Source organism: Dipteris shenzhenensis, chromosome 4 (genome assembly GCF_047967505.1).
Source record: "Dipteris shenzhenensis isolate YYH24624 ecotype China chromosome 4, Dip_SZ_1.0, whole genome shotgun sequence".
Classification (NCBI taxonomy): domain Eukaryota; kingdom Viridiplantae; phylum Streptophyta; class Polypodiopsida; order Gleicheniales; family Dipteridaceae; genus Dipteris; species Dipteris shenzhenensis.
The window spans coordinates 19,252,683-19,387,102 of record NC_141599.1 but is presented as its reverse complement, the minus strand read 5'-3'; the positions used below and the strand labels follow the sequence as shown (position 1 = coordinate 19,387,102).

Sequence of the window (134,420 nt, the reverse complement as noted above, 5' to 3'; positions counted from 1 at the left end):
ATGTCCCCAATGCTTTAAGTCATGAAAATTGTACCCAACTCTAAATCATGTGTATGGCATTTCTTTTCATGCTCCTTGAACTTTATAGATTCATGTGCCATTGCTCTTTCATCTTGAGACATAGTCTGATTAAATGGAAAGGTAAACTTGAACATGGGAAAAGGTAAGCAATCTTTATAGGAGGGTTCCTAATTCTTGGCAACCTCCATAAGAGATTTCCTAGATTTGTTTTGAAGGACATAAATCACTCTTAAGTGAGAACATCCTCTTTCATCCTTGAAAACAATATCGTCATGGGATGCCTTTTTAACTTGAGACTCAATTTCTTATAGTCAATTTTGGGAGTATTTGATTCTACGTCTATAAACCTTTGAGGGCTTTTGCCTAGTCTTGAATTAAAACAATGATACGTATGAGACTCATAACAGAATCTTCTACATCTTCCACAAGTATAAACGAAGGTTTCAAATTCTATTCTTGAAGCACATAGTACAAACGTGGATTTACAAATTTCCAAAGATAGAGAATCTACAAGAGATTCTCTCAAGCAGAGAGAACATTTCCAAATGGGTCTGAAGCATTTTTCAACCACCCCTACAACCTCCACTAAGCTCAATCTCAGCCTTGTTCTAAATCTCATGCAAATACTTGGCAGGTATGTCATCTTGTGCAAGTATGATCTTGCTAGAGATCTCAATCTCGTGGAGCTAGAATCTCAATCTCAATAATGTGCAAGAATATTGATGCTAGGTCTCTTGCAAATCCAATCTAAAAGAAGCTTCTGGTTATCTATCTCAACATATGTGCAAGATAATCTCAGTCATAGCTCATATTGCCTTGAACACGATCGTAATCATCTTCATGTGTGAGTTCTACACAAAGAAAGGACTATAACTCTCACAATCACAGTTGAAACATAGTTGTTTAGTGACTCAACATAAATTATGCATACCCTTTCAACATGCATGGGGGGAAACTTTTGATTAATTGCATGTGCATTATGGTTGTTATATGCAAGGAGATTTGCTAGCTTTCACATGAAATCTTAAAATTAAGTGTTCAACTAGCTCGATTGATTGGAGGGTATCTTTAGGAGACATATGATTTCAATATCTATAGAATCTCTATCTTGTGCAAGGTATGGAAAAAACAAAGTCGACTACTTAATGTTGGAATAGGATTGGTAACCTCTCGCTACCACATGGATAGCACATGGACTGTCATGTGGGCAACAAAGAGAATGTGGACGTACCTGGCAAAAGAGATTGACCATGGAGGGAAGATTTGGATCCAAATGATGTCCATACATGGAGAGGACAGAACTGCACAAGGAGAACACGTTCAACAAGCTATGCCAAGTTGATGAACAGCTGGTATAGAATGCCTCTAAGAAGACATGGAGGACTACAAACTAAAGAAGAATAGAGGACTAAAAACTATGAGGGTGTTGAGCATATGCGATAAAACCAACTTGTGGTTCCAAAAAGGCATTAGGGATCTTATAATGATCCTCATAATGGAATGTACACTACTTAGCACTTTGTCCTAAAGAGGAGTGGTTACCAAGCTACTCAAATCTTTGCATGAACTAAACCAACATGCTATCTAGTCTATTGGCACCCTACTCTTCCATCTATAAAATTTTATTTTGTAGCATCAAGGTTAGTGCTTCTAGAAATTTGTCCTATGCCCCTATTGATGTAGGGATATAGGACAAAACGGTATTGAAAATAAAACAACATATAAAAATGGAAATCAAGATCTTTTAACCATGAGATGGTCTAAATATCAACTGTCCCCTTATTCAAATAATGGTTTAGAGGGTTAGTACTAATCTTGCAAGGGGGTTTGTGGTTTTGTATTTGATGGCGTTCCCTTGTGGTATTGCCTCCACATGGATCTAGCAAGAAATGGGGAGTGAAGTATTTTTTTGCATGTTGAGGAATGAAAAAACAACTTAAAATTACAACCTCTGAAATAACATACATGTAGGGCCCCATTTTGCAATTGGCATACATAGCCACAGGTTCAACAAGGATGGTACTCAAATGAAATTCAACCTTGAAAGTTAAAATTATCACCTCTCAAAACATGAATAGAGCTATGTGGACTTTCCAAATCAAGATTCTTTGATTAAATTTAGAGCTTCCTTTAGTATTAGTTTCTCATGCAAACATTATAAGGTGTTATAAATGGATCTTTTAAGACAATCGAGCGATCATATAGGTTGGCATATGAGGTACTAGATATTGTGATGAATGCCTACCATTTAATGATTATTTCATAGCAATTCACATGGCATCTAGGTTGCATCATTTTATAAGAATGTACATTGCATCTAGGTGCTTTGAAGAATTGTAAACCCATGTGTTAAGAGGAGTATTTGAGCCAAAACAGTTGCACTACTAATGGGGCACATTAGTCGTAGTTTTTTGCAAACATCTCAAGACTTTAATGTGACACTTGGATAGTATGTGGCATATAGGTGCTTTTACCAATCGTACATGGCATCTAGGTGCTTTTATCAATTGTAGAAACATATGTAAGAGGAGTAATTGAGGCACACCAACCACACTAAAAGTGTGGCACCTTAGTCCTAATTTTTTGCCAACATCTCATGAACTTGATGTGACTTTTGTGTTATAGGGATCTGGGATTTGAATCCATTTGCCAGTGAAAAAAGTAATTTTAAACCTTTACCAAAAAATGGGTTTAAAAATGTATACCTTGGCAGTGACAACCCATGGGAGAATCGGCTACACTTAGTTGATTTAGGATCTGTAAAGAAACATATGTCATGTCTTATTATGGCCACATCTTATGAGTGCCATGTCTTATCAAGCATTTTATATTGATCATTGAGTGTCATATGAGTTTTGTGTCTCAAATTTCTATCAATTGTCAAGTGGTATTGATAAAAAGATTAACACTACTTTGGTGGAAGATTACTTTATAGCTTTTGCCTTGAATTCATTCCTCCATTTTTTCTTCCAATTGGCTCTCGCTACGATAATTGAGGTTTTTTATCACTCTCCATCAACACATTGGAGGTTTTTGGTGGGCTCTTTGTTGTTCATGTCTGAGGTTCATGCTTGCTCCTTTTTTTATCATTTGGTGAAACACTCTTCAATGGTATCTTCTTCTCCTTCTTTTTGAGTTTACTAGTTTAAGTGCCTTGTCTTACACTTGCGGGTCTGATGTTGGAGGACGGCACATTTTTGTTCAAAAGTTTGGTTCCCCTTCACTAGGTTCAGGGCAAGCCATCACACCCTTCTCTCTGATGCCACATAGGTTTTTGTATGAGGGAATAGTTTGTAGATTGAGAGCTTCCCTCTACTTTGTAGGGCTTTTGCGAGGGGTTTTTGGAAGACCACCCTTGCTATTGTAGTGAGGGTTTTTGGGATCGACTTCATCTCCCATCTCATGAGTTATTGGATTGAGATTTTCTCTCTCTATCGATGTACTATTGTGTTGTTTTGAATGGACCCAGGGTATATTTATTTAGCTTTACAAAGTGGACCCAGGGGGTGTTACAATGGCACTTTGGCCCAAAAACCCAAAATTAGATCAATGCATAAGCAAGAGCCCTTTAAGGGCTATATCCCAAGTTAGACGAACCAAGGAGTAGTTGAGCCAAAACAACCACATTAGTAGTGGGGCACATTAGTCTAGTTTTTGCAAACATCTCAAGACTTTAATGTGACACTTGGATAGTATGTGGCATCTAGGTTCTTTTATCAATTGTAGAAACATCTCATGAGTTATTGGATTGAGGTTTTTTCTCTCTATCTAAGTGCTATTGTGTTGTTTTGGATGGAATATATTACACTTTTTTAAAGAGAGGGTTTTTTAATTTAGGTTTAAAAACTAGACCCAGGGGTTGTTACAATGGCACTCTGGCCCAAAAACCCAAAATTAGATCAATGCATAAGCAAGATCTCTTTAAGGGCTATATCCAAGTTAGACGAACCAAGAATAATAACCTCGTGATAAAAGAACCAGAGCAATACTAAAACCAACATGGGCTAATGGTCCAGTAACCAACCACTCCTCATGAAGAAAAGGCATAGAGATGAAACGACACACAAGGATTGATGGTCCAACTCCACCAATTACTCAAAAAGAAATTGTATAGCTCATGCCACTTTGTCTGAGAATGACTTGAAGATTTCCTGAAGTTGTTTCTGTTGTTTTTGAAAGTAACCATGGATATCTTCCAAAAGGTTCCAAATGTCTTTGGTAACCAAATATGCACACTCACCAAGACAACATTGAGCTTGAGTTTTCATAATCTGTTCAATGTAGTCATCACCGTCTTCTGTCATTCCTGAGGTCACCCACCATGCCAAGGACTACTTTACCACATATGATGAGGTCCGCAAAGCATTCTTGAGATGGTTTTGTTAGGAAAAAACTATCTACCATTGATCTCTCTTGTTCCAAATATCTTCCTAGAGGCAGATTCCTTTTTTGTTAAGTCTAAGTGCATGCTTCAATTGACCATCCTAAAGGCTATATTTTGCCAAAAAACCAATAACCATATAGAATCTTTAAAAGTGAAGGTGCCTATTTTTTGGGTGAAGCCCCTCCATCTAGTAAGCCTCTAATTTTCTCCCATCCTTTCTAAAGTGCCTTCCACAAACTAGAGCCTTTGGTAAAGCACGGATCATTTACAAAAGATGAGGACCATACCAGGTAGGTTTTCCAAGCCTTACACCGGGTAGGTCTAACTTGGTCGACTCAGTAGAATTGGGCAGCTATCATGCTTATTAAGAAAAGCCCTTATGATCCACTTTTTGATGAATCGTGTAGCTAACCATTCCAAGCCCAGCACCCCTAGACGGCCTTCCTCTTTTGATAATGTACAAATATCCCATTTGAATTTATATATTTTCTTGCAATTTTCATCTCCCCCCCAAAGGAATATTCTAAACAAAGACGTCAGATAATGAGACTAGATTTGCATGGTGCCTAGCAAGAGATAAAATATATCACATAGGAATAAAGGAAATGATTCAAGACAAGTTTTATTCTAGGGAGAGAGGGTTGAATACCTTGCCACCTGGTAAGCGTTTTATAATCTTTTCTAGGATCCACTCCCAACGATCCTTCATGGAGCAGTGGAAGCCCATATATATATCAAGCAATCTAAAGGGGACCCGTTCTAGAATTTCTTTACACCCCTAATCTTTAAGAATGAGAGGAAAAGGACCACATGTGCCCGAAGACACCTATTTTATTGTGATTTATCCTTGAGCATGAGGCCAAACAAAAATATTCAAGCCATTCCAAAACACCTTTAATTTGTCTCTCCTCACTTGCCAAAGTGATGTTAGTGTCATATGCAAACTATTGGCATACTATTTTCCTCCCTCTATGAAATTGGATGCCATAAATTTCCTCCTTGTCAACTTTATCTTGAATTCACCATCCTAAGGCATCAGCAGTAGCAGCAGCAATAGCGAACAGCAAAGAGGAAAGAGGAAAAAGGGCTTACAAGTGAGCCCATTGACCTCAACCTTAGTTAGCAAGGAGGGTATTGACAAAACTTCTAAAGCTTGAACTTGCACCCATGTCCTCCAAGGATTGTAGAATAAAGACCCTCTCATGTGATCATATGCTTTGTCAAAGTCAACCCTTGAGAAAGCAAATATTTTCACCCTCTTAATTAGCAAGTTCTAGCCCCTCCTAGTAGAGTTATAATGGCCTTTAGAATGTTTTTTCCCTTGATGAATCGCTTCTAGTATTCTCTAATCCAAAGTTACATTTTGTTCTTTAATGTCGATGTTTAAGCTTTAGCTATGATCTTATAGCTGGTATTGAGCATGGTTAAGGGACGCCAATTGTTGGGAATATGATCTTTTTGTACCCCATTAGGAATTAAATTCATCATCCCCATATTAATTCTCTTATCCTGGAAACCTTGACTTAGAGACTCCTCCCAAAGCCTCAGCAATTTGGGGCGAACCGTATGGCGGAAGGATAAGTAAAATTCTACAAGCAAACTATCATCTTCTCTTGGGGTTTTCCTTGGGGCCATGGACAAGGCTACTTCCTTGAGATCCTTCAATGCAAAGGGTTTGTCTCAAAGGGAGGAATGATCTTTGGGACATACTGCTTTACTTTTTCTTTTCTAGAAAAGAGGGTTTTTGTTATATTATATCAAAAGTTTCAACTATTTACAAGTATAATATTTAGCCCGACAAAATACAAAATGGGGAGATACAACTAGTGTTATGCTTAGCAGACAAACAAGGAACCTCCCTGATTGACAAAACATCTGCAAAAACAACTAGAAAACATCTAAGAAGAGATTTGGCATCACTCTTGTTCTTCTTTGAAATGAAGCCTAGGATCATAAACAACACTAATGACAATGGAGTTCTTGGGGGGGCTTGTCAGAAACCTCTTGGTGTTAATTAATTTTTCCTATAGCCCCATTATGTTGATCCATTGTATCGGTGCAGAGAAAAGATCCATAGGGTGGTTAATACCTACCGCCTCCTTTGATTTGTTCTGTGGCAAAAAGGGGGAGCAATGGTGAATCCCTAGTGACACAACATGGTCTTATCCCAAAGTGGGTTGTAATTTTTGGCCACCCATTAGGGGAGAATTGGGGTCTCAAAAGGGCCTCATAAGGAATGGATTAGGGAATGCTTAGTGGGCTAATGCAAGGGACTTGGAGGGTCCCAAAGAGGCCTAACCAACCCAACCTCTCCCCCCATTTGAGCCCACCTCTCCCCCCATCAATGAGGGGAGGGGGCCACTTTTTGAAATTTGAATTTCAAATTTCGAATCTCCCTCCCTCCCTCTCTCTCTCTCCCTCCCCCCCTCTCTCTCTCTCCCTCCCCCTCCTCCCTCCCTCCCTCCCTCCGTCCCTCCCTCCTCCTCCCTCTCCCTCTCCCTCCCTCCTCCTCTCCCCTCCTCCGTCTTGCTCCTGCTCCTCCCTCCCTCTCCCCTCCTCCTCCTTATGGATCCTCCCCCCTCCTTTCTCTCCCCTCCTTCTCCAACTGCCCAGGCTCCCTCTCCTTTGCTCCTCCCTTTTGCAGAATCTCTCCCCTCCTCCTCCCTCATGTAGCATCTCTCCCCTCCTCCTCCATTCTGCAACAGCTCCTTCCCTCCCTTCTACACCTGTCGCCCTACCCTCCTCCTCCTCTTCCTCTTGCCCTCATCTGCTTCTCCTCCTCCCTCTTCCTTGCTACTCTCTCCCTCTCACTGCTCCATCTTTGCTAGCTCTCCCCTACATTCTAGCCTGCATCACTGATACCTCTCTTTGAGTACTCATGGCTGTGCTCCCAAAAACCCAGGTTCTTGCATAGTTGTGTCCACCTCGTATCCACACATGACACCAAGAGCTTCATCCTCCCAGAGACCAAACATAACCTCTATGTCATGGAGAAAGAGGTATTGTTCTCCATTGACAAGAAGGGGAGCAAGAAACCATATCACTGTTGCGGGGTCAATAGAGGTGGTGCCGAAGGTGGATGGAATTTGAGAAGTAGAATTTTGTCCAGGATGTCTTGGAGCACTTCCAGGGCTAATGCAGCTTCCCGCTCCTCAGCTTCTTCATCTATGGGCTCTTCATTGTAGATGTTGGGCTCATCTACAGAAATAAGAGGATTGAAAAGGGCAGGGGTAGGGGTAGGGCTTGAGGTTGAGGCCTCCTCTTCCATTTGTCCCTCCTAAAGAAGGAAAATAAAGGTCATTTCCCAGGATAGGAACCTATTTCTTGTGTTTCTGACGACTCCACATGCTAGGAGGTCATCAGTGTCTACCTCCCTAAACCCTAGGGGTGTGAGATGGGCTTGAAAGCAATCTAAATGCTTCACGAACCTAGGTTCTTGATTGAACAAGTACTTCAAATTATCAATTGGGACCTATCTTTTTGTAGACTCATCAAGTTGATATGCAAAACTCGCGATGTGGTCTTGCATGTACTTGATGAGGTCTTCAAAATCGTCTCGGGCTCCCAAGTAGGTGCCTAGGACATCTATGCTCTTATCAAAGACTGGAAATAACTCCTCCTCTCTATCAATTAATGGAGTACGGGAGATGAAATTGTGGAAGGCAAACCTAGCAGAATCCATGGTAGTTTGGTAGCTAGGAGAACTATGGCTATGATAGTGAAACTTTGAAACTAAAGTAACTTTATAACCTATATATACCCAAATGTTCTAAATATAAAAAATAAAAAGAATTATAAATTTTGGGGAAAAAACTTGACATTGACATGAAACAAAACCATTCAAAACATCAAAATTAATTGCACCACTATTAATTGGAAAATGTCAAAATCCACAATTGTTCCATCCCACATTGTTTACAATCTTCAATATTGCAGGAGGGATAAAAGTGGCACTATGCACGAGCTTCTCTGCATGCTTTCCTACCTTTTCACCATTTAAGGTAAAGTGAAAGGACTCAGACATGCCATCCTCCATGACCAATAGGTGTTCCCGCACGTCCCTGAGAGTCCACTGTGACATGACATTCATATTCTTGACATCTCCTAAATAAGAACCAATACATAAACTTACCCCTGTATTATCATCATCGTTAGAGTCAAGGGGGAGCCAATTGCCACCTGTTTTCTTCCAGCGCCTATATTGGAAAGCAAAATATAACATTTGACGAGAGATGTGGTACTTGACAACCACATTGTCCTTACATACATGGCATTGAAACATATCACCCTTTTGTTCACCTGACTTGCTTCCCCAATTCACCCCAAGCAATTCCTCAAGGGCATTCTCATGTAGGCAGTTGCATGACCACATGGTTTTTGTTCTGTGCATCTGGATATTCTAAAAACAAGAAGCAAAAATGTGCAAAGGCATAAACCAAGACAACCTTACCCATTTAGAGCCAAATGTAAACTTCATGGCCATGCCCACATCCTTTGCAATCTTTTCCTTGTATGATTGCACTGTTCTTGTGTCCACCATGCTGCAATCCATGTCTTCAAGTTATGGTCTCGTTATGGTGTTGCAATGCATTGAAGATGGCCATAGCTTGATGCCATCCTTGGGGTAATGTACGACATCCCTGAGAGTCCACTGTGACATGACATTCACATTCTTGACATCTCCTAAATAAGAACCAATACATAAACTTACCCCTGTATTATCATCATCGTTAGAGTCAAGGGGGAGCCAATTGCCACCTATTTTGTTCCAGCGCCTATATTGGAAAGCAAAATATAACATTTGACGGGAGATGTGGTACTTGACAACCACATTGTCCTTACATACATGGCATTGAAACATATCACCCTTTTGTTCACCTGACTTGCTTCCCCAATTCACCCCAAGCAATTCCTCAAGGGCATTCTCATGTAGGCAGTTGCATGACCACATGGTTTTTGTTCTGTGCATCTGGATATTTTGAAAACAAGAAGCAAAAATGTGCAAAGGCATAAACCAAGACAACCTTACCCATTTAGAGCCAAATGTAAACTTCATGGCCATGCCCACATCCTTTGCAATCTTTTCCTTGTATGATTGCACTGTTCTTGTGTCCACCATGCTGCAATCCATGTCTTCAAGTTATGGTGTTGCAATGCATTGAAGATGGCCATAGCTTGATGCCGTCCTTGGGGTAATGTACTTGGCATTATACCAAATAAATATTTCTCTGTTTCAAAGGAGAGGACTTCTCTCCAATATGCATTTGCCTTCCTAAATCCTCATGAATGGTAGTAAACTTACCTAAGAAGCACTCGACTCATTCCCACTCCTCAAAGTCTGAAGGAAATACATCTGCTATGCACAAGTGCTATTTCAAAATAGAATTTCAAACTGACTCATTACACTAGTTCTATTTCAAAATACAATTTCAAACTGACTCATTACACTTCAAAATCTTACACAAAATGCAGACTTACAATGCGATGGTATTGTCGATTGATTGCTTGATGGAGGAAGGCACATGTCCTTCTCCATGTAGATGTGTTGCACCTTTGCAAGCCATTCTTTCTTCCCAAGCTTGAACTTCATGATGCGGCCCTTCCATTCATGCAAAAGATCACCTCTTTTGCTCTTGGGAAGCTTATGTGGACCCTTGGTAGATCCTCTCATGACTATCCAATCATTCAAACTATAGGTGCAAGGTACCCATTCACCTAGTGCATTTTTACTCCTGTGGGACATAGAGTACATGTATGGTCTCCTCACCATGCTTGTACAGAGGTCACAACAGCAATAGTGGACTAGAAAGTGCAGCTTGGAGGGAGAGAGTAGCTCCGATAGAGGGAGAGAGAGGGAGAAGGTATAGAGGGGTGCAGCTTGGAGGGAGAGAGAGGGAAAAGGTATAGAGGGTGCAACTGAAGATTGAGAGAAGCTCCAAGAGGTGTTGTAGCTAGGAATGGAGGGAGAAAGAGTAGAGGGGGATGAGTAGCTACTAAAGGAGGTGTTGTAGCTAGGAATAGAGGGAGAAAGAGCAGAGGGGGATGAGCAGCCACTATAGGAGGTATTGTAGCTAGGAATGGAGGGAGAAAGAGCAAAGGGGGATGAGCAGCTGCTGCTATAGGAGGTGCTGTAGCTAGGAATGGAGAGAGAATGAGCAGCTGCTACAAGAGGTGCTAAAGAGGGAGAAAGACAGTGGACCAGAGAGCAGGAGGGGGCAGAGAAGATGCCAAATGAGTTCTCACGTTTGAAAAATGGAGGGAGAATGGAGCTAGACCAGAGAAGAGAAGGCAGCAGGCCTGTAACAAGCTAAGAGGGGGGGGAAAATTTGCCCAGAAGGGCCCACCACCTCTTGAATGACTTGTAGGTTTGTTTGGGGGAGGTGCATATGGGAGAAGGGTCAAGCATGGGTTGAGGGGGGGGGATGGTTTGAGTGGTCCCCGGTGTAAGAGGAGTAGCTAATAGGGGCTGTTTGCAGGTCTGCCCACCCTCCACCTCAACATGGCATTGCCCCACAAAAAGGAGCACTCCCATTGGTACACCTCAAATACCTCACTAATCCCTTGAAATTAGGAAACACTAATTGGGGGCCCTTTGGAAACCCCAATTCTCCCCTAATGCACCATTGGCTATCATGAGGAAAGGGGGAGATTGATGTAAAGTTGGCCTTTTGTACCAAACTTGAGTCATATTACTATCAAGAGTAATCAGTGAAGAAGTGGAACCCCTTGTAAGGAAAGTGTAGGCAAGACCACTAGGGGCTTATGTAAAACCTGATAAGTAGACTTAAAACCAAATAAGTAGGTGAGAGTATTGGGGCCTTCTATAAAACCAAATAAGTGGGCATAAAACCACACAAGATGACAGGCAAGATCTGCTAGTATACCCCTCCTGCGGGAAAGACCAGAGCAGTGCTGGCTACAAAAGCAAGTGATCCAAATATAGAGAAAGGAGTATGCTAAAGCTCTTTGAGTTGACTGTTCTGGCTCCTATCAGTAGTTGGGGAAGGGACCAAAAAATACTTCCCCTCATCTTCCTGCGATACAAAAGGATCACCTCGTGGAGCTTTACTAGATCATAAGCTTCAGCCACCTAATGCCAAGTCTTGCCTACAAGGAGTGTGTGTGAGGAGCGAGTTTTTCGAGCAAGTTTTGGAGCGAGCTTTTTTTGGCAACCCGCTATTTCTTATTCCACCTATTCTTGTTAGTTCTCTCTCTCTCTCTCTCTCTCTCTCTCTCTCTCTCTCTCTCTTTGTGACATCTCTCTATTCAAGGTTGAGTCCACCTGTGTCCAACACTTGAATCCCATACATCTCTGTTAACTATTCAAGGTTGAGTCCACTTGTGTCCAACACTTGAATCATGGGATATGCCTTTGAGGCATCTTGGGATTGTTCCTACCACATTAAAACTGCGCTCTCTCTCTCTCTCTCTCTCTCTCTCTCTCTCTCTCTCTCTCTCTCTCTCTCTCCCTCCCTCCCTCCCTCCCTCCCTCCCTCTCTCTCTCTCTCTCTCTCTCTCTCTCTCTCTCTCTCTCTCTCTCTCTCTTTCTCTCTCCCTCCCAATCCTCTGTGTGTGTGTGTGCGCGCGCACGTGTGTGTGAAACTCTCTCTCTCTCTCTCTCTCTCTGTGACATCTCTCTCAACTATTCAAGGTTGAGTCCACTTGGGTTCAACACTTGGATCATAGGATATGCCTTTGAGGCATCTTAGGATTGTTCCTACCACATTAAAACTGCTCTCTCTCTCTCTCTCTCTCTCTCTCTCTCTCTCTCTCTCTCTCTCTCTCACTTCCTTCATTATAGACGATGTCTTTAAGGGGTCCCGACTTCCCACAATGTTTAGTTTCTTTTTCTCCGCTAGTCTTTCCAAATAGTTACTGCAAAATAATTCAAATTCCCTCTCCATTGGGTTCAATATTTCCAACAAATCAGGACTTAGTGTGATTACTTGGTTCCAGATCATATATAACACATTTAGTGTCCCATCAATGCTCAACTGTTTTCTAGGGATATGTCCTAATCCCTTCCTCAAATATTCCTTTAATGTGTTCTCAATCACAATTTCATTGTTAATGGTACACACATGTCCCCATTCTATTTTAATGAATTTTCTAAAAGTACTATTTTCACACTAACACATAATCTTTGACCCATCTCTGAATACTATTTTAGGTTTACAAAGTAATCATTCTAAATTACTAGAGAATTTCCAAGCAATTTTAATATCTTTTATGGAGTCACTCACATTATCCATCTTGTGGTGATAGAGAAAGTCTATAAAAAGTTTTTTAATTGAAAACATTTCAAGTAGAGGGTTATCAAATAATGCATGTATGAAGATGCTAGATTTCTTTTCTATACTCATCAGAATTTTTGCTTTCTGTTTCTGAAATTCGGCTGTTACACCTCCCAAAAACACCCATGGGGGAAGGGCATCTGCTTGTAGCAAATGTTGACATTGGGCAGAAGTTGGAAAGAGGGTGGTTATGTGTGATGCTAATATTGAAGCTCTCCGCCTGCCTTTTTGCTTCCATTTTCAATGCTTTAGATGATTCAACAAGATCGGCCAGAAAAAACCACATATCTAGTGCAAATGATGCTAATAAATTCATATCATGCAATTCCCAACTTTGTTATCATATGCCAACAATTCAGCTTCCAATACCCGTGGAGGGAAATAAGGATTAGTATATGTACGCGTAGAGCTCTTTTTTGAAGTGACTATAGTAGATATGAGTTGATATGAGAATATTGTCTCTTGTACATCTTCTAATAGACCCTCAAGGTCATAGAAACTATGCTGTGTTGTGCTGGAAGAGGACCCTTCTGGTAAAGAAAATAATTTCAGACCCAAACTATCCAGGGACAAAGGTCCCATTGGGGGAAGGAGATTGGAATACATGAAGAGGTTCCTCATTGTTTCAGGAGACTTGTCTGTAAATTCCACCAAAGGAATATTATCTTCCTCCATTAATTGGTCCAAAGACAAAGATAACTGATTGATCACCTCCAAAATTTTCTATGTATTGCCCTTTCCAATCACTAAAATTTTGCTCCAATCATTGATGTACAGTTGCATAACCAGCAGTTTATTTGACTCAGGGTGCTCTTTGATTTCCTGCATATCTATGGCAATGATTTTGTCATGCACTCTTTTATTTAGCATAGTCATAATGGCCTGGCATCTAAGTGATGGGGCAGGTAGCAGATCCACATACCCAAGAGCCATCAAATCCTTCTGCCACAAAGAGGCCTGCTAATCGAAGTCAATTCTAACCATTAGTCATGAGATTTTTCTTACCTCACAATGGTTAGGCTAGTGTGCATTTCAACCTACATTTCTACTACTCTTTTTCATATCTCAATCCAACATCTATGCTATATTCAGAATCGTATAACTTTAATATCTTTGAATCATTCATTTCATTACTTCTTTAAACAAATTCAAATTTACTGTTTTTAAATGCAGGAATTACAAAAGTCCCTTAAATCCCAAGTCCTACTGTTCCCCACATAACTGGATCAAAGAATATTATAAACATTATATTGGCATTGTGGGAAGTAAAGATACCATGATCTTATCAACTGAATATAAGTTGGAAGGGGACTACAAGGTGTCCCAATTCATTCATTAGTAGTCCTCCTTTTTTCCAAAAATCCCATATAATCAGTTCTGATAAAAGGTGGCAAGATAAAAATTACCGGTCTACCAAAAACTTGCATAATCACAATAGTAGCTAGAGATCGCTGAGTTGTCTCAAAATTCCATGTTTATGGTATACCCATACAAAGGATAATCTACTCCCAAAATTCTCAGTATTAGCCAAAAGTTTTAAACAAAATATCAACTAATATTACAGGATGATTATATGCATTTATCCATTCCGCTGGTAGTATATAGTGTGCCAGTGTCATCTTTAGAAACCTTCATTAGCAAATCTGGTTGAGAACTCTGCCAACTCACCTGCATCCATCCATGTTAGAACAAAGACCTTTAATTGTGGGACTGCACGCCTCCATGCTAGCACACGGTTGTTATCCCTGTCACCCAACTTGACTTGCAATGGTTCATATTATGGCACTTGAATTCCCAAAAATTAAATGGTCAACAAATGTATACATTTTCAGTGAATGGCAATAAAAGTTCCAAGTAATAAAGGTCACAAACAATAATGATTCCAATAAATTCTCTTCCCTATCCACATATATATGATTAGGGATCTCTATATTACTAATCCCATCTTCTTTTCCATATATTAAGTGGGGATAGGATATCTACTTGACTCCCTTGCTTTTATGCTCAATAGTGTGATGTGCAAAGTCTTATCTTCACTCTAATAAGTCCATATGATGTTAATATCTCTACAAATTACCATTTAATAACACAATCACTGACTGCAAAATATATTACCGATGCACTTTTTCTAATAACTGAATGAGAACTCAGTGATACTAAAAACTGTGTGTTGTCATCAAAATAAAGTAGATTAAATATGCCATGCCATATACAATGCTAGCCAGTTTTTCTCCATTGTTGCGTGCCCTTTATTATATATATCTGGAGAAATTACAGTAGCAAAGTTCTAGCCCAAATATGTTTCAAAAAATCCTAAAATTAGTCTAATTTACCTTGCTACTGCCAATGATGGGCTAGCGTATCCTCGACTATGCTTCTTTAACTAGTACTCTATATACTATCGATAGGGATATATCTGTCAACAGTGTCCCAAAACATCATCAAGACGTGTGATATCAAAGTAAAGCGAGTGGAAGAGACAGTCCAGTGAGTCGGAGAGCTATCCGATGTTTGAAATCAATGCCCGATCCTCAGAGAAGAAATGTTGTGGATTAGCTTAGAACTTTATACAGAAGGGAGATATGCTTATCTACTATAGCGCCTATTGCATGCTTGGAAGTAAACTCGATGGCTCTCTGGTCCATCATCGCTCCGTCAATGAATTTTACTGATCTCATCCATGGAGCATGAGGGTATCGCCGTCGCCAACTCAGTGGAGGACTACCACTGTTTGGGCTACCCTTGGGCATGCTCACTGGACGTACGTATTTTTTGATCAGTAAGTATATATGACAACTAGTGCCCTAGCAAAACGGTCGATGGTAGTTATTCGAAAGAAATTTGTGTAGACCTATCGTCCAAGAAGCATTCTATCACCCCACGTATGGGAGCATACATGGTCTTCTGGTCCTGCTGCCTACCGCTACGCTCTGTTTATAATGTGGTGGTCACGGTGGCCTCTCGATCCATCTCTACATCTTTAAAAAAATGTGGTAGTTATAGTCAGCTGTTACCCTCATGTGAAATAATGACTACATGGAGGCGAAGGCGGACACTGAGGTAATAGATAGAGGCGAAGGCGGACGCCGAGTTTGACAAAATCTATCGAAATAGATAATCCACAAGCGTAGGAGATAGAGGTTTGAAGGCTATGTAGTGGGGTTCACCGTGAGTTGGCCATTGCAGCGTCCCAGCTCTCCGCCACGTTTGCTAACTACCGGCAGACCTTCCTCATGAAATGGAAAGACATCATCGATTGATTCTACATAAAATAGGATGTAAGCTCTTGAACTATCGTTAGGGACCTCGAGCCTCTATCTTTTCCAATCAAACAGTAATGTTTAGTGCATAGGAATTATTTTGGCTTCCCTGTGTCTCTTAGAGACACTCAACCATTCATCAGCCTACTGGGTAACCCAAAAGTTGCATCGCTTCTGCTAGTCACGTATGCAATGACAACGCCTTGGGAACGAGTGTTTACAAGTGCGCATGGAGCAACTCGATGTGGCGAGATATCCCTTCAGTGCTCCTCATTCCAGAAATGTATCATAACGAAAGGGAGGAGCACACATATCTCTGCCACAATAGATGGAGGAGATCACCATTGTAAGTTAATACATCCATGCTCCTTCATCAATACTATGCTAATGAACACAGTGTTGTCCAACTTGAAATCGTTACGTGCTCATGACACTAGTTGTGCATGGCATCCATTACTATAAGCTGATCTACACCTAAAACTACTCGAAAATACTCAGGCCGAGGAGCTCACTAGTTTTTTGCCGATATATCCTTGCTCCTATGACAAAGCGTAGTGAAGTCAGATAGCGTAGGACCCAGACGAAGCGCGGAACACATAAAAATTGAGATTGTCTAGTGGAGTGGCTTTTCGTTGCACTCCCTATTCACGATCCTTAAGGGAGGGGACTGCAACGTCTCCCCCTCCTCGTTCTTGTAATCTCTTAAAAGCTTCCAGATAGCATGGGTACCTAAGGGAGTTCCATGTATGTTTTGCTGTGTCGGTCAAAATTCATGTTCCTCCCTTGACTTGCGTACCCTGAGTGCAGGTTCGTCGCCCAGTACCGGCTGCTCCCCTTCTTGTGGTTTCTTCAACTCAGCAGCAGTGTAGCTCCCTTAGATGCTGCAATACCTTGAGGGGTGGGAAAGACTCTCCCTCTAAGGAGGTCTTCCCGTACTTGTCCATTACCTCCCAACTGTGGCCCACTGTCCTGTAGTTAGTGTGAATCGCTGCTACTGAATCTCATTTCAGTGCTACCGCCATCTTTCATTAAAATCCATCCCTTGCCCAGTCTCATATTAGATCATGTGAGGGTATAAACCGGTCCCTCAATGGTTTATACTCAAATTCTTGCATGTGCATGTGTTATTGACTATAAGTCTAATGGATGAGTCTCTTGCTAGCTGCCTTTGGCTACGGGTATCCCAGAGTTCCTCCCCTAGATCTAGAGAAAAATTAACTGTTTTTTGATAGTCCATGGTATAGTCCATTGTATCTTTGCTTGTCTCTCCTCTAGGTGTCTAGTACGTCAGATCTCCACCCCCACATTGTAACCCGCCTGTCAATGGGTCCAGTTCATGTATTTTCATCTCATTATTCTCATATATATCCCTCTCCATGGGTATAAGTAATACGGAATAGGTATGATATATTACCAACAATGTAACTCACATCTATAATAAGATACCCATCTAGATCCAATGTATTTTCTTCCAATTATCCTCATTTTACCCTTCTCCATGGGTTTTATTATAGTTTGAATAGGCATATTAAATTATCAATATTATATCACTCCCTTATAATTAGAGAACAATCCATACCATTACGGAAAATATTTCAGGTATTGATATCACACTACTCTTAATTACCTAGATATATCTGTCTCAATTAATTCCTAAAACGAGCCTAAAACTAGGATCTTAGTTCCCTATATGAGAGCCTCCTCATATCTACCCTTAATTCCATAATCGACCTTCCATAGGTATATTTCTCACGTATAGTCATTCCTTGACCCATGGTGGTTCCATTCATATTATAGAGGGTATTCACTTTCCTTACACCTCTATTTTTTTAACATTATTACTGCACAATGCATCTCAAAGACCTCCGGCTTATATGGCTCAAATAGGTACAGTCCGGTCAAGTTTGTAAATATCCTTGGCATATAACTGCAAACCTTCTCTTGCTCTCTACCGCCTATATTCTCAAACATTACCTATTATAGTTGATTGTCTTCATCAAGTGTCACAATACTCATATTCACATAACATGAAAATTGTGGTATCAACTATCCAACCTTGCTATATAATAATGCACTAAATTGATAAAAGTCTCAATAAGATTGAGGTACTTCTTGACATCTCATCCAATGGGAGGATGTGTGTGTGTGTGTGCACGTATGCGCACGTGCACATGGGTGTGTGTTTAGGTTTAATAATCCCATCAATAAATGAATCATACAATTAATTCATTCATTTGGATAATTATAAAAAGATGCATATGAGAAATGGATTAAAAATCTTTAAGAAAACTAAATTGAAATAACTTTTGACAACAATATTGTAATTTTAAAAAAATGGTACGAAAAACAAGAGGACTGGTAATAGAATTTTTCTTTATATTGAATTTGCAAACTTGAGCAAAGAATCAATACAATAGTGTCGAATCCATCGGGTAGTCCAAGCTCCAAAGTTAAGGTCTACTTACCTGCCACCATCCAAGAAAAACTAGGTGTTAGAACATCATAGTCTCAATTGGGTAGACAAGTAATGCCTATATTCCCTAGCATGTTATTGCTTGACCTAGGAACATAGACAACCATTTAGATTCACAAGTAAAATTTTGAAAATCCCATGCCATAGGTACAATTGGTGTCACAAATCTAACATAAAAGGGATACCAAGGGGGGTAGTCCACACCCTTGTGGAAAATAGAATTGTCTCTTACCAATTAGATTAATGATGATGATGATGATGATGGGGGGTAATCCACATCCATGATTAGAACTTAATGATAAAAAGATAAAAACAATGAAAATAATGAACCATAAAAAATAACGTGCAAGTAGGAAAATAAACAAGGAACTTCTAAGGGAACAAGAATAGTGCTAAAGCCATGAAATAATTATTTAGACAATTAAATAATTAATTGGTAGCAGTTTTAATATACATAAGTAGAATTGCATATATTTTTATAAAGCGCTTGAACTACAAAGGGCAATTTAAATTGGTAAAAAGAGAGAAAGCAATTGATAAAGAAATTTAGTCAATAAGAATATTTAACTGAATAAAGTACCTGATAAGGATAAAGCAATTAATTAAATAAGGGAAATCATAGAAAGAAGAAAATAACTTATAAAAGCTCCGGCAATTTACTAAAAATGAATAGAATTAACTAGAATAAAGTACTTAAAAGTTTGAAAGCAAATTTTTGCTTAAACAAACAAGATTCACTAAGGAGAACTTAAAGCTTAACTCTCAAAAAAGCTTTTAATATATGTATCTAAGTAAATGGGAATAAATAAATAAAGCAAGATTAAATTAAATACAAGTTATCTTGTATTAAAAGGGAGGGCATTGACTAAATGGTTAAACCGTGGTCAAGGGTTATTTTTTTGTACCAATGGAGAACAATTAACACACAATGCAATCATAAAAGCAATGAATTGTAATGAAAAAATATAAATTGACACCCAATAAACAAAAGAGCCAATGAAAGAAATGAACAAGCACGAGACAAAGGGTTACCAAGGAAACAAGAGTACTTAAATAAAAGTAATAAATATATATATATATATATATATATACATAAAGTCACAGGATGCAAATGCACCAAGAACTGTGAATGGAAGGGTGAGCTAAAAGCCACTACGGCCCGAATTGCGAGCACCAGGAAGAGTCCAAGAAGGAAGTAAGAGAAGGGTTAGTCAACACTAAGGTTGACTGACCAAAGCATCAAAATTTAAGGGCTAGTAAACAACAAGGTACGTGTCATCGGCACACACATGCAACAGTGGTCATGAAGGCAAGCAGTCAATGAGGAGGTGGTAGCATAGAGCAGCCCAACAAAGGAAGGTAGGTACTGAGCGTGGAGTCTGCAAAGCGACAGGCAAGGTTGTGAGAATCAAAACAGTTTTAAGTGAAGGAACCAAGCCCTCGTGGCTAGCTACTAAGTCAAGGACCCAATAAGCGGGTGTCTAAAACAGTCCTTACTGAAGAAGCGAGGAAGAATGGTATCTGCAAGTAAAAGGTTGTGTTTATTCCATAGAGGAATACCGGGTGGCTGAGAGCATCAAGAAACCCGGATAGTAAAACGTGTAAAGGGTCAACAAATGTTGGTTCTAGCAAGTATAGTAAGAAGTCGTGCAGGCTTTCAGGAATGCTTTTAAGAAAGCATTTAGCGATGTCAATGAGGCCATAGCTATACGCTACTGGCTCTCGTGTCTGAGTAAATGTGCAAGAGGAGCTCAAGAACTTCGAGCTGGCAAGAAAACTGAGGAAGCGAGAAAGCAAGGCGAGAAATGGGTCTTTGGTGGGAAAGACAGTGAAGGAAACACGGCTTTAAGAAGGAAAGTCAGTGAAGAAGACAAGCCATCCATACGCGTGTGTGCTCCTTCGATCGAAACTCTAGTGTAGTGGACAAACGTAAAAAATTTTGCGACCAAGCTGGGTCGGTGAGATGAAGAGGAGGCAAAACCACCCGCGATGAGCACTATACCATATAGACGAAGCTTCAAGAGCACCCAGAGCCCATAAAGGGAGACAGTCTAGGAGCAGCACGAGCCATGCAGTCCACTCCCAACAGAAAAGAAGAGAAGACTGAGTGGGAGAACCAAGAAGTACGTTGAAAAGAACCTGAGCCATGCGATGGAGGAGAAGTTGAGCCAGACGATTGCGCTACGTAAAAAGACAACTGCAAGCAATCAAGAAATCACCCAAGCAAGAGTCGACTGAGTGACCAAGGAAACCTTATGTGGGAGTTCCAAAGACTGAAGCATCAAGAAGGATCTGTGGACAGCAAAGACGGAACACGCGAGGTAGCGAAGCTTAGTGGCCACGTAGCTAAGGAGAGGATCAGCAACGGGAACCAACGTAAGAGGGAGTTGTAGAGGCAACAGCAGAAGGGGAAGGGAGAGGGAAGCTTCAAGGAGGAATCCCTCTAGAGAAAAAGGTCGCGAAGCAGTCTAAAGGGACGCATTCGCCATGCAAACGAGGCATGCACACAGTAGAGCAAATAAATAGGGAGTGGAAGGAAGTCAATCCATAAAGCAAGAGCTGAGTAGGTCGTGGTGGTTAGGGGTTGGGCGGTGGGTAGCGGGAAAATAAGGGTATTAGTAGGGGTTGTTCGGAGGCAATCAACGTTAGGGAATGGTGGGATGCTGGGTTTGTAAATGAGGTGTGGATTAAAGTAGCAATATAAATGGGGAGGGGGACAGCAAGGGGGGTGCTTGTCTAAAGCATATATATATAAGGGCTTAACCCATAAAAAAGCTAGTGGAAGAATTTAGAAAACCAAGAGTATAAATTATCCTATGCCTTAAAGTAAGGACACATTAATTACATTAACCTAACTTAACATTTTATAAAGTAGTGCCATTAATTATATGAAGCAGTTTAAAAAGTGCTTTAACACTTTAATTTATGATTTTTTTTAAAAAGGAGGTTGAAAGAGGGGACATTTAAAGAAAATTATATACACCTTTATAAGACTAAATTAACATGAACAAATCCCTTCAGTTATAATTACAAGCATCAGCTTCAAGGACAATTGAAACTACTGTTTAATTTGTAAATTATGGGTGGTATAATACTTGTTAATTAGTGAACAATATATGAAAAAAAGGGGAAGCATTAAATAACTGATTAACATTTAAATGTGGAGCTATTCACAAAGCAAAATATAGAGTGAGTGTACTAATATGTAGGAAAAAATAAATAAATTGTAGAAAATGTAGGTATATATGTGTGTTGTTATTGTTAGGGGGGGGGGGTTTAATTTAGAGTTCTGGGAGAGGAGTGTGTGTGTGTGTGTGTGTGTGTGTGTGTGTGTGTGTGAGAGAGAGAGAGAGAGAGAGAGAGTGTGTGTGTGTGTGTGTGTGTGTGTGAGAGAGAGAGAGAGGCCTATAGGAATCCGCCTTGGGAATGGGTAGTGGTTCCAATCCTGGTGTGTGTGTGTGTGTGTGTGTGTGTGTGTGTGATAGGCCTATAGGAATCTGCCTTGGGAATAGGTAGTCGTTCCAATCCTGGTATTGCTTATGAAAACAAATCTTGAAATTCATGATACTAGAACTAGCATGAAACATGCCAAATACAATAAGGCAAAAACATTTTAGAAACTGGTATCCAGATGTTAAAAGCACAATTTTGCAACATAACAAAGTACGAAAAACATAAAGAGGCATAAAACCCTTAGCATTTGCACTCTCCATTTGGAGAGATGAAGAGCAACAAGAGTATTGAAGGTAATGATCTCGTTGGTAGATGTACTAGATACACACTCCAATGTTGGGGAGACTGATACCTGCATCCATCCAAGAGAAGGTTATGTCATATACATACATCTTGTAGCTTGGGACTGCAGGTGTTATAGACCCCAACAGCTTATCATCGCAGTCCGAAATATGACCCAATAGTCAACCAAGAGACCTAGCTATATCATAATTAGCTTGAAAAGAGAATCATTGGTAAAGATTCTAAGCTAGAGGGAGTTGCCAAGCTCACACTGGTCCAAATTCCATGAGCCAGAGATTAGATTGCCTACTAAAAGGGGAGCCATTAAGATAAGGTACAAGGAAAAAGAAAAACTAGAGGACTAAGAACATACTTGACTAATACCATGTAAGGGAGACTTTCTCTTAATAATTTAAAGAAAAGGGGATAAAAATCTTATTTCAAGAACGTAGAAAAGCAGCAGGGATGTTAGAGAACTAGCATGCTCAGAGGTCCAAACCTCAAGCCATCCACACTTTCAAGGGAACCATGATAAGGGTTGCATATATAGTAGTTTGTACACCCAAATTATTTGAGTCATGCCATCAAGGGTAACTTACAAAGCCACCAACATACACACCACTACACCAAATTATTTGAGTCATGCCATCAAGGGTAACTTACAAAGCCACCAACATACACACCACATTTTCAATGATTGTTCAGAGACCATTTCATGCATGAATTCCACCCATAATCACGTAAGCCCAAGATAAAGCCCAAGATGAATGGAGAACCCAGTAAAAGACATCGGACCACCTTTCACATGCTGAAATATACCAACTTACACACATGTAAAGGAAATTGGATGATCCCAAAGCCCATTTGTAAGCCCAAGGCACAAATTGCAGACATGCAAAAGAGAGGCTCCAAGCCCATATGTCGCAAAATCATTACAGATCAATTTAGTAAACCTTAAATTCTCAATTGAGGAAGATACGTCGATATGCATGGACAATACTGCTGCAAAATAAGTTGACATTGTGAAGATGTGATTCTGAAGGGAGCTCTCAGAAGGATGGCAAGCATCAACGTAATAAATCATGACTTCCCAATACTCATCATTATCTAAATTATGTTTCCAAACTATCTATCGCTCTTGAAACAATCTATCCATTAACTATGTATGCCTAATAAATCCACAATGCCCCTAAGTAAAATAGTCAATCAATGGTAGAACTAGATCCATGATAATGGAACAACGAGAGATTGAAGGAGAAGCTATAACATTATTAAAGAAAAAACAACTCAAAGATAGGTGTACATAGTGACCTGCTTACATGCTGATAACATAAATTAAACAAATTAACATTTTGCATGTTAGGACCACCGATGGCACAAAGAGATGGAAGAATTTTGCCAGCCATAAGTTTAACCTGATGAGTGGCGTTGCCTAACTGTCCGAGAAGGAAAAGGCTACCATAAGAGCCGTGTGCATGCTAATGCTAGCTAGGTTAGTGTCAGATGAATGCATCACCACGGGTTGTGAGGAGAGGAGTGGCTGGTAGCATAGCCTTAGCTAAGGTATGGGACGAGAGGAACCCAAGAATGCTTGCAGGGTCAAGCTCAATAGTAGAGAATAAAGAGGAAAAAGGGGAGAAGAAAGGAAAGAATAGGGGAGCTAGGTGGAGAAAAGTGGAAAACTGAGGGGGAGGAGAAGACCCTTGCCTAAGGATAGATTTTGAGGGGTTATGTTTGTTGTCGCTAGCGTAGGCAGTGGGCCCTAGCATCACTGGAGCTCTTTCTCAACACCGAAATATCTATAAGCTTGCTTATAAACATAAGTTTATAATCTGTCCACTTATGTGCACAAGCATGTGCGTAGCTTAGTGTCAAAATCTTACAGCCTCCACAGAAGAGGCCGTGGGTTCAATCCCCCAACTGGTGGGTTCATGCCCCAACTGTCTCTATGAGCTTTGGCACTTTAGTGCAGTTAGCTTTTTCGACGAGACTGGCGGGGTGGGTCAGGCCTAATGAAAGCTCCGCATAGGACAAACTCAACCCTCCAATATTTATCCCAAGGAAACAGAGAGAAGCTCGAGAGAACCAAGCTCACACGACAAAGAGGTAGAGGCATTGCATGCTTGTGAGAGGTGTATGGTGGCAGGTGTCCTTACGCGACAGGTAATGGAATCCAGGCTTCGTTGTTATAGCCGATTTCCTCATAAGTGCCGTAACTAGGACTATGTACTCTTAAGGGTGTAATTAAGTGAGTGTTCCAAAAGAAATGTGAGATCCTTTGTTCAACATAGGGCCCCTGGAAGCATGAAACTTCGAAGTAACAACTATATTACCATAGTCCCTTTAGTGGACCTAGTGCTAAAATGACCCCAAGGATGAAAATGATGCCTTAAGTACCATCTTAACAAATGAAGTCAACACTTAGGGGAGGGTGCTAACATCCATTATTAGATGTAGCTAACAGTGGATTGAGCATTCCCCCTACTCTAAGGGAAAGATAACATAAGGACATATGGTAAATTGGTGCCAAAGGACAAGGCTTGCCAAATGATAACCCGAAATCCAAGGTTAGGAGATATCCAATCTTAAGGGAATGTTTTGGCCTTATCTAGCTAGATCACATTAGTCGTGAGGTACCAAAGGCAATGGGGGAGATAGAATTATAACCAACCTTTAATGTCAACATTATGGAGAGGTATGTTATTGTAGTTAAGAAGACACATCCAAGGTTAATGATGATGGAGTAAGAGAAAGAGGCATCTTAGAAAATCATTTCCATAGCCACATCGTGTGAGAAAATCTGACAAGGGACTATGTGTGTGTGTGTGTGTGTGTGTGTGTGTGTGTGTGTGTGTGTGTGTGTGTGTGTGTGTGTGTGTGTGTTTCAACCTATATTCCTACTATTCTATTTATCATCTCTTTCCAACATCCTTGATCCATTCAGAATCTTATAACTTTACTTTCATTGACTATATCATCTCAGTATTTCAATAATCAACCTTCACTTTTTCTATGTCTCTTTATAGGAAACACACCCTCAAATCCCAAGTCCTACTGTTCCCCATTTTACTGATCAAAAAATAAATCATATCATTAAATTGGCATTGCTACAAGTAAAATATTAGCAAAACTGAACATAATTTCGAAAAGGGGGTTTCAGATGTTCCCATTCTCCCACTATCAGTTCTTCTTCACTTATAAAAACCCAACACCATCAAATCTAATGAAAGGTGTTAAGGTAAAAATTAATGTCTTCCCCAAGGGCTTGTAAAATCACAGTAATAGTTATGCATAACTGAGTTGTCTTAAAATTCCATGTTCATAATTGACTCATACAAATGACAATCTATTCCCAAAATTCACTCTTAGTTAAAAGTTGCAATCAAAATATCTACTATTATCATAAGATGAATATATGCATCCATCTACTCCGCCGATAGTATAAAGTGTGCCAGTGTTATCCTCAGCACATGTCATCCGCAAATCTGGTTGAGAAGTGTGCCAACTCACCTGCATCCATCCACACAAAGGACAAGTTAGAATGAGGACCTTTAAATGTGGGACTGCAGGCCTCCATGTTGGCACACAGTTGTTATCCATGTCACCCAACTTGATTTGCATTAATTCATGTTATGGCACTTGGACTCCCATAAAATATTCAATAAATGATAGTAAAAGTATGCGAGAAATGGCAGTAAAAATTATTGGCAATAAAGATTATAAACAATAATGATTCCTGTGTATTCCTTTGAATATCCACCCATATGTGAACGAGGATATCCCAAGCTTCTTCTTCATTGTTAATCAGTGAGAGGACAAGTATATGATAAACTATCTTCAGTATAAAAGGTGAATATCACCTTATTAGATCTATCATTCTCTACTTCCTCCATTAATATAACCCACTAATTCTCAGAATGAACAAAGTTCCTCATAAAGCTATTAATTAAGCTCCTCCTCCTTCAATTCAATAGTAGACAACCCAACAAATGTTCAAAAGCAAAATCATAGACCTATTCCTGCCATAGAAACTTATTGTGATAATAAGAGAAGGTATATAGTTACTGCTACCTTATGCAAATGTATATATGTCGTAAAATAGCAGTGGGATAAGGTATACCGCCCAAACTTTTGTATTTCTACAATATCCATCTCTCAATAACATATATCATAAATCTAGGGATGATCACTGCGTTCAGTCTACGCTCTCTCCACGCTGAAGATATCCTGTTGTTTTTTTAAAAAACCCAATGCTTAAAGAATGTTAGTCTACGTGACATGAAGGGAAAACGAGCCTGATATATACTATACATCCGTAGTGTGCACTCTACACCGTTTTTGGGGCTGCTTGTCATCTCAGATCTTATGTAGTGCTTTTTCCTATTCTCCTCGTGTATACCGTCGTTTAAGCTCTAGGCTTTCCTTGGGGTATTAGTTCCCTCAGCCATCACGAAGTCGATCAAACTCTCCGCTGTCGACCTCTTACCAAGTCCATCGAGTCTACATGAAGAGCACACTGTGGACTTACATTCCCGTGATATATCTTTAACGTGACCTTCACTATAATCCTCTGGTCGCAATACAATTACTCATGCGGGCGCTCGAAACATAAGATCCCATCCTCATTCATGGCGCATTGTTAACGGTTCAGCTTTTGGTTATCCTGGGGTATATTTCTCACCATCAACCAATGCAGAGCTACCTTCCATAAGGTGTAACTCACTGTTTATCGTTGGAATACGTGAAGACGAGTGCTTCATTTCATTGCATCTCATATTTTCGTTAGAGTGATTAAGAGTTCGCTACAACGCGCACTTCCTTTACAAGACGTAAAAGACCAAGTCTAGTATGGAAAGCACATCTATTGAACGTCTTCACCATATTCTAGGATTTATCTATTTGTGAAATATATCAGAGTAGCAGTGCATCGCCTTAGCCAGTCCCTCTATCTCCTCACTAAACGATTCATGTATAGTTCTAATACCTCTCGCCCTTCTCTGTATCCTCAGACTTCACTGAAATGGAGCTATAGATATGGACGAAGGTCCCTTCATTCCTCAGACACAATTCCATGCACTCCGCTAATACTACAGTGTAGAAAGTCGATTTAGCTCTAGGTTTTCCTGGGGCTGGTTTTGCCCTCAACCATCACAGAGTTAACTACTCACGAGATCTCTGCGATTGACCCTCGATCAGCCCAACACGCACTGGGGGAGTTCGATACATGGAGTTCACAACTTTTTGTCACTCCTTCTAGCACCTTCCAATGTAAAATAATGATTTTCCTACTCTAGTTTTCGCACTACGCTGAGAACTCATCGATCTTTGCTGCAGTATGGTCGTCAACTCTAGACATACCCTCGTCTCAAAGCAGCTGGTCTTGAGGAAGGCACCACCGCTCAGCTTCTAACTGGATATAAGGTATAGAAGTATTCCGTAGTGGACCTCGCTTCTCATATCCTCTCAACAATCGTTCATGCAGACAACGATACGATCGAGTGGGAAGTGTCTACACAGTGTTGATCGCCATCTCTCTAACTGCGCACGTCTATCATGAGAGCTAACTTCTAAGACTATATCTTCTAACTATCACGAGTGCTACTATGTTTTACAAATGGCTACACTGCTAATGGGCTTCAACAGAAGACTTGGGGGGGCATCTTAATATTGCCCTGGTTTCTGTGCTTTTGATCAACTCGCTGCAATAGTGTACCTATTGAGTGTCCATCCTCCTTTGTCTGCATAGAGTACCTCTCTCTACGTGTTCACAGTGCGTGAACAGAGGTTCCCAAAACTTGCTATAAGTTTCTCACGCTGGACTCGTCTCTCTTACTCCATTTTCTCCAGTATTTCGTGCTTCTCGCCAGCAAACGGCTGCCTGTCAGTGGACAAATCTCTCTGGTTGTAATCTCCTAACTGCTCAGCGCACGGTATTCACTGGTGCCCAGTTCCCATCCTAATGTATACATTTATCCCGGTAATGTAGGATAGGGACCTGTCTTAATACCGCTATACCATTTATCCTTTTCTTAACCCTTCATTCCTCTCCTGTGGTTCCTTGGATAAACTCAATCTCCATGGGTATTTGTATGTCCCTTCCACATACCCATGGACAAATCTGTGTTTCAGGATGACTCCAATGCATAGTCCATTAAACAATTGGAGGTACATATCATGGGTCTCTTTTCAATCGCTTATTCGTCCTTTTGTGGATATATTTCCCAGCTTGATCTTAGTTGGTCGTTCATTGGGATCCCTTTAATCCCTTCAAGTAAGTCCCTACAACGGTAGGGTGGGATATAAACCCGTGGTACCTCAAAGTTCAATTAATAACATAGAAAAACTTATATCCTTACATGCTCCCTCCTTGTATCTCTTGGGTAACGTTGATGTCCAAGGGTATTCGTATCGAAGGGTTTCTACGTTCCCTCCTATCTATTATTTCCTATTTTTTCTTTCTATCCTTTGGATCATATTTCTAATTATATTTATGTTTTTATCAGGTTTCCATGCTATAGTCGATGTTAACTCATGGTTCCAAGGTATAGTCCATTATATATCTTGCAGTATATGTTATAATCCCATAGATAACACTATGCGCCACCCTTCATGGATATATCTCTTGTATAATTAAGGTATATTCTCCTATCCATTGTGGTCCTTATAGTAGTGTGTAAACTATCTCCATTTAATAGCATGCTAAAAGGTTACATGCTAACGCATATCTCATATAAGCTTTCCTTTATACCTCTATCTCTCTCAAAGAATATTACTACAATATAGTATTGTATCAAACATCGTATATAATCTTGGTTATCATGGCCCAGATTAGCCTATACATATATTAAGGACAACTATGGAAGCATCCTTAGTAACAAAGTGCTAGCCATCTCTCCTTACTTTTAATATAACTGTGTCAAATATTCCCGACTAAACTTAATCTCCTCTATCAGTTGTCCTATCATCCACATTACCCTATTGCGGTAAGTAATCTATTGTATTTCCTTCTCCTTTTTATTCTATAATACTAACTCACTTTGGTATAAACCTTCGTACTCTTAATTGAGGTGTATATCAACCCATCCTATAATGGGAGGATGTGTGTGTGTGTGTGTGCGCGCGCGCACGCACGCGCATGTGTGTGCATATAACTCTCTCACCTCCCCCCCCCCCCTCTCTCTCTCTCTCTCTTTGGTCTTTAGCAATTGTACACGGCATGTGGTTTGTAAACTCAAAAGCCTTGCATTCTATTTTTGTATGATGGGGTTTTGCAATCATTGGCCAATTAATAATGATGGTTTAGGGTCTATGCTCTAGTTTTGTGTAAGAAGAAAAAACCATTTAGAACAACAATACTTCTATGAAAGAAGAACTTGCATTGCATTCAAGCCCATCCTAATCACACATTTTTTTGGTGAATCGAACCCAACATTACAAAGGACACAATACTCCAAATTTCTCCACGATATTGGTGTATAATACATAATTGTGCCTGGAATGATGTTCCAAGGAAAAAAACAAATAAATAGTTTTGCTACATATTTGGGGTTCTGGAAAATGCTCTCCTGTTGCCGAAAATGACTTGCAAATTGTTATCTGAAAGCATGGGTTGGTGTATTATCCATCCCAAACACGTGGAGGTACACAATAAAAATGCTTGCATGCAAGGAATGCCTTCCCCGTCTTCACTCGATCCATGAAATCTTGACAACGACATGTTGGATTCTTGGCAACGTCGATATTATAACTTTCCCCCATCACTCTAGAGTTTTTAGTCTCTATCTTGAAAACTTCATGTTTCAATGCTTTCAATATTGTATGGTCCTTTACTGTTGCTTCTAGAGCAAGGGCGAAATTGATCCTTGTAGCTGCACCTTTTGAGACTCCCGGTCGATATCTTGGTGCAGATGCATTCTAATGACATCTATCGGTGCCTTGTGTAGAACAAATCCTCCCATCTCTAGGGACTTTATCTCATCCTCAGTGAGATTTGTTCCACAAGCTACTGGCCATACTTGCGCAACTCTGGCCGGTGAATTTTTGATTGAGGAGCATATATTCTAGGTATGGTCAAGGTCATTGCAGAACCACATGTATTGCCTTCGCGAGCCCGCTTGATTGCTTGGTTGCCCTTGTGAGGTAGACCACTCAATCATCCCCCAAGGAGCTGCACTCCTACTACTGTGTTCTTGATATTTTTCTTGCACTTCCCCTATTGTGTCCCTAGCCATCCTTGACATTGCACTCTGTTGCGCAGTGGAATCCTTTTAATTGCCCATACAGCATTGTGAACTTCAGTCTCCACCACTTGTCCAGAGATGTATCGATCGTCATGGGCTCCATTTCCACTTGTTTCGCTATGCTTTCAAAGTTGAGTTGTCTTGCTCCTTTCTTGCGAGACTAGTTTGTTGCCACAAATTCTGGCCTCTGAGTGGCATTTTCCTCCTCTATTGTCACCTTATTGATGCTTTTACACTTACGAGCCACTGTTATGTTGTTGCCCCTAAATTCAGGCTCTTGATGCATAGGACTGCCACTTATGAAGCCCTCCACCATCCTTGATGTTGCTATAGGGGTTGGGCTTTTCCCTCGCTGATCTCACCTCACAAGTTCTCTGCACTAGGGCCGGCACCATGGTACTTCCTTCCAATGAATGCGTATCTCTTGGTGTTTTGCAACAACGCATTGGCCAAGTCACTGACACACGCATTGCATAGATTCAACGTCCCCTTGAAGCCTTCGGTAGCCAGCCAACTTGCATGTACAGGGTCAGCAAGATTTGTCATGGGCACGTGGGGGATGTCTTCCGTGTCCTATCAAGAGTGAAGTACAGTGAGTAGTTCGTTTGCAAAATCTGGTGGGAAAATAAAATTTTGTATTAGCGAATAGATACACCAACAAAGTGCTTTTGCCAACGCAGATATCGAACATGCCACTAGCTCAGCAAACAATCCATCACAGGGATGTCCGAATCAGAAACCTTCCCTGTGGCCCACAAAGCCCGAATGTACCTTTGTTGTGTGGTTGTGTCCTCCTCTGTCGATGCACACCTCCACAATGGGCATAGGCGTTTGTGCTCGTCTTGGAAGCTCCTATGCACATACTGGGAGGTGTGTATTGGTAGGCCTTGCTCCCAATGGAAAAGGCAAGACCTTTACAGGCCATGCATCATGTTCTCTGGTCCATTATTGAAGATTGTTCATACTGCCCTCCAGTTCACACCAGAGCCTCATCTGCCATGAAGCCGCAGTGGGGTGCCCACACTTCTCCATGACATCATTTAGCTTCAACCAAAAAAGGATCTGAGCCTCAGTGTCCTCTTTCATCTTGCACACAGCAACAATCATCAACTCTTGGACGTTGCATCATATAGCTAAAGTTAGGCATAAGCATCATCCTTTCGGTGCTAGAAGGAATGTAGGAACACTAGCATTTGCCTCTATACGTGAGCAGCCATGGTTGTCCACCCACATACATGCTGCACATGGTTAAAAGAGATCCATATATTTCGTAGATCTCTACCACCAGTGCGACGGATGCGGTTCACCAAATCACCCCCGAAGCAGGCTCTATTGTCGACATCTTGAAGATAAAGTATCTGCTTTCATCATCCACCGCTTGACCGGGGAAGAGGCTCCCATGGAAAAATCTGTAAGCACATCTTTGCATCAGCTTTAGGAGTCTGGAGTCCATGCCTTCATCATTTTCAACATGAGCATCGCGCCGCATATGCTTGAACTTTAGCTATATGATGCAACTCTTGGACGTTGCATCATATAGCTAAAGTTAGGCATAAGCATCATCCTTTCGGTGCTAGAGGGAATGTAGGAACACTAGCATTTGCCTCTATACGTGAGCAGCGATGGTTGTCCACCCACATACATGCTGCACATGGTTAAAATAGATCCATATATTTCGTAGATCTCTACCACCAGTGCGACGGATGCGGTTCACCAAATCACCCCCGAAGCAGGCTCTATTGTCGACATCTTGAAGATAAAGCATCTGCTTTCATCATCCACTGCTTGACCGGGGAAGAGGCTCCCATGGAAAAATCTATAAGCACATCTTTGCATCAGCTTTAGGAGTCTGGAGTCCATGCCTTCATCATTTTCAACATGAGCACCACGTCGCATATGCTTGAACCTGAGCTAGGTTGTCCATTCGACTACAAGTTATGTTGCTTCTAAGAATGCAAAGAGAACACATTTGCGTGTACTTGCCATTGGGTTGGCTCTGTATGGTTTGCCTATGCCTTTGGACAAGAGGCTCAAACTCCTAATCATTGCCATCAACTCATTATCTGTAAGGGAGATGCCCAGGTCGCGAATGAGGGCACTTGAGACTTTTTTTTTTGCGACTACCATTTGTAGGTGTTTGGGACCTGCTGCACTAAAGTCTTTCACCATCTCTTCGACCGTGCACCTAAGATCTTTTACATGGGCTCTATAGCTACCTCTTTGCACCTCGTGATTGTGTGTGCCCATGTGGAAAAAGAGTTGTTATTTTGAACCCCGCCATCATGCAGTACACCACACATTCACATTGCTTCAAAAGAATGGGGGACCTTTTGCAAAAGAATCAAGCCTTTCCCAAGCCAGTAGAGCAGACATTCCAATAGCCAGAATGTTGTTGTTCATTTTTCCTACACCAGACGAGAGAAGATTATAACATGCAATCAAAGAGGCATAGTCAACCTTCTTTAACTCAATTTCTCATCAATGGGTGTGCTATGGACCGACCTATCCATGCAGTACGGCTCGGCAATCCGTTAATCGACCTGCCAGAGCAAAGCGGGTTGGTACACTCTAGTTTCCCCACACACCTACTGCAACAAACTTTGCTAGGAAATGTCATTGTTGTCGACATTGGTTTCGTCCAGCAATGGCTGTCATACTTTTGCTCCATGTCGTCCATTGCACTCGTTCCATGCGGCATGGATGGTAATTCGAACGCAATGTTCCCATTGTACATTGTTGGAACTTCCATCAACTTCTCCACTGTGGTTGATTGTGTAATAGTTGATGAAGCAGTCCATGACGTCTCCCAAAAGACTTGCTGTATGACGACATGCTAATGCAGACCTTCCATTACAGCTACTGCATCATTGTCATCATCGATCAGTACCGTGCCATGGCCTCCTAATGGTTGTTCAACATGGTTTGAACTCGTCCTCGAGCTCAGGCTTCCTGGGCTAGCCTCGAGATTTATTGTGGGTGTAGCTTGTGCAATGGCTGCCTTCCCTTGCGCTCAAAATGATGGGTCCAACTCGCATCGTCTGTACCTCAAATTGGCTGGTGGTGGGCTTTGGGTGAGATCTATTGTGGGTGAAGCATGGACAGGTGCTCTCTTTCCTCTCTCCACCAGCACATAGTCACGCGACAACTCCGTGTTCAGCATGCACAACTACCCCAATCCACTCGCTCGAATGGCTTCCACTTGCATAGTCTGCAGGCATCCATTTACATGTGTGATGGCCATCACACGAATGCCCTTTCCTATCATGGGGTCATCCTCACTTAGCATAATGGTTATGCCATTTGCATATCGTATCATTAGCTTCAAACGAGAGGGAGTTCAAATAGATCCGCACCTCATTGAGGTTGCTAGACCTTGCACAAGTTGGGCTGGCCATTTCAAGAGGGATCTGAGACACACACACACACATAGGATGGAGAGAGAGAGAGAGAGAGAGAGAGAGAGAGGTGTAAGATAGGGGGAAGAGAGAGACGGACAAAGAGCGAGGATATGGAGGAGTTGAGAGAGATGTGTCGAGGGGGGGGGGCAGGGTTGGGGGTCTTTATATAGTGGATGTCTGACAAATAGCACGAGGGTAGACATCGAGGGTATGGAGGAGGAGTTGAGAGAGAATGAGAGCTTGAGAGAGATGGGGGGGGATCTTTATATAGTTGATGTCTGACAAATAGCATTCAATGAGTATTTAATGCAAGAATAGGTGTAGCGGTGAAGATGCCATTTTTTGTGATTTGTTTGTTGTCAAATATTTAAAAAAATAGCTATACCCCCCACCTCCATCCCAAAAAACAAAAAAAGCCTTTAAAGACCCCCAAAAAATGAGCATCTTGGCTCTTGGTATAGCAATTGCAATTATGCAACAATTAGAAAGTGTAGGTGATTCATGTGAAAGGGAAGCAAGCCCTTAGAAAAACATGAAAACTAGTAAAAATTATATAGATTTTTTGCCAAACAGTAAAAAAGCCATAAATTTTTTGTAGCAACTCCGAATTCCAAACTTTTTGAAGAAAGCAGCCAAGGTCAAATTAGGAGTGGAAGGCCCTCAAAAAGGACCGACAAAGCAAGGTGGTTAAAAGTTTAGTGCAAAAAAATTTTTTTTGGGGTTTTTTTTTTAACATTGCGAAAAAAATAACCAAAAAAAGGGCAAAGTTGGCGCCCACAGAAGGACGCCGTTAGAAAAACATGACTAGTAAAAATTATATAGAATTTTTGCCAAATAGTAAAACAACCATAAATTTTTCGTAGCAACTTCGAATTCCAAACTTTTTGAAGGAAGCAACTAGGGCCTGGAAGGCCCTCAAAAAGGAACGACAAAGCAAGGTGGTAAAAAAGGTAGTGCAAATTTTTTTATTTTTGAATTTTCTTAAAGAAAATTTGGGGAAAAAAAGGGCAAAGTTGGCACCCACATGGCCCCTTATTTTATTTTTATTTTTATTTTTTAAGGAAAAAAATAGCAAGCTTAAGGGAAAAGCTACCCCCCCTCCTCTCTGTCTCTCTCTCTCTCACACACACACATACACACTCCCATCTCTCTCTCTCTCTCTCTCTCTCTCTCTCTCTCTTTCTCTCTCGCCTCAGAAAGGCCTCTATCTTTCCCCCCCTATCTTTCCCTTTTTTGTCTTGTAATAAGGGTTTTTGTGCCATGAATGTAGGTCTTGCAAACCCTAACTTTGTACTGTAACCTCAATCCGCATCCTAGCAAGAATGGCATCACCTGTACAAGGTTGCTCGTTATCACCAACCTTGTTAGGCCTCTACATAGACAAGCTCGAGACTTTTATGGAGACACTAGGGGGGGGTGGATGTCCTCTCGCCAGTTCCTTGCTCCAGATCGTGTCATACGCAGATGACGTGGTGCTATTATCTTCTTCTGCAGAGGGCCTCCAGAGACACCTAGATGCGCTTCAGGCATTCCGTGAGTTACACAATTTGAGGGTAAACTTTGGTAAGACCAAGGCTATGATTTTCAACACATCTCGAGCAACCATGCATGGAGAGCAGTTCACATTTGATGGATCACTGGTTGAGATTTTCTCATCATACACATACTTGGGTTCTCTAGCCCTATTTTCACATCGAGACCGGCAATGCAAGCCTGTTTAAGCAGAGGATATGCTTTAGTAGCCTGGCTGGAGAGATAATGCTTCCACTCACACTTTCTTCAAGACCCTCAGACCAAGGCTCTCATTTTTGACTCCTTAGTCCAGCCAACAGGCATGTATGGCAGCCCTTGTTGGAAGCCAGATCTCTCAAATGTAGACTGGGCTAGGGTAGAGCGGCTCCAAGTTCTTTTGTTATCACAGATGATCCATAGCAAGCCGTCAGTTCCCCACCATATCATTCAGGCTGAGTTTGGGTCAGCTCGTTATACTCGTTATAGCTTGTTGTGGCATTCCAGGTCATCACATATTTATACCGTGTCAGGGAGTATGGGTCCTATACCTAACAATGACATAGATTACCATGGCTAGCACTATTCTCCTCTATGGCCCTAGTAGCAGAGGGGTGATCAAAGATGTTGGTATGCGCACACATGCGGGTGGTTTGAGAGATTGGGGCTCCACATGGACAAATTATCCCCCTTTCAATTTTGTATTGAGGCTCCATCTATCCCACTCAGATATCACGAGGTCAACCAGGTCATTCGAGAGGACCTTCTATAGCTACACACGATCACAACCTGATTGGTAGCGAGTGAGCTCCCAGTGAAGCTCAGCTTCTACAGGGATCAATGCTTGTGCCTCTCTGAGGAGACCTTCATTGATCCACCAGGGTATACCCAGAGTCACCTCCCACATTCATAGAGGACCTCTATCAGACAATTCCGTGTTTCATCACACTGACTCCGCATTGAGAGGGGACGAGCACACGGGCTATCCAAGAAGAGTCGCATCTGCACCTTGTGTTATCGATAGGAGATCGACTCAGAGGAGCACTTCACCTTCAGGTCCCTGTATACTATGAGATCCGATGCTGCTATCACTGTCTCTTTAGGGATGGTTTTAGGTCCCTCTCCAGATTCCTCTCCGACCCAGATTAGGAATGCCTAAGGTCATCCATGAGGCAGTTAGTTACAGAGAGCATCTACTCAGATTACAGAGACAGGGACACGGCACACAATCAAACTCATCTCAGAGTATGATTACAGAGTTCTTCCAGCAAGATCACATAGACCATCAAACCACGGGAGGTCGACAACGTAGAGATCTAGAGCTAGCGACACAACACACTCAACAGATGACGGACGCACAGATCATGTTGGGTGACATCCCCATCCATGTTCAAGATTGGGGCACAATCAACATCAGTTACCGTGGCCCTTGTCAGACATAGAGCCATCACCAAGATTTCCTAGCCACGATGGACCAGATCCACAGATAACTGCCAGCGCTCTATCTCTCGCTTCATGCTAGTACAGCCCCGCCCATCTTCGGGCCCACCACAATATCCCACACCTTTTTGGAAACCCCATTCAGGTACCTAATGTACCTGATCAAACTTGATATTAAAATGATGATGATGACCATGATGCTATGACTACGTAGTACTTAGCATGGGTGATGATGCTTGTTTAGTAGCTCCACCCTTTTAGCTAATTGTGTCAGGTTTCTCTCAATCTCATAGACCCTTGGTCTTCCAAAGACTTTAATAATCTCTCTCTCTCTCTCTCTCTCTCTCTCTCTCTCTCTCTCTCTTTTCCCCATCCTTACCTCTCGCGTCCGTACAGCCACGTCCGTACCTCTCTGTCTGTACTTCTCTGTTCGTACAGCCCATTGCTCATCAGCAGCCCGTCAGTAGCAAACACACTGATCCTAACTCCGAGTTGGGCTAAACCTCCAACCCAACCTGGGGGTTAGGTTCAGCTAGGGGGTTCAACAGGAAGCCAATTATGGACTGGCCTACCCTCTCCTCCAAGTCCGCGTCAACTCCTTCAACCTCCATCATGACTCGGTACTCTACAATTGCAGCCATGACACCCTCTCCTTATGCATGGAATTACCAACAAGAAGGCTCAAAACGACCCATCCTTGGGCAACAGGATCATATTTTTTATCTGCATCAAGAAGTGAGAGAGCTACGATTGGAACTAGCAAAAGTAAAGGCTCGACTTCACATTCTGGAAGGGCTTGGTAAGCAAGTAGTAATTGATGAGGCTGTAAAATCTTATAAGGATTCCCCCTCTACCCCGCAGCTAGCCTCCACAGTCAAAGATCTTTTTCACATTGAAGTACAAACTGCTAAGAAGGAAGTGATTGTGATACTGAAATATTGACAAAGATCAAAGCAAGCTTGCCCAACATTGAATGGGTGGATGATGATGAGCAGGACGACTCCATGCTGTTGACTCCAGGCCAACTTCTATTATGCACTATAAAGGTCATGCAATCCTTACACTGAAGTCAAAAGATATGCGGATCAAGCTTCTTCGACAATCTTACAAGCTGAAAGGTACCAAAGTATGGATACCAGAGGAGCTCAACTCAAGAATAAGGCAACTGAATTAGCTGAAGTCAAGGCTGCCAGAAAGGATGGAAAATGGGCAATTTACCGTGAAAGAGTAGCCCTAATCAGAAAGTTTAAATCAAAACCAAAAGGCTGTTTACTCTTTCAGACTATTATGTAGACACTCTAAAATAATGAGGGTTGCTTTTTGCAATCCTTGGGAGCTGCCATGTGCCCTTCCTAAAGCAAATGTACTAGAGGGTTTCTTGCTGTCCCATAGACCTTTTGGTCTCCCATGGACGTTAATAGACTCTCTCTCTCTCTCTCTCTCTCTCTCTCTCTCTCTCTCTCTCTCTCTCTCTCTCTCTCTCTCTCTCCCCCCCCTACAGCTCCTGCTCCGCCCCTGCACCTCCCGCTCCGCCCGCCAAGCCTCTCCCGTCGCGCCCCCCGTTGCTCCTCGCCTACCCTGCTCGCTCCGCCCTCTTGCTCCCTTGCTCCGCCCTCCTACCCTGCTCGCTGTGCCTCCTGCTTGCTTCACCTGCCTATGTAGCCCCCCCCCCCGTCTGCTACTGTCTCCCACCTGCTGCACCTCCCCACCCTTGCAGCTCCTCCTTGAAGCTTCCTCCACCGTTGCAGCCCTTCACTCACTGCAGCACCTCCATCAGCCACCCGCCTTGCAGGCCCCCCTAACACCGCCCTAGCCACCCCCTCCAGCCTTCTCCACCTGCAGCCCCGTCTGCTTGGCTGCGCTTCCATCCGCATCCCTTCCTACCTGCCTCCGACTCCCCTCCTGCTCGCCCGGGGTGTGCCTCCCGCCATGGGGGGGGAGCTTCTGCTCTCGATCGTGCACTAGGACTTGCACCAAGGAGACACAAATCAGTTCAAAGAAACGGGAAAAGGCGAAAAAGAGATGGACAAAGGCAAGAAAGACGACAACAACAAAAAAAAGCAACCAACACAACTGAAACTTGAGGATGTGAACACGCGCTACAACCAAATTGGACTTGGGGTTGGCAGCAAAGCAAAGGCGAGGCCCACTTTACTCTCAACTTCAACCTCTATCTCCGCTTCTATTTCGACTTCAGCCCCCGCTTCAGCTTCAGTTTCATTTCTAGTTTCAGTTCACGCTACATCCTCACCTTCAGGTTCAACTTCCACTTCAGCCTTAGTTTCAACTTCAGGTCCAGTTACAGCCTCTACATCCCCAGCTACAGCTACAACCACTGCCAGTGACATACCCATACCCATGACATCGGCTGCTTCCCTCCCTTCCTCTCCCGTTACAGCTCTCACCGCTTATGACACCTGCTTTGGAGGTGTCATACACTGCTCCGCATTACACCTCGATCTTTCTCTCCCCTCTGCCTCCTACTCTCCCACACCCTGTGGGGATCGCCTCATCCATGCCACTATCATCTCCATATCGTACCCAGCCCACCCACCAGTCACCACCCAACCTCCGACCTCTCATCCTCACACTTGCCACAGCCCTTCCAGTTTCAGCTAGGACACGTACGAGCTGACCCATCAGAGGCTTGGGAGAACTTGCTGATGGAGGTACACAGTATCCGTGAGCGTGAGATCGAGCTGACACGCTTCGCACAGGAGCATGTCCGCTTCACTCAGGAGCAGGAGCGCGTCGTACAGTAGGCTTGGGCTCTATTCGAGACCAGGCTGGTCATTCAGGGACTCAGACAGGACATGTTGCAGCTCCGACAGGAGGTCATCACCATACGCACAGTGCTAGGAAGCACTCCAGTTGTTGAGGCACAGATTGCGAGCATGCAATCTGCAATTGAGGAGACTTCCAAATGGGTCGATGTCGCCAAACAGGAACCTGCAAGGGCAACCATTTTGGCTACTCTCATGGAGCAGCAGCAAAGAGCCAGTAAGGCTCTCAACATCAGAGTACGTGGGATCCCATGCACTGAGGCTACACCAATGGTAGATGCGACGGCCTTCGTGGCCACTACTCTGGGGGTTGCTGAGCACAAGATAGAGAGGGCATGGGGGGTGGGGAGAGACCCCAACCAAGAGCAGCCCTTGATCATACGGTTCCATGACGCTCAGGCATGACTTTTGGCTTTACCGCGTAGGTCAGCCCTACGAGACCAACGAACAATCTCCATGGATGACAACCTCACCCCACTTCAAGTTGAGGGGAGGCGCTCCCTGCTACAGCAGCGGAATCAGGCCCGCAAGGAGGGGAAGTGGGCAGTAGTACGAGATGGACGACTCCTTACAGGCCCCCGTCAGGCATCCACCCCCCCTCCCACATAGGGAGGCAGGGTCTATGAGACTCAGATCTCCGAGACCCTATCTTGCACCATTTGGAACTGTAATGGTCCCTTATGGTCAAAACCAAGGAACTTCTCGGAATCCTACACAAGTCGCGACATAGTCTTTTACACAGAGATAGATCAAATTCTAGAGCCCCCACTACCAGTTGTCAGTGGGTACACATGGGAGTCTGCTTACAAGGATGAGACCAGAGACATAGGGGGGTACGAGGATCAGGAAGAGAAGCAATTCTCTACAAATCCACCCTTTTGGGAACCATTTCAGTAGAGCAGAGGGATACACATTCTAGGTTTCTTTGGATCCGTATCTGACACGTGGACAGCCGGGATCTGTTTGTCGCAATATGCTACTTCCCTCCCGAGACATCCCACTTTGCTAGAGATATTTGGAATGAGGCTGAGACATCCCCATTCGCAGCCCTGTATCAGTCCATTGTTGACTTCTCGAGCCGTGGAGAAGTCCTCCTAGTTGGGGACTTCAACGTGAGGAAAGGGCCCATCAAGTACCACTCCTCAACTTCAGGGATGATTCCATTCTACTACCAGGCATTGACCTTGAGGATGCAAGTATACTACGGGTTTCGGCTGACAGACCAGGTCCAGTCACATCTTATGGGTAGGCCCTATTGGACCTTGGCACGATGCATGATCTCATTATTTATAATGGTCTTGACAGATGGCCCGTCTCAGGTGGTTTCACATGCTTTCCACATGGGGAAGGTTCTAGCGTTGTTGATTACATCATGGGATCCCCTGCCTTCACATCTCACATCACTGATTTTACTGTACCACCTCTTCCTCCAGGGGCTGACCATACCTACCTATTCTTTAGCATTTCCACTCCCTATCGCACATCACCCTCCACCCCGCTAATTTCTTACTCCACCTATCATGATATACACTTCGACCGTGATCACTCAACTATTTACTCACGCCGTCTATACATAGTTCTCGCTTATATTGCCTTCATACCTCTATTAGAGGACCGCGCTGCCCTAATCACCCCTCCACGCTTTCCGTCACACCACTCACTCCATCCGCCCACCACCACCTGGGACCGTACCTTGTAATAGTTGGGACGATGATGAGTGTAAGGCTTTACACCGTCTGCTCAAATTCAAAACTAAAACCAGTATTTCAAGCGAACCAAAGACACTACACGCAAGTATCGTCGACGACTGGTATGTAGAAAGAAACTAGATTTCGTTCACTGAAACGAGAAGGAACTACTAAACATTTTGTTTAGTAACAACTCTTAAGGACTTTTGGCGGATATTTCTTGAGGGATGGTCCCCCTCACCACTCACTGACATTTAAGTCTGGTATAGTTATGTACGCATACTATATGACATCTCAAACTAGCCAGCAGTCCCTGACCTCTCACATTTGCCACGCCCCACTTCATGTACCCTCTTCACTAAGGGGGGATTGAAGGACGTTGTAATGAAACTTCATAATGACCGAGCGAAGGATCATGAGGGACTATGCACTGAGTTCATTGCATATGGGATTAACCTCCCTAGCCCCATCATCATCTTGTATGATGACAAATGCAATCCCGTGGCTCAGGCACGCATCCGTTAGAGACATGACTCGAAAGGCATTCAATCTGGCAATGTTTGTGTCATCATTTCGTGCATGTATGATAAGGCCCCCTTGAAAGGAATCGACAAGGATGGGGCTGACGTGGACCTCAAAGAGAACGCGTTACTCGTGGCCCGTTGAACAAGTGGTGAGTTCTTCTATCATGTCCTTCTTCCTTTGCATCAGCTTAGAGTGGGCTTTGTTGGATTTTTCTGAACCCATTTTACCAATTTTTGTGAATAGATACCTGATGATATAGCCCAGTCCGCCGATGATGAGGACATGCCTCCATACGACGGGGGGTGCAACTTTTATGAGAGGAAGACTGCGTGGTCCCAGGGGTGCTACTTCAACACAAAGGGGAGGTAGACGAAGAAGGACAATTCGACTCGATCCCTCAAACATGTAGGCTCTTATCAGCGCATCATAAATGGGAGGCCTATCCTCGGACCTCCGCGGAGCCTTGGCTACATCTGCTAGGGCTAGCACTGGCACTTCTAAGCGGGCTTCCAAAGGAAAGAGGAAACTTGTGATGCAAGAGAGTTTAATCGAAGAAGAGGAGGAGGAAAATTTGGATAGTTCCTCCAGCGAGCGTAGCAAAAGTGTGAGCACACCCTCTTCCCAAGGGCGACGCGGCAAAGACTTAGGTGGACGTGCACTAAAGCGGCTAGCCAATAATGAGACACTTTTCCCTTTCATCCTGTAGTTTTTGTAATATGTTTGATGACAAGGCAACGAATGCATGTGCAATACACATATGACAAACACTTGCGCCCAATCATGCACAGCCATAGCGAGTTATCGGATGTTGACTTTCGAAAGAAATGGAGCAAAGCGTACTATAGTGTGAACGACAAGCTCTTGAAGCATACGCGTCGACTCCTAAAGGTTAAGATGCCGATCGCATCCTTGTTAAGAGGAAATGCTACCCTTTGGCGAGACCTCTCAAACTGGATGAACGGACAATTCCTGCCCCCAAGACCTACCAGCCCAAGAGTCGACCAACCGTAAGAGGAAAGCTAGAACCTGCCCAAGGTCCCCATCAATACGTTAGGCCAATTCTTCGAAGGTGATGATACTAATGCGGCTATCCCCACCATAACCTACCAGAACCAAAAGGTTGATGCCATCCTGAATGGAGGAGTGGGTGGTGTGAGTGTCTGCACCAAGGAATGCTAGGAGAGGTGGGGAAAACCTTCTCTCCAGCAAACCCACCTGGTAGTGAAGTTAGCCGACGACGGAACTGCTAAACCCTTGGGAGTTCTCACAGGCATTAACATTAAGGTATTTGACTTCAATTACCCCGTTAGATTTGTAGTCATGGAATTTACCCATTAGCCTGGATATGAATCCATCCTAGGCATGCCCTTCTTGCGAATGTCCGGACTTGAATATGATTGGTGCACAGACAACATCTATTTACGGCATGAGGAGCAAATTGTGCAAGTGGAATTGTGTACATACAAGACCCACCCACTACCAGGACAACTATTTGCGACGGATGACACAACCAACAGGACCGTGTCCCTAAAGCTATTCCAAACCTATGGAAAAGAAGAGGACGAGAGGAAGGCAGATGAATTTTGGTATGGCCCTCTCCTCGAGCCAAAGTTCTCTCAGAGTTGGCTGCATATTCTAGCAAACATTGACATCCCAGAGAGAATAAGGTTTAAATTAACAACCCCCAAGCACAAAGGGTTGAGCCCGGTGGTTCCCCTCAGAATTTTAAACATAGTTCGACTTCACAGTCGGGGTAGTGCGTAAGGGAAAGACCCACGTCCTAGCCGACCACCTCTCAAGGATTCCAAATGGGAAAGCTTCGACGGGAGTCAAGGATGATCTCATGGATGCTCCCCTATTCCTCGTTGACATCATTCCTGACTGGGCAACCGAAATAGGCCACTACTTGGCCAACGGGTTGCCTTTGGACAAAGACCTTAAGAGGCACAGAGCCCGCAAACTCATCTATTAGTTAATTGCAGGCCAACTATCCTGCATGGTCAAGGATGGCATCATGCGTAGATGCGTGTGTGAGCACAAATACATCGGCGTGCTCAAAGAAGCGCACTCCGAGATAGCAGTCGATCACTTCACCTTCGCTGATGTTACAGCACGTAAAGTGCTGTAGGTTGGCCTTTGGTGGCCGACTCTCTTCAAAGATGCAGCTGAGTTTATCAAGCGATGCAACCCCTGCCAACGCATGCAAATCCCACATAAAGCGGACCTAATGCCCGTAAAGGGAATATTAACCGATCAACCCTTTGAGAAATGGGGCATAGATTTTATTGGACTGATAAGCCCATTAGCTAAAGGAACAGGGGCCATATTCATTATCTTGGCCACAGATTATTTCACCAAATGGGTGGAAGGGAAAGCCACAAGAAAAGCCGATGCGCGATCCACCGCGAAGTTTTTATACGAGCAAGTCATCGCGCGGTTCGGGTGTCCCTTAGAATTGGTCAGTGATGACCAAGGAACTCATTTCTGCAACGAAACTATAACGATCCTAACCAACAAAATTCATGATTATACATAAAAACTTGACGCCATACTACCCCAGGGCAAACGGCCTGGTTGAAAGCTCGAATAAAACATGCTGCAAGATTATAACTTGCATTGTCAAAGCTAGCCATACTGACTGGGAGCACAAGCTCATCACAGCCTTGTGGGCCTACCAAACATCATATAAGGTGGCCACGAACTGCACCCCCTTCAGCCTAGCCTTTGGGGTGGAAGCAGTTATGCCAATGGAATATGTAGAGCCTAGCCTTCGCATTACAGTCAAGGAAAGGCTAATTGAAAATGCCTTGATGGAGCACTTAATCGATCTTGAATGGCTAGACAAGGCAAGATTGCGTGCAACCTACTGCCTTCAGGTGGAGAAGGCACGATGAAAAAAATGGTTCAACTGCAACCTTAAAAAAAAGGACCTCAAGGAAGGAGATCTTGCACTCATCTATAGCATCGTAACACCAAACATAAGCTTAAATATAGGGGCATGGGTCCCTACCATGTGGTGGATATTACTCCACAAGGGGCGTGCCGAATAGCTACCTTGGATGGAGTAGAAATGGAGGGCTACCTCAACGAGAGTAAATTGAAAAGATACTATGGCCCCCTCACCCTGCAGAGCCTCCAGGCCATCCATAGGGAAAAGGAGATTAAGGCCGAGGTGGACTGGATGAAATGTCAAGCCATCGAAGAAGCCAAGGCATGTAACACCAAGATCAAACAATGTAAGTAAATGGCCTTGCGCTTAAGGCAAAACTTGACCATCCAGGACTAATTGATGAACTAATAGTAGAATCAGCTAGGTTGAATGTCCAATTGCAGGGTCCGAGCTTATGCATCTAGGCACTCATAGATCCGGGAATGAGCCATAACTTCATCTCCCACGAAGTATGGGAAAAGCTGTGAGTACCTCTAAATCTTACTGTGGCTTTAGTCCACGCCATCAATAGTCAACTCTTAAGAACATTAGGGTATGTGGAATTGAAACTAATGGTTGTTTGTCAGGACGTAGAGATTCATTTTTATGTTCTCCCCACAGAGGTGACCGACAAAGAGATGATATTGGGAAGGACCTGGTGCTATGTCGTGAACTACTAAATTGACTGGAGGGCTAGAACAACATCTCTCACAAATGAGGGAGGACTGCAGTTATTCCGCTTTGTGAACTTCATCCCACTCCCCCCATAGTACCACCACCTGCCAGAGGCTAAGGAGTTTTAAATGAAGGTGATTCCAAGGCCCCAAAAACCTCTAGCACTCCTGGTTCTGACCGTGGAAGGAAGTCTAAACCTGAACAATACAAACGGATGTCGTGCGAGCCGCCTTTGGCCTCCTAGTCATTGCCAACAAGTACGTCGAGAAGAAAAAGATGCCCAAGGCCCTCGTCCAAATCTGCAAATATTATGAGCATGCCAATGCTTGCTGTGATCACCACAATTTTTGGAATTTAATTTTGATTTTTGAGTTCACAACTTATACATGAGTTTCTTCTTGAGGATGGATTTTGAGATGTTTTACTTGCTTAGTTTGCATCTTTAGGGTTTCACTTGCTTACATTGGTGGTTTGGGTAGATTAGGTCCACTCCATTTGCTTTAGATTAGCTTGTTGTCTATGTAGGATGTGCACACACATGACCTTAGCACTATCAGATTAGTTGCATTACATTGCCTTTATTGTTATTGCTCCTCGAGTGGGTCTTTAAACACTTGCACCATTGCTTCCATTGGTTAGTTATGTCCTTGGATGATATTTTATGTTTTTGGAGTTCTCCCTACATTACAGACATCCTTTTTGGTGGAGACTCATGGAACATTTTCTCTCATGAAGATACTGAGGTATAGACCAATCCTTTATTACCTCTAATTTTTTGGGGGGTACATTTAGATCCCTTCTCTAGAGAAAATATAGCTTAGATAACACTCCTCTTTTGATTAATATAAAGTTTATTATCTCTCAAGACTTAGAATATTACCTTTAGATGCTACTTGTGTTCCTCTATTGTCTTGGAATAGACAATGATGTCATCAAAGAAGATGCTAGTAAAGCATTGATGGGGCTTGAATAACTTTTCCACGTTAAGTGATTGAAGTTAGCTAGTGCTTTAGTAAGACCAAAAAGCATTACTAAATAGTCATATAAACCAAACATGGCATGAAATTCTGACTTATGAATATCTTCTTGCACAACTCTTATTTGATGTGATCACTTTTAAGATCTATTCTACTAAAGTGTGTATATCCTTCAAGTTTATCAAATATATCCTCTATCTTGGGGACATGGAATCTATTCTTAATGGTGATCTTGTTTATAGCAATATAGTCTACACACATTTTCATAGGTATCATATTTCTTTTGTACCATTAGAATGGGAGAGAAAAATGGAGATTTTGAGCCATTCATGGATCACCACCAATCCACCGTACCCAACATCCTAGCAAGATTGGCAGCCCCCCAGGTCACCAACTAGGCGGACTATTTTTGCAACCAGATGCGGGAGGACCTCAAGACACACGGCAAAGTCCTTGACAACCCTATGCTCTACATGCCAGTACTCTACCATATGCTGCATCAGCAACCGCCAATCGAATATGGGATGCCCTCCTACTATGGACAACAACGATGTCCCTCCAGCACCCCCCTCCTCCCCACCCGAAGATGTTCAATGGTGACCCGATCTGCAGTCCTTCCAAGATCTTCTTGACAACGCCCTAATGCATCACTAGAAGACGTAGCTCAAAGGCTCTTGCCTCAACCTCTATAAAATTATGGAAGTTTGCCCCCCTACCTAGTTTATCACCCAATCCTTCAACGATTAGCGGCAGACCCATCCGAGGCGCACACACGACGAGTACCACCTCACTCCTGATGCTCCTGTCCCCCTCACCGACTCCGATGCCGACCTTCAACCTCGTTGGCGCATTCCCTGTTTGAAGAAGGAGCAATTTTGGCACTGCTATCGCAGTGCACAAGTCGACCTGTGGATCCACCCCCTGTACATGCCCATGGAATGCCACTAGACTTGGGCCCACTTCCACAAGCTCCAACAGAAGGACCCCAATTTTTTGTACAACTTTTCGAAGTACAAATTTCCCAAGGAAATGACCCTAGAGAGATTTTGCTTTCGCCTCCAGTCATTCAATGACACCTACGACTCTGTTGCCGATCCCGTGGTCATTGCAATGGTCCACTTCAACCGAATCATCCTCTTGCTCCTCTGTGATCTCCTCGTCCACAGTGGCCTGACGACAAGCTCCATAATCTCATCAACCAAATTGTCTTCAACCTCGACATTGTCCCCTCTCAATTCCAGGACCTCCGCCTCTACCTTTGAGTCCGCAACCTCCATGGCCATCACATTCGCACATATGAGGACATGCATGCCACCCACTTTTGAAGTTCTCACTTGTACTTCACCGGTATCACCCCCTGCCAATTAGACTACTACACAGTCCTATAGACGGTCCTCTCCACCCACCTCCTCTAGCATGGATGATCCGAGGGCGGCTCAACAACAACAAGAAGGGGGGCATATTAACAGCCACAGCCATAGAATGCATGGTAATGAGTGATTAGAGGTGATTAGAGGTGATTAGGCTTTATGATTTAATGGCCATAGCCATGGAGAACTCCTGCTACTTTCCCACTAAGAAGGTCAATCAGACCAGGGTGTCCTCTCTCTCCTCTGTTGTTTGCAATAGGCATTAGGTTGCCTTATCCAAGATGGTGTAGACAAACTTGGGAGATTGAAGGTATTCAACTCAAGGGAGGGAAGAAAATTGTGACTCAATAGTTTGCTAACAACACAAATCTCGCACCCCAAAATATCCCACATCCCAATTCAGTGTTTAGGGTCACAAATAAAGATAGTAAAATGGATATATATATGGAACAAGGAGCAAGCCTCCAAATTTTTTGAAAGAAAATGGGTACAAGCTACTAAAAGAAGGTGAATTTGTCAAATTGCTAGGCATCCCCATGGTTAAAAGTGCACAAACAACAGTAGATGGAAGTGGGTAATACACTGAGTAATGAGTAAGATTGCCAAATGGCAAGGACTCCAACTTTAGTAAGAAGGAAATTCATGCTCGACCACTTTCTATACCCTTCTATAATCTACTTCATCTCATGTTGGTATCCATCAAAAAAGTTCTTTGAGTAGATCGACTCTCTTTTCAAAACCTTCTTGTGGGGAGAGCAACTTGGCTAAAGAAAGTTAGCTAAGGTAAAATAGAAGTTTTGCACTTTTCCAAAGAGGATGGGGGTTTTGTGTATAGTAAATATAAAACACTCCACTTGATTCATGAGCCAGTGGATCCTAAAAGCATTTCAACAACCAGACTCGGTATGGGGCACTCTTGCTAGATATAACATTTCAAAAGTGAAACCCATTTGGTGTCAGCATTGTAAAGGTCTCCCAAAAGAAATAGCTATTTTGGCAAAAAAACAATGTGTTGCCAAAGGGTCTGAACTATGGAAATGAATGTGGAGGGTGCAAGAGAATTTAAGACCCTTCTTGTCCTAGAAAGGCTTCTCCATAAAGACTGGAACCATTTGGGGAGATGAGACTTTAGAGAATAGATCAATCAAGGATGCACTAAGGCTAAACAAAGAGTGTTTGAGAGTTTGACAGGATCTGTGGGAGAGCAGAAGAAAAGTGGAAAGAGGATGTTGAACAAAGGAAAGATTCTAGGTTAAATAGATTTGACATCATGTTGATTCAAGAAAGGAGAGACCTTTGGGATACAGAGTCACTCTCATGGATTGGTGTAAGGCTACAACCCTGAACCTCAAGGAGTTTGGATGGCTGGGTCAAAATTCATTCTTCCCAATTCCTCTTATAATAGACTCTCGAGGAATTGGTAGACCAACTTAATAGAGAATGGCATGGGAAGGATACAACCCAAATCTAGGACAAAAGGCTTGAAAAAATATGGCACAAGGATATCTCAAAAAAACAGGCTTGTCTGCTATGGTTAATATTGGATGCAGCTGTTTGGATAGTGATAGAGCGAGAAGAGGTTAGTGAGATGGCAAATGCCAAAGGTGTCAACATTCTAATGAGTACATTCCTCACCTCTTCAATGAATTGCATGTGGTGGTCTGCCAAAGTGTGGGACCTAGTTAGATGTCATATTGTGCATTTTCCCTTTTATTATGCTTATATTCTCTTAGGAGACATGCCTACATGTGTGTAAGGTGACTAGAATGTCATTAGATGAAATGTTTTATAGAATATTTGGGCTCAAAGATGCTCTAATGTGTTTAGAGAAGAGACTGTTAATGCACGGCACTCGATTCTAAGATGGTGGTTGACTTCAGGTTCACACAAAAGATCTAGAGCACGTGGAGCTCTTGGTATAGCACGTCATAAATGTTGGTAGAAAAATGTGGCCAGGGCCAAGCTTCTAGCTAGGGATGGGCAAGAAGCGAGTTTTTCGAGCGAAATTTTTTTGGCAACCACCACAGTTTGTTCCATCTATTCCACTTGTGACAACCCACACTAAACCATAGTTAGGTTTAGGGTTAGTTAATTATGCCACCTAAACACACATTGCCCTAGAAGAACAATTTGTAAACAGCATGTGAACAGCCTCATGGTGAGACCTTTGCAACAAATGGAAAAGCAAGGCATGAATGCACAAAGCATGCCAAAAGCACAAGTGCACGAGATGACCATAACCCAGAACATGGCATCCACACATAAAGCATTAAAGGCACAGGAAGAACAAAGCATCATGCATCAAACTACATCAAGCAAAGAAGAGAACGCCATTGACATCAAGCATTAAGATGCAACAACCTTTCCACCTTTAGCCTACATTTTTATAAATCAAACCTGACCACCTGAGAGTATCCATGTAAGCACCCAGGGGAGGATTTGATCTTGTAACTCACATCTGACCATCTTGCAGTAGCCAAAGGATCATGGCACCAAGGGGAGGTGTTGAGATATGGTGCCATGATCACATATTAGAGGCTAAGATATGGTATAGGAATGTATTAAAGTAGCCACCCTAGGATGTGGACCACATGATATGAGGATGTGGATCGAGGACATCCACAAGGAGAGATGTGGATCAACCCCCTTGGATGACTTCGTGGGGGATGGGATCAGCACCGCGAAACGGGTGCGCAATGCAAATGATATCCCTGTACGAGGTACTGCTTATCAATTGTGTATTAGCTTAGGCAAAGTTTGAAACACAAGCTGGGCTTGCATTGATTTTTAGTGTTATGGTAGGTGGCATGCAACGCGGACAATTGTTATGGATGAGGTTGTTGCAGGTCTTCTCAAAACATGGAGACACGCTCCTCGATTGCAATGCAGGGTGCGGAGATTTGGCAGAAGCCGCAATGCAAGAGAGGCGGAGAGTCTTGTGCCTCGCCACAAAGGGAGGGGAAGCACGATTGCTAAGAGGCAGAGTATGGATTCGAGTTTGACATCTGTATCAATGTTTGTTGAAATTCAACTACGTACAATTTGGTTTTTCCTTCATGCAGTATCGCACTTTTGTAATCTCATCGAGCTTGTGGCTATGAACAGTTGCCCCCAGCTTTGAGGAAGCTAGTGATTTTTTATTTGAATGGGCTGTTACTACATAGGAGGCTAAAGACTCAGGGTGCCTTGCCGGCAAGGCGTTAGAGCTACGGAGCCACTAGGTCCTGTTAAGTCCTGGTAGTCCCACCCACTTTTATGGAGGATTGCATGGATACAGTTCTCCAGTAGTCTCTTGCCCTATTTATACCGATTAGCAAACCATGCCGGGACAGTTGAGGATTTTGTTTCCTAAAACCCCTTCCATGTGCCGCCCATGGAAGAAAATAAACAAAATTATAAAGCTACTTTGAAACGTCAGTAAAATTATTATTATCTGAGACTCGAAGTACTAAAAATTTTGTTTAAAAGCAAGTAGCATGGACTTAGGTCCAGTGCCTGCACGTGATTTCTTCGTCTGCATTCGTGAAATAAAGAAATGTATTCTCAACAAGCAGCATATACATGTGTCGGAGAGAGAGAGAGAGAGAGAGAGAGAGAGAGAGAGAGAGAGAGAGAGACGGAGGGAGGGGTGGGTTATGCAGAGAGAGAGAGAGAGAGAGAGAGAGAGAGAGAGAGAGAGAGACTGAGAAAACATGTGTGCCTAAGGATCTATGGAGCGCTCTAAGGTGGATGGAACCTATGTGGGAACATGATGAAGAGTGCTCATGACATGTACCTCAAGTCAATTAGGTTCCAAGATAGATTAGCTTGGACTCATAAACAGAATCTTGAGTGTATGTGTATATCTCTATTTAACAACACATGATAGGCTTCTTCTATAGAGAGAGCCCTTAGAATAGTCAACACTTTTCTATGCACCTTACCTTGGCGCACGTACACCATTACATGCATCACGTGGAGCTACATTTAACACATACAAGAACAAATAAGAATATGTGTAACATATGCAAGATAGCCACCTTGCTGCAAAGTTCAAAGGAAGTGGTAGTTTTGTCCTAGACAACCTTATCCATCATATTATCACTTATACGAATAGCCACCTTGCTACCAAGTTCGAAGGAAGTAAGATTCATAACCATTAAAGCTTCATGTCTGCCAAACCGATAAGGAAGCGTGGCAGCAATCGTTCGTCGCTCATTTAGTTCACAACGGGAATGAGGTGTTTACTCCTGGTGATGTATATCGAAGGGATTCCTTGTCATTCTATTTCACCTCATATAACTGGTTAATCGGGCTCCACTTATGTCCATTGGGGGGCAACCCTACAATGAATGTTTCTATAATGCCTCCCAATTGACTCTTTCTTTTCCAGGTTGAGGGCCCTATACCATTGGCCTGCCTTGCCATCTAGACTAAGGCCAAACGCATTAACCATTTCTAGATCTCTAGGAGCACCAACGGCTTTGCATATTTGCTCGAATTGCTCCACATGGGAGACCGGATCTCCTTCCCCAAGGAATTTAGTCATCAACTTGGAGATGTCTATGGGTCGACTCCTAGAGGGATTGGTAATCCCTGTTGGAAATATGGGTGCAGCCGGGGATGATGTGGCCCCCCTTCCTAGTGCGTTCACCAGGATGTGCATCGCCTCATCTGATAGCACCGTTTGGGAAGATGGTGGCGGCAGCGTCGTTGTGGGCCTAATGGGTCATAGGGTCCAAAGCTTGGACCTGGTGGCGGGATCCACTGAGTTACTGATGCTGGCGTTGAGGTTGAAAAGCCTGCTCCCCCATACATTTGAGCAGTAGCTATGGGAGTGAACTGTTGGACTCCAAGAAGGAGCGGGTACTGGGCATCTGCATGGAGGTTCCTTGCATTGGATTGTAAGGTGGAACTTACAAGCTACGTAGTCGGGGAATGTCAGGGGCACCTGGACGATCGAAAGTTCATAAGGGTTCCCCCCTTGAGAGTCTCGTGCGTTTCCTTGGCCAAGGTCTCACCCTGCGAAGTACCTCATCCATGGGTCTTCGTCCTTCATGCGTTCCAAATCAGGATGTCTAGTGAAGGTCGTGGGACCTGAGTCCACAAAGGCGGCCCCACTCCCTATCTATAGCTCAGGGGCTGATTGTTACTGGCCTCCCCTTTCCACGAACATACTGGCGAAGGTGTTCTCCATGTCTGCTAAATCTGTTCGACCCAACCGTTCAAACATATTGGATATCGTACCTCTTAACCTGGAGGCTACACAAGGAGCAAGAGAGTTAGGTGGAGCCAAGCTAGTGTAGGGAGCTTCGGAATCCCTTGGACCTGCGGGGTCTTGCATTTCTTTGTTTGCACTTTATCTTGTCGGCGGAGCTAGAGGTGTCCTCCCGTCAAGGCCCTAACATTGAGTGAGAGCCAGGAATGGAGCTTCTGGTTGGAGCCGATCCCAAACTAGGGCGAAAAGTGGGCTGGAGCATAGCTCAAAACACTATCCTCGGGCTGGGGTTCCTTGGATAAAATTCTTCCAGACCTCAAGTGCATATATAAGATTTCCACGGAGGTAAACTCTGGCTCATATTTAATTCTGTATTTTTTTAACTGTCCCAAATATATCCCCACGAGCGTAGGGATAGACCTAAGGTGATGGGCGTAGGGATGGGACTAAGGCAACGGGCATAGAGATAGAAAGCTGACATGTGTTGATGAGATTGAGTGAAGATGGAATGCCCATGATCATGGGGTTAGCGCTAAGGCTACGAGCGATAAGGGCACTATGGTGACAGGTCGACGGGATAGCGCTATGGCGATGACCCGTGGGGATAGGAAATGTCTAAGAATGTTCATGAATTTCACCGACTTCTGTTTGGTGATTTCTTTGAGTTTTTGTTCTAGCTCTGAGTGTTTGTGGGTGCTATATATATATATATATATATATATATATATATATATTCATTTGGATTTTTGGAGGTTTTCTACCATATTTATAGAGCACATAATGGTATTCATGATGTCCAATTTCTTTGATGTCTTCAAGAAATCCACCAATATAGCCTAAAAACACAAACATTCAAAAATCATGAAATCTTAAATGTTTAATGCAACATGGTCCATGGCATTTCTTATGTCCATAGCCCTCACATTTTTATCCCAATAAAAATGAGGCTGTGTGATGTACACCTCCATGTCTTCCAAATTCAAAATTCAAAATTTTGAATTGCTCCCTCCCCCCCTCTTTTTTCTCATCCATCTTCCACATGCCTTCTCCTCCCTCCTACCACATCATCCTTCTGCTCCTCCTCCACATGCATGCTCATCCACTTCCTCCTCCTCTCTCCTCCCACATATGTTCTCCTCCTCATGCCTGCTCCTCCTTCCTCATGCTCATTCATGCTTCTCCTCGATCTTTCTCATGCATGTTGCTCCTCCCTCTTGCTTCTATCACCCGTTGGCGCTCCTCCCTCCTCCTCATGCATGTTCCTTCTCTTATGTGGCCTCCTCACTTGACCTTGAGATATCATCTTTATGCCCCTCTACAGTTGTCTTGTGTGTTGTTATGACATGAGGACTCGATATCCTTTGATCTCAATTTGTAGGAGGTTTTGACCTAGCATGATGATCAAACTATGGGATAATAGGTTGATACAACAAGAATAATTGTTCCACATCACAAGGCGCAATTGGGCTATGATGGGTATCCCAATCTATGATCAAATTAGAGAGGAGGGATGAGCTAGCAGGTTTTCCACCTCTGACAGATATGAAGTGCTCCCACAAGATGTCCTCTCTATCGTGGATTTTTCAATGTATCCTCTTCATCTTCGTCTAAACCAATGATGACCTCTTTTTCTTGCCTCCTGCTTTCCCTTATTGTTTCGATTAGACTTTCTCTATTGTTCTAATCTTCAAGGCTATCAAGGTGTTGAGGTCACCATCCTTGAAGAAGGAACTCCTCCATTTGTTGTTGAGATCACATGGTTGCCTCTGAAACTCCTTTGTAGACCATAGGGTCGATCAAGGAAATGTACTTGTACAAAGCTCTCCTATAAACCATAGGGCCAATCAAGGAAATGTATCTATACAAAGCTCCTCTATAGACCATATGGTCGGTCAAGGAATGGTATCTATATAGACCTACAAGGTACAATTTGATGGTGAATTTATTTGGTTGAGATGTTTTGACTGAATGTGATTTCACAAAATAATTTTTTTTTATAATCATTCTTCACCACTAGAACTAGAATCTCAAGTGGTATGAACACAAATAGAAATCATAAAGCTTCCGTGCTAGCTAACTCTATCAATGGTCAAACATGCTTTAATGTTTTATAAAATGATAATAAATATTTTAGAGTCTTTAAATGTAAAAATTTATATAGTGAATACAAATAACAATCATAAAATTTCTTACCATATAAATTGATAAATCTTAAAAGAAGAATGCAATGCAATAAAAATTTCCATATGACAATTTATATTTGTGTCATTATTATTACCTTTATTTTCATGTAGACAATAACATGTGTTCCATGAGAATATGAATCCATTGAGTCTTAAAAGTCTACCTTTGATGAACTCTGTTTAGGAAGATTGCATAAGATCTTTGAGCAAGCCTCTTTTATTACAACAATCTATAGCATGATCATACATATCTACAATGGTGCTATTATATTTGAATCCCAGTGTGTGAAGTTTTTGTGATGAATAAGAATGGGAATGTCCTTCAAGGCTCCCAAACCTACAAAAGTATAAGTCAATGCCTCTCTCTCTCTCTCTCTCTCTCTCTCTCTCAAACACGCACACAAATAGAACGAACTTTCCATGTACATTGCACCTTGCACCAATTGTGAAAATGGATATACATAAACCCTTTAGGGTTCCAAGTCTTTTCTATTTTAATAGTACCCTATAGGTTAGTGCTTAATTTCTCTTGGGTCAAGAGTTTCAAACCTTAGATACTTGAGTACTACATTTGTATGTGTATCAAGTATGGTTACGGTTATTTTGTAATGGGAATGCATACATAGAACATTATTCCACTACCTTGGATAATACATTCAAGGAAGTGCCTCAAATTAGGAAGACATTTAAGCATGACAAAAGTTAGTGCATGGGTGTATATATGAGTTTTTGTAAACTCTTTGAGACTACTATTTTGATGAGGCTATTGACGTGACATTTGAAATTTCCACAATGTACAAAACCCTTGACAATTCTTCAAGCAACTAACCTTTGACATGGCTAGAGCATGAATGACCATGTACTTTGAGGCTCAAATTACAAATAGCGACATGAAGCCTCGACATATCAAAAGATGTTATGTCTTACACCTTTATTTTTAGTTTCTTTTAGAAAAAGGAAAGCAGATACAAAACTTGGCCAAATTTAGGAGGTAACTCCCCATCGCCTATGCTACATAGCACCCAAAACACTACAAACAATCTCAGACGGCTCAGGCCCTTTACACACCAAAGAGTGCCTGCTCATCTCCTCCATTGGTGTGGATGGGCGCCCCTCCCTTTACACATAACAAACATTTAGGGGAGTCCAAAAGCTGAGTCAACTGCCACCTCGTACCCATGATAAGAGATTTCTTGGGCAGGCAACTTTGGGTACCCATTTTTCAACCAATCAGATTCAAGCACAAGATCATTTCCCATTAAATGCTCCCTTTTTATAAAGATTCTTGCTTGGGCGGTGTGTAACCCCCCTGCCCATTGAAGACTCTCCAAATCTTTTCTTGGCTGGCCACAAGTTGGGTACGTCTGGGGCATCCTTTGGCTGTGTGTAACCACCCTCAGACCCCATAAACACCCACCCACCAACTCATCATCCTCTCTTGAGCCCAAATCTTCCAGCATCATCTTAGCCACACTCTAGATAGCATCACCCAAAACCCACGCACCATATTTTCTAGAAGACTACGGCCCCCTGATGTATGGTCAAGAAGCACTCAAGGTAAATGAGAGATTGGCCGTTTCTCCCAGCAAGACCAACCACCACTTAGCGCTAACTCAGGTTAAACTTTTCCATCAATCCTATGAATCTAATATTTCCCGCCACCTTACTCCAAATTCTTTTAGCCACCACACACAACCAAAAGAGATGCGTGATGTCTTCAAAAGCTCACCCGCACGTAGAGTAGCAAGAGTTCAATTCCTTCCACTTTGCAATTCTTCCTCTTAGAGGAAGCCACCTATGAATAATCTTCCAAGGGAGGAAGCTTGCCTTCCCCACTTTGCAGCTGCTCCAAAGCTTTTTGAACCTGCCTAACCATCACTTCATGAATCTCTGCACTTTCCACTTATTATTCAAGAGACCAAACAGAGTCAAATTCTCCACCATCTTCCTATACACCACCTTCGCCAAGATTTTCTTTAGGCCCACCTTGCCCACATTCCATTGGTTGGCCCTCCAATCTAATGCAACAATTGGGTTAGAAGGCTAGTCATTTTGTACTGAGCCCAGCATCACAGAAAGTATCCCCAATTCTCCATCACTCAACCAAAACTTCTCCTTTTTTATCCAGCCTCTCTACCTCCAAGTAGCCCGTCTTTGATCCCAAATATGCACCCACTGCATCAGTCCTTTATTGTGCATATCCCTTGTCTTGGTCAAAACCAGGTATGCTATTGGTTTTTCATTAACCGTTATAGACCAAATCCACCATAAAATTTCATAGAGACTCGCATTACCTCTAAGGCCTGCACCCCCTTTCCATTTCATTAAGGGCCCACACTATTTACAAGCCTCCACTAACCCTCACTATGTCCGACCCCACTGTTTTCACAGGGAACCACGAGCAGATCGCCTCGTACCTGGTTAGGTCCTTCCAAGTACCAACCCCTCTACCTTAATATTTTTTGTAAACCATTTCACACATACAGCCCAGGGGGCATTAGATTCAACAGCTTGGGTAGCCATTTAGTCATCAGAGAAAGGTTTTTCTTATCTACATTAGGGATCACCAGTCCCCCACCCACTTTAAAGGCTTTCAAAACCTCCCAAGGAATATAATGCCACCTTCTCTTACCGCCATCCTCCATCCAAAGGAATACTCTATAACTTTTCAATCTCCAAGTGAGTTTTCTTGAATGGCCACAAAGAAGAAACATATGTTGTTGATGCAATAAGAATATGCTTGATCACAAGACATCTAGCATTCCAGCCCAAGGTCAGCCCATGCCATGTTCTCAATTTCTGTATGATCTTATCATGAAACCACTCGAATCTTTGCCTTAGTGAAATTCTCATTCCCAAAGCGGCACGAAGGTATCTAATCACTTCTCCCCTTTCAATTAGCTTCCTTGCAAAATAGTTAAGAAATTTCGGCTTGTCTCGTGCATCAGAACGCATCACAAAGGATTTCCCTCAACTACACAATAAGCCAGATACAACACGAATTCCTCCAGCACCTTAACCAAATTGGCCGCACTTTCACTACAATCAGCTATCATGCCCACCATGTCATCCGCAAAAGAACCACGAATAGAATTGTTCTCCAAACCGGTCTCAACCCCTTGATACAACCCAACTCTATTCCCTTTTTGATCCCATCTATCAGAGGCACTGTGCCTACAACAAACAAAAGCGGGGCCAAAGGGCACCCTTGACGCACTGATCTTTTAAGATCAAAATTGGCAATCGTTTCCCTGTGTTGGGGTAAAGGCACATTGCCACCCCTTTATTAAAGTTAAGACATCTATGACTGTCTTAAGACAGTCATAGGATAAAACCTAATCCTAATAAAACTAATGAGTTTGTGGTGTGGCTCATCACTTCACACCCGCACATTTAGAGTCCTCTCTCTTTCTCACTCTCTCCCTCTTGCTCTTCTTCCCCCTTCAGGCCCTTCAACTGGTATCAGAGCCTACCTCTCCTACTCTCCCTACTCCACTCCCTACCCTAGCCTAACCACCCCCTCAACGAACTCCTCAACCTAGCATCTGCAGCAGGGCCAGGCGGCGCTGAACAGCGCCAGCAGCTGCAACAGCAGCTACTAGCCGCTACAGCTGCGAGCAGGCAGGGCGACGGCGCATCGCGCAGGGCAGGGCGGCGCAGCAGCGCGCCACTTCGCAGGGGGCAGCGCATCGCGCAGGTGCAGGCGCAGGCTCCTTTCGCGCGCCGTACATCCGTACGTTGGCCGTACATCCATACATTCGTACGGACGGCCCTGTGCCGTACAGTACAGACTACCGTACTGTACGCTGACAGGCCCTTCAACTGAGCAGGGAGGTACATTTTTTTTCCCGAGATCTGTGTCAAAGGATACTTTTCTCCTTGGATCTGGCTTTTGCACAGGTACAGCAAGTACGAAAGTACAACAGGTACATTTTTTGTTTGGGGAAGAAAGAGAGGAGAAAGAGCACTCTACTCTTCATTCCTCTTGATTCAGGATCATCTTTCAGTTCACAAAACTGTGTTTTCTTGAAAGTACAGCAAGTACCTTCATTTACCTCGTGCTTGAGGAAAAGAGAACCACAGTGTGTGGTTGATTGCACAGTTATTTTATTCTGGGAAGGTAATGCCTTGATTTTGCAAGAGGACATATGCTTTTACTGGGTTTGAATCTCAGTTTACAGGTGAGCAGATCATAGGGCTTTTGCCCGGCAGGTGATGCTTTGTATGCCTTGAGGCAGTGTGGTGCCAGAGAGCACACATTTGTCTTGATTTCCGCAGTGTCGAGGTGACATTTTTCTTGCAGGTCACATTTCTTGTGCAACACTCAGAGAACCTCAGTTGAGCCACGCTTGGCCAGGGCCCATCGAGTTTACTCGGTCCCTAACTGTCCATCGTTGACAGTGCTCAAAAGGTTCCTCATTGAGTGTTTGTACGTTGGGATCTGTGTATGTCATTTCTACACAGGACAGTATATGCATTACACTGTTGGTTGATTTTGTCAGAGAGACTTTCATATTGCATACTACCTCAGTGTTGAGGTGTTTTTCACTTGGTTCAGGTGTCAGATCAAGGGGCTTTTGCCCAGATTTTGTTTGATAGCACTTGGGTCACCGACAAAGATCTTCAGATGCATTTTATCCCCTTGGCAGAAGGGTGATTGCTTGGGATTTATCCCATTTTCTGTTGCAGGTTTTGTGACAGGCTGAAGTGTCTTTTTTTTTTTTTTTTTTTGGGTGTTTGCCAAGTGGTTTATGCATATTAACTCAGTGCAATACCTCATCTGAGGTGGGAGAAGTGATCAGTACAGCAGTGTTTGTGCCTTGTCAGCTGATTATGCACTGTTAAGCACTTGTTGAGCAGCTGCAGCATTCTGAGATTACTGTTTATGCCTCTTTGAGCACGGTACAGTGTGTCAGAAGGTACAGTTTTTGCAGGGACATTTACTGTTTTGCTGCAGATTTTCCTGACAGTAAAAAAAAAAAAAATAGCACTATTGTGAGTGCTCCTGGCTCTTTATAGAGCAGGTTTTTTCTGAGAAATCAAAATTTTTATTCAGTCTTTTTACTTCCAGTGAGTCAGATACTTTCCTTATCTGATATGGCATCAGGGGGAAGTGATTCTTCAATTCTGAACATAAAGAAACTGGAAGGAGCACACAATTATGCATTATGGGCAGAACAGTGCTTGAATGTACTTCTGTTAAAGAAGATTTCTAAGCCCATAAGGGTGAAGGGTGTCAAGCCATCTGACATGGCAGCTGATGACTGGGAAGAGCTTGATTTGTCCGCAAGGGCAGCTATCATGCTCACTATTTCAGACACTCTTGTGTTCAATGTTCAGGCTGAAAAGACCTCTTATGGTCTATGGCAAAGGCTAGAAGAATTGTATGCCCAAAAGAGCTCAGCCAGTAAGGTTTATTAGTTGAAGAAGCTGGTTGATCTTCGCATGAAGGAAGGTACAGCTATGACCTCACACTTGAGTGAGTTCAATGCCATCTTTACACATGCCATCTTTACACAGCTGATTGCACAGGGATTGAACCTTGATGAGGAGTTCAAGGCTACTTTCTTGCTGTGTACCCTCCCTAAGAGTTGGGACACTTTCAAGACCACCCTGTCAAATTCGAATGTCACTCTTATTTATGCTGATGTAGAGAGCTCTCTCCTTATGGAGGAGATGAGCAGGAAGAATAATGCGAGCAGCAAGTCTTCAAATGCCTTGCAGGTACATGATAGAGGCAGGACTCAACAGAAGGGGAGATCTGCTAGTAAGTCCAAATCCCGCAGTCATTCCTGTGGCAAAAAGGATATTGAATGCTTTTATTGTGGCAAGAAGGGACATGTGAAGTCTAAGTGCTTCAAGTTTATACGGGATCAAAAAGCCAAGAAGGCTAAAGTAAAGGATGCAGGCAGTGGAAGTAAAGGCAAAGACAAGGCCAAGGTAGATGACTTGGATGCAGTGAATGTTGCAGCAGAGGACAGTGACAGTGACAGACATGAGGTATTATGTTCTTCTGCTGTAATTGCACATACATTGGTTATTGATGGCCATGACATGCACACCTGGCTCTTGGATTCAGGTGCTTCTTTTCATGTTACTCCTCATAGGGAGTGGTTTACTTCCTACACAGGTACTCATGGAGTTGTTCATCTTGGGAACAACTATGCATGTCAGATTGCAGGGATTGGCAGTATACAGATAGTATTTCCTGATGGACGCATATTCATGCTTGATGGTGTCCGCCATGTGCCGCAAATCAAGAAAAATCTGATTAGCACTGGCTTGTTGGATGACAGTGGTTACCACACCACATTTGGGGATTCCAAATGGGTGATTACTGATGGCCAGGTTGTAGTGGCTGAGGGTTTTAAGAGTGATACCTTGTACCCTCTTTATGTTTCCAGTGTGGGTAATCATGTTGTTGCCATAACCGAGCTACCAAAGGTTTCATTGTGGCATAGCCGGTTGGGACACATGTTTGTTAAAGGAATGCAAGAACTGTCACGTTTGGGTTATCTGCCGTCTCTTTCTTTTTCAGATTTGCCTACTTGTGATCATTGCATATTTGGCAAGCATTCTGTGACTCCTCATAAGAGGAGAACTCCCCGGAATAGAGCACCGCTTGATCTAGTGCACACTAATTTGTGTGAGATGCCACAGTTATCACTAGGGGGTGCAAAGTATTTTATTACTTTTATTGATGATGCCACACGTAAAGTGTGGGTCTATTTCTTGAAGCATAAGGGCGATGCCTTAGATGCTTTCAAGAAGTTTGTCGCTCAGGTTGAGAATCGGACAGGTCGCAGAGGCTGAAATGCCTCAAATCCGATAATGGGGGTGAGTATGTGTCACATGCTTTTGTGCAGTTTTGCCAAGCTAAGGGCATCAAACTCACAGCTCCTCATAATGCATCTCAAAATGGTGCAAGTGAGCGGATGAATCGAACTATTCAGGAGAAGGTTCGATGTATGTTGTCTTATGCTGCATTACCCCATGGCTTTTGGGCAGAAGCCGTGCAAACAGCAGTTCACATTATTAACAGGTCGCCAAACAAGGCTTTGGAGTTAAAAGTGCCAGAGGAGGTGTGGTCTGGCAAGCCACCTTCATATAAGCACTTACGTGTATTTGGCTGCGAGTGCTTTGCTCATGTACGCAAAGAACTGCGCACCAAACTGGATCCAAAGTCTATCAGATGCATCTTTATGGGTTATGGTGACGAAGGTGAAATGGGGTACAGGTTATGGGATCCCGTTAAACGGAAGATTATACGCAGCAATGATGTCATCTTTAAAGAGGATAGTGTACACAAGGAACCCGTGCAACCTGTGGAATACAGGAGGGTTATTTATGATGATGTTGGACAGCAAAGAATGCCCATTTATATGCAGCAGCAGACTGCTGCAGATAACCCTGTTCAAGAGGGTATACAGGCTGAAAATCAGCCAGATAATTTTGCCAATGATGCACCACTGGATATGCCAGCAGATGGGGCTGTAGAACAGCCAGATATGGTGGTACAGCCACCCGTCATGCATGAAGAACAGGCTGGACAGCAGCCTAATCCGGAACATTTTGTTAGGAGGAGCACCCGTGTACAACGGTCTCCTGCCAGGTTTGTTCCAGGAGCCAATAATGTGGCTGATTTTATCATGCTGACAGATTGTGGTGAGCCTTCCAGCTTCAAGGAAGCTATGGGAAGAACAGAGAAAAAGAAGTGGGAGAAAGCCATGCAGTCAGAAATGGACTCCCTACTTCAAAATGATACATAGGTCTTGGTGCAGTTACCTGCAGGCAGAAAGGTTTTGCCATGCAAGTGGGTTTACAAAATCAAAGTGGATTCAAATGCTTTACTGAGGTATAAGGCCAGATTGGTTGCCAAGGGATTTAAGCAAGAGAAGGGCATTGACTTTGATGAGATCTTTTCCCCTGTAGTCAAGATGACTACTTTGAGAGCAGTGTTAGCTCTTGTTGCTCATGACGACATGGATTTATGTCAGATGGATGTGAAGACAGCTTTTCTTCACGGAGATCTCCATGATGAGATCTATATGAGTCAGCCAGAGGGATATGCTGTTAAAGGGAAAGAACAGCTTGTGTGTAAGCTCAAGAGGAGCTTGTATGGACTCAAGCAGGCGCCAAGAAAATGGTACAAGAAGTTTGATGCCTTCATGCAGTCCCAAGGGTATCATAGGTGTGAGACCGATCATTGCTTGTACACCAAACGGGCAAAGGATGGCAGTTTGATGCTACTCATTCTATATGTGGATGACATGCTTATTGCCAGTAAATCTCAGCATGAGATTAGTGCTTTAAAGAAACAACTGCATAAGTCTTTTGACATGAAAGACTTGGGTGATGCAAATCATATTCTTGGCATGCGGATTACTCGTGACAGGTCCAAGGGACTTTTGTTTCTGTCACAGAAAGAGTACATTGACAAAGTACTGCAGCGCTTTAAAATGGAGGGGGGGAAGTCTATTAGTACCCCGTTGCCTCCACATTTAAAACTCAGCAGTAAGGACAACCCCAGATCAGATGATGATAAGGCTGAAATGGCCAAGGTTCCGTATGCATCTGCAGTTGGATCTTTGATGTATGCCATGGTTGCCACCCGTCCGGATATTGCTTTTGCAGTGGGAGTCATCAGCAGGTATATGGCAAATCCAGGCAAGAGGCACTGGGAAGCAGTGAAAGGTGTCTTGAGGTATCTCAAGGGTACCAAAGACTTGTGCATATGCTATGGTAGGCAGGATGCATTGGTGCATGGTTTTACAGATTCAGACTATGCAGGGAATGCAGATAACCGGAAGTCTACTACCGGTTATATTTTCACATTTGCAGGAGGTGCTATATCATGGGTGTCTCGGTTGCAGAAATGCATTGCACTGTCAACTACTGAAGCTGAATATGTTGCAGCCACTGAGGCTTGCAAGGAAGCAATATGGCTTACTCAGCTGGTGGGAGACTTGGGCATTACAGGAGATATGCCGGTTTTGCATTGTGACAGTCAGAGTGCTATCATGTTGGCAAAAAATCCGGTCTTTCATCAGAAGACCAAGCACATAGATGTGAAATATCATTTCATCAGGGAGGTACTGGAAGACAAGCGACTTGAGCTTGTGAAAGTGCATACTGATGATAATCCTGCAGATTTGCTCACTAAGAGCTTGCCTACTGAGCGGTTTGCACATTGCCGCCACATCATGGGATTAGGGTGAGACCATTCTTATTTTATGGTCCTGTATACAGTAATTGTATATTGCTGTAATTTTTATTATTTTCTCCCCTTTAGGCACATTGGCCTTTAGGTGGGAGGTTGTTGGGGTAAAGGCACATTGCCACCCCTTTATTAAAGTTAAGACATCTATGACTGTCTTAAGACAGTCATAGGATAAAACCTAATCCTAATAAAACTAATGAGTTTGTGGTGTGGCTCATCACTTCACACCCGCACATTTGGAGTCCTCTCTCTTTCTCACTCTCTCCCTCTTGCTCTTCTTCCCCCTTCAGGCCCTTCACCCTGTTCATGCAGAGAATTGCCAATGCATTTTAAAACAAGGAGCTCACCATTTTACAAAAGCTGTGGCCAAACCCCAACTACTCTAGGACCATCAAGAGATAATCCCAACACGTATGTTGTGTCGAAATCAAATACAAGAAGCACCAATTTGTTCCCAAACTTATCTACATCCCTGACTCTGTGAGCTAGGGCTTTAGCTATAATCTTATAAGAAGTGTTTAGCATAGTGATTGGCCTCCAATCCCCCACTCGGATACGATTTTGCTTTTTGGGAAAAAGTTTCACAAACCTACGTTTACATCATGTGACAGAGCTCCCCTCTAAACTTCCTCATCTACCATGGCCGCAAAATCTACTTTAATGACCTCCCAGAAAGCAGAGTAAAATTTGTTGTACATACCTCCCCAAGGTCTCCCACAAGCTTAGACAGCTCTCGTCTAAATACCTCGGCCACATGCCAAAATTCAGATTCCACCTTACCATCTTCATCCATTACCCTATCTATAGAGTACATAGCCTGTTTTGTTTTTCACGGATTGGAAGAAAAACTTTGCGGGGCAGTCCCCCAAAGAGAACCATGTTATCCTGCTCAAAGTACAAGCTCTTTCGGCTCTCTCCATTTCATCCTTACCAACCAGGTGGACACCACTAGATCCTGAGGGAACTCATCAAACACACTCTTAAGGTAGGCACATACCCACGACAAGTGCTTATTCAGCACCTTATTCTGTCGCTTCTTTTGTGCCTCCCAGTTCCTAGAGAATGCCAACACATCCCGTATGGCATTATCCCATCTGACACATGAATCAGCAATACCCACCACTGATGAGATCCACAGTTTTTTTACCTTCTCACGGTACTTCTCCTACTCAAGCAACTTCCGATCAAATTTAAATTAAACATCCCTATGACTCCCAGAATGGCAAAACTCCATTCTAATGGCACATGGTCAAACACCCTTCCTTGTGATAAGCATCTCCCCCCAACTGGGGTGTTGAGCCACCATGCATCGTCAAAGATATAGAACCTATCTAGTCTTCCCGCTCGCAATTCCTTCTCCTTTCTCTTGTTATTGTTGGGGTAAGTATCAAGGGCTTGCTCTATGGTGCATGTGTGCATGTAGGGGAGTCACATGTGTGTTTGTGTGTGTTGTAAAGGCACATCAAGTGCTATGATGTGTCTAGTGTGTGACCTAAGTGATGATGTAAGACAAAGGGAATCCCACTGATGTAGGGATTGATTCCCACTGATGTAGGGACTGATTGCCACTATGTAGGGAAGGTATTACCTTCTCCCCCTTTCTATAAAAGAGAGTCTTCTCTCTCACAATCAATATAGAGATTTCATTGTGCTCTCACACCTCTTGCAAGATGCATCTATTCTATCCTATGGGATCCTACATTTGGTATCAGAGCTTAGGTTCTAGATCTAGCCTAGCCTAGCATTAGATACTTTCTCTAGCCTAAGCCCTAGTTAGGTGCCACATCATCATCTTCTTTCTCACCTCCATCTTCCACCTTCCCTTCCAAAGTCGATTTTGGAAGTGAGAGTTCTCTTCAAGCTCGCATTCTCAGCTTCTCATCTTTCAAGAGAGTCTTCCTAAGGTCAGGGCGAACCTGCAGAACAAGCCATACACGCTATCTCGCCAGCAGATCTATCCGAGGCTCTGACTCTGCCACGTTCCAATCCCCCCCAGATAATCCATTTGTTACTCTCTATTTTATCATGCAAAAACTCCCAACATTCCATTCTGTCACTAGCAGCATTCGGGGCATACACATTCAGTAGCTTAAACAAGAAACCAACTACCTCGAGTTCCACCCCAATAACACAACCCACATTATCCCTAAACAACTCCCGGTAATGTATAGTAGGCTTGACCAAAATAGCCAGCCCTCGTTTACCCCTTTGCAAGCAATTTGTAATCCCATCTTTTCTAAAGCTAACTAGAAACCATCAGAAGGACCACACTTCACCTCTTGCAATAATATTACAACTGTACGCCACCGGCTGATCACCCAACAACACGCCTTCTGATTGGTTTTGCCACGTGCACTTCTTACATTTCATGAAACTAGTGTACATTGCTTAACCTGCTTCCCCGTGGGCAAGTTATTGTGCCAGAGCTTTGCAAGCATCTTGCAAAAAGTAGAAATGATTCTCTTTCCCTCCTCGAGCCACACTTCTTGCCCTATTTTTTATTTTCTTGGTGACTGTTTGTGAAGATAGTGGGAGAGAGAGAATAAGTCTCACTTGCGGGTTTCTTACATACACAATGGGAGAATATACACAAAGGTGGAGGCTGAAAACAGTTTTCCTCTTCCTAGTTGTGAAAGCCAAAAGAACTCTAGCACAAAAGAATAGAAGAACTCTATATGTGGGTCTCAAACCAAACTCAGCTAACTAAGGTGGCATACTGAGCCACGAACTAGAGTACATAAGGATAGCTGTCATCCAGCTATTATTCGTGGGCGGTGTACCAACCACATTTGCAGCTAACAAGTCGATGACATAAATGCACAACGGTCGCCCTGGCATATCACGAGTGGAGCTCGATATCTCAACACTCCCCCTCGAGCTCAATCCCAATTCCTGCACACCAAGCAGGTCTCTGAACTTATGCAGCTTCTCTGCGCCCAATGCCTTCGTGAATATGTCAGCTACCTGATCCTCTGTGCTAACATAAACTAGATCAATAAGACCTAGTAAAACCTTCTCTCGCACATAGTGATAATGCACCTCGATGTGCTTTGTTCTAGCATAATAGACTAGGTTATTTGCCAAGTGTATACTGCTCATGTTGTCACAATAAATGACAACTGGCCCATCTGTGGACTGATGCATATCATAAAGAAGCTTATGCAACCAAGCTACCTCACATGCAGCCATCACTGCACCCCTGTACTCAGCCTCTGTGCTCGACAAGGCAACTGTAGGCTGTTTCTTGCTACTCCAAGTGACTGCAGCACTCCCAAAAGAGAACACATATCCACTGGTAGATCGTCTATCAGAAATACTACCAGCCCAACCAGCATCAGTGTATCCATGGAACTGTATCTGAACCCCAGCTTCATAAAATAGTCCATACTACAATATGGACTTCACATACCTGAGTATGCGTCTAGCCACATCCAAATGCGGTTTCCTTGGAGCCTGCATAAACTAACTTACCAATCCAACAGCATAGCTCAAATCTGACCTGGTAATAGTCATATAAATCAAACTTTCTACTATGCGTCTATACATAGTAGGGTCTTACAGAAGCTCACTTGCATCTGTGCTCAGCTTCACATTCTGCTCCAAAGGAACTGAAATAGGCTTACAGCCTGTCATTCCATATTTGGATAGCATGTCCAATCCATACTGCCTCTGTAAGAGATGTATCCCACTTGGTGATCTGATCACCTCAATGCCCAAGAAATAACGCAGCTCTCCCAAATCCTTCATCTCAAACTTCTGCTTCAATAACATTTTCACATGAAGGATATCTTCATCACTATCACCTGTGATGATCAAATCATCAACATAAATGACAAGCAGTATAATACCTTTCTCTGTTTTTCTCATATAAAGTGAGAAATCTGCCTTGGAAATCTGAAAGCCAATCGTGACAAGATATTGTCCTATCTTGTCAGACCATGCTCTAGGTGCTTGCTTCAAGCCATATAAGGCTTTCTTCAACCTGCAAACAAACTTAGGATGAACAGCATGAACATAACCTGGTGGCTGCTCCATAAAGACCTCTTCTTGCAAATCACCATAGAAGAAGGCATTCTTTACATCCATCTGATGTAAAGACCATCCCTTTGATGCAGCCATAGCAATGACTGCTCTTACGGTTGCCATCCTTGCAACCGAACTGAATGTTTCTTCATAATCAATGCCATATGTCTGTGCATACCCCTTGACAACTAATCTTGCCTTGTATCTGTTCACAGAACCATCTGCATTGTGCTTGACCTTATAAACCCACTTGCAGCCAATTACATTCTTGTCTTTAGGCAAAGGCACAAATTCCCATGTAGCATTTGCTTCCAAAGCATCCATGGCTTTCTCCCATTTTTCTTTTCCCATGGCCTGCTCAAAAGAGGTGGGTTCTGGTTCCTGTATCACTTTGACCATATAGGCATAGTGAATGGCTGTAAATCCATCATATCTCAACCTATCCACATGATACCTAGCTTTGGTAGACCTGCGCAAAATAGGCTCACTTTCAAGTGCTCTCAAAACATCCCTGGTCTTCCTTACTCCAGGTGTAACAATAGAATGAATACCCAACTCATCATCAATGCTCTGTTCTGAGCCACTGGATTTACCATCCACATAAGAGTGACCTGCATTCACATCAAACATGGGTTGATCTACCTTTTCTTTTCCTTTTCGTGATATTTGCATACCACTATCTGCATTGCTTTGAGGAGATTCTCCTGATCTCAATCTGCCTATCCATGGTGAAGTATGTGAACCATTGCTAGAGGACACTGCAGGTCCACTAATATTTTGTGATTGCTGCTGTGAATTTTGTGCAGCATTACCATTTTGTGCATCTACATCATCAATCACATTTACTGGTTTATACCAGCTGCTCATCTCATCAAAAACATCTCTGCTCACTGTAAACTTACGAGTAGAAGGGTTATAACATCTATACCCTTTCTACTACAGAGAATAACAAATAAAGATGCACTTCTCAGCCTTTGGATCCAACTTGGACCTCAACTTATCTGGCACATGAACATAGGTAATGCAACAAAAAATTTCCAAATGAGAAATATCTGATTTTCTACCAGTATACATCTCCTCTGGCATCATGCCATGTATTGCTACAGTGGGAGTCATGTTCATTATGTAAACTGCTGTAGCAACTGCTTCAGCCCAATAATAATCTGGTAGGTGGCCCGAGAAATCTCTCCAATATGCCTATTTTTCCTTTCTGCAAGTCCATTTTGATGTGGGGTATGACTGCATGAATATTGCTTCTTTATGCCATGCTCTTGCAGGAACCTTGGAAACTCATTTGAGAGGTACTCTCCCCCTCCATCTGACCTTAGGCATTTTATTTGCAGGCCTGTTTCTTTTTCAACCATAGCTTTAAAAGCTTTGAAGTGCCCAAACACTTCACTTTTCTTTTTCATAAAATACACCCAAACTTTTCTGATGTAGTCATCAATAAAAGTGACAAAATAATGACAGCCTCCAATAGATGCAGCTTTAATAGTCCACACATCAGAGTGGATTAATTCCAACGGCTTCTTACTCTCTTGAACATGCCTAGGAAATGATTTCCTTGCCTGTTTTTCAAATTGACAGGCTTCACATACCTTATGCAATTCTGCAACCTTGAATTTAGGCAATCATGCAACAATATTTTGAGCCTGCATTGATTTAAGTGTCGGAACATGCCTAGGAAATGGTTTCCTTGCCTGTTTTTCAAATTGACAAGCTTCACATATCTTATGCAATTCTGCAACCTTGAATTTAGACAATCATGCAACAATATTTTGAGCCTGCATTGATTTAAGTCGTCGTACATTAACATGACCAATGCGTTTATGCCAGATATCAATATCTGCAACTACACCGGTCCCATGTGCAAACATTGCTGCACTCAATTAAGGCATGTCCACATCCAACGTAAACATCCTGTCCTTCTTTCCTTTTGCTATCAAGTGACCGTTATTTTTCATATCCTCAACAAAGCATCCATGAGGATTAAATCTGACCTGCAAGCCCTGCTCAACCATTTGACAAACAGAAACCAGGTTCTTGATGATATTCGGGACATGAAATACATCAGACATGTATTTCTTTTTCCCATCCTGCATAGACAAAGGAATTTTACCTCAAATCCTGGTTTTTTCATTTTCCTTGCATCCTGCATCCATTCTGCATGACCTGTCATGTGGTTTGACGCACCTGAGTCAACATACCACACATCATTGCTTTCTTCTGCACTTGTCACAGAATTGGTCATGTGCTGCACCATAAACAGATGCTCATTTCTGTCATCACACTGTCTACTAGAGGATGCATAATTGCCTTGCTGCAATTTTTCATTCATAATGTCATTATGCTTTTTGTAGCAGTCTTTAGCCATATGACCCATTTTACCACAATAGTAGCATTCAACATTGCTGTTTGCATTTTGACCTCTCTACCATCCACCACGGCCTCTTTGGCTCCCCCTGCCTCTAGAGTTACCACGTCCTCCTCCATAGGACTGGTTTTCTTGAGTTTGCTGCATATTCTGATTTCTACCACGGCCTCCAGATCGGCCTCCTCTACTTCTGCCTCTACCTCTTCCAGCATTTGAGTAGAAGACAGTTTCTTTTGAAGTTCCTCCTGAAGAAGATGCACCACCATTTCTCTGCTCTTCATAAATTAGAAGAGCAAACAACTCCTCAAAATCATGAAATTTTTCACGGACGGGAATGGATGTCCGAAACTGTGCATAATCCTTTCCTAGACCATTCAAGGTCACAGAAACTAAATTGTCATCTTCCACTGGCGACCCAATGGAAGCAAGTGCATCTGCAATTTTCTTCACCTTCATGTAGTAGTCATTGATGCTCATATTTTCTCTATGCACTCTTGCTTGAGCTGCATTTTCCTGGCTTGTGTATTTGTACTGTACATTTTTGCCAAAGTATCCCATGCCTCCTTTGGCGTACTTGCATCCTGAATATGCACAGTCATAGAATCCGAAATACTGATAGACATCCAATACATAACTTTTCTGGCTCTCTCATGCCATCCTTTAAATGCATGCATTTCCTGTTGATTGGGAACATTAGAAAGAACTGGTTCTTCTTCATTTTCTGTAATAAACTCCCAATAGCCTTTTCCCATAAGGAAATTCGTCGATTTTATCCCAAACTCGAAAAAGGAAAGCAACACTGGTCCTCTTACCAAGACACCGCGAACTTGGTTTGCTTTCTTGAGCTCCTTACCACGAACTAGGCTTTGATACCATGTGAAGATAGTGGGAGAGAGAGGAGTAGTCTCACTTGCGGCTTTCTCACATACAAAATGGGGGAATACACATAAAGGTGGAGGCTGAAAACAATTTTCCTCTTCGTAGTTGTAAAAGTCAAAAGAACTCTAGTATAAAAGAATAGAAGAACCCTATATGTGGGTCTCAAACCAAACTCAGCTAACTAAGGTGGCATATTAACTGAGCCATGAACTAGAGTACATAAGGATAGCTGTCATCCAGCTATTATTCATCATGGGCGGTGTACCAACCGCATCTGCAGCTAACAAGTCGGTGACATAAATGCACAACGGTCACCTTGGCATATCACGAGTGGAGCTCGATATCTCAACATTGTTCTCATCTAGTTGTTTTCCTCCAAGGGTTTCTTCGTGAAATACTTTTTCTTCCATCAATATTTTGTGGTGATTCACCTCCGGTAACTCATCATCTTTTGTGGTGATTCGCCTCCACCGGGATCCACCACCAAGTCCAGAGGAGCTTCTTCTCTCACAAGCACATCCACCATTTGCGGGGATGAGCAAGTAGCACGCTTACTTTTCTTTCCCATGATGATCCAATCGATGTCACCCGTCTTCTTAGCACGCATCCTTGAATCTACATCTTGATCGCCCCGGGGACGTCCACAACATCTTGCGCCGCACACAATAATTCTCCTCTCGAGTTCAACCCATGTACCTCTTCCCCCCCCTGCATGCTCTGTGAGGAGGTGTCTCATCTTTAGCGACTAACTTTTTCCAGGTGTAAGGAAATAATAATACGTCTGTGCTCAACAGATAACAAGATCTCGTACGCAAGAGAGAAAACAAGATAGTATGGAGAATCAAAAATTTGATTAATGTAAAACTGATACAATAGATGGCGCTACCTCCTAACCGTGCGCTCCTGTGAAAGAAGCTTTGATGGCGTGCTGGAAACAGTAGAAGACGGAGGCTGGATGCTAAGGAATCAGGGTTGCTGTAGCCAGTGATGAAATGGGCTTCACGGGCTTACTCTTATATAGCCACCAGTCGTAGTCGGTTAGGCTCAATTGGGTGACCGACCCAGTCCGCCCAAACCGATCGACTGGGGGTCGGTCTCGAAATAGGCCACCGACCATGCGATAGAACCGGTTTCCGTTCGGCTCAGAGCCATCCGGGATCATCTGAGGCTCCAAAGGGGCCCCGCAACCCGAGTGGGCTGCCCTAGAAAATGCTCCGTCTATCCTCAGTGCGGTCAGTCAAGAGATGCCTTCCCGCACTTGCATGTAGCCTAGTTGACGGTGTGCCAACTCTATCTGAAGCCATCCAGCCATCAAGCCACACATGGCCCCCATCTGGTGTCCAAACTAGGACCTACCAGATAACCGAGCTACTCAAATGCCTTCTTCTCATATAGGGGGCTTACAAGTAGAGTTAGCTGGTTCCCGCGTAGTTACACGAGAGTGGAGCATTGATATCTAACACCCCCCCTCAATGTCCACCCGCAAGTGAAGTAACTTTTTCGGTCCAATGCCAAGTCGATGAAGATGCCTCTCTAGCAAGTCTCTTCCAAGAGCCTTTGTGAAGATGTCCACAGCATTCTCTGTAGTCGGACAGTACACCAAGTCGACCTCTCCATCCATGATGAGCTCGCGTACAAAGTGATATTGAATCTCAATGTGTTCTGTGCGAGCGTGGAACACCGGGTTCTTTGCAATCGCCATGCAACTCTGATTGTCACATGATAATTGCGTAGGCTTGTTCTGCACTGCACCCATGTCCCCCAAAATCCTCCTCAACCACACTGCCTCGCAAGAAGCAAAGCATGCATATTTGTACTCGACCTCGGTAGAAGAAATAGCAACTGTGGAGTGGAGTCATCTCGTTCACACCCTTCATGTAGCTACGATTCAGGATGTAAACTGCAGTGTTACATGCTTCAGCCCAGAAAGTCTTTGGCAAATCTTTCCCTTTCATCTTACTCCGACCCATTTTGTAGATGACGTGCATCTTGCGTTCTCCTACTCTATTTTGCTGTGATGTATGTAGCGGGGGTTTCTGTCTCTTGATTCCGTGACTTTTGCAGTAACTTTCGAATTCAGTTGATGTGAACTCTCCACCTCTGTCTAATCTCAATTTCTTCACCTTCTTTCCCGTTTCTTTCTCGACCATTACATGCCATTCCTTGAACTTACTAAAAGCCTCGTCTTTAGTCTTCAGGAAGTATATCCATATCCTTCTACTGTAGTCGTCGATCAGCGTCATGAAGTAGTAGGAACCACCCAAAGCTTCCATCTCCATCTTTTCGCAGAGGTCCGTGTGAACGAGCTCTAGAGGAGCCTTTGCCCTACTGGCCTCTTTAGGAAAGGGCTGCCAATGCTACTTGCCCATCATGCAAGCTTCACATACATCGGGCAGATTTGAAATTTCTGGTAGGTCTGCAATCATTCCACTTTTATGCATCTCCTTCAGAGAACTAAGGTTTAGATGACCAAACCTCTCATGCCACAGCTTAGTGTTCTTCACATCCACTCGAGCACTGAAAGCTGAGAGTTCGTAAATGTTGTTGCGCCGTGTACCTTTACCAACGACCTTTCCTTGAAGATCCAGAATCTGTGCACCATTCTTATCGAATTGAACTTTGAGGTCCCGATCCGTGATCGCAGAAACGGACAAGTTCCTCTTGATATCTGGCACATAAAGAACATCGGACAACTGTTTTATAACTCCATCTGACTTGAGAGCAATCGTACCTTTTCCTTTTGCTGGACATTTTGCATCATTATTGACTGCTACCAGGATGTCATTCCCTACCGGCTGTAGAGAGGTCTACCAATCCTTCCGACTGGTCATGTGACGCGATGCACCACTGTCAATGATCCAAGGTTCATCCGCAGATACATAAACTGCCTCCGTGCAAATCTCCTCAATTGCGACGAACAGCTCTACTGGTACTGCCTGCGCGCTGTTGCTGGACTCTTTTTTTACTCTGTTCTTCTCATCTGCAATCTTCTTTCGGCACTCATTCTGCTTGTGCCCTGCCTTGTTGCAATAGAAGCACTTGATCTTCTTCTTTCTCTTTTTATCATCAAAAGAAGATGGGTTACCAGAGTCCTTACCCTTACCTTTCTTTGATCCGGTCCAAAAAGCCGAATCTTCTCCAGTCCTCGTCTTTTGACGCATCTCCTCCTCTAGAAGCATCGCGTTAAAATCCTCAAAGTTGAGGGGCAGATTTCTGTTCTGCGTATTCAGCGCCGTAACAAGACCGTCGTACTTTGGTGGGAGAATCCATATGCACCTTCGTGCTAAATTCTCGCTGTTGATGGTGATGCCAATGGCAGTCATCTGATCGCGCAGATTCTTCACCCTGGTGATGAACTTCTCTGCCGCTTCAGACTCACACAACTTCTCGTTCGCGAGTTGTCTCCAGATTCTGAATCCGCGTCTGATTCGTGGTCTCGTACTAATTTTTCAAGACCGTCCATGCCTTCTCCACTGTGATGATATGTTGAATTAACGCCATGACGAAATCACTAACACTGCAGACAATAGAACACATCGCATCTGCATTTCTTCTTGTCCACGCGAGAATCTCATCCACAGTTGGTACTATCTGTTGTCCTACATTGGCTGGATCTGATCTCGCAACCGGCCTCACGTCCACCCCAATAGCAGTTTCCCAAAGCTCGTATGCACTTAGGATGGTCTTCATCTTGAACTTCCACAGTGGATAGTTAGAGCCGTTCAACTTTTCGCTTTTGCCGAACGGTGGGATTCGCAGTCTTGCGGGCTGGGCCATCTCTCACAATCTGCTCGTAAACAGAACCACATAACCAAATCTGGTAGGTCTTGGTTCGGCCCAAAGCCATCCGGGATCATCTGAGGCTCCAAACGGACCCCGCAACCCAAGAGTGGGCTGCCCCGAGAAATGCTCCGTCTACCCTCAGTGCGGTCAGTCAAGAGATGCCTTTCCGCACTTGCATGTAGCCTAGTTAGCGGTGTGCAAACTCTATCTGAAGCCGAGGCCACACATGGCCCCCATCTGGTGTCCAAACCAAGACCTACCGGATAACCGAGCTACTCAAATGCTTTCTCCTCATATGGGGGGCTTACAAGTAGAGTTAGCTGGTTCCCGCGTAGTTACACGAGAGTGGAGCATTGATATCTAACACCAGGCACAAATTGCATGTCCGTCTTCTGATCCACTGCCTCAAATCCACTCGGAGCCATACCGTCCTTCGAGATGGCCATCGATCAGGGGCTAAATGCTTAGGCAGGTAGCATTGTGGAATCAAATGAAAATCTGACCTCTACTTTAGTCACATGAAATGCTCCATGAATAACTAAAGAGCTCTTAATGAAGCCTAATATTTTAATATAGCAAAGACGTCTAACCTCCTTCCATCATCATGGAGAAATAACCGACCTCCCCTCCCTCTTGCTCTCCTCCTCCTCACACGAGTTGCGAACGGGTTGCCTCCCCCTCTCTTTCCTATTTTCCTTTTTCTTCATCTTACATGGAGTCTAACGACGTTCAATGTCGCCATCGAATAAATATATTCTACAAATTTCATGAGATGCAGCTTAATCAAATCTTACTAAAAATCTTCAACTTCTACTGTTGCAAAGGCAAAGCAAAGAATTTCTTCAATCCCTTGCAATGCATACTCATTCAAAGCTGGAATCTGACTTGCTTAAAGATGAGCATCAGCGCAAGAAACAAATCAAGAAAGAGGTAATCAAACGTTCTAGCCACCAAAAGCTCTCATAAAAGTGTTATACGCCACTGAAACCACCGCGAGTAAAATTTTTCTTGTTACTTCATTAAGGAGCTCGATCAAAGCAATTACTCCAGCATGCATGGAAGGAGACCATCCACAAGTAGCACCATCACCACGTGAAGCCAGATTTTCTCAATGAGGTTACAGGTAGCACGAAGGTTGAGATGGATGCCAATACTGCCCAACCTACGAGAGAGTTGCCCCTTGAAGACAAGCAAGACGGTCTTCCATTATCTTATTCTACAATGTTGCAATTCGTTAGCAACTTAACCCCTCACGAGATACTTCAAGAATCAAATGCAAAAGGTGTAGGCAAACATGCAAGAATAGATGAAGCGGTTCTAGCTAGAGATGAAGACAAGACTTCAGAGCATTCCACATCGAAGGGTACAGAAACTCCTCAAAGTATTGATCAAGGGGAAGAAAGAGAGGATCCTAAGAAAAATTTCTGAATGGTTGCATCCCGCAGCAGCAATAGAAATTGTCAGTATGGACAAGGTCAACCATGCTCTTCCCATGAAAAGAACCAGCCTCAAAGAAGCAAAATATGGCGTTTGAAAGGCACAAAAAGCTTCGCAATTACAATGCCACAAATAAAACGATGGAGGTAGCCGTGCCAAGCCTACAAAGCCTATGTAAACAAGAGGGTGAAGAAGCTAAGGGTGTCCATAGCAGCATGTAGGCTTGCATCCATAATTGATGTTGTCTCTGCTCTTACCACCGCCATTGCCATTGTTTCTTATTTATATTACTTGAAGAAGCTCAAGGAGCAAGAAGAATGCAAGAGAGGGGAGGTGAGGGGAGACGCGGGGAGGGGGGGGATTAACCTCCCCTAACCTGTTGCGTGCGTAACAGGTTGGTCCGCACGGGCCAATCTGTTGCGCACGCAACAAGTTAGGGGGGGTTAATCTCCCCTCTCCCACCCTCCCCTCCCTGCTTCTCCCGTCCTTCTCCCCTCCCATCCTCCTCTCCGCCCTCCCCCCTACTCCTCCCCTCTCCTCCCCTCCCCGTCCCTCCCCCCGCCCTTCCCCTCTCGCCTCCCCTCCCCGCCCCTCCCGCCTCCCCGCCCCTCTCGAGGAGGCGAGGAGGCAAGGGGCAAGGAGAGGGGAGAAGAGAGGAGGGGAGGGACGGGGAGGCGGGAGGGGAGGGAAGGAAAGAGGGGAGGGCGGGGAGGAGGACGAGAGGGACGGGGAGGGGAGACGGACGGGGAGGAGAGGGAAGGGACGGGGAAGGGAGACGGGAGGGGAGGAGAGAGGCGGGGAGGCGGGAGGAGAGGGGAGGGGCAGAGAGGAGGGGAGAAGAGGGGCGGGACGGGCAGACAGGAAAGGAGGGGAAGGGAGGAGAGGGCGGGGGGATTAACCCCCCTAACCTCTTGCGCACGCAACAGGTTAGGAGAGATTAATGCTCAACATATTAGAGAGGATTAATCCCCTCCTCTCCTTAAGTGGGGGCCCTCCGAGACTCCCAAAAAAAAAAATGAAAAAAATAAATTTAATTTTAAAAAATAAATAAATTTAATTTAATTTAAATCTATAAATAAATAATAAAAATTTTTAAAAATAAAAAAATTAAATTAATAAATTTAATTTAATTTAAAATAAAAATTAAATACATAAATAAAATTTTTATAATTTTTTTAAAAAATAAATTAAATTTTATATATATATAGATATATTAATAAATAAATTTAAATAAAATAAAATTTTAAAAAAATGAAATAAATTTCTAAGAAAATTAAATTAAATTCTTTTATCTATGTTTATAAAATATTTTGAATTAAATTATTTATGTAAAAAAATATTAGATTAAAAAATAGTATCTAAAAATATAAAAATATATTTTTAAAAATATATTTAAACTTTTGAAATTTCAATTAATTTTTAATTTTTAATATTTATATATTTAATTAGCAATTTTTTTAATATTTTGAGTTTGAAAATCATTGTAATTTTCATTTTTTGTTTTAGATTGCTTTGTAAAAAACTATGGCTTCGAGTTTTTGTTCCAAGGTTTCTTTCAAATATCTTGAACATGCTTGGTATTTTATGGAGCGCAAATCAAAGTCTTTTTTGGTGATTACTACCGAGAATGTGTCAAGCATGAAATATTCTCCAGAGGCAGTAAGAAATGGTGGCATGGTCTCAACCATCAATATTAAAGAAAACAATTTGATAGAAGTTGTGTGCAAAGGTAAGAATGACGATGTGGTCTATAAGTTACGAGTTACACACAAGCACTTCTTGAAGCCCTTACCAAATTCAATTGAGAGATCCCAAGAATTACTTAGTGCCTTGGAAGCATTGAAGAAAATATGGAATGCATTTCCGAATGGTGGTGTTATACCTTCAGCAGCAGTAAGTACGTCATCTATAACATGTAATCCTGAAGTTGTACCGCCAATATCTGTGGCGATAACTACAGTATCTTCGACAAGAGTAACTACAATATCTGCAGCAGTAACTACAGTATCTCTAACTGTACCTACACCATTGACTGATGCAACTACATGAACAAGGAGTGATCGTGGAGCAGATTCAAGTTCCACAACTATTCCCAGAAAGAGAGCAAAAATAACTCCTACTCCACGTGCAAATCGTTCAAGTGCAGGTTATTTAAAACCAAGCGAAAAATTGGATAGTGATGATCAGGAGGATCCGCAAGAAGAAGATACAAGTCTCACAGACTGTTCTATAAGTGTGGCAGACTTACATCCTTCAGAGGATGAGGGGTACATTTTGGGATTTTCATAATTCAGCGTGGCCACAATGCTTATTGATCGAGCTTCGTTGTTCACAAATCAAAGAAAGCTAGATAAGACATTTGCACGCAAATTGAATGAAGATACGAGGAAAATAAGAACTCCACTTGTCACTAATATCACTCTTCGTGCTATGGCATTTAAGAGACTTCAAGAAGATGATCCTACATTGCCTGATGTCACATTTCAAAAGCACGTGGACTTTCTTGATGCTTTTGAGAACTTTAGAAGGAGTGACTTTGTTCGTGGAGAGTCTTTATACCAAAGCCGATATGGGACTGACATCGAGAAGAGATACATGCTGGCAAAGAATAGATTCTTGGAAAGATGTAGGTTTGAGCCCATATATGGGCAACACTTTTGTGAAGCTTGCAGGATCGCCCTTGATGAGAAAAGAAAAGGAAACTTGTCACATATTGAGTGGATGGAAAAGTTTCAACGGATCATTTTTCATGTATGCATATTTAACGATGACTCGAAGTACATTCTAGAATCAGAAAGGCTGAATTCTACTCCATTTAGCTTGAAAAAAAGCTCTTCTCTTTCTGAGATCTTGATAAAGGCAAGGGAGTTATGGGTGGGTTGTGGAAAGCCACAAACAGTGAAGGGCATGAGACCTACATCTGAATACATGGCAAAGAGAACTCGGTTCTATAGATGCTTGAAAGGTGTTGTAAGCAATGCGCAAGGCATACAAAGTAATAAGGTTGAGGCAAAGGATCTGAACACCGTCGTTGCAAAATACATAGATGTTACTTACATTGTCTTCCGCGAGGACTCAGTGTTTCAGAGCATGGTGGATGTTTGCCAAGCATATGAAACAGGAAAGGTATCCTTTGAGGCACCAGAGCACACTGCAACTCAGAGGAAAGAAATAATGAAACTGATGTCTATTGTTTGGTGGTTACTTAACATTGTCTTCCGCGAGGACTCAGTGTTTCAGAGCATGGTGGATGTTTGCCAAGCATATGAAACAAGAAAGGTATCCTTTGAGGCACCAGAGCACACTGCAACTCAGAGGAAAGAAATAATGAAACTGATGTCTATTGTTTGGTGGAGAGCATTAAGGTTTGTTCTAGATGCAATAACAGAAGAAGTATGCAAGAAGATCCTAAGCGGTGACTGCTTCTTTGGAAAGAAGAGCAAGCATAGCAACTTGGATGAAGTGGTCACCCGAATGATTCAAAGTGAGGCTGCTCTCTCGGCACTATTGTTTTTATTGAAATCTGATGATGAGTTAGCTGGCAAGTCAATTAATGTGGATAAGAAGAAAGCACTTAGCCTAGGTCAACTCCTTGATAAGACATGGGCTAGAAAGTGGTTGGCTTCAATGGATGCAGATGAGAAATGTACTAAAAAACAGTCCAAAATTTTTAAATATACTAGTAATGTTGTTTTTTGAACTAGATTTGACAACTCCAAACAAAAGATTTGGTGATTAAGTACTAAGAACATTAATGCATAACCAAATCTCTTACAGAGGTGGTCTACGTAAACATCTTCATAACTTCTTATGAATTGAGCTACTATCATCTAAGAACATCAATAGATGACCAATTCTCTTAGAAAGGTGGTGTAAATAAACACCTTTATGTATAAGTGGTGTGCACACATCTTTATGACCATTTCTTTTAGAAAGATGGTATACATAAATCCCTTAGAAAGGTAGTATATATAGATCCTTTTATGTGTAAGACACCTCACTTGGTATTAAAAAACATCCTTAACTATAAAAATACATTGACAAAGTTTAAAATACATCATTAAGTATAAAATGAACCTCATAAACAATCTTTATACACAATAATGAGAGTAAAGAAATCAAAAAAGTAGTTAACTTTTTATTAGATATTCGCTTTACATAGAAGTTCAAAACTTGTAATTACAAAGCCGTCAGCCATCATGTTCCTCAGTACCAATGTCCTCAATGCTAGGCCCTTGACTACCAGGGTCCTGACTAATAGGCTGCTCTAAGACAGTACCAATGTCCTCAACGCGCCCTTGACTATCAGGGTCCTGAGTAATAGACTGCTCTAAGACTCGAGTCTCAGTAGCAAGGTCCTCAGTAGTTTGCTTTTCAGTTCCAAGCACCTGACTAGTAGGCTGCTCTAAAGTCTCATGTCCAAGTTCTTGGTGAGTAGGGTCCTGGCTAATAGGTTCTTGACTAGTAGGCTGCTCTGGAGACTGTAAGGTCATGGTTGAAGAACCATCTATGGCTCCTGGTAACTCCTCCTGGTCATACTTTGCCTCATCCATACCTTCTTTGGGTAAGGCTTCTTTGCTTGATCCACTTGCATGTCCTTCATCCAAGGTCAAAGATGCCTTCCTCACTTTTAATTTCAAGGGAAGTACTTCCACCTCTTTAGCCTTACCTTTTCCTATGACGTACTGTACTACTACTTCTTGCTGCCGCGAGCCTTCCCGTATGATGAGTGGAACCTCCTTGACTCTACTTGACAATTGATCACCCTTATTCTTTGTGCGGATTTCTTCTTGGCGTAAGTCATCGGATGCAGAGCTTTCATCCTCATCATCACCTGAGCTAGAATCATCACCCTCAGACTCACTACCCTCGTCTTCGACATTTTCCTCACTACCCTCTTCTTTGACATTTTCCTCTTCAAAGAAGGTAGTGCAACTGTAATATGTGTCAAAGAACTCAATCAGATAGGGGTATCAATGACATTTACATTTCTATCTTGGCGTAGAAATTTCTCAGCAGTAAAACCCATTCGATACAAGCTACTTCCCACCCATCATTCAGTAAATTCTTTGTCATCTCTAGTATTACATCAGAATCCATCGACTTTCTGTAATCCACCATTGTTACATCAAGTTTAACCTTATTGTCCTCAAAGTAATGAAGCTCGAGAGTCCTTAAAGGAATTTTGATTAGATTGCCACCAACCCTGGATAAGAAGCACATCAAGAAAGGCTGCAAGACTTGAATGGCAGTGCCTTCCAAGACAGTCATATGATTGCGTAGGACTATACCATGGTATACTTTTGAAAGTAAATATCCAAATGCAGATGTCAAACTCGCATACAAGGCATCCCTTTGTGAATCTGTCACGAACATGACCAACATTGATCTTTTCTTATCTACCATAGGACCTTCTATTATAAACCGCACAAGTTCAACTATCCGTGACACAGCAAGGTCTTGTAATTCATCTATGAAAAATACACATGGCTTCTCCCAAGCATGATCGCTCATTATTATGAAATGCTATGTATCAATGTCATTGATGTGTGTAAATTTTATATCATTCTCTAATAGCAAGATATCATAGAAGAAGCTGAATGAGGAACCATCATCCAAACCACCAATTGCTCTACCTTGCGCAGTGGATTGCAAGGCCTTTTTCTTGATGTCCATATATTATGTCTCAACAACCTTTGGCATTTTAGCTCTTAGATCCTTTGTTGGTGTGGCATCTGCATCCATTGAAGCCAACCACTTTCTAACTCATGTCTTATCAAGAAGTTGACCTAGGCTAAGTGCTTTCTTCTTATCCACATTAATTGACTTGCCAGCTAACTCATCATCAGATTTCAATAAAAACAATAGTGCCGAGAGAGCAGCCTTACTTTGAATCCTTCGGGTGACCACTTCATCCAAGTTGCTATGCTTGCTCTTCTTTCCAAAGAAGCAGTCAACGCTTAGGATCTTCTTGCATACTTCTTCTGTTATTGTATCTAGAACAAACCTTAATGCTCTTCACCAAACAATAGACATCGATTTCATTATTTCTTTCCTTTGAGTTGCAGTGTGCTCTAGTGCCTCAAAGGATATCTTTCATGTTTCATATGCTTCGCAAACATCCACCATGCTCTGAAACACTGAGTCCTCGCGAAAGACAATGCGAGTAACATCTATGTATCTTGCAACGGCGGTGTTCAGATCCTTTGCCTCAACCTTATTACTTGGTATGCCTTGCGTATTGCTAACAACACCTTTCAAGCATCTATAGAACCGAGTCCTCTTTGCCATGTACTCAGATGTAGATCTCCTGCCCTTTACTGTTTGTGGCTTTCCACAACCCATCTATAACTCCCTTGTCTTTATCAGGATCTCAGACAATGAAGAGCTTTTTTTTAACCTAAATGGAGCAGAATTCAGCCTTTCTGATACTAGAATATACTTCGAGTCATATGCATACATGACAAATAACCCGTTGAAACTTTTCCTTCCACTCAATCTGTGGCAAGTTTCCTTTTCTCTCATCAAGAGCATCCTGCAAGCTTCACCAAAGTGTTGCCCATCAATTGGCTCAAACCTGCATCTTTCCAAGAATCTATTCTTTGCCAGCATGTATCTTTTCTCGATGTCAGTCCCATATCGGCTTTGGTACAAAGACTCTCCACGAACAAAGTCACCCCTTCTAAAGTTCTCAAAAGCATCAAGAAAGTCCACGCGCTTTTGAAATGTGACATCAGACAATGTAGGATCATTTTCTTGAAGTCTCTTAAATGCCATAGGACAAAGAGTGATATTAGTGGCAATTGGAGTTTTTGCTTTCCTCGTATCTTCATTCAATTTACGTGCAAATGTCTTATCCAGCTTTCTTTGATTTGTAAATAACGAAGCTCGATCAATAAGCATTGTGACCACACTGAATTATGAAAATCTCCAAATGTACCCCTCATCCTCTGGAGGATGTAAGTTTGTCACACTTATAAAAAAGTCTGCGAGACTTGTATCTTCTTCTTGCGGATCCTCCTGATCATCACTATCTAATTTTTCGCCTAGTTTTAAATAACCTGGACTTAAATAACCTGCACGTGGAGTACGAGTTATTTTTGCTCTCTTTCTGAGAATAGTTGTGGAACTTGAATCTGCTCCACGATCACTCTTTGTTCCTGTCGTTGCAATAATCAATGATGTAGGTACAGTTGGAGATACTGTAGTTACTGCTACAGATATTGTAATTACTCTTGTCGAAAATACCGTAGTTATTACACAAATATTAATAGTACAACTTGAGAGTTACATGTTGTAGATGGTGTACTTATTACTGCTGAAAGTACAACACCACCACTTGAAAATGCATTCCATATTTTCTTCAATGCTTCCAAGGCACTAAGTAATTCTTGAGATCCCTCAATTGAATCTGGTAAGGGCTTCAAGAAGTGCTTATGTATAACTCATAACTTGTAAACTATATCGTCATTCTTCTCTTTGCACACAACTTCTATCAAATTATTTTCTTTAATGTTGATGGTTGAGACCATGCCACCATTTCTTACTACCTTTGGAGAATATTTCACGCTTGACACATTCTCGGTAATAATCACCAAAAAATACTTTGATTTGCGCTCCATAAAATACCAAGCATATTCAAGATATTTGAAAGACATCTTAGAACCAAAACTCGAAGCCATAGTTTTTTGCAAAGCAATCAAAAACAAAAAATGAGAACTACAATAATTTTCAAACTTAAAATATTAAAAAATTTACTAATTAAATATATAAATATTAAAAATTAAAAATTAATTAAAATTTTAAATGTTTAAATATATTTTTATATTTCTAGATACTATTTTTTAATCTAATATTTTTTTACATAAATAATTTAATTCAAAATATTTTATAAACATAAATAAAAGAATTTTATTTTATTTTATTTTTAAAAAAAATTATTTTATTTATTTAAATTTATTTCTTTATATATCTTTATATTTACATTTTAATTTATTTTTTCTAAAAAATTTTAAATTTTTAAATTTTTCTTTATTTATTTATTTTTAATTTTTAAATTAAATTTAGTTTTTTTTTTTTAATTTTATTTTAATTATTTATTTATATATTTAAATTTTAATTTGATTTTTTTAATTTTATTTATTTATTTATTTACTTTTTAAATTAAATTAATTAAATTTATTTTTTTCATTTTTTTTGGAGCCCCGAAGGACCCCCACTTAACGAGAGGAGGGGATTAACCCCCCCTAACCTATTGTGCATTAATCTCCCCTAACTTGTTGCGTTTGTGCGCAACAGGTTGGGAGAGTTAATCCCCCCACCCTCCCCTCCCCTCCCCTCCCCTCCCCTTCTCTCCCATCTGCCAGCACCGCCCCTCCCCTCGCCTCCCCTCACTGATCCTCCCCTCTCCTCCCGCCTCCGCGCCTCTCCCTCCCCTCTCCTCCCCTCTCCTCTCCTCTCCGCCCGCCTCCCCTCCCCGCCCGCCTCTCCTCCCCGCCACACGCGCTAGGAGATTTGTTTTCCTTTGGTCGAAAGTAGTAATTTTGGTATGAATAATTGTAACAGCCAGAAATTGGAGTCTCCTCTTTCTAAGCTGCTTTGTTATTTGCAGGATGGTTCTTCCCTGCTCGTTTTGTGGATTTTTGTATCAGTCAGAAGATGGAGAGTCTCCTCTTCTAGGCTGAATGGTAAATTGCAGAATAAGTAGTCCTTGTTACTGTTGGATTGCTCTTGTTGCCCGGCATGGCTAGAGCAGCACATCCATGTATCACATGCCTGTTTTAGATGCTCTTGTTGCCCGGCATGGCTCGAGCAGTAAATCCATTTAGTACATGCTAGTTGGTTTTTTTAATTTGAACCATGAGGCAAGGATCCAAGTCTAGCATAGATTGGCTGAACCGATTCAGCTTGCGGTGATGCAAGTCTGAAAGGATATCGAGTACCGGTATCTATGTTCCTAGGATCCATTATTACCATGTGTGTGTGGTTCAAGTTATTGGAGGCGAGTGAACTAGCAGATTTCACTCAGAGTCGTGTAGTCCACTCAGTTGTTGTGCTATGAGCTGCCTTCGGTTGTAGCTCCTTCAAGCTCAGCAGAGCATAGGTCTGGAGCATTGCCTAATGCTCAAGAGGGAGGTAGTTCCTTCACCCCCTTGTCAACAGACAGGCTCACGATATCTAGAAGTCGCTTGGTGACACTATATGTTTCACCCAAGGTATTGTTTGCTGACAATACATCTGCTACGGGACTTCTATGATGAGTGTACTAGTCACTCCACAAGACAGGCTCACGATATCTAGAAGTCGCTTGGTGACACTATATGTTTCACCCAAGGTATTGTTTGCTGACAATACATCTGCTACGGGACTTCTATGATGAGTGTACTAGTCACTCCACACGGATGATGCATTGATATATGGATGGACACGCATACTCTCCTAGACCATATCATCATTGCTGCTGGTTTATGTTTATAGCAGCAAACTTGATAGTTTGGTGTTTCAAGAGAAGGGTATGTCACGAGGACGTGAAAAGTCATGTAAAGTATCTTCGTAACTCAACCTACGCTTAACCCGAGGTTAACCATGGTTAAGTGTTGTAATGGTTTGGCCGTGAGGGACTGGCTAGAGGAAGTGCACACTTCCTAGAAGTTCCTAAGGGCAAAGTCTAGGTGCACCACTAGGTCCTAGGGGCAAGGCAAAGGCTTTAAAAGAGGGATCTAAAGTTGAGCCCAAGGACAACCAACGTTGTCCTTGGTATGGGGGTTAGGACTTTAATGAAGGGGCAAATGGCAAGCAGGAGGTGCCATTTGTCAAGCATGTGTATGCATGCCCTTCCCCCACCTTCCATCTCTCTCCCCTCATTCTCCCAGAGGTGTAGGACGTTTTCAGTTGTTCTTGTGCAGTTTTTGAGCTGTTTGAGCTGTTTCAAGCCTGTTTTCAGCCGTTTTAACACTGTTTTGACTGTTCCAAAGCTAGTACGCACTTCTAGGAAGTGCAAGAACTCATTTTTGGACTTTCAGAAAATTTTCATACGGACTGTACGGGCATGTTCAGCTGCCTCCAGCAGGTTCCTGGGGTTATCTTTTGCTGTGTTGGGCCTTTGTGCACATGTTTTTGGCTGCGTGGTGGCTTCTGGAGCTGTTCTGGAGCTGTGCAGGCTGCAAGAGGAACTTTTCCTATTGCTTTTGGCACCTTCTCTTAGGAGAACTCAGGCATAGATCTCGAGGCAATCATTTTGGGGCAGATCTGTGAACCATCTTCCCTCTACAACTCTTTCTTGTTCACCCTCCGCTCTCTACCTTCATTTCTCTCTTCTCCTGATTGCTGGAAGACACCTGCACCCTGCGAGGAGCTTGGATAGAGGATAGGTGCGAGGAAGGAGCTCGCCCCTCTGCCACAGTCAGCAAGAGTTGATTCCAGGTTCGGTTTTTTCCTTGTTCTTTCTTGCTTTGCAGCTTTTTGCAGTGCATGCCTGTTGTGTGCAGTCCTTTCAAGACTCCAACAGGTTCTAAGAAGCACCCAAAGACAAGCGTGATCCTGTGGAAGGCCTAAGGACAGTGTGGATGCATGTGATAGCCCTGAGGTTGTCTTGAGCTCAGTTTGCCAGTAGTTTGGATGCCTGAATGCCTCTAAGTTGTGTCAGATCAGAAGTGAATGCCTGAATATGCCTTGCCAGTGGGAATTCTAGTCGTGCACTGGGATTAGATGCCTTGAAGACAAGTAGAGGATTTGCAGAGAGGAACAGTGCAAGGTTGAACCCTTGTTGTATGTACCAATTTCATTCCTAAAGAAATAAATAAATACTGAAAGGGGCGCCAAGTGTTTGGGGCCAGTGTGGTGTCTTGTACTTGGTTCCATTGAGCAGGGGCACTCTAGCCTCCATCCAGTTATTTCTCAAGTTGTTTCTAAGTGGTATTTTTTAAAGTTAAGCGGTTGGAAATGATACAATGTGGCTGTGAATAATGAATATGCAATGCAAGTTATGGTCTACTGCCCTTTAGGAAACTGAAGGCCGGTTTCAGTGGTTCCGTTGCCGGGACATCACCATCTTCCTACAAGAGGTGAGCCCTGGGAGTGTTGGGTGAAGACAGCCCCATTGCATTTTTGTTACAGTCCTACCATCAACAATCATGTCGCACCGCGAGCGATCACTGCCTACCTCCGAGCAGGAAACTGACAGCTTTGATGAGGAGCACAATACCAGTGAGGGGGAAGAAGAGCAAAATGATGAGGAACAGCATGTTTCTCTCGAGCATGCCACTGAGGATTCGTAGGACGAGGAGGATGAGACAGAGGAGCTTGATCCCAATGCCCTTTTTTAGTTACAAATGCAAAGTGCAGTGGGAGCCCTGTCACAGCTGCAACAGACTTTCTTGGAGATTATGCAAGCTTATCCTGGTGGTAATGCTCCCCCTGCAAGCAAAAAGACAGCTGAGAAGAAGCAGACAAAGCATAAGAAGACGCAGAGGCGTGTATCTTTCAATCGACAGCCACCCGAGATGCCCACAGTTACCTCTTTAGCGCGTAATGTCGATACTTTTCATTCAGTTAATCAAGGACAGCAAGTCCTTCCTGTTGGAAAGGTCACCTCCCCATCTGTAAGCCCCCAAATGAGGAGTGTGTGGGGGAGGGAGACCTAGGGCAGGATGTGCCCAAAGAGAGATTACCTAGATGTGTGGAGCTGGGACAGATCTGGAGCATTCATGGTTGGCGGGGTATCCCGAGGTACAGAAGCCTACATGGAGAGCTATTGAGCGAGGTTTGTGGGCAGGCACATGGCCTGCAACATGCTCTGGATATGGCAGCAGCAGGGTCGGCCTGTGTAGATAGGCTGATTGGACAGGGTATAGCCAGCCAGACAGGCCTGGTTATGGACTGGCCAGTGGAATGCCCCCTGCATAAGCAAATAAGGCAGTACCCTGCCCTTTATATAGGGCTAGCAGGCTGGTCAGCTGGCCAATCAAAGTCGGCCAGCACACAGCCCCAAAAGGGCAGCACACAGCCCCAAAAGGGCAGCCCACAGCCCCATAAATGGGGAGCTGTGGGGTCGGTTTTCAGACAGACTGAGTCAGCCAAAATAGGGCTGACCAGTCGGTATTTTTGCCAGGCCTTAGGGCCTATAAAAGGAGAGGCTCAGGCCTCATTTCAACATCCAGCAGTGCAGCTTCCAGCAGAGCAGAAAGGAGCAGCAGAGCACAACCCTTGGGGCCTACATCCAGAAGCTGAAGGAGTACCAGTGTTGCTGCATACTTAGCTCAGTGTGAGGCTGAGACCTTGGCTGTCTTCTAGGACAGCAAGGAGCTGAGGTCAAAGGACGGAAAGTCTACAGAAGCTCCAGGTGGAGCATGCGGGCTCGAGTCTAGAGATAGCAAGCTGATAGGAGAAGGACCTTGTGGTAAGATCAGAGAACCACACCATTGGTGGGACTCTGGATCTGTCTCTCTTGTATTGTGTCCATAGTTTTGGACGGAAATATATATATTTTGGTGGTTTCTCTATCTGGTTGGTTCATTGTCTATTGATGAGTCTGCACATCTATTGAATGCACATAAGTAAAGAAGTTTGTGATTCCACACCCACACCACACTCAAGTAGGAGGCTCACAGGTGTGGGAGCCTGAAGGCAGAGACCTTGCTAAAGGACGACCCTGATTCAGAAGCTCTAAGGAATCGACTTCCACGACTGGAGGATTGTGCCCTTGCGAGAAGGAGGGTGACTCAGGTTGCGTTCAGAGTTCTGGTTTACTGAAATTGGGTTTGGTTGACTTTGCTGTGTGGTATAAACAACAGAGATGTCGACCTCTACAGCCTCTTCAGCCCCTGCTTTCCCTTCCTCCTCCCCCAGTTTTCTCTCTTTCACTATCCCTAACTTTGGAGAGTCTAGGAACCTGGACGGGACTAATTACCCGATCTGGAAAGTGAAGATCCGGAGTCATTTAGTGGCTCGGAAGTTGTGGAAGCTAACCACGGGAGAGAAGTCAAAGCCGGAGGACATGGTGGACAGGAAAGGGGAGATACTCATGGCAGTAGACAGAGAGGAGCTTAAAGCTTGGGAAGACAGAGATGCCCATGCCCTAGCAATAATCATAGGGACTACGGCGGACTCCGTTCTTCCGCATATCCAACTGGCCGAGACGTCAGTAGAGGCGTGGGCCACCTTGAAGGATCTGTACGAGACAGATAATACCTCCCGGATTATGCTTCTTCAGCATCAACTCTACAATCTTGATATGGAAGAAGGAGATACGGTACATAGCCATTTGACGAAGGTCAAGGTGGTGAGGGATCAGCTGGCAGCAATTGGTCAGAAGACAGACTCATGCCATTTGGCCTTGATGGTACTGAGGAGACTATCTCGGAGTTTCAAGAGCTTTGTTACGGCTGTGACAGCAGGACAGAGGACCAAACCTCTGACGTTTGAGGAGTTGTGTCCATTGTGGAGAGATTCTGCTCTTCATTTGTCTCAGGTGATAAGAGATTGGAAGGAATTGGCCTTCTTCGAAGGCAGAAGGGAAAGTATTGGTGCTTCTTCAAATCTTGGACGCAGATTGCTAGAAGGTGATGGACAAAGAGTATTGAAGCCAGAAGAGTACCTGCTTGAGAACTCAGCGAGAGTTCATGGTCCAGGTTATCTGGAAATATTCATTGGTTGCAGACCTTGCCAAAGGAAGGACGAGTTGAAACAGACCCTCAGAGCATGGTGCCTGGAAGACTCCAGGTTATTCACTCATTATGAGGGGGACAACTGGAAGATCGTGACGGCTGGATTGCTCGCATTCAAAGGCGGGAATGTGACTGAAGGAGGTGGTACCAGGAGGTGCTACCAAAGATGGACCTGTGTACCAAGATGGTGTGCAGAAGCGGAACCGGACCTGGTGGAGCAGGAGCCACTGGATGAAAAGCCAGGAAAAGATTTCGACACCGAAAGGTTCCAGAGGACTACGACCAGGGAGTTACTGGAGCATCGTCATCGACGTGTTGGCATTGGGCCGAGATGTGTCGGTGAGAGGGGGTGTTGGAAAGGTCACCTCCCCATCTGTAAGCCCCCAAATGAGGAGTGCGTGGGGGAGGGAGACCTAGGGCAGGATGTGCCCAAAGAGAGATTACCTAGATGTGTGGATCTGGGACAGATCTGGAGCATTCATGGTTGGCGGGGTATCCCGAGGTACAGAAGCCTACATGGAGAGCTATTGAGCGAGGTTTGTGGGCAGGCACATGGCCTGCAACATGCTCTGGATATGGCAGCAGCAGGGTCGGCCTGTGTAGATAGGCTGATTGGACTGGGTATAGCCAGCCAGACAGGCCTGGTTATGGACTGGCCAGTGGAATGCCCCCTGCATAAGCAAATAAGGCAGTACCCTGCCCTTTATATAGGGCTAGCAGGCTGGTCGGCTGGCCAATCAAAGTCGGCCAGCACACAGCCCCAAAAGGGCAGCACACAGCCCCAAAAGGGCAGCCCACAGCCCCATAAATGGGGAGCTGTGGGGTAGGTTTTCAGACAGACTGAGTCGGCCAAAATAGGGCTGACCAGTCCGTATTTTTGCCAGGCCTTAGGGCCTATAAAAGGAGAGGCTCAGGCCTCATTTCAACATCCAGCAGTGCAGCTTCCAGCAGAGCAGAAAGGAGCAGCAGAGCACAACCCCTGGGGCCTACATCCAGAAGCTGAAGGAGTACCAGTGTTGCTGCAGACTTAGCTCAGTGTGAGGCTGAGACCTTGGCTGTCTTCTAGAGCAGCAAGGAGCTGAGGTCAAAGGACGGAAAGTCTACAGAAGCTCCAGATGGAGCATGCAGGCTCGAGTCTTGCGATAGCAAGCTGATAGGAGAAGGACCTTGTGGTAAGATCAGAGGACCACACCATTGGTGGGACTCTCGATCTGTCTCTCTTGTATTGTGTCCATAGTTTTGGACGGAAATATATATATTTTGGTGGTTTCTCTATCTGGTTGGTTCATTGTCTATTGATGAGTCTGCACATCTATTGAATGCACATAAGTAAAGAAGTTTGTGATTCCACACCCACACCACACTGTGTGAGCTCCTGGGCATTACTATAAGTCTTCCACTGTGCGTACCCTCTGTTGGGTATTTTCTGACACTTCCTCAGCCCATGAAGCATCCATGATATTTTGGCGGAGGATCAGTTTTTCAGTCAATGGTGGGACAGCCCACCGAAGGGCTTAGTATGCCTGGTACATACTTGGCTAGTTTCCAGCCAGGAATGCAGAATTTGCAGCAGCATATGGAGGGTGGAATGCCCCCTGCAAATGCCAATATGATGTATGCAAACATAGGGATGCAGCCCGGTATGCAGACAGGGATGCCAGGAATAATAAGCAACACTTGGAGTGTGCCACAGATGCAAGGAATGGGATCTGGAATGGTCAACCCCACCATGGGCACAGGCGATATGGTACAGAATATGGGATCCACGATGCCTCCACCATATTTACAGCCCCCAGTTTATGATAATCTTACTCCCAAAGGTAAGCTGAAAGATTATAAGGAGGGAGGGGCAGATGTGAAGTTTGAAACCTTCAATGGGATGCAGGATAGATTGAAGGCTCTGACATTTGTGCAACAGTTTGATGCTGCCTATTCCGGTGGTCATTTCACAGAGTCTTCCAAGGTACGAAAGGCAGCCACCTTCTTGAAGGGTAACGCACTGCAATGGTGGACCAATTTGCTTTTGCAGGGTAAAGCCCCTAACACTTGGATTGAGTTCAAGAAAGTTTTCTCATCTGCTTGGCTTACCACCACTTTTGAAGTGGATATAATGACAGCATGGCATAAGCTGGATGCCGCAAACTGTAAGAATCTTGAAGAGTATAACAAAAAGTTCTGGGAGGCCTTATTGCCAGTCAGCTCGTATAGGACCGTATCATTGTCTGAGCAAGTGGAAAAGTATTGTTGTGGGCTGCTAAAGGAGCTTCGTGATTATTGCACCAAGACAAAGGTCTCCAACATCTCTCAGCTGATTGAGAATGCTACTACAGCCTATGCTCTCATGCAAGGGATGACTTCAAGGTAAGCAGCACGATGACTCTTTCACAAAAAGGAAATTTGCCCAAGACAACCAAAGTCAAGTTTGATGTGGACCAGCGACCTAATAGTAAGCCCAGTACCAAAGAGAGATTGTCTCCTGAGGAACAGCAAGCCCTATTTGAAGCTGGAAAGTGTTTCCTTTGCAAAGAAGAGGGCCATCAGGCCAAAGATTGCCCCAATCGTAAACGGAAACAACCTATGGGAGCACATGAAGTGAAAGAGGACAGCCACACGCACTAGGAGATTTGTTTTCCTTTGGTCAAAAGCAGTAATTTTGGTATGAATAATTGTAACAGCCAGAAATTGGAGAGTCTCCTCTTTCTAGGCTGCTTTGTTATTTGCAGGATGGTTCTTCCCTGCTAGTTTTGTGGATTTTTGTATCTGTCAGAAGATGGAGAGTCTCCTCTTCTAGGCTGAATGGTAAATTGCAGAATAAGTAGTCCTTGTTACTGTTGGATTGCTCTTGTTGCCCGGCATGGCTAGAGCAGCACATCCATGTTGTTGTCCGGCATGGCTCGAGCAGTAAATCCATTTAGTACATGCTAGTTGGTTTTTTTTATTTGAACCATGAGGCAAGGATCCAAGTCTAGCATAGATTAGCTGAACCGATTCAGCTTGCGGTGATGCAAGTCTGAAAGGATATCGAGTACCAGGATCTATGTTCCTAGGATCCATTATTGCCATGTGTGTGTGGTTAAAGTTATTGGAGGCGAGTGAACTAGCAGATTTCACTCAGAGTGGTGTAGTCCACTAAGTTGTTGTGCTATGAGGCCTTCGGTTGTAGCTCCTTCAAGCTCAGCAGAGCATAGGTCTGGAGCATTGCCTGATGCTCAAGAGGGGGGTAGTTCCTCCACCCCCTTGTCAACAGTCAGGCTCACGGTATCTAGAAGTCGCTTGGTGACACTATGCTTCACCCGAGGTATTGTTTGCTGACAATACATCTGCTATGGGACTTCTATGATGAGTGTACTAGTCACTCCACGCGGATGATGCATTGATATATGGATGGACACGCGCACTCTCCTAGACCATATCATCATTGCTGGTGGTTTATGTTTATAGCAGCAAACTTGAAGGGGCAAATGGCAAGCAGGAGGTGCCATTTGTCAAGCATGCGTATGCATGCCCTTCCCCCACCTTCCATCACTCTCCCCTCATTCTCCTAGAGGTGTAGGACGTTTTCAAGGGTGATCCTGTGGAAGCCCTAAGGACAGTGTGGATGCACGTGATAGCCCGAGGCTGCCTTGAGCTCAATTTGCCAGTAGTTTGGATGCCTGAATTCCTCTAAGTTGTGTCAGATCAGAAGTGAATGCCTGAATATGCCTTGCCAGTGGGAATTCTGGTGCACTGGGATTAGATGCCTTGAAGACAAGTAGAGGATTTGCAGAGAGGAACAGTGCAAGGTTGAACCCTTGTTGTATGTACCAATTTCATTCCTAAAGAAATAAATAAATACCGGAAGGGACGCCAAGTGTTTGGGGCCAGTGTGGTGTCTTGTACTTGGTTCCATTGAGCAGGGGCACTCTAGCCTCCATCCAGTTATTTCTCAAGTTGTTTCTAAGTGGTATTGTTTAAAGTTAAGCGGTTGGAAATGATACAATGTGGCTGTGAATAATGAATATGCAATGGAAGTTATGGTCTACTGCCCTTTAGGAAACTGAAGGCCGGTTTCAGTGGTTCCGTTGCCGGGACATCACCATCTTCCTACAAGAGGTGAGCCCTGGGAGTGTTGGGTGAAGACAGCCCCATTGCATTTTTGTTACAGCCCTACCATCAACAATCATGTCGCACCGCGAGCGATCACTGCCTACCTCCGAGCAGGAAACTGACAGCTTTGATGAGGAGCACAATACCAATGAGGAGGAAGAAGAGCAAAATGATGAGGGACAGCATGTTTCTCTCGAGCATGCCACTGAGGATTCGCAGGACGAGGAGGATGAGACAGAGGAGCTTGATCCCAATGCCCTTTTTCAGTTACAAATGCAAAGTGCAGTGGGAGCCCTCTCACAGCTGCAACAGACTTTCTTTAACATTATGCAAGCTTATCCTAGTGGTAATGCTCCCCCTGCAAGCAAAAAGACAGCTGAGAAGAAGCAGACAAAGCATAAGAAGACGCAGAGGCGTGTATCTTTCAATCGACAGCCACCCGAGATGCCCACAGTTACCCCTGTAGCGCGTAATGTCGATACTTTTCATTCAGTTAATCAAGGACAGCAAGTCCTTCCTCAGCCCATGAAGCATCCATGATATTTTGGCGGAGGATCAGTTTTTCAGTCAATGGTGGGACAGCCCACCGAAGGGCTTAGTATGCCTGGTACATACTTGGGTAGTATCCAGCCAGGAATGCAGAATTTGCAGCAGCATATGGAGGGTGGAATGCCCCCTGCAAATGCCAATATGATGTATGCAAACATAGGGATGCAGCCCGGTATGCAGACAGGGATGCCAGGAATGATAAGCAACACTTGGAGTGTGCCACAGATGCAAGGAATGGGATCCAGAATGGTCAACCCCACCATGGGCATAGGCGATATGGTACAGAATATGGGATCCACGATGCCTCCACCATATTTACAGCCCCCAGTTTATGATAATCTTACTCCCAAAGGTAAGCTGAAAGATTATAAGGAGCGAGGGGCAGCTGTGAAGTTTGAAACCTTCAATGGGATGCAGGATAGATTGAAGGCTCTGACATTTGTGCAACAGTTTGATGCTGCCTATTCCGGTGGTCATTTCACAAAGTCTTCCAAGGTACGAAAGACAGCCACCTTCTTGAAGGGTAACGCACTCCAATGGTGAACCAATTTGCTTTTGCAGGGTAAAGCCCCTAACACTTGGATTGAGTTCAAGCAAGTTTTCTCATCTGCTTGGCTTACCACCACTTTTGAAGTGGATATAATAACAGCATGGCATAAGCTGGATGCCGCAAACTGTAAGAATCTTGAAGAGTATAACAAAAAGTTCTGCGAGGCCTTATTGCCAGTCAGCTCGTATAGGACCGTATCATTGTCTGAGCAGGTGGAAAAGTATTGTTGTGGGCTGCCAAAGGAGCTTCATAATTATTGCACCAAGACAAAGGTCTCCAACATCTCTCAGCTGATTGAGAATGCTACTACAGCCTATGCTCTCATGCAAGGGATCACTCCAGGATTCAAAGGTAAGCAGCAGGATGACTCTTTCACGAAAAGGAAATTTGCCAAGACAACCAAAGTCAAGTTTGATGTGGACTAGCGACCTAATAGTAAGCCCAGTACCAAAGAGAGATTGTCTCCTGAGGAACAGCAAGCCGACTGAAAAGAGGACGTGAAAAGTGATGTAAAGTATCTTCGTAACTCAACCTACGCTTAACTCCGGGTTAACCATGGTTAAGTGTTGTAATGGTTTGGCCGTGAGGGACTGGCTAGAGGAAGTGCACACTTCCTAGAAGTTCCTAAGGGCAAAGTCTAGGTGCACCACTAGGTCCTAGGGGCAAGGCAAAGGCTTTAAAAGAGGGGTCTAAAAGTTGGGCCCAAGGACAACCAACGTTGTCCTTGGTATGGGGGTTAGGACTTTAATGAAGGGGCAAATGGCAAGGAGGAGGTGCCATTTGTCAAGCTTGTGTATGCATGCCCTTCCCCCACCTTCCATCTCTCTCCCCTCATTCTCTTAGAGGTGTAGGACGTTTTCAGTTGTTCTTGTGCAGTTTTTGAACTGTTTGAGCTATTTCAAGCCTGTTTTCAGCCATTTTAACACTGTTTTGACTGTTCCAAGGCTAGTACACACTTCTAGGAAGTGCCAGAACTCATTTTTGGACTTTCAAAAAAATTTCGTATGGACTATACAGACGTCCGTACAGCCGTACGGAATCCGTACATGCGTGTTCAGCTGCCTCCAGCAGGTGCCTGGGGTTGTCTTTTGCTGTGCTGGACCTTTGTGCACATGTTTTTGGCTGCGTGGTGGCTTCTGGAGCTGTTCTGGAGCTGTTCTGGACCAGTGCAGACTGCAGGAGGAACTTTCCTTGTTGCTTTTGGCACCTTCTCTTAGGAGAACTCAGGCACAAATCCCGAGGCAATCATTTTGGGGCAGATCTGTGAACCATCTTCCCTCTACAACTCTTTCTTGTTCACCCTCCGCTCTCTACCTTCATTTCTCTCGTCTCCTGATTGCTGGAAGACACCTGCACCTTGCGGGGAGCTTGGATAGAGGATAGGTGCGAGGAAGGAGCTCGCCCCTCTGCCACAGTCAGCAGGAGTTGGTTCTAGGTTCGGTTTTTTCCTTGTTCTTTCTTGCTTTGCAGCTTTTTGTAGTGCATACGTGTTGTGTGCAGTCCTTTCAAGACTCCAACAGGTTCTAAGAAGCACCCAAAGGCAAGGGTGATCCGTTGGAAGGCTAAGGACAGTGTGGATGCATGTGATAGCCTTGAGGCTGCCTTGAGCTCAGTTTGCCAGTAGTTTGGATGCCTGAATTCCTCTAAGTTGTGTCAGATCAGAAGTGAATGCCTGAATATGCCTTGCCAGTGGGAATTCTAGTGGTGCACTGGGATTAGATGCCTTGAATACAAGTAGAGGATTTGCAGAGAGGAACAGTGCAAGGTTGAACCCTTGTTGTATGTACCAATTTCATTCCTAAAGAAATAAATAAATACCGGAAGGGGCGCCAAGTGTTTGGGGTCAGTGTGGTGTCTTGTACTTGGTTCCATTGAGCAGGGGCACTCTAGCCTTCATCCAATTATTTCTCAAGTTGTTTCTAAGTGGTATTGTTTAAAGTTAAGCGGTTGGAAATGATACAATGTGGCTGTGAATAATGAATATGCAATGCAAGTTATGGTCTACTACCCTTTAGGAAACTGAAGGCCAGTTTCATGTGTTGCAAGTGACTCAAACATGCTTACTGATATAGAAGACTTGTCTTGTGTTGAGAATAATAAGATGGGACCACAAAGAAAAATACACGCAAAGATCGATGGGATAAGTGATGCAATAACACGAATTGATGATATTTGTGACAATGATCGTGATGTTACCACTCGAACGCAGGGCAAAAGGGGCAGAGAATATGAGACTTGTCATGTTGTTTGTTGCTAGCATGCCAGAGAATATAGATAGGAGAATCTTGAGTTACGAAGGAGAAAGAGTTCAACCACAAAATTCAAGAGGCATTAGCAACAAATTGACATCAATGAACATGTCTACCAAATTGCCATTTCCAAGATATTATAAGGTATCAAATAATTCTCAAGCCCACACAACATTTGATTATAGAGGTGAAGATTCAAGGGAAATGGATTCGAGGTCTAATGGACTTACAACTGGAAAACGCAAGACACTATTTACAAAAAGAAAGTATGCGAGTGTGAAGAGGCAAAGAATCATGGCATCAATTCTAGAATCAAAGAGACATGTAATGTTATCCGAGGAGAATATGGAAAGGATGCTTATGCGAGTTTGTTGCAAGAGACTTTGCATTAGAAAAGTTGGGAAAGATGATTGTGCAGCCATACGCCTTGGTATTTGGAGTAAGACAACGCCTAATAGACATAACTATCTTCTTCAAGAGTTTTCATGCTTTCTTCATCAAGGCACTAATCAAGATTTGAGCACAAGACACGATAAACCTAGATTGAAACCCATGGTTAATGGGAGACCCATTTGCAATCGAGGATATCAATGGTTAACTGGACTATCATATGGCACATACTGGACCATCTGGGCAGAGGTGAAAGAAAAAGTGATTCATACAATTCATGGAAATACCTACAAGCTTAAATGCCATGGAAGCACTATAAATGCAACCGCAACATTAAAGCAAGTTCTCGAAGACCATGCATTACCACAGGCTCATCTTCAACAAACAATGCTAGATGGACATGTCGAATGTCAACATCTTCCTTTGGGAATGACTAAGAAGGTCGTCCTAGAAACTGTCAATAAAACTTTACAAGATAGAGACGAGAGCATGATTTCATGGTCAACCTCGTACAAAATTTGGCGTAGAGATTTTTACCATGTCAAAACACCATCAAAGCAAAGGATGTCAAAATGTAAGACATGTGATGAATTTAAAAATGCCATTGAACATAGTAAATGTGAGCAGCAGCGAGGAAGATATATTAAATGACGATCAATCCATTTACGTCATGTGCAGGATGCTCGAAAGTTGCATGCTTCTTGGAGAGAGGAAGCTATTTCACATGTCGATAAGTCCATGTGCATCACCATTGATGGCATGGACCAGAATACAACAACTTTGCCACGATATAGACGTATCCCACCGGCATTGGAGGGCAAACGTGGACTAAAAACACACTTGTATGGAGTATTAGTATATGGATACTGAATCTTTTGTGATGTATGGATTGATAGTTTGCATGACCATGATAGTAACCAAGTTGTTACATCAATCATGAAAGTAGTAAGAAAGGTTAGAGATGGTCACGGATGTTTCCCTAACACATTGCGAATACAAGCTGATAATTGTTGGAGAGAGAACAAGAATAAATATATATTTGCTTTATGCTCTATGCTGGTTGGTTTAAAAATATTTGAAGAAGTGGAAGTTGGCTTTCTTCTTGTCGACCATGTAGATCAAATCTTCAGTATTATCTCTGGTGAGTTGAAGTCAATGGATGTTTTGACAATGGAGGATATGCTATTTCGAATTGGGAAAAAAATTAGAGGGTCTCGCAAGGAAGAATCAGAAGTGGCTATCCTAGAGAGGATGGTAGATTGGAGAGCATTCATACAGCCACATTTACAAGCAGGAGATGATACCCTAATAGGACACACAAATCCACACTACTTTCAGTTTCACATGCATAACAACATTCCAGTGATGCAATGGAAGCACTACTCAGTAGATGGAGATAATTTATGGAGTGAGTCATATGCTTTATTACAACGAATAATTCCATTGGAGGAAACTAGATTTGTTCTTGCAAAAAACAAATCACTTGACATAGATGAAATGAAAGGCTTGAAAGCCTTCATTAAACATCTTCAAAGTATGATGCAGAAATATCCAAAGCAATAAACTAAGAATTTGAAGACAATTAAATCAATTGAAGCACTTATCCAATCTTTAGAAAGACAAGAAAACTTAATGAGCATTAAATACTGTGAATCCTTTTGGCCGGAACAAGCTAGGTCACCAAGTTTTCCTTTGGATATAAATATGTTAGTAGATATGGAGGAAGCAGAGGAATGCCTTTTACCTCTAAAATATTGTGGCAAGAAGGGAGACAAACCCTTACCAGAGTTTATACCATCTAATGAGATTGAAGATTGTCTATTTGTTGTAGTTTGGGCATTTGATCCAGATTCAGAGTTGGATGACCAAGGTGGCCCAATTTGGGTTGCAAAGGTTGCTAAGATAGAAAGGGATGGCAAGGGAACTTCTATAACATTCACAGCTTTATGGTATGAACCAAAGCCATTGAAAAATCTCCTGAGAAGATATACAATAAAACAACTCTATGAGGGATGCTTGCAAAAGAAACGTGAATGGGTTCCAAATAATAAGGGATTAACAGAGGTGAAACTCAATAGCATTATTCATTGCTGAAAATCGAGGACACGAAGTTTTAAAAACAAGCATGAATACAATGTTAAAAAATGCATCACAATCCCTGATCCAAGTCGTATCCATATTAAACATCATTTGGCAAGACTTGGCCCATCAAGCGCAAATACATTACATGAATTTGATGACTCTGAACGAGATTCAGATGCATAATATAATGTTTTGTATGCTTTTTTCCATACAAATGGTGTATCTATACACCACCAATAAGATAATGTATTGTATGCTTTGTTTTTCAAAAAAAGGGTGTATCTATACACCACTTATATATTGAATTCAACAAACTCTTTTTTTTCAAAAAAATGGTGTATCTATACACCACTTATTTGTTGAACTCAACAAACTCTTTTCATATGGTGTCATATTTTCACTTTATCAGTATAGTGTTAAAATTGAAGTGGAGTTAGGAGACTACTATTATTATTATTATAGTTATTGGATGGGGACACCATGCACAAGTTTGGGAATTATAGCTTCATTGAGCCATATTTTTTTTTATTAGAGATCACCACTTGACTTTTTAGCTTAATAAGGCCATATTTGTATATAAGTGACCCATTTAGTGCTCTAAAAAACCCAATTTTTGAGCTCACTAAGTGAAGTTGAGTGGAGAGGATATGCTCCAAAAAAAAGTCCAAACCAGGAGAGAAAGTCCAAAAATTTTGAATAGTGTGTTGCTAGGAGAAAAAGTGGCTATTCCCATCCCAAACTTGATCCATCCATGTGCTAAGGGTCTTAGTGCATGTCAAGAATAGGATGGGAATGGAAAAAGTGGTCCCATCCATATTCAAAAGTATTTCTATCCTATTCCCTTTCTCCCATGTGCTACAATTAAAAAACCAGGGATGGGTTGGATAAGAGAGGGCACCTTGCACCATTTCATATTTGAATGTCCAATCCCTAAAAAAGGGGATCCCATTCTAGCTCTGAGGGTCTCTAGCCATGGTCGAAGACGAAAAAAAAAAGTGTCTATTCTTATCTTAAACCCAAGTCTAGGATGACAAATAGATTCCTATTCTTATCTTATCTAGGATGACAAATGGATTCCTATCGATATCCCCATCCATATGCTGGCACGAACTATTTTATTGTTTTCTCCTAACTTAAAGATTCCCATAGTAATCCCATGCTCATCCATGTGTTGGGGAGGGCCCTAATAACATATATCTTTTATTGTTCACTTGTAAATTTATAAGACTATCAAAGAGAGTTAAAAGAAAGCGTACTTTGTTATGACTTGGAGCTGGGGATGGCGTTGTTTCACCATTTTAGCAACCTCGTCGACAAAGGCACATCCTGCAGAACATATGTACCGCCCTTGTGCTGTAGGAGTCTCATATACAAAAATGTGCGCCCTCGCCAAATCGTCCACGTCCACATAATTGCTCCACCTCAAGTAATCGACATGTTGCAATTCACCTGAAATTGATCAATTTCCAGTTGCCTTTTTCACTAATGCTGTTTGCTGTCAATTTAAACCGTGTGCTCAGCCATACTGGCGATCAAACACACTCCGAAAAGACAGATAAGTCGGCTTAAGCACCTGCGAACCTAATATACAGATTACTTCTAAAGTTTTCAGATTGACGGTGCACCTGTCACGATCCCCAGAGCAATCTGCACGCTTATTGGGATTTCTGGTGTCACGAAAGAGCCCACAACCAGCGTAGGTGCAATGCTCACTAAATCGATGCCGTTTTGCTTTGCAAATTCGAAAGCTGCTTGCTCCGCCAAGGTTTTTGAAACTATGTATGGCTGCAATGAAACATGCAGCTGTGAGATTCGTGAAGAGGACGATGCGACCAAGAGGGGGAAATGGAACGGACACATAGACACATACCCACATCGGAATTCTGGCCTCCTTGCAGAATTCTACAGATGTCCACGAAGATTCGTCAAAAGCAAAGTCGGAAGGCACGTCAGTTCCCGGATGCCCTACCGCAGAAACCGAGGACGTGTATACTACACGCCTTACGGACAGCGATTTCGCGCATGCTTTGAGCACATTAATCGTGCCTTGAACCGCCACTTGAATCATATCTCTCTGTGCAACGCAGCAATTTCGTCCATCAGTGTATCTGCAACAATTCAGTTCATTTTTGGGTGATGAAAGTCATGAAACGATTGCTTTTGTAAAGGGGAGCGCACCTCAGGGTCGTCCGATTGAGACACTATAGGGCTTGCAACATGAAAGACTCCCTCGCATCCGGATACAGCTGTGACGAAGTCCGTCTCCTCTGCAAGATCTCCCTTCACGATTTGCAGCCTCTGCGCTGCTCCAGGCAGAGCCCGCAGATGGGAAGTCTTGGCTGCGTTTTCTGCCAGATCGACGACTGGTTCGTCAGCATCCATTTTAATTAATCTTCTCGTATCGACATCAGAAAAAGATTGAGGAAATGCGTTCAGAAATACTGGTTCGTCAGCATCCATTTTAATTCCTCTTGCATCGACATCAGGAAAAGATTGAGGAAATGGCCTGGGTTGCGGACAGTCGCGCGCACGTTGTATCCATGCTCGAGCAGCCTCATCACCAAAGAGGACGCACAGAAGCCTGACGCACCCGTGACACACACGGTGCCTGGCTTCGGGATTTCAGGGGCATCAGCAAAAGCCATCTCTCTATCTGTCTCTCTGTCTCTCTGTCACTCTCTCGATCGCTCACTCCCTCTTATATTCCCAAGAATCGATTGCCACTACATAGAGAGGCTGCTTCTTCTTCCATAGGTTAGCATGCTAGGTTCTTCTCCTCTAGGACTACGATTCATGATTTCTTACCAACTGAGTAAGCACAATGAAGTGGCTGATGCATTGTCCAGGGCTCATAAGGGTTGCGGCTCAACGTTCAAAGGCTAGATCTATTGCTACACAAACTCCACTGCCGATTCCCCAATATACGCATTCTCTGCCATCAATTCATGAACTGTAAAGATTGCTTGGCCAGCTGGGCTCTTGATGAATACTTCTCTCTTTTGCTATCTTGTTGAGGTTCACATGAGTCACGTTGTCAAAAATGATGCAGAAGATTGATGTTCAATTGCATGCAACCTTTTGTAGAGATTTCGTTATCATCCAGTCCTGCTTGCACTTGATGTTGTTCATGTCGACAGTAAAATGTAGTTTTTCTTTTTTTCGGAGGAAGACAATTTCCTATTCTTTGCACTGTAAGCAAATCTATTGTCATTCCACTTCGAGCGAACGACGGGGAGATGTATTTCAGAAATGTATAAATAATAAATCAAAACCAAATTGAGATAGAAGCATGCAACTGTGACAGGAATAATCCAAACCCAAAGCTGCATTGCATGTACGACAAAAGTTCCAGCACCATTTGCAACTTCATTGGATCCCTTTTTTCGAAGTCACAAATGTTTATTTTTTGGGTCAAATTATGTTCCTACGCTTTAGGAAATAGTACTTCCACGCTCTAGCCGGATGGCCCTCGAGCGTGTTGTAACCTAATAGACCTACTGTGTTGTGGCTCCTTATGTAGTACTACTCTAAAGTTCATGCTTTGTCTACAGTGTCTGTTGTTTCCAAAACTTTGATTTCGAAACTTTCTTTGAAGGGCTTGTAACGTTGCAAGTCCTCTTTCATTTTCGCCGGTGGTTTTTTATTGTGCTGTTTGATCCTCCGCAGCAGGTCCGTCGTGCACCCTATGTATTTTCTGTTGTTGGGCTTGCACGTGATGCAGTAGACGACGAGGCTCGCACGATTCCCTTGCGCGGGCGCTTCAGTGGAGGCTCCTCCTTCATCTGGAGGCTCGCGTCTTTCAATGTCGTACCTGCGTAAACATTGACAATTACGTTAGTCATCGAGGTTTTCGGTCTTTTTTTTTCGTTTGACATCCATAATAGAATGCATTTATTTACTTGCCCTGGTTTTTCTCTATTGGCGTTAAAGGATCGTTTCCAATACCGAAGCGCTCCTCGTATAAGTCCCTATCGAAAATATACGTAAGCTTCTCCATTGTCGTCACCGGGTGCGTCGCGTCATGCGTCCCTCTAAATTGTTCCATGAATTGTTCGAGTATAGCCATTCCTTGATCGCGCGTCGTGTCCCTCAGCAACTCCAAGGATACATTGTACCCGTAATGCAGCAGCTCGCACGCATACGCTGTGATCCCTTTCATCTTCGTGTCTAGTAGCTTCTGCCCCTCCAAACTTTCCATCATCCTATCGGTCTCATCGAACTCAATGTCAAGCTCGACAAGGATCTCTTTGAGGAGTCCTGCAGGAGAAGTGCAATCCATGATGAGTTTGTTGTTCTTGCAACTCGTTAATTCTTTTTCTCAATTGTTGCGGTTTTTTTTAATTTTCGGAAGCATTACGTACCATTTGCGAATCTCAAGCCTCCTAGCTCTCTTTTATCTGGCAAACGCCTATTGCAGTTGTCAATGAAGTCGCGTAGTTCCGCATACGTGTTGAAGCCGTTGATGTAAGCTCCCGGACGTTCTCCTTTATGCGCGTGGTTGTGTTGTCGGCTGTGAGAACTCTCGTGGAATTGATCTGAATATGTCTAGATGTGGGCAATGTAGTATGCGCAGCCTCGTTCTCTCAGTCACTCTGGACAACATCATGTATGCTAGGCCAGGGGCAAACACTCCTCGAAATATGAGCAGCGCTTTGTTGGATATGGTTGCGCCTTGGGATTTGTGTCTCATGATAGCGTATGCTAGGGTTAGTGGAAATGTGGACTTGTGGAACCATTTTCCATTTATTGCCTTTTGCTGATGCTTCGAGCGTCGTAATGTGAGCACGGCCGCTGTTGTGTCCACGACGACAGTAATACCGTTGATTTCTCCCCTGCTAGTTGCATTGATGCTCTTGATTTTGCACATTGCTCCATTTGCGGCACCTATTGCGAGGTCGATGTTTTCCGTTATCATTGCCTTCGCCCCCATGCAAATTTTTCCTATCTCGTTGAAGCTTTTGTCCTCCAACCATTCTTTGAGAGCTGGTTCGCTCACGGCGTTACTGTGTATTTGAACATGCACAATCATCTCGGGAGTGTTGAATTTCTCCACAAGCTCATCGTTAAAGGTAGCGACATCGACTCTGTGCGTGCAAATGATGGTTGTTTCGGCATCGATGAAGTGGCATGCACCTTCCTTGTCGACAATGCACTGCCCCAAACAGTCGAAAATCTCGTCAGTTGTGGGCGTCCTGAGTCTTATGGCATGCAAGAATGCCAGGAACGGCATGTCTCATGCATGTCGCACCGAGAATTGCATGTGGTACATTTTCGCTTGAGCCCAGTGCGCGGAGGACGTGATGTGGCATGGCTCGCAGAGATCCTCGCGGTGTTTGCAAACTGGCGATAATTGCGCCAGGTCACCAAAAATTATGAGCATTTTGTGTCTGAATGGCTCATGCAATGTGCCATTAGTGACATTGACGATTTGTCTTACCACGAGATCGAAAGTCATCCTTGTTAGCATGGACATCTCGTCAATGATGATCGCGTTGGCTTCCTTGATTGTGAGGTGTCGCTCATCCGTCTCATGGATGTTCAGTGGGTACTGACTACTGCGCACAGGGATCTTGAATTGGTAGTGTACAGTGGTTGCAATCCCACTTAGCCGCGTCGTAGCCGCCCCTGTTGATGCACAGAGTATTGCCGTTTTGTTTTGCACTACCAGATGCGAAACACAATACCGTATCAAGAAGCTTTTGCCGCTATCTGGTGTTCCACAGACAACGTGCAGCCCCGACCTTGTTGAAGCTAGGCTTTCGAAGACTCTTTGTTGTTCTACTGTCAATGCGGCATTGGTGACGGTGCGAAACTTGGCCATTTTTTCCAACATCCTCGCGCGTGTTAGCCCTTCGACGGTTTGCTGGTCGATGTTAGGCGCTTCCATAGGGCAATCATATCCACGCCGGGACCGTAGTGGGTAAACTGGAGGGAGAACGAGAAGTCACACTGGGTTTCGTCGATTTGCTACAACGGCCAATGGCAATAGTTTAAACAGACCGATCTATAGCCATAAGCTTCGTTGAACCTCTCAAAGACACAGAAAGCATAACGAAGGAGATTCATGGGCAGTGGCTCGATACAGGCTTCAGTATAAGCAGGAGCAAACCTGATGGTGACAGCACGTGAATATTCGAAAGCCAATACGTGAGGGTCTCTTCACAAACCAATAGCCTTCATAAAGCAATCTACGTTGTTTTTGGCTTACGTTCGTCCGTTTCACCTATATTTAAAGGTTTTGCCTTGGCTTTTTACGCAGTTGGCTTTTTACGCAGCTTTTCAAAAGCTTTTAAAGCTTTTGGGTATGTCCGGCGGGGATCATATCCATGCCGGGACCGTAGTGGGTAAACTGGAGGGAGAACGAGAAGTCACACTGGGTTTCGTCGATTTGCTACAACGGCCAATGGCAACAGTTTAAACAAACCAATCTATAGCCATAAGCTTCGTTGAACCTCTCAAAGACACAGAAAGCATAACGAAGGAGATTCATGGGCAGTGGCTCGATACAATCTGCAGTATAAGCAGGAGCAAACCTGATGGTGACGGCACGTGAACATTCGAAAGCCAATACGTGAGGGTCTCTTCACAAACCAATAGCCTTCATAAAGCAATCTACGTTGTTTTTGGCTTATGTTCGTCCGTTTCACCTATATTTAAAGGTTTTGCCTTGGCTTTTTACGCAGCTTTTCAAAAGCTTTCAAAGCTTTTGGGCTTTCAGAATTTCGTTGAACCTCTCAAAGACACAGAAAGCATAACGAAGGAGATTCATGGGCAGTGGCTCGATACAAGCTTCAGTATAAGAAGGAGCAAACCTGATGGTGATGGCACGTGAACATTCGAAAGCCAATACGTGAGGGTCTCTTCACAAACCAATAGCCTTCATAAAGCAATCTACGTTGTTTTTGGCTTACGTTCATCCGTTTCACCTATATTTAAAGGTTTTGTCTTGGCTTTTTACGCAGTTGGCCTTTTACGTAGCTTTTCAAAAGCTTTCAAAGCTTTTGGGTATGTCCGGCGGGGATCATATCCACGCCGGGACCGTAGTGGGTAAACTGGAGGGAGAACGAAAAGTCACACTGGGTTTCATCGATTTGCTACAATGGCCAATGGCAATAGTTTAAACAGACCGATCTATAGCCATAAGCTTCGTTGAACCTCTCAAAGACACAGAAAGCATAACGAAGGAGATTCATGGGTAGTGGCTCGATACAAGCTTCAGTATAAGCAGGAGCAAACCTGATGGTGATGGCACGTGAACATTTGAAAGCCAATACGTGAGGGTCTCTTCACAAACCAATAGCCTTCATAAAGCAATCTACGTTATTTTTGGTTTACGTTCGTCCGTTTCACCTATATTTAAAGGCTTTGCCTTGGCTTTTTACGCAGTTGGCTTTTTACGCAGCTTTTCAAAAGCTTTCAAAGCTTTTGGGCTTTCAAAATTTTAAAAATCTAAGGGTGTATATTGTTCCATGTGGAAGCACAGGATTTCAGAATTTGAAAAAACGTCCTAGTGCTGGTTTGGGCTTTCAGAATTTAAAAAATCTAAGGGTGTATATTGTGCCATGTGGAAGCACAGGATTTCAGAATTTGAAAAAACGTCCTAGTGCTGGCCAAGTAAACATCCCGAATGTGCAAAGTTGATCACCTAGATAAATTCCTCTCGACCACCTCCTTTCATGTGCATCATCGACAGTTTTTTTCATTACCACAAGCCCCCATTTCAGCCACAATTGTTCATTCCAAAGCAATTTAGCCATCAATATTTTTATTCATCCATGATGGATTGTTTGGGGGTCACTTCAGCTTTCTCAAGGTACTCACAAAGCTGCAAACCAGATTCTATTGGCTGAAAATGAGACATACACTCCATTTATATCTTCAATCATATCCAGTTTGCCAAGCTTTCAAAAGTCCAACCACTAAGCGAGTAGGAAACATGCAATCGATCTCAATATCCAGACCTTTTGAGCTAGTGGCATACGATATCATGGGCCCATTTATGGAATCAGCAGATGGAAATAAGTACCTCAGTGTTCTCACACTGACTATCTTGCATGTTGGGCAATTGTTGCTCCTCTAAAAATGGTGACTGCCTCAGAAGTCACAGATTTCTTGCTTTAGGAACTCATTCTCTCTCATGGGTACCAAGAATAGTATCTCTCAGATCAGGGAAGTAATTTTAATCTAAAGTACTGGAGATAGTAGCTGATCGTCTCAATATAAAGCAGCAATTCTCAAGTCCACATCAGCCAAACTATAATGGGTTGACAGAAAGGTCGAACTGGACAAATAAGTTGATGCTTGCAATGTATGTAGATGCTCGACATTCTAATTGGGATGTCTCACTGCCTTATATGCTTGTAGCATATAATTCTTCTATACATGAGTCTACACAACTAAGCCCTTTCGAGGCATTGTATGGGAGACCTCCAGTTTTTGCCATGGATCTTGGTACAATAAAAAAGAAAGCATCAAACACAAGGAGGCAACGCATGTGCAGACTTTCTAGCAGATGCTTTGACGTTCATTCGCCAAAATGCAACAGGGCATCAAAAGGATGCTGTACAATAAGAAGCATAAACCAGCACAATACGAATCCGGTGATCTAGTGATGATCCATTATCCCACAAGAAAAAAGGTTTGGCGGGGATAAAATTTCTCACAAAGTGGATTGGCCCATATCGCATTGTCAAGGCTAGGAAGAATAATATATGTAAAGCAGGACATAACGAAACCAAACCACTACCCATAGAGCGCATATTAGACCTTTCCATGCACGAGAGGTTCTTGCTTTAGGGGAGTAGACATGATGACTACTCTGACAACCAACAAGTCAGTCGACGTCCACCTCAACAAATTGACACATGGAAGCCTCTACGAGGTTGACGTGCACCTCAACCATGGCTCATATGGTCCTCGCAGCTTTTCTTGATCTTCATGGCTATGGAAAACCCATTGTAATGCCCGTTGTAACCCACGCCTGCTGAGCAAGGCTTTTAAGGAGCATGGCTCCAAGAAATGAGCAATAAAAGTCAGTGCATTTCTTGTGCATTGTCTAGGAATTAGTTGGGTCTCTGTGTGTCTTTGAGTGCGTCTGCGTGAGTCTACATGACATTTCCCATTCCTAGTTGTTACAATATCATGTGATATTGAAAATAGGCACCCATGATGAGGTTGTTGGTGCAACACAGGCCACAGAGAAATTTTAACATAAGTACAATGCACTCTTTTACAAAGGGGAAAAATTAACATAAGCTCGAATTAAGAATTCAAGAAGTTTCATAGAACAAGAATTCAAGGTTCGTCACACCACCCTGAGCAAGTATATGAGGTGGAGGGAGGGGCAGGGAGAGGGAGAGTCGAGGGAGAAGGGCACAGAGGGAGAGGGATAGGGTAGGGGGGAGAGAGGGAAGAATGTGGAGGGAGAGGGCTGAGGGGAGACGGAGGAAAGGGGGGGGCTGAGCTGCGTGAGAGAGGAGAAAAGGGGGCTGAGTTGAGCAAGGGGGGGGCAGAGAGGGGGGGAAGGGGGGGGCACGACAGGGCAATGGAGGAAGAGGAGAGAAGAGAGAGATGTGGAGAGGTAGGTGAGAAGGCAAGGCGGAGTGTGCGCAGTGAGGGAGGAGGCTGAGGGTAGGCGACGAGGTGGAGGAAGGCAACAACAACAAAGGGAGGGAGGCAAGGGAGGTTGATTAATTAACTTCTAACAACTAATTAATTGGCTTCTAAGTTATATTAGTTTGCTTCTAACAACTAATTAATTAACTATCTCTCGCCTTGCTCTCCCACCCTAACCTGTCAAGCAACTCCCCACTTGAACCTCCCAAAATTTTGTTCACCAAATTAGGAATCGGATGCAAGTGATTCAAGCTGAGAATCATTGTTAGAGTCGGAGTTAGGAATTTTAGAAGTAGAGAGAGCCATTAGAGTAGGGGTTAGGAATTTTAGCAGTCTATTAGGATGAAGCTCATTCTTTCATATGGAATTCCAAGGATAGGAAATAGGTGAGAGTGCTCTCAACGAAAGCAAGAACGGAAGAAGAAGAGAGCGAGACAGAGAGCCACACAAGTTTGGTGGGTGCATAACCACCCTACTCTTCTTTTTCATTCATTTATATATGTGTTTGAGTATTGTACATAACCGGGGTAAAGGCACAGTGACCTTTAACCCCCACAACCTCCCACTTAAAGGACAATGTGCCTTTAAGGGAGAACAACCAGTGAGCATACTATCCAATGCCCATCAATACACGACAATACTCAAACCGCTGACTAGGTAGACTCTTCGTCAACATATCTGCAGGGTTATCATCTGTATGAACCTTGACAAGCTCTATGCACTTGTCCTCAAGTACCTCCCTGATGAAATGGTACCTGACCTCAATGTGTTTGGTCTTTGCATAAAAGACCAGATTCCGAGCTAGCTGAATAGCACTCATGGAATCACTATGCAATGTCGGTACACCTGTATGAATCCCCAAATCTCCCACTAGCTGATCAAGCCATATAGCCTCCTTGCAACCCTCTGTGGCTGCAACATACTCAGCCTCTGTGGTAGACAAAGCCACGCACTTCTGTGCATGAGACATCCACGACACTGCACCACCTGCAAAGGTGAACACATAACCAGAAGTGGATCTCCTACTATCCACATGCCCTGCATAGTCTGAATCTGTGTACCCAACTACAGGCATGTCTCCTCTACCAAAGCAGATGCACATCTCCTTGGTACCCTTCATGTACCTCATGATGCACTTAACTGCCTCCCAATGCCTCTTTCCTGGATTAGCCATATACCGGCTAACAACTCCCACTGCAAATGCAATGTCTGGTCTAGTAGCTATCATAGCATACATAAGACTCCCAACTGCTGATGCATAAGGAACCTTGGCCATCATGGCCCTCTCCTCATCTGATTTGGGACTATCTGTATGACTCAGTTTCACATATGGAGACAATGGAGTACTCACTCCTTCCCCCCCTCCATATTGAAACGCTGCAATACTTTTGTAACATACTCTTTTTGTGAAAGCCAAAGGAGTTTCCTACTCCGATCACGCGTGATGCGCATACCAAGAATATGACCTACAAATCCCAAATCCTTCATATCAAAAGCCTCATGCAACTTGGCCTTTAATGCATCTAGCTCATAAGTATTCTTACTAGCCAATAGCATATCATCCACATATAGTGCCAAGATTATCATGCTACTATCCTTAGTCCTTTTAGTGTAGAGGCAGTGATCAATTTCACTCCTTCTAAAACCCTGGGACCGAATGAAAGCATCAAACTTCTGATACGATTCTCTAGGTGCTTGTTTAAGACCATAGAGACTCTTCTTCAGCTTGCAAACTAAATGCTCTTTGCCCTTTTCTTCAAAGCCTTCTGGCTGCACCATGTAAATTTCCTCATGCAAATCCCCATGCAAGAAAGCTGTCTTGACATCCATCTGCATAAGCTCCATATCCTCTGATGCCACTAGTCCAAGCATGCATCTAAGTGTGGTCATCTTCACAACTGGAGAGAATATCTCATCAAAGTCCACACCCTTCTCTTGCTTGAATCCTTTAGCAACCAAACGGACCTTGTACCTAGGCACATCATCACCTGTGACCTTCATTTTGTAGACCCATTTACATGGCAATGCTTTCTTTCCATGTGGCAAAGAAACCAAGTCCCAAGTCTTATTCTTCTTAAGTGAACTCATCTCTGATTGCATAGCATACTCCCACTTGCGTTGATCCTCACGCATCATAGCCTCTCTGTAGCAAGAAGGCTCCCTGCAATCAGTAAGCATCACATAGTCTACCCCGGGAACAAACCTATCAGGCGGTCTAGACACTCTAGATGATCTTCTCAAGGGCATTTCAGCTTGCTGTCCCACTTGCATATCAGCCACATTTGGCTCATCATTTCCACCAATAGATGATTCATCATCTACCCTTGATTGTATACATGTGGGAGTACTTGGTGGTACCATTTCTTGCACATTTGGTGCATGGACAGCTTGCTGTCTATCAACATATGTAGGTGGATTCACATCCTGGAAAGTGATTCTTCTCATTTCCACATCCCTCATGGGTGCCTTATGCATCTTTTTCTCATTGAAGACTACATCATGGCTGCATATGACCTTCTTTGCTTCTGGATCCCAGAGACGATAGCCCATCTCTCCACTTTCACCATAACCCAGAAAGATGCATTTCCTAGACTTAGGATCTAGCTTCTTTCGAAGCTCTTTTGGCACATGTGCATATGCCTCACACCCAAATATACGCAAATGAGAGTAAGAGGGCTTCTTGCCACTCCATGCCTCTTCAGGAATACCACCATCCAAACTCTTACTAGGTGATCTATTGATCACATGCACTGCAGTCTTCATTGCCTCAGCCCAAAAACCACTAGAAAGACTTGCATTGGAAAGCATGCATTGCAACCTTTCTTGAATGGTACGATTCATCTTTTCTGCAACTGGATTTTGCTCTAGAGTACGAGGGGATGTGAGCTCCCTCTTAATCCCACGTGTATCACAGAAATGCTGAAAGTCATGAGAGAGATACTCTCCACCATTGTCAATCCGTAGGCATTTAAGCGTTCTACCTGACTGATTCTCAACCAAGGCCAGCCATTTCTGAAATACCTAGAACACATCACTCTTTCGAGCTATAGCGTAAGCCCACACTTTCATAGTTGCATCATCAATGAATGTCACATAGTGTTCAGCCCCGCCTAATGACCGTGTAGGCATGGGACCACATACGTCTGAATGCACTAAATCAAGTATTTCAAACTCTTTCTTTCCCCTTCTTTTATGGGCTGATTTAGTCTGCTTTCCATAGAGACAATGCTCACAAAATTCAAAATCAGAGAAACTCAAATGGGGCACATAACCCAAACGGCATAAGAGTTTCATTCCATTCTGGCTCATGTGCCCCAACTTGCAATGCCACAAAGAAGTGCTTGGCTGCTCGGTTATTGCAACAACATGATCAAATACCCCTGATACATGTAAGGGATACAAAGTCCCACACTTGGCACCCCTGAACAAAAGCATAGAGCCCTTCTGAATTTTCCAACTCTGAAAGCCAAAAGTGGTGTGAAAACTAGCATCATCTAGCTGACCCACTGAAATAAGACTCTTGGTCAGCTTAGGCACATGTCTCACATGTTTCAAAACAAATGCAGACCCATTTGCAAAAGAAAACTTTATGTCACCTACTCCCACTATGTCACATGCATAGTCATTTCCAAGATGCACACAACCTGTCTTTCCACTATCATAAGTGGAGAACCATTCCCTATGGGGAGTAACATGGAATGAAGCACCAGAATCCAAAATCCAATCCTGGGAATATGCATCATCTGAAGTGGTAAGCAACTCTGTAGATAAACTAGGCATGAAGAGAACCTCATTGTCACCATCATGTGTGACTGCATTGATCTCCTCGATCTTCACTTTTCCTTTGTCCTCCCTTGGACTCTCTTCCTTTTGATTTGCACCCCAATTTGCTTTCTTTTTCTTATCCTTTTGCTCTCTTTTCAGCTTCTTGTAGCAATCCTTTTTCATATGGCCCTTCTTGCCACAGTGGTAACACTCAATGTTCCGTGCCCTGGATTTGCTACGTGACTTCCCTCTTTCTTGGGACTTCCCCCTGAACTGTGATCTGCCCCTTTGCACATTTAAGGCTGCATCCTGCTTGTTGCCATCCATAGACTTCCGTCTAATCTCCTCGGCCAACAAGCTACCCACAACATCATCAAATTTCAGTACTCCACCAGGTGCAGAGTTACTGACAGCTATATGGAAGGTATCCCATGAGGATGGCAATGAACATAAGAGAAATATTGCCTTAGTCTCCGCATCAAAATTCATCTTCTGAGCCTGAAGCTGGCTGAAAATAATATTGAATTCATTCAAATGAGAAGAAATGGAGACCCCTTCCTTCATCTGCAGCTCAAACAACCTCTTCATGAGGTAAACTTTATTAGAGGCAGTTTCCTTCTCATAAGTGGCACACAGTGTCTTCCACAAATCTTCCGTAGTCTGCTCATTTACTACTGTGAAATAAACTGACTCTGCAAGATGAAGTCTAATAGTAGACTTTGCTAATGCATCCAACTCATTCCAATCATCCTCAGACATATTTGCAGGCTTAGCTTCAATCCCTGTCAAGGGTTTAATCTGCTTCTTTTGAATAAGCACATCCCTTATTTGTTCTTTCCACAAAGAAAAGTTTGTCCCATCAAACTTTTTAATGCTAAAAAGCTCCTTTTCAGACATGGAAGAGGATGCCATGATGCAAATAAAACAAAATCCCAAATGCTAGTGCCTGCAAGAGAGAATCACACCAAACACCAGGTGCACCCAAATGTGTATGCCACAATAGAGTGAAATATCACCAAAACTCAAAGCTCAAGGCATCAAAAGATGCATCTGACTCATGTGCATATACTATGCATCCATATGAGCAAATCTAGCCCAAAAGAAAATGCCAATAAGTGCCAAATGACTCAAGCATAAACACCGTCCACTGGCATATGCATCAATAATATCTCATCCAAGAGAGCATAGCACTATCAATGCATCACCTGCAATGTGTCAAAGCTGTCCCTCAGCATAAAATAGCATCCATGTGCAAAGCGTCCATAAAAAATAGCATCCCACAAGGCAATTTGGGCCTATCAGCGCATCCAACAAGGACCGCAATGCATCCAAATGGCCTATAAATCATCCATTGCAACCCAATGCATACCACGAATGAGCGCACATTGCTCAAACTGCAACCAGAGTGATCTGCATAAGGTATGCTCAAGAAATCATAGTCCCACGGTAATGACCGCTACTGAAAATAAAACCTGAGATGCCTCAAAACATGGGCGCCATTGCATAATCGAACTCAACAAGAAAATCTACAAATATCTCTCTTTTGCCAGAACTCCAAAATCCCAACCGATGAGTGAGAAATGGGAGTCAACACTTATCCACTGCCATGTGGCATAAATCTAAGGTTTCAAAACCTTAGAATGAAAAATGCATAACAGAGAGACAAAATCGAATACACAGAGATCTATAACTCTGAAAATCCTCCACCGAATCGCACAAGAACTGATAGGTAGGGGTTTTTGGGCGTCCGGAACGCAATGGGACAGACGGTTTTGGAAACCGTGGTCTCAATCACTGGGTCGAACACACGGACTGAAAAACGTTTTTGGAAACAGAGCTATTTGTAAACTCCACCGGAGTGCGAATGATGAGCAACATAGTAGTTTTAGGACCTCTTGAGTCCACCGGAACTGACAGATCTACAAATGGTTGCTCCAAACTTGAGTTCCAACACCCGGGCAAAAAACGCACGAACTGAGACAGTGAGTCTGAAATCTAATGAAATAACCCCAGATTCAAGAATGAAGGTGTTTCCAAGCTCCTGAAGTGAAGTGGACACCAAAAGCAAGCAATAATTGCCTCTACAAGTCAATATGGAGTCTCTATCGTCGAACGGAATAGGGAAAAGCTCAAAAAACGACTTTTTCTTTCAAACCACTTAACAGGCTCTCAAAACCACGTCGCAAAGCCAAAGTGACTTTTCCAAAGGTTCCTCCAAGGTCTCTGCACACTCGGATGCAAGTAAAGTCACCCACAAAGCTTCCCACAGAGCTTCTCCTTCTTCCATAGAGCTACCGAGCTTCAAGCATTCACGCACGCTCAGCTAGATCACCCGAGCTCTGATACCAGTTGAGAGTGCTCTCAACGGAAGCAAGAACGGACGAAGAAGAGAGAGAGACAGAGAGCCACACAAGTTTGGTGGGTGCATAACCACCCTAATCTTCTTTTTCATTCATTTATATATGTGTTTGAGTATTGTACATAACCGGGGTAAAGGCACATTGACCTTTAACCCCCACAATAGGTCCTAAGGATGTTGATAAATTGTTATTGGCTTAGTAATAGTGGCTCCGCAGAGCGTGATTAATAAACATAGATTATACCATCGATTAGCTCCCCTGTGAATAATTAACCCGATGCTCCTCAAAACTTCCAACTGCCTTTGTGCTTTCTATATTGTAATGACTATGAAATAGAGAAAGCAAGAAGTGAATGCGTGGCTCAAGTTTGTGCTCTTCTCTATTAGCCAAATCAAATTATACATGATTTACAATAGCCTACAAACGGCTCTTGGTTCCTTAACGGAGCTGATGGCATCAACATCTCCATGCAAAATATAGGTTGGTCAAGTGTCAAGATATACCCGATGATGGTCTAGATAGTATACGCAAGAAGCCCATGATAGAACGATGTCTGCTATCTAGATGAGGTATCTGTCATGCCCTTCTGGTATGCTATCTAGATGAGGTATCTGCTATCTAGATGAGGTATCTATCATGCCCTCCTGGTAGCTATCTGATGCCGTGGAGATGACTCAACAACCACATGGCCTATCCTACATGGCCAGGATGCCACTTGGTAATCGACTAAGCAAATAATGGCAACTCCATCGTCACATCTTCCTTCCCCCAAAAAATTGACATTGCGGACATGATAAGTCTTTATGTGAGCAATGTGGGCAGCTATGTTCATCTTGCATCGATTTGGAGTATAGCGTTGCAATTCGTATGTGGTCTTGCCTACTGGCTTGATGATCTTGTATGGTCCAACCCATTGAGCCAAGAACATGGACCATTACAAAGTCACCTGCTAAAAATGTGACTTGCCAATGCTTCTTGTTGTAGAGAAGTTGTTGTTTGGATTGAGCTTTCTTCATATGAGATGAGAAAAGAGAGAGCAATGGTAAGATTCCCATTGTTTGGCTTGCTTGTGTTTGATTTTGCTTTGGTCTATCAAAAAAACTTCATGCAAAAAATTTGGAGGTCGACCAAACAAACGTTCAAATGGACTGAGTCAGGTTGATTCCTACAAAGCCGTATTGTATGCTGCGAGACAACAAATGGCAATGACACGTCCTAATTGGTGTGCTCTTGATCAATGTACATGGAAAGCATTAATTTAATCATCTTGTTCAACCGCTTGGTGAGTCCATTGCAGTCGGGGCAATCAGGGCTTGTGAATTGTTACTTAATATTCAACTTGTTAGCTACAACCTTCATCACTGTGGACTTGAAGTTGCTTCCCTGATCAGATAGCAAATGCTCGGGACAACCATGTAGTGCATCAAGTTGTGGATCAAAAAATTAGCGACATTAGAAGTTGTGATTGATTTGAGTAGCCAAGCTATCTTCTAGCATGTCAGGTAATCCGTGAGCATGATGATGTAATTGTTTCCATAGCTAGAAATAGGAAAAGGGCCCATTATATTATAAGTGATTAACTCAAAAGTTTGAGTAACTGAAATTGATTGTAGATCGCTAGCCGACTTCATGGTCGGGCTCTTGAATTGTTGGCAAATACACATGATTGGAGATAAGCATGGAGAGCCTTTCGTATCTTGGGCCAGTAAAAGTTTATCTTTAGCTTGTTGAGGGCCTTCAAGAACCCCATATCACCTCTCCCATCATGAAATGAGTGCATGAACTATTCATGCATAGCTTGGGGAAGAAACAATTGAGGTTGAAATGGTGCCTTGTGGTGGTAAGAAAGAAGGTCATCTGTCATTCTAAAGCACTGTTTCTCTATGTTGTCACTGTTTCTCCCAAGTATAGGTTCTGAGGGTGTTGGTCACCTACAGTCATGTCATTGCTCATTGTAGCATAGGTGTTCACAAGTGTAGCATAGGTCCTCGAGTCGTATTCTGGTGAGAGGTGTAGGCTAAAGCATGGCAAGCAAATCTCATGCGCACGTGGGTGAGAAAAAGGGCACGATCACAACGATTGTTGGAGGCTCTAACCTCCATGGGAGTTTAAGGGTTTAGAAGGGGATTTGCCCATACATTTCCAGAAGACTGGATTATAATTGAATTAAGCTCCTCTACAAAGGAGGATTCCCAAGAACTATCGAATCATGATGGTTGGCTCCAGATTGGCTAAGTTGTATGGATCTAACAAGATCTGAAAACAATGAGAGGATGGCCGGGCCAAGGGGCAAGCTAGATTTTGGGTCTCTACACAAAGTGAGGGGACCTTTGAGTCTCTACACAAAGTGGGGGGACCTTTAAGTCTCTACACAAAGTTGGGGGACATTTTGGATCTCTACACAAAGTAGGGGGACATTTTGGGTCTCTACACAAAGTGGGGGGACCTTTTCGGTTTCTACACAAAGTGGGGGGACCTCAAAAAGTGTAGGCTTTTAGTATTTCTCTCTCTAGATCTTGATTTTGCAAGTATGATTAGATCTTTTCTAGAGAGGATTTTGGCTATCCTCATTCTTTAAGATTCATCATACCATATTTTAGCATCAAGATATTATAAGCAAAGCTTTGCCACTACTCTACACACACAATGATCTCATCTTCGTTGCTCTAGATTGTACTTTCGTCCCTTGTTACCGCAGAGTGAACATTCCCCCAGACCAATTTGATTGCCCATCCTCGAGTATCCGATGCTTTGAGTGGTAATATTTGTGAACATTGTTCCTTCCATGGAGTTGTTTGGTTGTTGGGGTTGGTCTAATGTACCTTCTTTTGATGTGATTATGTCATCGAAGTAGCCTTGCCTTGTTGTTGAGTGTGTGCAAAGTTTCTCTTCTCTTGTAGATTGCATAATTTTTTCTTTTGATAATTCTTAGAATTTCTTGTGTTTTTCTTGTACATGGTATGTAGATTCACATGTTGAGAGGCCTTGTGTTTGATTACCTTTTCTGGCATCAAATTTGGCTCACAAAAATATTCTCTTATGCTTGATGAATTCTTTTTATATAGAATGTATGTCTTCCTTGAAACTTGGTATTTGATTCATTGTTTTTTGAAAGGAATTCTTAAGAGAATAATGGATGAGGTGTTTGATGATGAGGTCTTAGCACTTGCATGTATGGCTTCTGAGCCATGGGTGAATTTTTGGTATTGAGAATGTCAATAACTTGAGTTGAGTGTACCTGTTTTTGTATTGTTTTGCATTATGATCAGATGTGGTGCTTATATCAACTTCCTATTATCTAAAGACAGTGAAATTGCATGCTTGGAGCTTGTTGGGTGTCTTGTGCTGCCTAAAGTAGATATTTGATAGAACACCTGTTCACCTAAGGATTCTTGTGGACTGTGCTTTGATTTTGAGATTGAGTGCCTGACATGGTGGTGTCTTTCCTTTTCCATGGGGTTTTATTTGGTACATCTATCGTGTCTAAAGTGAAAAAACTTCTGCATGTGCATATAGACCTAACCTATGTGTCTAGATGCAAACTTACAAGGTTGCAGGATTCAAGAGAATCATATCTGCAAATTTTATTAATTGATGCCATGGTTGAGAAACCATGATATTATTCATGGTTCGCAGTCCCCAAATGGAGTTTTACCAAATGCCACTCCATTTATTTGTTTTTAACATTCTTTCTTTCAAAGACCAAACTCATCATTGGGAACATGTCTCTTGGAGAAATTTCTATCATGTTGGCCTTTGAATTTTGTTGAAGCTTTTTTATTCTTGTACTTGAGTCAATCGGCATGTTGGCAAGCTAGAAGAGTATAGAGAGTTGATACTTGAGTTCATATCGGGTTATGCTCGTTGAATTGTGTGCCATCCTTCAATGATGCATGCCTCTATTGATTTGTCAGTTTTTGATGATGCATGTAGATCTGTATTTGCTCTGTTTTCAATCTCTTGGGTTTTATTGTTTTCATATGTTGAAAGCATTCAATTTGTGGCTGGGATGGGCTGGATATCTTCATGTTGAGGAATATTTGTAAATGGTAATTTCATGCTTGGCGTGTGTCCCATTTTTGTGGATATAGACTCACTCTTTGTAGGCTCTACACACTGTAGTCAAGGTACCCATACTTCTTTTAGCACATTGCATGGTCTATCAATATTTGAAATTGTTGTTGGGACATGGGAAATCCCCATCTTCTTGACGCATATTTTGGGAATCCATGCCCAAGTTAATCTTCTATCCAAGTGCTAATGTCTATTGGGGACAAAGTGGTGCATATTTTTCTTTTGTATCCAAATAGATTTTTTCCTTGGTTGTTTAGATTGCATATGATTGTGAGAATACTCATTGTTGCTAAAGGACCAATGCCTTTTTTGTTGACGTTTACATGTTGACAATGTGTTGGGTAGCCATTTGATTGAGTCATTTGCTTTGGAGTCCTCTTTGGTGTTGATTGTTGAACAAATCCTATTGGAGAGTCTTCGTGTCATCTTGATATCATTGACTCTTTCTTTTGAATTTTGAGAATCGGTGTAGATATTTGAGAGGGGACAATGTCAATTGCTAGCATTTGTTTGAGTTGAGTGAGCTTCTCTTTCAAGTCTTGGATCTCATTGTTTTGCTTTACATGGCATGAAGCAAGTTTGTTCATTTGATTAGTTCCTCTTGCAGTTATTGCTTGAGTTGTGTTAACTTTTGTTGCCAAGTATTTTTAAATTCTTGCATTAGTTGAACATGCTCTTGGAAAATAGTCTCAAGTTGTTGCAAATCTTGTGCTGTGCCTATTCTCTCTTGTTCTCCCCTCTTGAATGTGTCAAGAATAGGTCTTTGAGAGTTTTGATAAGAGAGTGGATCCAATTGTTATACCTTAGTTATTGTCTTTCGGGGATTCACTGGTGTATGGCCCTCATGTAATTCTTCTTCCAAGGTTGGCACCCATATTTGAGATTTATCACAGACGATGCTTTGTGCATCCTTCTACGTTAGTTATTGTCTTTTAGGGATTCACTGGTGTATGGCCCTCATGTACTTCTTCTTCCATGGTTGGCACCCATATTTGAGATTTATCACAGAGGATGCTTTGTGCATCCTTTTCATGCAAAAGTGTTATATTGGAAGAGTCCTGGTGACTGAGATGTTCTTGAATGCCACACTTTGGGTTTGCATCACCCAAGAGACATGTGTTATAACCTTCCAATGCAATACTTTGGATGTCTTCCCCCTTTGGGCAATTTGCTTTTGTGAGGGTTCGTTCTGAGTCATCATTTGATTGCACATTCACATTACCTTTCTTAGCTCCTTTCTTCTTATTTTTCTTTTTGCTTGTTGGTTGACTTTCCATTGTACACATGTTTGTGATAGGGGTTTCTCTTGAAACCATAATTGCCAAATTGCCCTCATTTTTGTCCAGTGTGTTTGATGATTCTATAAGCTTTGCACTATGTGCATCAACGAAGTTAGAGTCGACTTTATTTGTGTCATTGTTCGATTTGGAAACCTGTCTTTCTAATATTGCTTCAATCCTTTCCCGATCCTTCTCAATTGAATCTTTAATCATCATTGCTGCATCATATACCTCTATTATAGTTTTGCAGTTATAGTGATCCAATTACTCTTTAATTTATTCATGCAAGCCCTTGACAAAACTTTTAAATAATTACTGTTTCGTTAGTGACAGATTGCTTTCTATGATAGTGTTTTTAGCTTGTAGAAATAATCTATCATAGTATCCCGATTCTTTTGAACTACCCTTGCCAATGTTGATTTTTGAATCCCTTTGTCTGATCTTTCTTGATTGCCAAAATTTGGGGATGACACACTCTGATGAAGATCCATCATTATGAGTGACTGCAAATTGTTGTATAAAAGTTTGTCGTAGCATGGGCCATGAGCTTTGTATTTTTGCATCCATTTTGTACTACCAATCAAATGGTTCTCTTATTAGGGCTTGTGGGAATATGTTCAAATAATCTTGCTCCTGCCTTGAGGTATCTCCTCGCCATTTGCACTCAAACAAAGCAATGAATTCTTTGGGATTACCTCTACCTGAGAATATAGGTAGACATACCAGTGGATCTTGTTGTGTGTCAAGTTCTTGTGGAATTGACTCCAATTTATCCATTGTATTGTTGGTACACATGTCTATGTATTTAGGGTAGTCCACTAGAAGTTGATCCCATATGGGTTCCATTGAGGTATGTTGAATTGCACCATTTGTTGGAATAATGCTTTGAAAAAGTTTCCTAACAATCCTCAAAAATCTTGCTGATGTATTTCTTGCAAATGGCTGATCATGTCAGTCAAGATTGCAAGCAATTCTAGTACGTTTTGGCAAATTTATGATCATTTTTCTATTGAAATGTGCTTCAAAATGGAGCAATGATTAGCCTTTAAAATTATGTCAAAAATGAGACTTAAAGTAGTGGAAAACTTTTGCAAAACATGCTCTTTCAGTCTGTGAAAGGTGGGTCCTAAATGGGCGTGTTATGGCTGGTTAAAGGAAGGGTAAAAAATGGCCTTTTGGGGGGTCTTGAATGGACTTAAAGTCTAACTGACCTAGTCAGTTGATCTAACTGAACCACTCCTATTACTGTAAATGTTAGTTAGAGTAATTGTTGGTTAGTTGAAATTGGTTAGAGTAACAAGGGAATTGATGTAACTATTGGTTAGAGTAAAGCACAATTAGTTTAACTGCTATAGGTTAGCTAGCCTAACTAGATAGTTAGTTTGACTAACAGTTAGTCTAACTAACCTAACTAGTTAGTTTAGTTAACCTAACCTAACCTAACAAAAGTTGACCTAACTCACCCCAACTACCCTAACCCAATCCTAGTTAATCTAACCTACCTAACCTAACTTGTGTTATACTATAGGTTAGGGTTAGGGTTAGATACTTCTTTTTCTTTTTCTTTTTGGAAAAAAGAGGGGGGGGGGGTTGGTGGCGGCCACCGAGAGGGGGGTGTGTGGAGGTGAGGGGGAAGGGTCACCTGCAGAGGTGTGTAGAGGAAGAGGTGGCAACAGAGGAGCTTCGCAGAGGGGGTGCAGGCAAGCGGGCTGGGAGGAGCCACCATTGCGAGCATTGAAATATGGGAGTTGAAGGTAAAGGCTAGAGGGCTGCCGTTGTGGGCGACTCTATCCTGCCACAATGGGCGGGCCTTGCAAGGCCTTAGGGCCAAGCCATTTTAAGAGGGGCCTAAGGAGGTGGAAGGGGGAGGGGGGAAGAGGGGAAGGGAGAGAGGAGGGGGGTGGAGGACTGGGGAGGGGAGGGAGGGGTTGGAGGTTTGGAAGGGGGTGGTGGAGGGGGGTGGAGGCGTCAAGGGAGGGATTGGAGGGTTGGGGGGGGCGGGGGGGGGGGGAAGAGTGAGGTGTTGTGTGTGGTGGGGGGGGAGGTGGAGGAAGGGGGGGGGGTGAGGGGGGAGGAGGAGGGGGAGGGGGGGGAGGGGGGGGAGGAGGGGGCGAGAGGGGGTGTGGAAGGGGTTGGTGGAGGAAGGGGGGGGGGAGAGGAGGTGGAGAGAGGTGGGGAGATGGTGGGATGGAAGGGGGAAAGGGGAAATGGAGTGTAAGGGAAGGGAGGTGTAGAGAGAGGTAGGGCAATGGTAGAGTGGAGGTGGAGGGGGAAGGGATGATTACCTTGAATAGGAGAGATGGGGGATGGACAGAAAAAGTGGAGGTGGTGGGGAGGGGGATGATGGGAGGTGACGAAAAAGGCAGAGCTGGTGGGGAGAGGGGACATAATTATGGGGGCAATGACGGAAAGTGGAGGGGGTGGTGGTGGGAATGGTGGACGGAAGTTGGAGGGCTGAAAATAGAGGTGGACAAAAAATATGAAGGCTTAATGGAATTTGGAGATAGTATTTTGGCTATCCTCATCGTTTAAGATTCATCATACCATCTTTTGGGATCAAGAGATTATAAGCAAAGCTTTGCCGCTACTCTGCACACACAATGATCTCATCTTCATTGCTCTATACTGTACTCCCATCTCTTGTTGCCGTAGAGTGAACACTATGTTTGGTGATTGAATGATTTTGCAGATTCCTCATCTTATGGTTGAAGACATTTGAGTTCATTGATAGCTAGTAGCGGAGGCAATTGACGAGGGAGAGGCAAAGGTTTTCACTGAACAATCAACAATTGATCTAGAAGCATTTGTGCTGCCGACACTGACATCTTGATAATGCATCGGCTATCTCATTTAGCTTGCCTGGTCATAGGAGATGCTAAAATATAATCTTGGAGCAAAAGAGTCCACCATGCCAAGTGTCCATTTAAATGCCGCTTTTTCATTAAACTAGTAAGGGCTGCATGGTCAATCTAGACCTCGAAATGGCTTCCATGAATATAAGCATGAAGCTTGGAGATTGCCCATACTATAGCCAAGAATTCTAACTCAGTTGAAGCATATCAAGTATCAAGCCCTAAAAGTGAACGGCTTACAATTGGTCGCCAATTGCTCTCAGTATATTTTTTGCATTAAGATGGCCCCCAAACCTTGATCTAAGGTGTCTATGCAAATCAAAAATGGTTTAGCCATGTTCAGATGATGCAACAATGCACCCTCTTTGAGGATGTTGCAAATTTCATCAAATGAATTTTGGCAACTTTGTGACCATTGAAATTTTGCACCTTTTGACAAAAGTTTGCATAGAGAAGAAGCAATTGTAAAAAGATGCCGCATAAACCTTGCACTAAAACCTACTAACCCAAGAAATCTCTGAATTTGTTTGGCCATTTTTGGAACCTAAAAGTTCTATGATTTTTGGACTTTTTGAGGATCTGGCCAGCGGACTCCATCTTGCAAAATAATAAATCCTAAATACTTGAGTACTTTCTGAGCCCATTTGCTTTCTCTGACATTGAGTTTCAAAGTATACTGATACAATAACCTAAGAGCTTGTTCCAAAACCTCATGGTGTTCTTCATATGTCCATGTGTGGACTAGGACATCATCTAGGTACACCAAGACCTTGCCCTAGACAATTAGATCATGTAATAAAAAAATCATTAATCTCTGAAAGGTATCTTATGCATTGTTTGATCCAAATGGCATGACATTGAATTGATACAATCCGAATGGGGTTTGAAATGTAGTCTTCGAATGATCATCCTCTCGAGCCAGTATTTGCCAATACCAAGATTTTAGATCAAGTGTAGTAAAGAACTTGGAATGTGCAAGGGAATCTAGAATATCATCCAAAAACAGCATCCAAAAACAGAAGAGGGTATTCATCCCTAACTGACTTTGTCTAGAGGGCAAAAATTACACAAAAGTAGTAAATCTCTTCTGATTTCTTTGCAAGGTATGGTTTGCATGTCCATGGGCTCTTTGGATGACTTATGATCTTGTCCTTCAGCATTGTAGTGATTGGCGGCCGCCGGGAGGGGTGTGTGTGGAGGTGAGGGGGAAGGGTCACCTATAGAGGTGTGTAGAGGAAGAGGTGGCGACACAGGAGCTTCGCGGAGGGTGCGCAGGCAAGCGAGCTAGGAGGAGCCACCACTGCGAGCATAGAAAAATGGGAGTTGGAGGCAAAGGCCGGAGGGCTGCCCCCATGGGCGGCTCTGTCCTGCCACGATGGGCGAGCCTTGTAGGGCCTTAGGGCCATGCCATTAAGAGGGGCCTAAGGAGGTGGAAGGGGGGAATGGGGGGGAGAGGGGGAGAGGGGAAGAGAGAGAGGAGGGGGGTGCAGGAGTTGGGGGGGGGGAGGGGGGGGTTGGAGGTTTGGAGGGGTTGTAGGTGTCAAGGGAGGGATTGGAGGGTTGGGCGGGGGGGGGGGGAGAGGGGGGGTTGTGTGTGGTGGGGGGGGAGGTGGAGGATGGGGGGGGGTTGGGGGGGGGGGAGGAAGGGGGGGAGGAATGGGGAGGAGGGGGCAAGAGGGGGGGTGGAAGGGGTTGGTGGAGGAGAGGGGGGGGGAGAGGAGGTGGAGAGATGTGGGGAGATGGTGGGATGGAAGGGGGAAAGGGGAAATGGAGTGTAACAAAAGGGGGCTGTGAAGAGAGGTAGAGTGATGTTACAGTGGAGGTGGAGGGGGAAGGGATGATTACCTTGAGTGGGGGAGATGGGGGATGGACGGAAAAAGTGGAGGTGGTGGGGAGAGGGAAGATGGGAGGTGACAAAAAAAGTGGAGGTGGGGGGAGAGTGGACATAATTATCAAGGGAATGATGGAAAAGTGGAGGGGGTGGTGGTGGGAATGGTGGACGAAAGTTGGAGGGCTGAAAATAGAGGTGGACAGAAAATATGGAGGCTTAATGAAATTTGGAGATGGAAGTGGCTCGGAAATTATGGAGAAAGAAGTAAGGGGGGGTTGGTGTTGCTTTTATAGGATGTGGGGGAATTAAGGGTTAGTGTTGGGTGTTTAGTGTATTAATTTGATTATGTAAGGCAACATTATCCTTTGCATCACTTGGAAGCACTTTTTCACTCCTTTGCCTTAAAGGATGTGTCTTGAATGGTTTTTCGAAGGGGGTTCTTTTTTACACATGCAAACACGTGCTCCACTTCACTTCAAGCGCTAACCTCCTCGGCAGCAGTGCCAGAATGTTGTACCTATTTCTCCCAAGTGTAGGTTTTGAGGGTGTTGGTCACCTACAGTTGTGTCATAGCTCATTGTAGCATAGGTATTCACAAATGTAGCATAGCTCCTCGAGTCGTATTTCAGTGAGAGGTGTAGGCTAAAGCGTGGAAAGCAGATCTCGTGCACTTGTGGGTGATAAAAAGGGCATGATCACAACAATTCGGTTGAGAGAGTTATCTAGCCATTCCAGTGTTCAGAGAGGGTTGCAAGGTTTAGGAGGAGTCTAGGGTTGAGGAGTAGACAGTAGGAGATCAGTGACAGGTTACTGTTTCTCACTTGGATCTGGAGCTTTGTCATGGGTTAGCAAGAAGCAACCTATAGTTGCTCTTTCTTCTACCGAGGCTGAGTACAAATCAGCATGTTTTGCTTCTTGTGAGGCAGTGTGGTTGAGGAGGATTTTAGGGGACATGGGTGCAGTGCAGAACAAGCCTACGCAGTTATCATGTGACAATCAGAGTTGCATGGCGATTGCAAAGAACCCTGTGTTCCACGCTCGCACAAAACACATTGAGATTCAATATCACTTTGTACACGAGCTCATCATGGATGGAGAGGTTGACTTGGTGTACTGTCCGACTAAAGAGAATGCTGCTGACATCTTCACGAAGGCTCTTGGAATAGACTCGCTGGAGAGGCATCTTCATTGACTTGGCATTAGGCCGAAAAAGTAAGTTCACTTGCATGTGGACATTGAGGGGGGATGTTAGATATCAATGCTCCACTCTCGTGTAACTACGCGGAAACCAATTAACTCTACTTGTAAGCCCCCCATATGAGGGGAAGGCATTTGAGTAGCTCGATTATCCCATAGGTCCTGGTTTCGACACCAGATGGGAGCCATGTGTGGCCTGATGGCTGGACGGCTTTAGATAGAGTTGGCACACTGCTAACTAGGCTACATGCAAGTACGGGAAGGCATCCCATGATTAACCACACTAAGGGTAGATGGAGCATTTCCCGAGGCAGCCCACTCTTAGGCTCCAGGGCCCGTTTGGAGCCTCGGATGATCTCGGATGGCTGTGGGCCGCTAAACAGAGACCGTAGCTTAGTTGCTCTATTTTGTGCCATGGTTCTATCGTGTGGTCGGTGGCCTATTTCCAATCGGTTGACTTGGGCAACAGACTGGGTCGGTCTCCCAATTGAGTCTAACCGACTACGACTGGTGGCTATATAAGAGCAAGCCCGTGCAGCCCATATTCATCACTGGGTATAGCAACCCTGATTCCTTGGCATCCATCCTCCATCCTCTACTGTTTCTAGGATGCCATCGAAGCTTTCTCACAGGAGCGCACGGCTAGGAGGTAGCGCCATCTATTGTATCAGTTTTACAGTAATCAAATTTTTGATTCTCCATACTATCTGCTTTTCTCTCTTGCATACGAGATCCTGTTATCTGTTGAGCACAGACGTATTTTCTTACACTAACCTCCTCCACAGCGGTGCCAGAATGTTGTCACTATGTCTCCCAGGTGGAGGTTTCAAGGGTGTTAGTCACCTACAGTCGTGTCGTAGCTCATTGTAGCATAGATATTCACAAATGTAGCATAGGTCCTCGGGTCGTATTCCAGTGAGAGGTGTAGGCTAAAGCGTGGAAAGCAGATCTCATGCACATGTGGGTGATAAAGAGGGCATGATTACAAAAATTGTTGGAGGCTCTCGCCTCCACGGGAGTTCAAGGGTTTAGATGGGGATTGCAGGGTTTGAAAAGGGGACAGGGTTGAGAGAGCTATCTAGCCATTCTAGTGTTCAGAGAGGGTTGTAGGGTTTAGGAGGAGTCTAGGATTGAGGAGTGGAGAGCTAGTCTCCTTTGCGGATTTGAGGGGTAAGGGTTGAGGAGGAGGGACAAGGGAAGAGAGAGGAGGAGGAGGAAGGAGGATGAGGAGGAGGAGGAGGAGGAGGGAGGAGGAAGGAGGAAGGAGGAAGGAGGAGGAGGAGGAGGAGGGAGGAAGGAGGGAGGAGGAAGGAGGAGGAGGAGGAAGGAGGAGGAGGAGGAGGCACGGGAGGGAGAAAGAGGAGAGGAAGGGGAGGGGAAGATGGGAGATTGCAAGGTTAGAGCATGCTTTCACATTGAGGGAGCATTGACCCAAGGAGAACAAGCACATGAACACTAAAGTGAACTGAACACTAAACCCTAGAGAGTTGAGAGATATTTATACATATCGGTCTCTACACAATCCAAAGGTACATCCATGGTGGGGCCTCTTTTGTAGGAGACCTTATGGACAAGAGTCCCTCCACTTTTTGGGGGCACCTTTTGGGTCTCTATACAAAGTGGGGGGACCTTTTAGTCTCTACACAAAGTGGGGGGACATTTTAGGTCTCTACACAAATTTGGGGGACCTTTTGGGTCTCTACACAAACTGGGGGACCTCAAAAAGTGTAGGCTTTTAGTCTTTCTCTCTCTAGATCTTGATTTTGCAAGTATGATTGGATCTTTTCTAGAGAGTATTTTGGCTATCCTCATCCTTTCAGATTCATCATACCATCTTTTAGGATCAAGATATTATAAGCGGAGCTTTGCTGCTACTCTACACACACAATGATGTCATCTTCGTTGCTCTATACTGTACTCCCATCTCTTGCTGCTGTAGAGTGAACACTATGTTTGGTGATTGAATGATTTTGTAGATTCCTCATCTTATGGTTGAAGACATTTGAGTTCATTGATAGCTAGTAGCAGAGGCAATTGATGAGGGAGAGGCAAAGGTTTTCGCTGAACAACCGACAATTAGTTTAGAAGCATTTGTGCTGCTAACACTGAGATCTTGATAATACATCGGCTATCTCATTTAGCTTGCTTGGTCGTAGGAGATGCTAAAACTGTAATCTTGGAGTAAAAGAGTCCACCGTGCCAAGCGTCCATTTAAATGCCGCTTTTCCATCAAACTAGTAAGGGTTGCATGGTCAGTCTGAACCTCAAAATGATGGCTTCCATGAATATAAGCATGAAGTTTGGAGATTGCCCATAATACAGCCAAGAATTCTAACTCAATTGAAGAATATCAAGTTTCAAGCCCTAAAAGTGAACGGCTTACAATTGGTCACCAATTGCTTTCAGCATCTTTTTGCATTAAGATGGCCCCCAACCCTTGATCTGAGGCATCTGTGCAAATCAAAAATGGTTTAGCCATGTTCAGATGATGCAACAACGCACCCTCTTTGAGGATGTTGCAAATTTCATCAAATGAATTTTGGCAACTTTATGACCATTGAAATTTTGCACCTTTTGCCAAAAATTTGCATAGAGAAGAAGCGATTGTAAAAAGATGCCACATAAACCTTGCACTAAAACCTACTAACCCAAGAAATCTCTAAATTTGTTTGGCCATTTTTGGAACCTAAAAATTATGTAATGTTTGGACTTTTTGAGGATCCTGGCCAGACTCCATCTTACAAAATAATAAATCCTAAATACTTGAGTACTTTTTGAGCCCATTTGCTTTCTTTGACATTGAGTTTCAAGTATACTGATACAATAACCTAAGAACTTGTTCCAAAACCTCACGGTGTTCTTCACATGTCCATGTGTGGACTAGGACATCTTCTAGGTACACCAAGACTTTGCCCTAGACATAATGATCATGTAATAAAAAATTCATTAATCTCTGAAAGGTACCTTGTGCATTGTTTGATCGAAATGGCATGACATTGAATTGATACAATCCGAATGGGGTTCAAAATGTAGTCTTTGGATGATCATCCTCTCGAACCAGTATTTGCCAATACCAAAATTTTAGATCGTGTAGTAAAGAACTTGGAATGTGCAAGGGAATCTAGAATATCATCCAAAAATGGAAGAGGGTATTCATCCCTAACTATGGCTTTGTCTAGAGGGCAAAAATTACACAACAGTAGTATATCTCGTCTGATTTATTTGCAAGGTGTGGCTTGCATGTCCATGGGCTCTTTGGATGACTTATGATCTTGTCCTTCAGCATTGTAGTGATGTGTTGCCTTAGAATTTTGATTTCTTTGATAGAACATCTTCTTTGTGCCGTTGAAATTGGTTGCAAATCGCTCATAGGAATTTCATGCAAAATATTAGTTGTAGTTGTGGATGGTGTGTCACTTGCAAATGCACTTGGAAACTTTAATAACAATTTCTTCATTTGTGATTGATTGTGCACCTCTTTATGGATAATTACAGGCAGGGTATCTAAACGACACTTTTGAATACAGCTAAGGAATTGGTGACACATTTGGCAGACGCATGCATTTTGATAGAAAATCTTTTATGGCTCGGTTCATGATGAGCAGTCACAACCTAAAGTAATAGGAAAATTTGTTGGGAGAGAACAATAATTGGGATAGTGAAGGTTTTGTTGGACATTTGTAATTCTATTTCGACACCAAAAGAAGAGACAAGGAACAAAGTATTATTTCCAAATGTAATTTGGTTCTCTGGCAAGTTGTAAAGCGGAATTTTTTTATCTTGGGCAAAAGGAAGAAATGATGATGTGAGAGAAGTACTTGAATTAGCAGCTAGTCCTAACACTGGTCCTTGGTGGATGAGAGCATCTATCACAAATGCAATACCTCTTAGGGATGTAATGCTTCTAGAGACCATCCCTCCCTTACAACTCTAGGTCCCCTTTTCCTGCAACTAATGAATCACATGAACCTTGAACTTGCAAATTTTGGATTGACGTGAACACCTATGATATTTCTTTTCAGGGTCATATTTATTGCAAAAAAAAACATTTAGGTTTTCCTTCTGCATCTCTATCAGGGAGTTTTCGCTTATCAATCGATTGATATCTTTGACAAAAATTAGGATGACCTTTGTGCATTTTGTAGATCAATATCCACTGGGATAGGAACAAAGTTAGTTGACGGAATAGGCAAAAGGAAGTAAAGGTGGAATTTTAGCACCAGTATTTACTGAGTTGAACTCTATCCATGCTAAGCGATCAAGAGTGCTTCGCTCAAGGTTGTTGGACCTTGTTGTTGTGTTCTTTTCAAAATATCAGTTCGGAGTCGTGGCTAGAGAAAGAAGAATTTAAGGCCTTCAATCATATTAGCGTCGATTCAAAATAGTAGATGTCTAATTTTACTACAAATTGTGATACTGTCATGTTTGGAAGATGCCACAACTCTTGAAGCTGAGTGAGTGCATCTTTGACCACATTAGAGCTCCCAAACGCTATTGTCAAGTAAGTGAGGCCACGAAGGTTTTACATTCTCATCCAATTGATGGTACCAGGTGACGGCTAGTCCTTGATAGGAGGGCTTAATCTCTTCTATCTTTTGTGCATCAGACCATCGGTGATATTCTAATAGATTTTTGAAATGGTACAACCATAAGAACATATCTTCATCAACTACTCCAATAAAAGGATTTGGATAGACATGTGAATCGTGTCCATAATTGGTCACTTGTCTTGATGAAAGATGGACAATTAGATTCGCAATGTGCGTGTTTGACTGCATGACTTTAGAGAGCAAACTAGCCAACATTTTTGTGGTAATCTGATGTGAAGGATAAGAGACTTGGGATGCTTCATGAGTAGGGTAGTACTCCATGAGGACTACCTAGTGTCTCTACCACTAAATTACATAATGACTATGAGGAATGACAACACAGATGGAACAGACAAAGAAAGCAAGAAACGAATAGGAGATTATCAAAAAGTGAATGCGCGGCTCAAGTCTACACTCTTCTCCATTAGGTAGATTTATTTATACTTAATTTACAAGAGCCTGCAAATGGCTCTTGGTTCCTTAATGAATCTGATCAAGGTAAGAAACTCATGGAGATGACTCAAAATGCACATGGCCTATCCTACATGGCTGGGATGCCAGTTGGAGATTGACTAGGGAGATACATGCAACTCCATCATCACAATATCAATGATGTGTCCATGGCCTTCATTATTTCCTTCAATGATGCGATCTCATCGCTCTGGCAGCACTTCTTTCCTCCATCTCTTAGCTGATGCAAACATTGAGAGGTGAGAGTGGAGGGCATTGAAGTGTAGAGGGAGGCTAAGCAAGTGGTGAGTGGAAGGAGAGGAGAGAGCAAAGAGGGGTGAGTGGGAGGGGGAAGGGGAGGGATATGGCGAGGTGGAAGCCTGGGAAGAGGAGGCGAAATCTAATGGTAGGGGATGGAAGGGGCGATGAGGCGGGCATGAGGAGCACTGTGAGGCAGCATATGGGAGGTCAATCAGCATACACACTAATCATTCAAGAGAGCTTCATGATTTTGAAGCATTTCATGTGAAGAAAAGATGCAAGATGAGCCCCCTATGACCAATTGGGAATCTAAGGACACAATACTAGGAAAACATACTGGGGCTCTAAGAAGAAGACAAGAAGAATGAAGCCCAAATGAAGCAGAAGAAAATCATCATCACCCTCACTATTAAGTACAATTAAAAGCTTTTTTATATAAAGTAAATCAAAAGTTGTGTCCTGTGTATGCACTCTCTTGCTAGTATTGAGCATGTCTTGATATTTTGAAAATCAATGCAACTATCAAATGGTATTTTTGCTTTCAAAGGATGAAATGTAATTGCTACAATCCTTTTCTTTTTTCTAAAATACTCACCTACCCTTTTTGGCCCTATCGCTAGACTTATCCTACATGCAGGGGGGTTGAACACAGTTATTGGCATGATAGGGGTAGTGTTGTCTCTATGCCAACATGGACTTAGGTAGTATAGAATGTGTGTGTAGAGTAGTGGTAAAGCTCCTCTTGTACTTACATAAGGGTAGGAATAATCTCTCTTAGGAATCCTCAACATGCAAGTTCTACTCACAACTCCTACATCAGGTTCTACATGCAAGTTCTACTTGCAACTCCTACATCAGGTTCTACATGCAAGTCCTACATGGGATTCCTACATGCATGTTCTACATGCAAGTCCTACATGCGAGTCCTACATGCATGTTCTACATGCAAGTCCTACATGCGAGTCCTACATGCATGTTCTACATGCAAGTCCTACATGCGAGTTCTACATGCATGTTCTACATGCAAGTCCTACATGCGATTCCTACATGCATGTTCTACATGCAAGTCCTACATGCATGTTCTACGTGCAAGTCCTACATGCAAATCCTACATGCGAGTGCTACATGCAATGCCTACATGCAACATGCAACATGCAACATGCGAGTTCTACATGCAACTCCCACATGCGAGCTCTACATGCAACTCCTACATGCAAGTTCTACATGCAACTCCTACATGCGAGTTCTACATGCAACTTCTACATGCAACTCCTACATGCAACATGCAACTCTTACATGAAACTTGCAACTCCTACATGCAACTTCTATGTGCAAGTTCTATATGTAAAGAGAGAATGTCTTATAATTCCTACATGCAAAGAGAGAAGCTCTCCAACTTGTATAAATAGCCCATAATGGAATGAAGCCGACACTCTTTGGGGCATTGTGTTGAGTTCTACTTTGGTATTCCAAGCAATTGTCTCAAGTGTCCATTCTTTCATGCACTCCACGTCCAAAAGCATGGCCTAACCTTGCAACTCCTCCTCCCCTCTCCTCCAACCTTGCAACCCATCCTGTCCCTCTCCTCCTCCCCCCTCTTCCTTTCTCCTCCTCCCTCCTCCTTTCTCCTCCTTCCTCCTCCTCCTCCTCCTCCTCCCTCCTCCTCCCTTCTTCTCTCTCTCCTTTCCCCCCATGCTCTTACATCTTCTTCCTCTCCCACTCCTATGCTCCTCCTAAACCCTTAGTTCATCAACCCTTAACCTCCATGATCTACGAGGG

At 43.2% G+C, this 134,420-nt stretch overlaps 1 protein-coding gene and 1 pseudogene across 2 annotated transcripts; one reads left to right on the top strand and one right to left on the bottom strand.

Annotated features, from left to right (window-relative positions):
* Positions 1-25,319: 25,319 nt before the first annotated feature.
* LOC147902560 (bifunctional dihydroflavonol 4-reductase/flavanone 4-reductase-like) lies at positions 25,320-103,162 on the bottom strand. 2 transcript variants are annotated; one of them, XM_087373680.1, is made up of 6 exons: positions 102,874-103,157; positions 102,546-102,715; positions 102,238-102,441; positions 101,993-102,152; positions 101,624-101,816; positions 25,320-25,677 (listed from the first exon to the last, which is right to left on the bottom strand). In XM_087373680.1, exons 1-6 carry the CDS (start codon positions 103,010-103,012, stop codon positions 25,674-25,676), a joined length of 870 nt encoding a protein of 289 aa, XP_087229806.1. In that variant the 5' UTR covers positions 103,013-103,157; the 3' UTR covers positions 25,320-25,673. The 2 variants fall into 2 exon arrangements, with proteins under 2 accessions (XP_087229806.1, XP_087229805.1); XM_087373679.1 differs by lacking the exon at positions 25,320-25,677 and adding an exon at positions 55,138-55,418 and having other exon boundaries at positions 102,874-103,162.
* On the top strand, positions 91,906-93,080 carry LOC147902561 (uncharacterized; annotated as a pseudogene).
* Positions 103,163-134,420: the final 31,258 nt, after the last annotated feature.

Coding starts and splice junctions, on each gene's coding strand:
- LOC147902560 (XM_087373679.1), bottom strand. CDS start 103,012: ATGGCTTTTGCTGATGCCCCTGAAATCCCGAAGCCAGGCACCGTGTGT. Junction 102,153..102,237: donor AGGCCAGAATTCCGATGTGG/GTATGTGTCTAT, acceptor GTTTCATTGCAG/CCATACATAGTTTCAAAAAC. Junction 55,419..101,623: donor CAGCTCCAAGTCATAACAAA/GTACGCTTTCTT, acceptor ATACTTTTGTAG/GTTTGGGAGCCTTGAAGGAC.